Genomic DNA, 144,179 nt, shown 5'->3' with positions numbered 1-144,179 from the left:
TTCTTTTTAAATTCTATTGACTTTGTTTTATTATTTCTTGCTATCTCATGGAGTCATTAGCTTCCACTTTCCCAATTCTAAGGAATTATTTTCTTCGGTGAGATTTTGTACCTCTTTTCCTATTTGACCAATTCCATTTTTAAGATGTTATTTTCTTCAGTATATTTTTGTGCCACTTTTACCAAGATGCTAATTGTTTTAATAATTTTCTTGCTTTGCTCTCATTTCTTTTCCCAGTTTTTCTTCTACTACTCTTATTTTATTTTTAAAATTATTTTTACCTCATCCAGGAATTCTTCTTGGGCTTGTGTCAAATTTACATTTTTTTCCTTGAGACTTTTCTTGTGGCTGTTTTGACATTGTTGTCTTCTTCTGAATTTGTGTCTTGATCTTGCCTGTCACTATAGTAGCTTTTTATGGTTGGGTCCATTTTTTTGTTGTTGTTTGTTCAATTTTCCAGCCTATTTCTTAACTATATTTTCAAATTTGATCTATATTCCTGGGAAAAAGGGTGCAGAGACTGGGACTGTTCCAATCTTCAGGATTTTTCACATTACTATTTTTAGAAATAGTTCTGGGCATTTGGAAGTTTTTGGTGCTCTCAAGGTGGTATTATCCAGGGAGAGGTGTGATCACTGTTCTCCTTGTGACCAGAAGTGATGTTGCTCCTCAGCACCTCTGCTCCCTTGTGACTAAAAGCAATGTTGCTTCTCAGGGACCCTGCTGCCCTGGGACAGCAAGTTCTCCTCTTTATCCTAGAACTTTGCCTTGGAAGTGGGTATAGGTCACAGAGTTGCCAAATAGACTTTTGCCCCATGGTCTTTTCGAGACTGGTTACTTAATCCACTTCTGCTCTCTGGCTTGAGAGCTCCCAAAGCTGCTGTTGCTGCTGTTATCACATCTAAGACACACCATTAGTACTGTTCACACATGGGTTCCCCACTACTGAATATCACAGACCTCTCCTTCCAACTCCCTAAGTTGTTTTGGAAACTTTTGTTGACTCTGCCACTCTAGAATTCAATTCAAGGTGTTATTTTAAAGTTGTTTGGAGAAGAATGTTGGGAGAGCTCAACTGCTCCACTTCATCATCTTGGGTCCTCCCCCAGAAGTCCCATTTTACTGTATTTTAAGATGTAAGAAATTATGCTTAGATCATAGACTGTACAAAAATGGGTGGGCTAGATTTTGCCCTCAGGAATAGTTGGCCACTCCTTGTTTAGGTAATAGTTTTTGATCTACCAAATAAAATGGTAACTTTAATTATCAGCTTGCCTTCTTTAACCACTCACTCCCTCTAAGGACTGACCGCTCAACCTAATCAGTGGCAAAAAAAAAAGTCAACTCAAAAGATATTTCTATTAATTGAATTAATCAAAAGACATTCTTTCTCTTAATCTGATTATTTTCCTAATCAATTTCAGGGAGGATTTCTTCCTAAGTTGATCAGACTTACCCCTTTAGAAACTGGTTAGACCTTCCATAAGAATAATATAAAAATATTTCAGTGCAGGACATTCTTTTAGAATTAATGTTTAGGGAAATTTTGATAAGCTTTCTCATTCAAATAAGACCGAGGACTTCAGATGTAACTATTATCTTAATATCATTTCTTAATTTGTGACCTAACAAATATGTGTCTTTTTATGTGAGGGGGGAAGATATTTAAGTATATTTCCAAAGGAGTTAATTTTGAGCATTCCTTGTATCACAACATAGAAGTACACTTACTCTCCCTACATGAAAGACTTATCCAGGGATGGGGAACCTGCAGCCTTGAGGCCACATGTGGCCCTCTTTGCCCTCAAGTGTGGCCCTTTGATTGAATCCAGACTTCACAGAACAAATCCCCTTAATAAAAGGATTTGTTCTGTAAAACTTGGACTCAGTCAAAAGACCGAACCTAAGGACCCAGAAGGCCACATTTGACCTCAAGGCCACAGATTCCTCAGTCCTGGACTAATCTACATGGAGGGAAATGACCTAATAGAAATTAGGTCTATTTCTATTTTCCAGCTCATTCAAAAGATTATTTTCATAATGTTCTAAATTAAACAAAGCTTGTAAATAGAATATTCACACCAAAGCATACAGTAGAAAGAAGCCGTAGGCTTGGTGTTCCAGCCTTAACAACCTTAATAGCTTTATGACCAGGAGTAAATTCCTTAACCTCCTTGAGTCTCAGTTTCCCCATCTGTAAAATAGGGATAATAATACAATCAAGGCGTTATTGTGAGGACACTGTGTTCACGTGATTCCTCCTCTCTTCCTTTCCTGTTTTTCTACCTTATCCAGGGCTAGAAAATGTTTTTAAATCTAACCGAAATTTTTTTTTTTGGTTTGGTCTTTTAAAAAAAAACAGCCAATATACTTTTCATTTTCAGTGACAAAGAGTTTAAATTCAAAATTAAAAACAACGAGAATAAAAATAGACCATGTAGTCAAACTGATTAATAAACAGCTTAGTGCATAATGAGAACTGAATTGCACGAATCAAATCTCCAAGATAGTCTACTGTGTATTATTTCAATTATAAAATGGGCATTTAAAACACCCAACATATGTGATCACTAAAATGGCTTATTATGAATAAAGCAACCAAATGAGTTTCTATTATATGGGTTTTTTAAGACTTTCAAACTAAAATATTTAATTGGAGGGGACTGCGGCTGTAATTTGATGCCAAAAATTAGATGCCAGTGTTTGTTCAGTTTCTTTTAATCTTCTTCTGGACAGAAATGCTTGAAAAAGCCATCATACTAACAGGGAGCTCTATTGCAGGGAACATATATTTGGGGGGTTAGGAAATTTGGAGAGTGGGATGTGCTTTAAAAAAAATGTATGGAAATCCTGGAGTATGGAACTCCTAAGAAACACTATTATTAAAGCTTTGAAAATTTCAATTTATCTGGGATGGGCAAAGGGAAAACATCTGATGTGACCTTTTAGGGGGCTTTTAACAAAGTCTTGATAAATAAAAAACAAGACTACATCTGGAGAATGGAAGAAGGTTCCAAATAAGAAAATACTGTCAAGAAAAAAAAAATTTAATTTATTTATTTAACATATTTAGTTTTCAGCACTGATTTTCACAAGAGTTTGAATTACAAATTTTCTCCCCATTTCTACCCTCCCCCCCACTCCAAGATGATGTATATTCTGGTTGCCCTGTTCCCCACTCAGTCCTCCCTTCTGTCACCCCACTCCCCTCCCATCCCCTTTCCCTTCCTTTCTTATAGGGCAAGATAAATTTCTACGCCCCATTGCCTGTGTATCTTATTTTCTAGCTGCATGCAAAAACTTTTTTTTTGTTTTTGAACATCTCTTTTTAAAACTTTGAGTTCCAAATTCTCTCCCCTCTTCCCTTCCCACCCACCCTCCCTAAGAAGTCAAGCAATTCAACATAGGCCACATGTGTATCATTATGTATAACCCTTCCACAATACTCATGTTGTGAAAGACTAACTATATTTTGCTCCTTTCCAACCCATCCCCCTTTATTGAATTTTCTCCCTTGACCCTGGCCCCTTTCCAAAGTATTTGTTTTTGATTACCTCCACCCCCATCTGCCCTCCCCTCCATCATCCCCCCCTTTTTTTTATCTTCTTCCCTCTTCTTTCCTGTGGGGTAAGATACCCAATTGAGTATGTATGGTATTCCCTCCTCAGGCCAAATTTGATGAGAGCAAGATTCGCTCATTCCCCCCTCACCTGCCCTCTCCCCTCCTCCCACAGAACTGCTTCCTCTTGCCACCTTTATGTGAGATAATCCACCCCATTCTCTCTCTCCCTATCTCCCTCTCTCAATATATTCCTCTCTCATCCCTTAATTTGATTTTATTTCTTTTAGATATCTTCCCATCATCTTCAACTCACCCTGTGTCCTCTCTCTCTCTATATATATATATATATATATCTATATCTATATATATATACATATATATATACACACACACACACATATATACATACATGCACATTCACTTATATATACATAAACATATACATATATATATATATATATATATATATATATATATATATATATATATGTTCATGTTCCTTTCAGCTACTATGATATTGAGGTCTCATGAATCATACACATCATCTTTCTATGTAGGAATGTAAACAACACAGTTCAACTTTAGTAAGTCCCTTGCAATTTCTGTTTCTTGATTACCTTTTCATGCTTCTCTTGATTCTTGTGTTTGAAAGTCAAATTTTCTATTCAGCTCTGGTCTTTTCACTGAGAAAGCTGGAAAGTCCTCTATTTTATTGAAAATCCATATTTTGCCATGGAGCATGATAGTCAGTTTTGCTGGGTAGGTGATTCTAGGTTTTAGTCCTAGCTCCATTGACCTCTGGAATATCGTATTCCAAGCCCTTCGATCTCTTAATGTAGAAGCTGCCAGATCTTGGATTATTCTGATTGTGTTCCCACAATACTCAAACTGTTTCTTTCTGGCTGCTTGCAATATTTTCTCCTTGATCTGGGAGCTCTGGAATTTGGCGACAATATTCCTAGGAGATTTCTTTTTGGGATCTATTTGAGGAGGTGATCAGTGGATTCTTTCAATTTCTATTTTGCCCTGTGGCTCTAGCATATCAGGGCAGTTCTCCTTGATAATTTCTTGAAAGATGATATCTAGGCTCTTTTTCTGATCATGGCTTTCAGGTAGTCCAATAATTTTTAAATTATCTCTCCTGGATCTATTTTCAGGTCAGTGGTTTTTCCAATGAGATATTTCACATTGTCTTCCATTTTTTCATTCCTTTGGTTCTGTTTTACAGTATCTTGATTTCTCATAAAGTGACTAGCTTCCACTTGCTCCAATCTCATTTTTAAGGTAGTATTTTCTTCAGTGGTCCATTGGACCTCCTTTTCCATTTGGCTAATTCTGCCTTTCAAGGCATTCTTCTCCTCATTGGCTTTTTGGAGCTCTTTTGCCATTCCAGTTAGTCTATTTTTTAAAGTATTGTTTTCTTCAGTGTATTTTTCAGTATTTTTTTGGGGGTCTCCTTTAGCAAGTCATTGACTTGTTTTTCATGGTTTTCTCACATTCTTCTCATTTCTCTTCCCAATTTTTCCTCTACTTCTCTAACTTGCTTTTCCAAATCCTTTTTGAGCTCTTCCATGGCCTGGGACCAGTTCATGGTTTTCTTGGATGCTTTTGGTGTAGGCTCTTGCACTTTGTTGACTTCTTCCGTCTGTATGTTTCGGTCTTCTTTGTCACCAAAGAAAGAATCCAAAGTCTGAGACTGAATCTGGGTGTGTTTTCGCTGCCTGGCCATATTCCCAACCAACTAACTTGACCCTTGAGTTTTTCAGCGGGGTGTGACTGCTTGTAGACTGAAGAGTTCTATGTTCCACGTTTGGGGGGGATGCGCCAGCTCTGACGCACCAGCACTCCTCCTTCCCCAAGAACCCCCAACCCGGACTGGGCTTAGATCTTCAGCAGGCTGTGCACTCCTGCTCTGATCTGCCACTTAATTCCGCCCTCCAGGTGGGCCCGGGGAAGGAACAGCAGCTGTAGCTGCCCCACCTCCACTGCCCTGGGGGCAGTGGCTGAACCTTCCACTCCCGCAGCTTTTCCCACTAACTTTCTCCGCTGTCTTTGGTGTTTGTGGGTTGAGAAGTCTGGTAACTGCTGCAGCTCACTGATTCAGGGCGCTAGGGCCCGCTCTGCCCAGCTCCTGGTCTGGTTTGTCCAAGCCGCTTAGGCTGGGCTCTGCTCTTCTCTGTTCCCAGCTCCCAGCTCCCAGCTCCCAGCTCCATGTGGGATAGACCTCACCCAGAGACCATCCAGGCTGTCCTGGGCTGGAGCCCTGCTTCCCTCTGCTGTTTTGTGGGTTCTGCAGTTCTAGAATTGGTTCAGAGCCATTTTTCATAGGTTTTTGGAGGGACTCGGCGGGGAGCGCATGCTAGTCCCTGCTTTCCAGCTGCCATCTTGGCTCCACCCCCAAGAAAAAATTTTTTTAAAGCTGACAGAGACAAGTGGGAACAAGGGTTCTGTTGTCAAATGAAATTATTGTTTATTTGAAAATAGGCAAGCAGAGTTGTTGGAAGGAACCTTCAATCTTCAGAGCTTATCATCTACATCTTATTATAAGAATTATAAAATAATATATTCTAAGTTATTATAATACAAATTTATTTTAAAGGACTCATCAAAAATTGTGAGCATTTAGAAAGCGTGTCAAGAGTAAGGGTGGAGCTGCCCTCAAGGCCTACTGTTTGTTGATTTGATGGAGTTGGCCTGGAGGTGTCTACACTTTACTCTGGCCAAACCTCAGCTCCTGGAGGCTCTGTCTTTTAGGAGGACAACTGCTTTACCCCCTCATTTTTGCTGCTCTACGTTCATTTTGTGGCGATTTTCTATTTGTGGAGGTAATCTGGAGAGCCTCCTACCATCTTCCTCTACATCTATCCTCAAAACTTAACATGATTTTATTGCAGAAAAGAAAAAACATAACAGAATGAGTGTGACAGCAGTCATTCATTCAGTTCAAGTCCACAAACCTATACTAAGCAGCTCCTATGTACAAGGCACTTGGGATACACAACCAAAAATGAAACTATGTCAAGGAATTTTTTGCTATTGAGAGTAATACAACAAATACACAGACAATGTAGGGAGTTAATCTGGGATTTCTCCAATCCACTTAAATTTAGAGAGCAGTGAGCTTTTCTTCAGAAGTTTTGGTTATATCTCTGTTTTGCAGGAGTTCTGAATATATGGGTTATGAACTCATTTATTTTTATTTTGGTAACTATTTCAATATAATTGGTTTCCTTTGGCATCTCATGTGTCTCATTTTATGCACTTAAAAACATTATTCTGATAGGGGCTCCATAGAATTCACCAGACTGCCAAAGGGAAGTCCATGATACAAAGAAAGGTTATTAATAATAATAACAATGATGATGATGATAGCTGAAATTTATATAACGCTTTAAGTTTTGCAATGCACTTTATAGATTTTATTTCATAGCAACATTGGGAGATAGATGCTAGCATAATACCATGTTATAGATGAGAAAATTGAGGAAGACGGTGGTTAAATGACTTGCCCAGGGTCACACAGTAGGTGTTTGATGTTAGGTTTGAACTCAAATCTCCCTTACTCTAGGTCCAGTGTTCTAAGTACTATGTGGCCTAGATACCCCAAGGTTAAGAACCTTTGGCCTACAGAAAGAAGTAGGGAAATGTCATAGGGTAAGGAAGCTGAAAAGAAGTTGAGTTTCCCCATGAAAATATCTTTTGCAATAAGGAAAAGAGGGAAGGAGCAAGTAGAATTGGCCTTACTACCCAGAAATGCCAAGATTTCAGAAGTGGAAAAATGGGACAGACTAGAAATTCATAATTTACATGCATAGTGGATATCACATTTCACTAGGAAGTCCCAGAGCTACTTGAGTTCAATATTGGGGCTCATATTCATCTTGTAAGTCGATTCAACCCTACCATTCTGTCTAGTCTGTGTACCAGACTAGACAGAAAGCATAAATCAAACAGCCAAGAATTTGATTGGGACAGGATAGCAAAGTAAATTGGCGGGGGGAGGGGTGCGGAAATCTACAATTATATAACTTCAACAACTCCTCCCTCCACACCACATACACAGAGAAGTGCAATTTCCCAGCAACCAGGGAATCATAACCTGGATCTGTAAGCTTTTTTCTTAAGTATGCTGATAACTGTATTTCAATATAATTCATTCCCTTTTAATTCTATGTATTTGATTTTATGCATTTAATAACATTATTCTGAAAAGATTCTGAGAAGTCCGTGTACTTCACTATGTTACCAAACAGATCTGTGACACAAAAAGGTTAAGAATCCCTGCTTTAAAGGATATCAATATATCTTACTAGACAGTAGGCTTTAGAGACTGCCCCCAAGATGAATTGGTTGGCTTGGACTCTTGGGAGTATAGACCTTGTTTAGAAAAGTCACCTCTCCTCTGGAAGCCAAGATGATGGAATAAGAAGTAAGTTGCACTCACTTCCCCACATTGACCCCTAAACACCCAGAAAATATCACCTCAGGAAAAACCCTAGAACAGCTGAGACAGCAGAAAGACAGGGTGCAGCAGTCTTGTAACCCAGAAAGCTTGGAGAATTAACAGGAAAGGTCCCTCTTGCTCTGGTGGAAGGGGAGCAGTACAGGACAGGAAGCATCCCAGCAAACCAGTGGCAAGCCCCACCTCAGCAAACCAGGGGAAGATCCTGACCCTCAGGATTGTGGATCAGGCAATCACCAAAACCAGGATGCTCCCCTCCAACAAGTGCCTTGGCACAGGCAGGGAAACTGATAGACTTCAGTTCAGAAAACCATCAGCAGAAAGGCATCCTCCAGCAACTAAATCTTCTAGTACTTCAAAGCAGTCCAGGTGACCAGGCATCCTGCAGGACCCAGACTGCCCCCTGACCCTAACCCCTAGAACTTCAGTGTTCAGCTCAGCACCAGGTAAGCTGTCAGACCCCTAGAACCTTCAGCTGCTTGCACCTGAGGCCCCAGCACAGAAAGCTAGTGACCAGATCCCTGGCCCACAGCCCACGAAGCTTGGGTCAGTGGCCCCTGTGTTCCAGCAAGAGAGCTCAACTTTAAAAGTCAGGAAATAGGCCAATACCATGAACAAAAAGCAGAAATGGACAAGGACTATAGATTCTTACTATGGGGACAGGGAAGATCAAAACACAAATTCAGAAGAGGACAGCATTGTCAATATACGCACATCTGAAACCTCAAAGTGGAATATGAACTAGTCTTAAGCCCAAAAAGCCTTCTTGGAAGACTCAAGAAGGATTTTAAAAGTCAAATGAGAGAGGTAGAAGAAAATCGGAAAAAAAAATGAGAGGTATGCAAGAGAGAGTCAATAGCTTGGAAAAAGGAAGGACAAAAATTGACTGTAGAAAACAAGTCCTTAAAAAACACAATTGGCCAAATGGAAAAAAAGTACACTGAAGAAAACAACTCCTTAAAAAGTAGAATTGGCCAAATGGAAAAAGAGGCACAAAAACTTGCTGAAGGGAAGAACTCCTTAAAAAGTAAAATGGGCCAAATGGAAAAGGAGGTCCAAAACCTAATTGAGGAAAACAATTAGTTAAAAATTAGAACTGGGAAAGTGGAAGCTAATGACGCCATGAAACATCAAGAATCAGTCAAACAAAATCAGAAGAATGAAAAAATAGAAGAAAACATAAAATACTTCACTGGAAAAACAACTGACCTGGAAAACAGATCCAGCAAAGATAATTTATAAATTATTGGTCTACCTGAAAGCCATGATTAAAAAAAGAGTCTGGACAGCATCTTTCAAGAAATCATCAAGGAAAACTGCCCTGAGGTCCTAGAACCAGATGGTAAAATAGTTATTGAAAGAATCCACCGATCACCTCATAAAAAAAGATCCCAAATTGAAAACAAGGAATATTGTAGCCATATTCCAAACTTATCAGATCAGAGAAAGTACTGCAAGCAGTGAGAAAGAAACAATTTAAATGTCATGGAACCACAGTCAGGATTATGCAGGACCTTGCAGGTTCTACATTGAAAGATCAGAAGGCTTGGAATATGATATTCCACAAGGCAAAGGAGCTTAAATTACAACCAAGGATCAACTACTTAGCAAAATTGAGCATAATTTTTCAGGGGAGGAGAAGGACATTCAATGAAATAGGGGACTTCCAAGCCTTCCTGATGAAAACACCAGAGCTCAACAGAAAATTTGACCTTCAAATACAAAACTCAAGAGAAGTATAAAAAGGTAAACAGGAAACTAAAAAAAAACATGTTATTCAATAAGGGAAAACTCTTTATATCCCTACTAGGGAAGAAGATACTTGTAACTCTCGAGAACTGTATCTTTATTATGATATTTAGAAAAGGCATGGATATAAAAGACAGAGGATGTGGACATAAATTGACTTTGATGTATAAGAAAAAAGCTAAGTGGTGAATAGGTGTTGTACCGGAATAAGAGGAAAGGAAGAGGCAGAAAAGGTTAAATTACATCACATGAAGAGGAACAAAGACCTATTATAGTAGAAGGAAAGATGGGAGGTAGATGAGCATTGTTTGAACCTTACTCTCATTAGATTTGGCTCCAGGAGGGAATAACATACTCAGTTAGGTATAGAAATCTAACTTACTCTAAAGGAAGTAGGAGGGGAAAGCAGAAAGAAAAGGGAGGGGGTATATAGAAGAGAGGGAAGAAGTAGTAAGGGAAAAGGGGAAGAAAAGGGAGGGGAATGATAGAAGGGAGGGCAGACTGAGGGAGGCAGTGGTTGAAAGAAAAGCCACCTCTTTGTGCTGTCTTTTTATTTAAAAAAAAGTCTATCAAAGATTCAGGTTTCTTTTTCACTTTCTCCCTTCTTTCTTCCATTCATTAATGTTACTTACCTTATGATACTCAACCCAACTTAGCAGATATATATGTGTCTAATATGTACAAGGCACTATGTTGGATGCTAGGAAAGGAGGCAGCTAGGTGGCTCAGTGAATGGTGCGCTGTGCTTGGAGTCAGAAAGACCTGAGCTCAAATCTGACTTCAGACATTCACTAGCTGTGGTAACCCTGGGCAAGTCACTTAACCTCTGTTCCCCTTACTCCATTGAAAAAGGAAATGGTGAACCACTGCAGTATCTTTGCAAAATAAATCCCAAGGGTACTATTAGCATGCCATGGAGCACAGGGTCACGAACAGGTGGACACAACTGAATGATTGAACAACAAGAAGGAACACACCAAGTCAAAAATTAAACTATCTTTGATCAAGGAAAATGAGCCAGAAACATATTCCCAGAATTTCTGGCTGTCCCCCATGGCTGGAATGCTCTCACTCCTCCACTTCAACTAATGACTTCTCCGACTTGTTTTGTCCCAACTAAAATCCCATCTTTTACTGGAAGACTTCCCCAACACTTCTTAATTCTAGTGCCTCCCCTTTGTCATTTTTGTCCTGTCTATCCTGTATGTAGCCATAGGTAGCTTGCTTTTTATGTATTTGTATGCATGTTGCTTCCCCCATTAGATTGCAAGCCTCTTTTTGTCTGCCTGTTTTTGTACCCCTAGTGTTTAGGACCTGAGCTCCCATTATTGACTCCCCCCATCTTCGTCCGCCTCTTTTTGTACTCCTAGTGTTTAGCACCATTCCTGGCACATAGTAGGTGCTTAATAAATGTTTATTGAATGATGATGCAGAAGCAAGAGAAGCTTCTGCAAAGTGCTTCCAAAACTATAGCTGTCAGGAGTGATGTTCTAGCCCAAGGCACCCAGATAATTTTTTTAAAGGAGCATGTCCTTAAGCTAATTTTCTCTGAACACTTTCTCAAATGGAACACTGTCCTCTAAAATAGTTCATCTCAAATCCAATACTTCCTCCTTTCTTTCTTACCCTCAAGAAAAAGTCAGACCAAGAGCTTTCATTCACAGTTGAGTAAGAACTGGCTTTGGTTCTCAGTCCCTTTTCATCTTCATCCCCCCTGACCCCACCCCATCCCCATCACTAAACCCTTTAGGGACAGTGATCTACTTTGCATGCCTTTTCCTAAGACTGCTAAGTTCATAAACTGAAGAGATGGAAGTAAGATGTATAACTAAACTATTCCAACTAAAGAGCAAATACAAAACGAACCAAGAACCCCCCCATCAATAGAAATTTAACAGCAAAAGCGTTTTATTTTGCTTTTAATCTGTTGCTATAAAGTGTCTGATGTCTTAAGGAAAAGAATGAAGCTGACAGTTTTGTGTTGACTCCACAATACCCATTACTGACTCCTCTCATCTTTGTCCTGAAGCAAAAATAAATTTCCCTTTTTAAGCTTTTGATGATAAAAATCTCATCTGAAGCCTCATAAATGATCCTTTATTATCTATATTAATAATGAATAAATGTCTTTTGAATATCCCTGATCTTTTGCATTAATAGCACCAGATGTATTATAGATAACCTTTTGATTTAACAGCACAAACTGTGAAACAATATTAAAACTGTAAAGGACTGAGCTTACTGGAGTCACCGAGGTCAAAATTATAAACATTTCTTTGGGTTCTATTTGTCCATTAGGTGACACTTAGCACCCGTCATTATTTATTTATTTATTGAGCATCTGTGAGTGTGCGTGAGACTTGGTATGCCTATTTGGAATGGGAAGAGGAATGAAGAGAGATATTAATATCTGATTTGAGAAACCAAACTCACATATGTTTATTTTCCTCAGCTTTCTATTCTTCATACTTTCTCTGCTGCATTCCTATTTTTTCCCACCAAAGACTGAAGAAATCAGAAAAAGACAGAAATTCGAAATAATTGGCCTACAAGATGCTTCTCATCATTTTCTGTGTCCTTACCCTCCAAAGCCTTATTATGCCTATTATCCACTCAGTGAGTTGAATATGTCACAACTGGATCCTAGTCTAGTATTTCTTTTGTTTCTCCTTTGTTAGATGAAAAACTCCATGTGGGGAAGGATTATTTCTTTATCATCTTTCTAGTACCTAGTTGTTGTCATTTTTCTCCCTTCTATCTTTCTTCCATTTATTAACATTACTTACCTTATGATACTCAATCCAACTTAGCAGATATGTGTCTAATATGTACAAGGCACTATGTTGGATGCTAGGAAAGGAGGTAGCTAGGTGGCTCAGTGAATGGTGTCATTTTTCAGTCATGTCCAACTCTTCATGACCCCATTTGGGGTTTTCTTGGCAAAGGTACTGGAGGGGTTGGCCATTTCCTTCTCCAGCTCATTTTACAGATGAGGAAAGTGAGGCAAACTGGGTTAACTAACTTGTCCAGAGTCACACAGCTAGTAAGTATCTGAGGTTGAATTTGAACTCAGGTCCTCCTGACTCCAGGGCCAGCATTCTATCTACTAGAGTAGTACTTTGCACATACTAAGTGCTTAAAAAATAGTTGTTTAAATGTTATTAGGCATTTAAAGTCCTTTACAACCCAGCCTCTTCCTACCTTTCTAGTCTTTTTACCGTTATTCCCCTCCAAATACTCTAAGATCCAGATTTTCTCAAACATAACACTCTTATCTCCATACTCCATACACTTGCACTGACTGTCTCAGATGCCTGGAATGCTTTTTTCTCCTCACCTCTTTTCTCCTCACCAGTATAGAAACCTGAAGGACATGTACAGTGAGAAGAAGTGATCTACATAAGGAATCAATGGAGACAGATATGGAGCAGTCAGAGAGATAGGAGAAAACCAGGAGAGAGTAGTAACCTGAAAACCTAGAGAGAAGAAAGTATAAGGAGTAGAGAGAGATTAATGGTGTCAAAGGCTGCAGGGAGATCAAGGAGAATAAGAATTGAGTAAAGGCCAATGGATTTGGTAACTAAGAGATCATTAGTAACTTTGGAGAGATCAGTCTTTATGGAATGATAAGGTCAGAAGCCAAATTGTATGGGGTTAAGAAAAGAGTGAGAAGAGAGAAAGTGGAGGCACCTACTGCAGACACTTTTAAGAGGAGTTTAGCTACAAAGGACAGAAGAGATATCGGATGATGGTTTATATGGATGGAAGGATCAAGTGAAGATTCTTTTCAAGGTAGAAGAGATATAGGCATCTTTGTAGACAGTAGAGAATGAGCCAATAGACAGGAAGAGACTGAAAATAAGTGAAAAGAGTAGGATAACAGAGAAGGCAATCTGTTGGAGGGACAGGATGGAATGGGATCACCTAAACAAGGAGAGAGGTTAACCTTGTCAAGGCGTGAGGCCACTTTATCATATGAGACAGAGGTGAAAAAGGAGAAAGTATCAGAAGGCACCTGAGGGATAAGAGATGGGGAAGAGGGAACAAGAGGAAGCTCATGGCGAATGGCCTCATTTTTTCTGTAAAATATGAAGCAAGGTTCTCATCTGAGAGAATGGGGGTTGGGGGAGCCATGGAAGGTTTGAGGAGGGATGAAAAGTTTTGGAAGAGCTGCTGTGGAGAGTGAGATAGTGAGTTGATGGGGAGGTAAAGTGGGATTGCCTAGCAGCAGTGAGGGTTCAGTGGAAATTGAGTAACAAATTTATAATAGACCCAGTAAAATGGCTGAATAATTTTCTCCACTTTCATTCAACAATATGTGGTAAGAGCAAAGGTGATGAATGTTGGGAGTGATTTAAGGCTGAGGCTTGACTGGGCATAATCAGTGATATGATAAGGGGGATAGGGATTTAAGAGAGGAAGACAGTGTAGGGTTGAATTGATTCACAAAAGGGGTCAAGATGGGAAAAAGAGGAGAGAATGGCTAGTACTGGGGAGATGTGCTGGAAAAGAACTTATTAGTCAAGGTATTCAAGGTCAGAGTAGGGTTAAAGAGTAGGATTTTGTGAAGAAAAGTGGGGGTAGGGAGGAGAAAAGCCAATAAATTATGGTTAGATAAGGGGATTTCTGAATTCTTGAACATGGAGGTGGTACATTTGTGGGTGATGGCAAAATCAAGAGGATGACCAATTTTATGTGTAGCTAAAGTGGAGTGAAGGAGTAGTTCATGGGAGGTTCTGTTTGCATTTAAGCTAAACTGGCATAGTGTCGGGGACAGAACCTTGTATTTATTATCAGAACAACTGGATTCTAATCTGGCTCAGCTATTTACTGTGTGATAACAGATGAGTATTTTCTCATCTACAAAGTGAGGTGCCTTGACTACATGCTCTCTAAGGCCTCTCGTATTCACAAAATGAGAATTTAGTGGATGTACTCAGACACCATCTTGGGTCCTCATTGCCTCCAAGGTTGAAGACTTTTTTTCTGGCATTGATGATGTCTCCTCAATAAGGTATAAATTAATTTTTCTTTTATTGGATGGCCTCATTAAAACCACATTGAATAGCTTGGTTCTCATGTACATGTTCCTATTTTCCATAAATGAGAAATGTTTCTCTTGGTTTATTGATTGAGCTTTTGTGAATTACCACCAGTGCTCAATTCTAACTGATTTGTAGGGTTTGGTGCTTTTCCGTTTTAATTCTAGGATTTTTTTAACTCTTCCTCCTTCTCCTTGATGTAATTATACATGTCTGATTCAATGTTATGCAACAGACTTACCACCAAAAAGTTATTCTTAGCGTCAGCCATGAAAGTTTTTTTGTGTAGCATATTCACCTGTAAATAGTTTTTGTGTATAATTTGACAGAAAAGGATATTTACGATATTTACTACACTGGAAATACATGTGACAACATACTGTATTATTTTGCTTTTTTGTAAAGTAGTTATGGTACATGTATAACACACAAATTTGATTATTCTCATATTAATATTGTTAACTCCTTGTGATGTGTAATTATGTTATATCATTTAAAATAAATGTTTTGTACTATAAAATCACATTACTATGTGATAGCTTACTCTTCTTTCTGCTGGGGCCTAAATTCTGACAATGTTTCCTTATCTACAATCCTGTTATTACTGCAAGTGAGTACACATCAGCAGGAAAGCAGATGTTGAAGAAAACAAAATCCATAATGATAAGTAATACTGTAGAAATTATAATTTCAGATAATTGTTGCTCCCCAACCCCATTTCCCTCATCCTCATGCCCCCATATTTTGATTTAAAATGTAAATTTCACCTGCAAAAACAAACAAACAAAACACTACATGGAGGAAGATGGCCAGTTCATTCGCCTGGCCTACCTCAGAGAAAAATTATGTAATAATTATATTGGTTTAGTTAGAGGCAGCTAAAAGGCACAGTGGATAAAGTGCCAGGCCTGAGTCAGGAAAACTCATCTTCCTGTGTTCAAATCTGGCCTCAGCAGCTTACTAGCTGTGTGACCCTTAGTCACTTAACCTCATTTGCCTCAGTTTCCTCAGCTGTAAAATGAACTGGAGAAGGAAATGGCAAACTATTCTTTGCCAAGAAAACCTCAAATGGGGTGAAAAAGAGTCAGACACAATTGAAGAATGGCTGAATGGCAGCAGTGGTACAGTAGACAGCAAGCAATCTTTGGGCTCAGAAAGCCCTAGGTCTAAGTATAGCCTCTGACATATACTAACTGTGTGGCCTTAGGCAAGTCACTTAACTTTTCAGTGTTCTAGGCAACACTAATTATAAGTTGCAGAGCAGATACTAGTCTGCATTGATAGAAGAAGTTTCTTTACTGGGAATTCCCTGCACCAGTGTGATCCTAGGTCTGGTCTTCCCTCTTCATCCCCACACCCCAACTTTTTTCTAGCTTCATTAAAAATTTTATATAGTGGAAATAATATCAATTAAAGGTTTTCTCAACTGTTTGTCAATATGTAGTAAAGGTCACAATCTATCATGATAAGTGGCATCAAATCTATCTTAAAGGGCTGAACCACCTCATCATTAAACTTACTTCTAGTGGTAAAATTGGAGTGTATGGGATATTCAAGGAGGACTAGCATTTCTGGTGTGAGGGCTTGCTAACCCTTTTCAGGGATGCTCATTCACCTTTGGTGTCCACCTTTCACCCAGCTCTCATCTGAGGCTCCAAGAAATTGTAGCATGAGCAGTGACTACACCCTGGTAAAAACTATCTTGGCAGACAGGCTAAACCAGGGTAAGGGTAACCAACAGGCCTCAAACCTGTTGGTGAGTTAGGGGGATGTCTTTTCCAAGCATGTGAAGACTTTCCCTGGAAGAATGGGCAAATGAGAACAATTTATTCTAATTGCAATGAAGATGACTGAAGCAGGCACTATGGGGCCTTAGAGCTTGGTCAGACATTGAAGACGGGGTCATCCAATGCATCCCAGACCATCTCTAGTGGTCCTGATGTTTGTGTTGCTACTAGACTTCAGTGACTCAGGAAGAAAGAGTGAGGCTGATGACTTTGTGCAACTCTGCCTCACTTAAATCTAATTCATAAAGAAGGCAAGACATCACCCTGGGAAGTCATTGGTTCTCTTTGCAATGAAGGTCAAGTAACTGTAATACAATTACATGACTCTACAAAGAAGTCGTTTAGCAACAGAGTTACCAAAGAAGATAAGCAGAAAAAAATTATTATTATTGTTGTTTGCTATTTATCATTATTACAGAGAGATAGCTTGGCATAGTGGCTAGAAAGCTGACCTCAAAGCCAGGAAGATCTGAGTTCAGATTTCACCTCAGTTACATACTGGTTATGTAATCCTGGGCAAGTCATTTATCATCTCAGTACTCTCTAGGCAACTTTCTAAGACTTTAAGTTACAAAGAACATAGAAGAAATTTCCTCACCTGGAAGTTCTCGATAGGAATGAAATCACAGCTCACAGTGGCACAGGCTATTTATGTAATACAATGGATATAAATCACTTGGCCTGGTGTCAGGAAAGACCTGAGTTCAAATGTGACCTTAGATACTTACTAGCTGTCTGACCCTGGGCAAATCACTTAACCTCAGCAGACTCAGTTTCCTCATCTATAAAAATATTAGCATCTATCTCCCAAGGTTGTTGTGAGGATCAAATGAGAGAACACATTCAAAACACATTTCAAAGCTTAAGGCTCTTAGAAATGATGGTTATTATCATTCTATCTACTATACCATGCTGTCTTTCTTGAATTTGGAAATGATGACACATAATATTAAATACTAAATTTGATGGAAAATATCTTCCCTTGAAGAAATTCTATCTTTGATAATTGGTGTTTCTCCATTTGCTCAAGGTATAACAATTTTTATCAGACGTAACAAGAATTCAGAAAATGATGGGTGGATAGTAGTATGTGTGTTCTCCTTTACACAAATATGGATGTGAGTGTATTCACCCAGAGCTTGTCAGTTATTTTGTATTTATTTGCAAGGTTGCCAAATGCATTAATTATATGCTTCCTCCCTAGATGGTGGTTTGCAATCTCAGATGGATAGGATTCTACCATTATGAGAAATACAAACAAAATGCTATCCAAGTTTTAAGGATGAAGACATCACTTCTGGCTGATCAGGGAAGCTTTCAGAAAGGATATGGACACGTGAACTCATTGTTAAATGTTGAGTTGGTGCTCAACTGAGCAAAGGCACAGAAAAGCAGAGAATGTGTTAGGGAAAGCCATCAAATTTGTCTGAAGCACGTGGAGTGAAATAGTGGATGACCAAGTTAGAAAAGTAGATTGAAGCCAATTTGCAGAAGGTCTTAAAGTCTAAGATGAAGAGTCTGAGTATTGTGCATTAGGCAATGGGGAACCATTGAAGTTTTGGGTATAGAGAAGTGATGTAATCACTTGACTTCAAGTGACCAATTGTATCACAGTCTCTTTTACTTACTTTCCTCAAAACCTGCTTTAGAGATTGCTTTAGCTTGGATGCTCAGACCTCATGGGCATCCTCAGTTGCCTCAGCCCCTCTGATTGGAGGCCTGGAGGACAGAGAAAAAAAATTCCTCCCAAAGAACTCCTTTAAAGAGGGCTCAGAAGCCCAGTCAGCTCTTATTTCCTACCAGCTGCACTGCTTGGTTTACACGCCACCATCATCATGCCCCAACACTGGGTAGATTTTTTTTTCCCTAAACCATTTTCAACTTTCTCTTATATGTTGTTTTCCTCCATTAGACTGTAAGCTCCTTGAGGGCTGAGACGATCTTTTTTTCTTATTTGTATTTCAAATCACTAGCACATAGTAAGCCTAAACAACAACAGAGTAAGCACTTAATAAATGTTTATTGTATTGTATTGTAATCCTCTCTGTTTATAACCAAAAAATATTTCCCCTTCCCCCAACTGTCTGGAAGGGTCAAGTGATCTGGAATTTCCAACTTTTGATTTTTCCATTCCAAAGGTGCTAGTGTGATGGAAAAGAAAAAGAAAAAAAAAGACTAATGAGTAAAGATAGAGTAAGTTGGTTTTTCCTCTAATATAAGACAGGCTTCTTAAATTTATTTCAGTTTTCTGTAAAAGTTGCTGGGAAGGGAGGGGATAGATTGAGAAGAATTACAGAGATCTCCTTTCTTCTCCTTCTCTACCTCCTTTTTCTCTTCCTTCTTCTCCTCCTTTTTCTCCTCCTCCTCCTCCTACCTCCAGCATTTATATAGCACTTCAAGGTTTCAAAAACAACACAACAACTCTATGAGATGAGTATTATTATACCCTCATTTAACAGAAGAGGAAATTGAGGCTGAGAGGTTAAATGATTTGCTCAGGGTCACATAGTGAATGGATGTCTAAGGGCAGACTTTGAACTTGGGTCTTCCTGGTTCCAAGTCCAGAATTCCATCTAGTCAGTCACCTAGTTGCCATGGGTGAGTCAAAGGTTTCCAGCTATAGTGGCTGTAGTCTAGGGCATGACCCTAAGAGTACTAGAAAGAGTGGGAAAAGGCCCCAGTCTTAGAAGAACTGAGGAATGAAGCAAAGAACCAAGACAGGGATTTGAGCAAAAGAGGACAGGTCAGAGGTTGGTTTCTGGGGCTTAGGGTCAAGGTGAGAATGTTGTCACAAGAGGCAAGGCCATAGCTCAATCATTGAAACTGAAGTTACAAGGCAGAGTGAAAAGTCTACCCCTCTGTAAAATAGTTGCATCAAACTAGATAATGTCTAAGGTCCCTTCCAGTTCTAAATCCCAGAAGTCTATGAACTAATTGGGAAAAATTGCCTGATGTCGAGCTTTCTGAACTATGACTTCCTCTTGACTAAGGACCTGGGATTGGTCTCAAGGCTTGGGATTGTGGCAAGCCTACTAATGAAGGCTAAGTGGCCCAAGACAGAAGGTTTTCTAGGGAGAGTTCAAGAAGCCAGGTGTCACTAAAACAGTTAATCAAGGTAATTGCCCAGGTTCACATTTTGGGGATCATAGGAACATAGATTTTGAGCTGGAACAAACTGCATTGTACAGATAGTGGGAAGAGCACCAGCTCTTGAGTCAGAGCACCCAGGGTTCAAATCTTTCCCTGATACTCAAGACTTGTGTGACCTTTTGCAAATTGCTTAAGGTCCCTTCCAGCTCAAGATCTATGCTCTTAGGATCCATCTAGATCAGCCTCTGAACATTAAAGGTGAGGAACTGGACTGCAGGTAAATTAAGTGACTTGCTGAAAGTCACACAGGTAACAACTGGCAGACCTGGGATGTGAAACCTAGTCCTCTCTCTCTCTCTCCAAACCAAGTGTTCTAATCAGTCAAACACAAGACCTTCATTTTTTCAGCAGTGCAGGATTCAAACACAGTTCTCTCATTCTGAATCCAGTAATCCTTTCCATAAAGCTCCATTCTGCTTTGTCTAGTGTCTGAGCCAGGATTAACCCTCCCCCAACACAAGGAAAAACAATTAAGAATGCCCCCATCCTATTTCACACATTTAAAAACAAATTATAAATGTAATAACCATCAACGAAAAAAATAAAATAGACAAAATAAGGAGTAAAATCTTCTATAAATCATGACATTTGACAAAGTAAACCCATATAAATGAACAGACAAAAATTCTCTTGCTCTTCCTCTTCTAGAGCCAACTAATATTCCCCTACCTGTGGTTTTGTTTTGTGAAGGATGCATGTTTCATTATTTCTCCTCTTTCCAAGGCTGCCTGGTCTTGATGTCCATTTTAATCTGATTTCACCTGGGGAGAGGGAGGTTAGAGGGAACAGTATTATCTCTATGTAGTGGGCACAATAAGTGGCTTTGTTCAAGTCTTCAGGGTATATCTTTACAGCCTTCATTATAGAAGTAACATGTGAAACCAGGTACCTAATGTGGTAAGAGTTAGCAGTTATCAGATCTCATCACCCACCATGTCTCCTTGTCTCTCTGGTTGGGACATATTCCAAACACCTGCTCTTGGGAGTTCTTTCTGACGTAAAAGACAAGAAAAGTTGTTCCCTATTCCTGGAACACACTCCCTCCTCACCTCTATCTCTTAGAATCCCTATTACCTCAGCTTAAACACCACCTCCAACATGAAGCCTTTCCTGATTCCACCTCCACCCCAGCTATTAGTGACTTTTCCCTAAAAATGTCTTGAATTTATTTTGTATACATCATATTTTGTTGTTGTTCAGTCATTTCAGTTGTGTCTGACTCTTTGTGACCCCATTTGGGTTTTCTTGGCGAAGATACTGGAGTGGTTTGCCATTTTCTTCTCTGGCTCATTTTACAGATGAGAAAACTGAGGCAAACAGGGTTAAGTGATTTGCCCAGGGTCACACCTAGTTAGTGTCTGAGGCCAGACTTGAACTCAGGTCTTCCTGACTCCAGACCTGGTATTCTATCCACTGTGCCACCTAGCTGCCCATATATATCATGTACAAAAGCATATATCACGAATATACTTATATGTACATATTGCCTCCCCAAAGAAATGTAAACTCCCCAAAGGCAGAGACTTTCATTTTTGTCTTTATATCTCCAGTGCCTAGCACAATGCCTGGCACATTGTAGGCATTAAATGATAAATAATTATTGTTGGATTAGTTGACACAATGGATTGAATTCTGCATGAGGCTGACACAAGGCATGTGTTTTGAACTGCTAGAAATGACTAGTATAATTATCACATTTTTTTCAGGCCAATATTACACAATTTATATGTAGTCTTAGGGCTTTTTCTATCTTTGTACTTTTCTACACTTGTGAGGAAGGAGGGTTGCTTTAAGGCTTATATTTTTCCATGCTTAGAGGCAACATTGCAGGCTAATTACTAACTGAGGAACACCAAAATAATAGTCCTGGAGCTAAGCAGCGTAAGCTTCTTAAACAAAGGGCACCTTGGTCAGTGCAACAGTCCAGAAAACTGAAGAGACCTAATGTAAAGGCTGAGTTCCTTTGGAATATGTCCTCCTAAAAAGGATGTTTTTTGTTTGCTTGTTTGTTTTATAAGGCAAGGAACTCTGGGACTTCAGGAGGTCCCCCTAGGATTGGTTTCTCTGGTGCATCTCAGGTACAAGGCAGTGGATACTGTAAACAGACTTGGGCTTTAGGGTATATTATTGATGTCTCTGGGCTTTTCCTTTCACCATGTGAACCTGTTCCAAAAATGCAAGAACAACAAATGTGAGCTCTTGGGGGAAGACAAGGTATTCCTGCCTTGGGTGGAAGGCCTATCTTCTGAGACCCCTTCCTATTCAAAGATTTGAGCATTTGTATACATTTTGCAAGGTTACAGAGACAGAGGGATACAGACAGAAAAACAAAAACAAAGAGAGAGGAAGGAGAGGAAAGAAGGAGTGCCTTTATTTGAACCTTGTATATCATCAAAATGTGAAGACAATGTCTTTGTAAATTAACGTGGTATTTTTTCTATTGCTCTGTCCCTTTAATCCTAGTTTTGAGCTTGTTTTCTTTGATTCTGAAGGATTTCTGTATCTTTGACCCTGAAACCTCCTCCCTGATCAGCATGCCGCATGACTGGTCTTTCTAATAGGTATTCTTAGGTTTGCTTTGTTGCCTCCAAGACATTCCCCCTCCCCCCATTTCTCCACATTAACCCACATTTTCTGTGTAATAGTGCAGTCACCAACACCATTAAGACAATCCCCATCTGTTTGCATCACTTCTCTCCTTTTGCCACATTTTAAATACAACTTCCCTAGAATTATTTTAATCTGAACTCATAAATACAACTTTGTATTTTTTAAATGAAATTTTACTGATATTTTCATTGTTATATAGTTTAGGCTTCCCATTAATCCCTTCCCTACTCTACTCCTAGAAAGCCATTCCATATAACAAATAATTTTAAAAGAGGAGAGAAAAAGCAAAATTAACAAAATCTTTAAAATGTCTAATATCCATAGAGTTCCATATCCATAGTCTTCAGGCTGAAAAAAGGAAGAAAGAAAGAAAGAAAGAAAGAAAGAAAGAAAGAAAGAAAGAAAGAAAGAAAGAAAGAAAAAGGAAGGAAGGAAGGAAGAAAGGAAGGAAGGAAGGAAGGAAGAAAGGAAGGAAGGAAGGAAGGAAGGAAGGAGGGAAGAAAGGAAGGGAGGGAGGAAGGAAGGAAGGAAGGAAGGAAAGAAGGGAGGAAGGAAGGAAGGAAAGAAGAAAGGAAGGGGATGGAGAGAGGTACCTTCTGTTTTTTTTCTTCTTTCTGGCTAAAATTGGTCATTTTTATTTCATAGGATTCAGTTTGATTGTCCTTGTTATGCTTTCCATTTACAACTTTTTATTCACAGTACATGTAATTTTCCTGGTTCTGCTTAATTCACTTTGTATCAGTTCATACATCTCCCCAAGATTCTCTTTTTATTACATTACTCACATTCTTTAATTTTATTCATTCCCCAATAAACAGGCATCTGGTTTGTTCCCAGTTTTCTACTACTACAAAAAGTACTATTATAAATATTTTGATGTATTTTGGGGTTTTTCTCTTTATCACTGATGTCCTTGGAATGTGAGGTTCTTTCTATTTGAACAAAAACAAGTAATTCAGTCCAGAGGTGCCAAACACAGCCCAAACCAGATTAAAAAGTAATCAGGAAATATCTAATAAAATAAATAAAATACAATAGAACAAAGACAATGTTAATATGTGGTTTTCTAAGTCAATATGCTGTGTTGACACCCTGATGTACAGTTTAGTAGCCCCCAACTTTCTGTTTGAAAGAAGCAGGGTTGGGGGGGGGGCATCTATTATTGGTAATAGAGGAAACAGTGGCTTTAGTCAAGGTTCCATATGTGTAGTTACAGCCTTCATTGCAGCAGTAACATCTGAAACCAGATACCTAATATAGTAAGAGTGGCCAATTACCAGGTCTCATCACATACTATCTCTCTATCCTCTAGTTGGCATACATTCCCATTATCTATTCCTACGAGTCTTATCTCTTCTTTTTGGCTAAAATTGGTGATTTTAATTTCATAGCATTCAGTTTCGGATAGAAACGGCCCACCTTTTTATTGCTGGTCCTAAATTAATAAAGTAATTTAAGACTAAAAACTCTCCCAATTGAGGGAGAGGGGGGATTTATCTGGCTTAACTCTTTTCATCTGCTACCAAATCACTCACATTTGCATCACCGAGCAAATGCATTTAACAAAATATATCAGAAACTTAAATGCATGTATATGTAATAATTATCCCTATTAAAATTTTATCCAAAGATTGGTGAGTTGCTAGAATCAATTGAATACAGGGGCCAATGAAGGGGGGAAAGAAAGAGAAATTTTTTTCACCTCTTCTAAAAATCTTTTTCACCCTCAGACTCAGATTTTAGATGAGGTATACCGAACTCTGCTGCTAGATACTATGACTGGGGTGGGAGGAGAAGAGAGAGTAAAGAAAAAGGAATACCCTTTTCATCCCCTACACAAGTCTTACTCTTCAGTTGCTTTGAGGACTTCAGTGTTTAGCTATCTAAAGCCCCAGAGGTATGGTAGCTGGCTTGGAACATGCTCACTGTGTGACCACTAGCAAATCACTTAAACTCTGTGTCCAAGGCCACTGTTCTGCTATTTTGACAGTGCACCCCTAACAGTAAAAAAAAAAAGTTTATATAGGCATGTACCACTAAACTAATATGTTGCATTATGAAGCATACACAAAAATAGACATTAAAAAGGAGATTAAAGTAAAATAAACTATTTTCAAATATTTTATTTTTAATGGTACAAAAACCTCTTTTGTTCTCACCAAATATTAATTTTCCAATCTGTAAATATTGACATTAGTAGCATAATCTCTATGTTCTGATTTGTTAACAGTTTTTGATGTCCTGTATTTGACTCAGCATTTCTAACATGACCCAGGTTGGCTGCTTAAAAATTCTGGATGCTTTCCCTAAATTCTTACTAATTCAGAAACAAGCCACTATTCAAATTTGTTTTTAAAATATATCATAATTATTAATGATATGTCTCTAACTGTAGGAAACTTAAATTTTAAAATTCTTCCATCTAAGGAAGGGGCAGATTGGTGGTTGCCATCAAAGTGCACTTGCACAAATGTTAACTCATCATATTATGTAACAAAATGTCTTATTACATAACATTATTGTAGAGACTGGATATTTTGTGTATAAACAAGACTATTTTTAAATTTTGTACTTTTCTTCTTGCATGTTGTTGAAAGTCATATAACAGTGCAAAAAACAAGGTATAGTACAATTTTAATAAAAACATATTGTTATTGATTTGTATCAACAATTGAAATGTAAGTTCCATTTGATTTAATTTTCTTGTAGTTTTTGGTGTGTTTTGTATATTTAATGCAAAGTGATTATTACTTTAATTTTTTTTTACATTTTTTTTTGCAGGGGGCAAGGCAGGGCAATTGGGGTTAAATGACTTGCCCAAGGTCACACAGCTTGGGCCCATGAATTTAGTAATATACTTTTTAATCAAATGTTATATAGACAATGACTTAGCCAAAAAAAAATTTTAATTGCCTAGGGCCATGTATACCCTAGGGGTGTTTCTGGCCTAATAGTTCTTGAGATATGGCAAGAATTCTTCCCTGCATATCAGGGTGCCACTCTGCGTTCATTCATTTAGTGCTACAAGATGTAGAGTTTATTAATGCAGCGCCTTTCCCATAAGAACTTAAGAAACACTTGTTGAATGGATGAATTAGTGAGAAGGCATTCAAAGAGTTACTAGTGTAGTGAGTATGGTCTGACTCCCTCTTCCAGAACCAGGTATGTCCTTCCCCTTAGAGTTCTATGGGGTACCCTGAGAGGTTTGTGGACTATGTCTTCTCTAACTCTTAAGCCCTCATCACCATTAGGTGCCATTTACTGATGCACTTCAGTTCTATTGTATCCCCTTATCACCAATTAGCTTTTAGAAAAGAGTATTCATTTAGAAAAGACAGCAGTAACAAAAACACAAATGCTTACCCCTCCAATATTTCAGGATCACCTCTCCCTTATTCCATCTTAGTCCCTAGAAAGAGTGGGTTCACTCTTAGCACAGTTTCTACATAACATTGGTCACACCAAGAATGTCATGATTGTTGAGTCTTCCTTTCAGCTACCAGCTGGTTGGGTCTTGAATGCCCTTCCTGCTCTGGACACTAATACTGAAATGACTGCAAAGACTGGGTGCTTGCTTTCCTGACATTTGACACTCACAAGATTGGAGGTTCTAATCCATTCTCCTAGAATGGAAAAGAATAAACACAAAAGCTAAGGATTGAGGTCAACCCATTTATTAGGGCCTCAAGACCCTGGAGTGGGGAAAACCCAAGATCTTTCTCCTTAAGACATTGTCTCTCACTAGAGGCCACAGGTAACATAGTCAAACCTCCACATCACATCAGAAGAGAAGGCAGTGAAAAGATTAAGCCAAGGTTGATGGAAGCATTTTTGAAGAAAATTGTAGATAATCAAACAAGACTTCTCTTAACCGCGTGGCTAGTAGGCCAGAAACAGTTACAGGCTCTCTACATGTGGTCCATAGTCTCCCCAAGATGCTCCCATTGTACATCACAAAAGCAGGCTACTCAGCTTTTCCACCCAGGGAGGTGCTTCACACATGAACCAGACCTCCCCTGCACTAGTGTATTCTAGTGTGGCATGTGTACAGATTATACACAATTTAAATCGTCCATGCATGGGCTAAATAGTTACAAACTCCCAACAATTTTCCCATTAAATGTGAATTAAAGGGCCTTCCTGTGAGTCTTAAGAAAGTATTTTAATCATTATCAAGAAGCCCAAAGTAGTCTCTTTAACAACTGCCAATTAAGCAGTTGTGACGCCAAATTTTACCTCGTGTTCATCAGGCAATGATTTCATGTTTTTAGGCAGCTAGGGTTCTATTAGGTGCATTAGTGAATTTCCTGCTACAGCCTTTAAAATCTGTTGCCTTTTAATCTCATTCTATCCTCTCCCAACCCCTTCTCTCACACATATAGACATACATACATGCCAGCCACACTTATTTTCTGTCACACACAAAATCCAACCACCTTCCTCTTAAACTAGAACAAACTATTTAATAAATCTTTACTTCCTTTTCCCCAGTCTCCAATAACCCATTATAATTATTTTTTAATGGGCCAACTTTTACTTTTACCATCTGCCTGCTGAATATACGTTGGAGGAAACCCATTTGCTCATTGAAATATTTTTTGCACTTGGATATTCCATATTTCTCCTTTTTCCACTTATCCTAGGAAATGTTTTGGATCATTTTCTCTCTACTCAATTTCCCCCCACCTCTCCCCAGATCTCTTATTGTTTTGAATCTTAGTCCTTATCTTATGTGCTCATCTTAGTGTTAACTTCATATTCAGGGACTCCATGCTTTAGATGAGACTTCCTCACAGCAGTAGGTACATGATCCCATTATTAATAAATGATAGAGGGGCAGCTAGGTGGCGCAGTGAGTAGAGCACCGGCCCTGGAGTCAGGAGGACCTGAGTTCAAATCCGCCCTCAGACACTTCACACATGTACTAGCTGTGTGACCTTGGGCAAGTCACTTAACCCCAATTGCCCTGCCAAAAAGCAAAAACAAACAAACAAATAAATAAATAAATACATGAATGAATGAATGATAGAGCTGGAACTCGAATCCTGGTCCTTTGACTCTACATCCAGTGTCCTTTCTTTTACTCTAACTGCTTTATATAGTAAGGCAGGCATACTTGAAGGAAATTGAACTTTTCTCCTAAAAGAGATCACCTGCCATAATTCAGGTGATGCCAATGTTAAGTCAGGATAGGAAGGATTGTCCAGGTCCTCATCCAAATGTGAATCTTCAGGTCACCAACAGGAAGCTATGAAGAACATGATCAGACCCTTTCAAAGAAAAGCGTTTCCAGAATATGGCAACCCTGGATGCTATACTTCATTTATCTGTGTCTCTGCATCTGCCTTTTTGATCTTCATGATCCTATAAGAGTAATGCCAGGACCACTAAGGCTCAGAATGAAATTATACCGATGGTGGATATAAAAAATAATATGAAAGATATGTTTATTGTTCCATTTTCTTTTGTTATGAGCTATGTTGCAGACAAGAAGAGGGTCAAGAAGTGATAAAATCATTGCTTGGGATAGATGAAAAAAAAAACAGATGATAGTGAGAAAGCTACTACTCCATACTTATTTTGTTTCTATTTTATTTCTGTTTATCCCTTCAAAGAGGAATGATCTTTGGACAGGATGTTGAAGCTAGAGTTCCTGTGAAAAAGATCTGAGGTTTTGAATGGACTACAAGTTCAATATGAGGAGAGCATCAAAAAAAGGCTAAAGCCATCCTAGGCATCATTCATTGATTCAGTCTCCAGGAGCCAGAAGATGACAGGTCTTCTCTATTCTGCTCTGTTTAGAATACATCTGGAACATTGTTTTCAGTTCTCATGTCACAGAGTGACATGAGCAGAAGCAGGAGAACAATTTATCCTATAACACCATGAACGAACTAAAGATTTAACAATTCTGAGCAACTAAACCATCAGCCATGATGGCAGAAGATCGATGATGGAGTACTTTGTGCACATCTCCTAACATGTGATAGACTAAGAGTAAGAATATGCATTTTTGGACGTGACCAATATGGGAATATGCTTTGATTGACTGTGCTTATGAGGTACAGGAGTTTTGCATTTCTGAATTTCTTTCTTTTCATTGGGGGGAGGTAAGAGGGAGGAGAAAATTAATACATGAAAATGCACTAATTGTACTATGATAGCTTTATAATATATGTTTAATGAATAATGTGTTTAATGTATGTTGATATATTAATTAAAATTTAAAATAAACCACTATTTTAAAACAAAAAATAATAAATTTTTAAAGAAATACATATACAAGCTAGAGTGCATCTAGAAGAAGTTATGATACAGAGGGTAGAGATAGGTATGAACACTGGAGAGTATGTCATATGATATTAGATTGAAGGAGCTTGGGATGCTTAGCTTGGGAAGGGAAGACTTAGGAGGGACATGATACTTGTCTTCAATTATTTGAAGGGCTGTCATTTGGAAAAGGAATTAGATTTATTCTGTGTGACCTCCAAAAGACAAAATAAGGTAGATCACAATGAAAATGAAAGCTGCAGAGAAGCAGATTTTGGCTTCATGTAAGGAAAATCTTATTTATTAGAATTTCCTAAAATTACAATGTAAGATACTAAGATTCCCCTTTCATGAGAGGTCTTCAGGCATTAGTTAGATGATCACATCAGCAAAGCTGTACAGCACAACTTGAAATGAATGTCCTTTCCAATCCTGAGATTCTGTGATACTGTTTAACATGCTAAAGGCACAAAAATTACCCACCCCCTCCCAGAGGATGTTCAATTGTATGATGCAACTTATTCTGGTTTTCAGCCAACCAGGTCTATTCATTGAGCAGGCCAAAGACAATGGCCCTGGTTATTTCCTTGGAAAAAAAAAACTAAAGGAATTTGTCCTGCCCTTCCCTTCCCTTCCCTTGGAGGATCTTCCATGCCATTCTTTTTTTTTTAATTTTGGGGGAATTATGATTCTATCATGACCTATAGCACTGTATGCCATCATGATAAAAAACCAGTACCTGTGATCCTTGATAGCAGAAATAGTCATATTCACCAAACTAAGCTTTTAGAGAGCATATAATCTGTTCCAGATATGAAATGGATGATGAATAGGAGAAAGACTTACAAATTATCTGAGCTTTCACCATAGTGAGATTTCCATAGTTCACTAATTCAGTATTTCAAGACTTCATGGGTCAGAGAGTAGAGATTGTTCTCAGTTGTTTTTATTTTCTCATCTCACCTCGCAACACAGAGTTGATTAGGGTTGTACTCCAATACCTTTTAGCAGCCATAATTTGTCAGATAAAAGAAATACAAATTAAAGAAAGAAGGAATAGATTTCCCAGGGCAGAGGAAACACTGATAGCGCATCCACATGCATCCAATTCAATTCAATAAACATTTATTAAGCGCCCACTATATGCCTGGCACTGTGCTAAGCTAGTCTATGCAAAGGGGAGATTGGTCAGCAGTAAGGAAGCTCTGTGTTGGCAACAGACCAGCGCCACTTCCCTAATTTTCAGGATGTTAAAGCACTCCAACTAGATAAAAGGCACATACATTCACCCAAAGAACTGTTTTGTTTAGCCCCTATTCTGATATACTTAGACACACACAACTATTGATCACAGACTGCTATAATTAGCACTATCATGGGGTTCACTCTTTCTTATAGCAGCGAACAAAGCCCAAAGACATACACATATCACTTTCCTCCATGCATCTCTTGCTCTGCACATGTATCTCTTGTGAGATGACAATGTGAAAAAAAAAACCTTACATGACATGGGCAGAGGAACAAAGCATCATTTTAGGCAGAGAGGCACCACCTCAAAAAGTTGTGATATGCCAGAGTCATCTTCCATAGCAACCATTAAAACCTAGAGTACCTAGTTATTTACATGTTATATCCTTGATTAGAATTTGAAGAAGGCAAGGACCATGTCTTTGCCTTTCTTTGAATCCCAAGTGCTTAGCTCAGTTCCTGACCCATAGTAAATACTTAATAAATGCTTATTGACTGACTAATATGAATAGACATCTGAAAGTAGCATTACTAAGTTGGTGGCTCCTCTCTCCTGCACTGAGAACAACGATCTTTAAAATAGAACTGGTAAAAATAAACCTTATTAAAATGAAATTGAAGCACAAGATAGATGAAAATACAATAATAAGGCAATTTACCATTTTAAATGAATTCAAGCCTCTAGGTCCAGATGAATCACCATGAACATAATACTGTTAGGCATTGGGGGAGCTGCACAATTTAAATGAGATGTGACCCCTGCTCTCATGGTGTTTATAGTCTGGTCAGGGGATCAGAACTACTCCCTGTCAGGAATCTTCGACAAGTCCTAGAAAATGGGAGAGATGATAAAAAAAAATTAGGTTTCCCCCTCACTGGGGATCATTGGGCAAAGGTTAGAAGATGATTTATCACAGTTGTTTTAGAGAGAATCCTTGTTAAGGTATAGGTTAAACTAGAGGATATCTGAGGTCTCTTCCAACTTGGATAGTCTATGTCCAGACACATGCAAATATCCAATCAGTTTTCATTAAAGGGGTCAGCAAAGTGGCATAGTGGACAGAATGCTGGGCCTGGAGTCAGGAAGACCTGATTTCAAATCCAGTCTCAGATATTTATTAGCTGTGTGACCCTGGGCAAGTCACTTAACTCCTATGTGCCTCAGTTTCCTCATCTGTAAAATGTGGATAATAATAGCACCAACCTTCCAGAGTTGATGTGAGAATCAAATGAGATGATAATTGTAAAGATTTTAGCATAGTGCTGGCACATAGTAAGTGCTATATAAATGTTAGCTATTATTATTATTAAGGGGGAAAGCCAATTTCAGAAACTAAAGACTACGGAATTTTCTGGGGAAATTACAGGTTTGATTATTAAGCAGAAATTACAGGTTTGATTATTAAGCAGATGATTTGTGAGCACTTAGAGAGAGGTGATGCCTAGGAGACATTGTGAGTTCACTAAGAAACCTAGAAAACCTTATGGTCTAGTTGATATAGTGTATGCATTTAAAAATTCCATAGTAATACAGAGACAAGTATACTTCTAGCACCTAATTAAGAGCCAAAATCATGATAATGGCAACAAAATCTATAGTTCAGAAGAAAGAAAGATCAGTGCAGACTAGAATGGTCAGTGGCAGCTTTATGGAGCATGTCTGGGGTGAAGGATGATAGAATTGGATAAGTAAAGAAAAGCGGTAAGAGATTTTCAGGCAAGGAAAACATCAACCAAAGCACAGAAATGAAAATAAGCATGTTTTGAGGGATTGGTGTAGGCTAGAGGAGAGGGTTTCTTAGAGGGAGAAAGAGGAGTAGAACTCAAGGTTCAATAGACAGTTTAGAAGCAGAATGGGTCTACCTAATTCAAACATCCTGATTTGGGGAACGGAAGGGAAGTACAGCTCCTAGTATACTCTTTGGAAGATTCTGTTTCAAACTCTTTGGCTCATTTTTTTCAATCATTATTCTGCTTAGGTCTACCTTACTCATCTGTAGAATTCCTACCCTCCCAAAGAGTGAATGGAGCCCAGATCTAGTGATTGGGGGTGGGGGTTAATAATAGAATCTAAAGGAAAACAACCCTCCTGGGGAAAGAGGCCACGGTCCAACTTGTGGCCAGAAGAATCAACAAGATGATGGTCTTGGATACAATAGGATTTATAATAATAATAGCACCTATCTCTGAGGATTGTTGAGAATAAAATGAGATGATATTTGTACAGTGCTTTGCAAACCTCAAGGAAATATATAAATTCTAGTTATTGTTACCAAACCAGACTCTCCAAGTAACCAAATTTAAAGGACAAGACACTCTTTAAGATGGGTCAAGTAAACCAGGAGAAAAAGATGTGAAGGAACTAGATTCGGTAGTATCAGACTTTAAACTATACTTTCAGGGGAGAGCAGTGTTGATGTGTAAAATGGATAATTTTGATTACTTTAAATTAAAATTTTCTTGTATAAATAAAACCTATGTAGCCAAGAATAGAGGGAATGCAAAAAATTGGGAGCGGGGGGACTCTCATAGACAATCTCCCAATCACAAGTTCTTTGATCTGCTTTTCTAAGGAAAGCAAGTTTTAAGGGCTCAACAATCTCATTTTATTTAAACATGCATATATCATTCACTTAGTTCAGGGGGAAAAGTCAGCACCCTGAACTTCAGAGCAAATACTAACAGAAATTACAAGCAGAAATTATAAACAGAGCAAAATAACACAAATCAACAGATAGGCTTCCATCTGTCTGACCATAGATATTACATACATAGTTACCAGAGAGAGAAGAACCAACATCTGGGTTTTCAAAGCCAGGGAGGAGGGGCTCCAACAGCTACCCAGAGTCTTGTCTGGCCAATTCATCAACACTCTTCCAATGAGTGTGCTCCCAAAAGCAAAACAAACGCCAACCTCAGAGCTCATATACCCTGTTCGGGGCCCTGAGGGCTCAGTTCCTACTTAGCAAGCAGGTGTGGGAAAGATTTTTTAATCACTAGCACCACATGATATGCATTGTTTCCAATCAATGACTCGATTCAAACAAAGGCAAGACTCAAAGACATCCCATTGCCTCAGTGCTGAGAAGCACTCTAAAACCAAAGACAACAAAAGGTCCCATTTTGCCTGCCATTACATTTGGAAGGCCAGATTCATCAAAAGTACTTGATTACCTCAGTGCTGAGAAGCATGCCAAAACAAAAGACAACAAAAGGTCCCCCTTTACCTGCCCAACTCAAAAAAAGGCAAGACTCATTAAAGGTACTTGATTGCCTTAGCATTCCAAAAGAGAAAACAATTTAAAAAAGTCCCATCCTGCTTGGGATTACAGGAGTTAATCTGGTAAAATGTTCCTCAGGGAGGTGAGTTTGAGGAACGATTTTGAAGGAGGGAGGGTCTTAGAAAGATGAAATGGGGTGGCTGGTTGCTGTCCTTACAGTAGAGGGATTGACACGGTCAATCAAATCCTTGTTGGGAGAAAAGAACAGCTTCCCTCAGTTATCTAAAATCTACAGTCATTAATATATTCAAAAAAAGATGCCGAACATTTACTGAAACAATTCACCACTGATGGAGGATTTGGGCCTGCTTAATACCTGGGACTGTGGGCGATGTGTCAATTAGGACAGAGTTGTCAAATACGGCTGCATCATGACCACAGTACTCCCTGGCGTGCTGGGACCAGATGCAAATGTAATTGGGAAATATTTAACAAAATAAATAAAAATACAATAGAATGTAGATAATGTTAAGATTTGCCTTATGAACAGTTTAGTGCCCCACCCCCTTTCCATTTGAGTCTGATCCCATTGGATTAGAGGATTTTGCCCTAAAAGACTGAGGGCGGGTGGGCAGGGAAGCAAGGTAATACCACCTAAAGAAGATTATCATTTTAGCTGTACTATGTTGAACACTCCAGAATCAACAAAATCTTGAAGTAGGGATATCAACAAGAAGACAATTAGACTCATCAGCACAGAGGCCAGGCTTTAAATGTAATGTAAACCCCTTCATAGGAGGGTCACTTTTTTGTTTTTGTCTCCTAGGTGTCAAACTAGAAGTACAGAGCCTTGTTTAATAGTAGATACTTAATAAATTCTTGTTGGATTAGATGAAATAAGGGATTTGAGGGGAGTGAGAGCAGTCAAAGGGTAATAACCACAGGGAAGCTAAAACCTGGATTTCTAGAACTTGGAACCAATCTCATCCCTCCAAATATGATTGTACATGTCAGTGAAACTATAGAAGGCACCATCAACCACTTTTGAATTTCTCCCTTAAATGACAGTGAGCCTATCTTTGCTTCTGATGTAGATAGATTTTACTAAAACTAATACAATCTAAAAAGTCAATTTCATCAGGAGGAGGGAAGTTTAAGGGACACTCAGTTGGGTACAAAGTAGAGACTCATACTATGCAGTCCTTTCTAAAGAAAGCAAGTTAAGCCAAAATGTTTTCAAAATTACATTTTCCACATCACCTGAGCTAAGATACAAGAGTAATTTGAAATATTATGAATTCCACTTTCAAAGGGGTGTTTCAACCTCTATTTTCCAGGGTGGAAAATTAAGTCAATCCTTCTGAATTGATTAACTGCACAAAACAAACCCGTGAGGGAAAGGATATATTTTGTTGCTATCTAGGCTACTATACAGGAAGAATATATAATATATATATATATATGGATACATATTAGATATAGGTATAGATTTAATCTGATCCTTGGAAATAATCATGCTAATGTGCAGGCCTGACATTAGAACCAGAGCTGACACTTGACCACAGATAATTCTATTCCTTGAAATGGACACAGTTTTAATTGGTAACACTGGATCTTTCCCTTGAACAGCCAGGGAAGCTATGGTTGTTTTTTGTTTTGTTTTGTTTTTTAAGACTTAAAGGGGTGATAATGATCAATATTAGATGAATGGGAGCTGGAATACATATATTGAGAAGATATCATCAGTCCCAGAATCAGCCCATAAAGAAAAGGGCAAAGATTTTTGGAGCAAGCACCAAAGGCCAATTGACACTTTTTCCCCTGCCTCCCCACACAGATACTCAATCCTCTGATTCACCTCGATGGTACAGGATAAGTGGTATATGGAATCTTGTTGGGTTTTTTTCCCCCAAAGTCCTAAACCAAAGTATATTCCCAAATCAGTTTGTCAATTTACATGAGAAGAGAATAACAGTAGAACAGAAAGACAAATTATCATTTCCCAAGTAGAAATGCTGTTTAGCCATAATGGAGTTTTAACAAGAACTAGGAAGAAGTAGTTTTTCATACCCTTTGCCATATTGTTTTTTGCAGATTCTAGCCCTCTCACTGCATGAACCTGAAACTTCAAAGACCTGCTCCTACAAATGTGAAATAGTGAAAACATAGCTATCCCTTCCCCCAGCCATTCCCCTTTCCCTTTCTTCTGTCAGCCATGATATTATTTTAATCATCCTCAAAGAGGTTATGGAAGGAGGGTGTGGGGGGGGAGGTGATAAGGGGATAAACGATGTAATAATTGTCCTTAGACAAAGGAAGGGGAGAACGAGGAGATATAAAGGGCTAAGACAATGAAGAAAAATACACAGGTTCATCTGTGATGCAAGTCCTGCCATCCCCCAGATGTTGCCAAAGCATCCGGATCGCTGCCTGCAAGAAAAATTGGATTAGTCACAATCTTGTCTCCTAATGGACACACTCTGTGATCTTTAGAGCTTCATTTACTGGGTTAATAGTGCTTTGCCTGAGTTCCTTTGCTATGAAAAAAAACCTGTAAGAAGAAATATTCTGGGTGCAGTCCACAGCCACTGACACGAGTAATATCATATTCATCACAGACAGACCTCGTATCTCATTACTGCTGAAGAGTTGCCCCCAAGGCATCTGAGCTCAGTCAGGCCAGGCCTATCATGTGGAACCGTTCAGGTATATTGTGAAATGATTTAATGCGATAATAATGTCCACTTTGCGAGATAGATTATGTTTTTTATAGTGGCTGATGGTTAATGAATGATACATTAGCAAACATCACTAAAACATTATTGGGAAATGCAGATGAAGAGATAGTAACTCCTGGAGTTCTTTTCTTCTTTTTTTTCCTCTCTATTGTGTGTATGCACCACATTCCAACACCACCACCACCACCCACCCACCCCCCTCCCCCAAACTGGATGCATAAAGATGAAAAGCAGAACTTACAAGAATAGGGAAACTTAATTTCTTTTTTTAAGATACCAGCTGTGTCTCTTTTCCTCTCAGCCTCTCCTTCTTAACCCAGGGAGGGAGACGTGCTAAAAAACATTCAAACATGAACTGAAATATCTCTTCTTAAATCAAATGAGAATCAATGAAAGTGCAAACCTGAACAAATACATTATGTGTTGACCCAGTTTATTAGATGAAGCTGTTTCCCCTGATTTGATTTATCTGGCAATACACTGCTCAGCTGTGAAATGAGATAAGAAGAGCCTCGTCACCTTATTTACTATATTATGGCGGGCGCCCGCTAGCACCACCATGGTTAAGGGTCTGTCAGCATTTCTATTACAAACCCCTATTTTCAGGAGCCTATAACTGGGCTGTAAAGATTCACTCCCAGATGTACCATGGCATGGGAGGCCGTAACCCAGAGGACAGAATTGGAAAGGATACGTGTCATTCTGTTCAGTTATTTACAATCATTGTTGCTGGACAGCAGAGAGGAAATGCAAATCCACAATTTCTGAGGGTTGAGAGGGGCCTGCCAGGGATCTGGACCCCTGGGGGAAGGGACAAGGGAAGGTCCAAAGCTAGTTTTTTCACTTGGACTCTATTTTTGCTGGATATGTATTTCTTTAAAATCCTTTCAAAGCAGAATTAACAAGCTGGTACTTCTTTAGGATCCATCTTCTACCATCTACAAATTCTCTGAAGGAAGAAAATGGTCGGAACAGGGACAGTATTGTGACTTAGCTAAGAACCCCTGTCTGAAGATTTAGGGTTGGCCTAAATGCCTCTAAAATATCTAGATACCCTAATAAAACAGAAGAGAGGGAGTGGGGAGGGGAGGGAGAAGAGAGAGGGGAGAGACAGAAAAAGAAGGAGGGAGGGAGAAGGGGGAGGAAGACAGAGAAGGGTGAGAGAAAAAGGGAGAGATAGGAGAAGAAAGATAGGAGGGAGAGAGAGACACAGAGAGAGACAGAGAAGAAAGAAGGGGGAGGAAGGGCGGGAGAGAGAACATGGAATGTACTCAGCAGAGAGCCGGTCTCAGAAACAGAAAGATGTGGGTTCAAATGATGCTTCTGACACATACTATACGACCCTAGGCAAGTCACTTAGTTTCTCAGTGCTCTAGACAATTCTATAAGACTATAAATTACAGAGAGATTGCTCATACAGCTTGTCACAGGGAGTTGCTGATAGCTCCCTACCCCAATAAAACCCCAGGTCTAATGAAAAAATAGATTATAAATATGATGTGATATATGAATATAAATTGTATATTTTATCTAAAGGAACAGTGCCCCAAAATTTCTTTTCATTTTTATTCAGTCTCATTTTCCCACTTCTGGTATGGAGAACATAACATGATATGCTATGAAACTGTATAAGGGGAAGAGTTCTCCTCTTGGCTCTCCTGTGATAGAGAAGAAGCCTCTGCCATTCCTGCTGAAACCCACAGAGAGCTTCCCTAAACAGGATTATGCCTCTCAAGCTTTAGGCAACACATTTCAGCTCCCTAGCTCTCAGTTTCTTCATCTGTAAAATGCTCCAAGTTTCCTTCTACATCTTGGGCTATGACCTATGATCTTTTGTCCATTGAATTTGATAATCAAACAGTATTATTTTGAATTAAAAAGGATTTTTTTAAAAAATTTCAGTGAAGCTGTGAGAGTTGAACATGATTTCTTTAAGATAAATCTGTCTTCTTGTGAAAAACTGAAAATATAAACAAAGAGATTCAAGTTTTCTTCCTCATAAGATCATTTGTGGGCTAAAATTAATTTTCCACACATAATTTCAATAGTCGTCACAACCAAGGGCTTCTCAATAGCTCACTGCCCCAAGAATCAAATCTAGTCCTTGCTCTCTACTCATTGGCTTATAAACCCTCCATAAACATAAATCAATGAGATTGTGAAGGGCCCTTTGTGCTCCCCAAAACTGCTAAAGATACTTCTGAACATAGGGCAGCTAGGCAGTGCAGTAGAGAGAGGGCTGGGCCGAGAATCAGGAAGACTCATCTTCCTGAGTTCAAATCTGGCCTCAGACACTTACTAGCTGTGTGACCCTGGGCAAGTCACTTTACCTTATTTGCCTCCATTTCCTCATCTGTAAAATGAGGACAAGGAAATGACAAACCACTTCAGTATCTTTAAGAAAATCCCCAGGGGCAGCTAGGTGGCCCAGTGAGTAGAGCACCGGCCCTGGAGTCTGGAGGACCTGAGTTCAAATGTGGCCTCAGACACTTGAGATGTGTACTAGCTGTGTGACTTTGGGCAAGTCACTTAACCTCAATTGCCCTGACCCTCCCCTCCCCCCCCAAAACAAGAAAATCCCCAGTGAAGTCACAAAGAGTCCAACACAACTGAAAATCAACCAAACCAAAACAACTTCTGAACAGGACTTCTCAGAGCCTTGGAAGATAATTCCAAAACTAGTGGGCTTCTGAGAGTGGATTTTATGCAAGTGGTACTTCCTACCTTCTTTTTTCATTTAATATAAGTAAAACATCTTATCACCCTTGTCTTTCAGTTTTGTTATTGTTGTAAGCTAGTAAGAGTCTGAGGGCAGATCTGAACTCAGGAAGAGTAGTCTTCCTGGCTCCAGGACTGGTGCTCTATCCACAGTGTCATCTAGCTGCCTTGCCTTTTAGCACCCTTCCTCAAAAGTTGAGTTATTGGCTCTTGCTTTCGTAATGATAGGAGCATCCCAGAAATTCATTAAATACTTGTTGATTGACAGATTCAAAAGTCTGCATTTCATTACTCAAGTAATGTCCACAGAAAAGAATTTTTGAGACTAGTTTAAATTCTCAGGTCTCAGAGTCTGGGTCATTCTGAGCCTAGGAAAAAGTAACTTCCATGTAAGCAGAAAGCCCAATGAATTATAGCAAAGCCACACATATGATGCGTGGCTTTCATTTCATGACTTAGGACTATAGAAACAGTGGAGGGGTTCAAATAAATTAACAACTGGTTCACAGGCCCCACCCCCACTAACAACCTGTTGGTTTCTGGAACTCAACCTAAAATTAAATACTGGTTCTACGAAACTGGTGCAAACCGGCTGAATCCCACCACTGCATAGAAACTAGAATTGTGATAAATTCCTCTGACATCACACTCTGCTACCAAACTGCCCCCATTATGTATAATAGATTGGGAAGAGCTTGTCATGCTCAGGTTTTTCCATGAAAAGTATATGTTTTTCCCTTTTTACAGGCTTCTAGAAACCTTTTCCATGCAAAAGTGATTTGAGATCAGCAAGCTAGAGTCCTATGTTTTCAGCCATTACTGTCATGGGAGGCAAGCACTTTTCCTTTAATTCAGAAAATGCCAATCTTTTTGCAAGGGACTGTTACCTTTAATTTCCTTGATACTTTTCAGTCATAGAGAAGGATGCTGCCGGGGAGTTCATAAATGTATGTATGGGCAATTTATTTTAAAGATTAAAAAAAATAAAGAAGACAGAAGCAGGTGATGGTGGAGAAAGAAGAAAACCAGTTCAGTCCTGTAAAAGTGGTGTCAGAATCTCAGAAGGAGCTGACGCTGGCAAGGAAGGCCGAAAACAACAATTCCAGTTTTCTTACACTTTACTCCCTTCTATAGAGTCTGTGACCTAGTGACACTGGCCCACTTGCTATTCCTGCCACATTCCATCTCTAGACTCCATATCTTTTCCCTGATTGTCCCCCATGCCTGGAATGTTCTCTTTCTTTTCCTCTGCCTCCTGGCTTCTCTTGCTTCCTTCAAGACTCAGCCCAAATCTCACCTTCCCAAGGAGGACTTTCCCAGTTTTCTCCATTTCTGGTGCCTTCTCTCTGAGATTATCTCCCATTTACACTGTATATGTTTCATATGTGCATGGATGTTTGCGTGTTGTCTCTCCCCATTAAAATGTGAGTTCCTTGAGCTAGATACCATGATTTTGCTTTTCTTTGTATTTAAGGTGCTTAGCACAGTGCCAGGCACATAGTAAGCACTTAATAAATGCTTGTGACTGACTGATTTGAGCTGTGGTGGAGAATCAAAGAAAAGGGAAGGGAGGAGAAAGAAATGCACATTGGAAAGAAGGCAAAGCTTACTCAATTAATATTTGGCTCTTGTTTCCCATCCAAAGAGAATGATCTTTGAATTACAAAGGGCAGAGAATAGCTTAAGGGCAGTTGAAAGGCAGTGTGAGTAGGGACATAGTAAGAGAACACTTAGTTGCCCTTGAGAAGACCAAGACCATAGGCTCAGCATTCAGTCCTTGGGTGCTGAGAAAATTGGCTGTTTGAGATTATTTTGGAAAGTTTATGGAAAACAGGAGATGTGACACAGAACTGAAGAAGGGGAAATGTTCTGATTGTTTTTAAGGAAGTCACTGGAGTTTGAGAATTATAAGCCAGTGAACTTGTCTTCAATTCTTGGCAAAATTGTGCAACAGACAATTAAATGTATAGCTGGGGATGTCAAGAAAAAAAAAGTAGTCAACACAAAAAGCCAGCACGGCTAAAGGATGACTAGGCTGGGCTGAATTAAATCTTATTTCCTCTTTGGAGAAGCCTACTAAACTGGCAGCTCAATGGAATGCTGTAGATCAAATTCACCTTGATTTTAACCAAGACTCTGATAAAGCCTCTCTTGCTGTACTTGTGGGGAAAGTGCACAGATGTAAAACAGATGAGAGTACAAAAGATGGGTTCAGAACAGGTTGCATGGCTGGACCCAAAGAGCAGTCATTAATTATTTCATATCAACTTGGAAAGAAGTACCAATGGAGGACCCCAGGGATCCATGCTTGGCCCAATGCTTTTTAATGTTTTCATTGATTACTTGGAAAAAAGTATCTACAGCAATGATTGTCAAATTTACAAATACCATCAAATCATAAAGGATGGCTAACATGCTGGATGACAGAGTCAGTAACCAAAAGGATCTGGACGAACTAGATCATTAAGCCAAAATTAAAAGAATAAATGTAAATCTTACACTTGGGTTCTAAAATGATTTTCTCAAGAACCAAATAAAATATAATTTTCTAACCCTAGCATTCAAGACCCTCCCAACCTGGATCCAAGCTAACTTTCCAACTTTATCTCATACTACTTCCCATTGAGTATGTTCCAGTTAAACTGGACTACTTTTCATTACTTGTACTCATCTCATTCTTTCTTGTCTCCATGCCTTTGCTTATACTGTTCCAGATGTCATGAACAGATTTCAGCTTCCCTCTTCACCTACTGAAGTACTTCCCTTAAACTGTGAGCTTCTGGGGAGTAGGGACTGTCTTTTGCCTTTCTTTGTCTCCCCAACCCTTAATAGAATATATTTGGTGCTTGATAAATGCTAGCTGATAAATGCTAACTGACTGGCTCCTTTCCTTCAAAATTCAGTTCTTGTGCTATCTCTTCCATGAAACCTTCTCTACCCTCTTCTTCCCATCCAATCCCAAACTAAAATGGGTGTCTCCCTCCAGATAGACCTCATGGCTCTTTGCCTTTCTCTTACATTTATCCCAATTTCCCTTGAATTATTCTTATTTGTATGTATCTTCCCCTACACCAACACCATTAGATTACAGGATTCTCCAGTTCCAGCTCTGTGTCCTATTATCTTTGTATTCCTTGCACCTAGCACAGTTACCAGATAATAAATGTGATTAGATTAGATTAGATTGGATTGGGGGAAGAGCCAGGCAGCACCCAACCTCCCTTTTCCTCCTTCCTTCCCATCAACCAAATCAGGCTTTGGGTTTCAGGAGTTACTAGCTAGCTGCGGAGCCTTGCTTCAGTCCTGTCTTTCATATGACTCAACAGTTCCCCAGAAAATGTAAACACCAACCTTGGAGCTCAAGGGCTTCAAGTGATCGGTGATTTCCCATCTCACTTGGCTTATTTTTGGCACAGAGACCTTCAACCCAGGAATACCTATCAGTACTTCAGACTTCATAATTGTTACCCTAGAGTTTGACATCCTCAGAAGATCAGCAGGTTTTTCTTGCTCAGATTGGCAGCTCATTAGTTGTCAGTGATAGCAATATATTTGGAAATGTTCCAGTTTATGCACACCTAGAAATAGCCTCTTAAAATTCCCCAGAGTAAGAAGGGAGGGGCAGAACATCAGAAATATATTCTAAGACACTATAATGTATTCTTCATCCAGTTTGTAGCACCCATTATGTTCAGAGTGAGGAAAGGAGAAATCCCAGCTCTCTTATGTGAAAGTAGTATTTCAAAAGAGACTTGCCTGTTTTGCCAGTCTACTTCCTGTATTACTAAACCATGGTCACTTACACAATATCTATTTCCTCATGAACCTTGTGGTATATCCATATAACATACTTAAAAGGTTTTGAGGCAATATCATTGATCCTCATGGTCTCCTTTATGATGAATAAAGCTTATCTGATTTTGGATTGCAAGAAGAAAAGGAAAGAGCATCCACTGCGTTGGTTTTTGGTCAGAATGATCAATGATTTTCCCCACCATAAAACCAACACTTTATAGGCAGCAAAGGGAGCATGTAGTTAAGATACAGTAGGCTTTGTTAATATCCTGGCCCCATATAAATGGATGCTACTGATTCTTATTTAACAGGACATGTATTTGGAGTGATTGTTCTAGAATGGGAGGATTTACACAAATCTAGCAGAATGTAAACTCTTTGAGGCCAAAGACTACTTCAGGTCTTTGTCTTCATTTCTTTATATTCCCAGTGCCCTGCACAACATCTAGCATATAAAAGGTGCTCAATAAATGTTCACTAAATTGAACTGAATTAAATCTAGACACTGTCTTTCCCTGGGTTCGCCTTCTGACTAAAGGTACATGTTTGTGAAATGAGAATAATACTGCCTGTAATAATTACATTATAGGATTGTTATGAATCTCAAATGAGATAATGTTTGTGTAACTGCACTTCTGAGCAAGTCTGGAACATTTTGCATGCAGCTGAGTTTGCAGTTGGAGATGTGACTCCTAATTGGTGGAAAGAATGCTGAGGCAATACTGTGTGCTTTCATAAGGGAGGAGTTAGTGCTTTTGAGAAGAGAAGCACGCATGGTTCCAGAAACTCTTGGGCAGAGACGTGTGGGGGGAAAAAAGAAAGACTTTAGAAGCAGCCAAAATGTAGAGTAAACTAGCTCCTCAACATGCTTTTGATTTCTAGCTTGTCTGCCTATAGACTTTAGAGAATCAATTTCCCCTCTGGTAAGATTAAGTGCTCTCTCAGTGTGAACTAAGATATCATCTCACTCCCTGCTAAAGAATTCATTCACAATTGTGCGTTATTTGGCATATTCTAATCTGCATATCTTTTCTGATGTCTGATGATTGCTTAAATAAATGAATTTATACTCTATTTATGATGGTCTATTGTATAGCTAGCATTTGGTGAGGATGAACTAAGCCAGCAAGTTTAAGCTGAGGGCTACCCTTCTCCTCAATAGCGGCCTGGGAAGTATCTTCCTTCTGAACCCCTAAAAAATCATATGCCTAGACCAGGGATATCCAGAGATATCTGAAGGATCATATAGCTATGATTCTAGTCTGATGCCCATCTCAGAAACTGGAGAAAAGAATGGTCAGCCTTGCAGACCTCTTGGGGCCAGCCTGACTCTCCCCCATTCCTCCCCAGCTAGCTTGCTGGAAATACATACATAACTCCTTGGTTTTCCTCCTCTTTATAAAGGTGGACTAGATGCCAGAGATATCTATCCATGCCTCCTGTAAGCCATGTCTACAGTTTAGACAACCCATGTGAACATACCTATCTTACATGGTCACACATATATTACATATGTACAGAACTCTGCAAACTTCAGAATGTCATATAAATGTCAATTATTATTTTCTCCTCCTACCCTCCCCATCATATTCTGGCCCTTTTTTCCCTTTCTCTTTTTCTCCTCTCCACACAGAACCCAAAACAATAGACTGGCTATATTTATCAGAGATTGAAGAGGGGAAAACCCAAATGAGGGGTTTATGTTCAAGAGTTAAGGGGAAATCAGTTGAAGTTTTTTTCTCTCACTTTAAGCCATACCCCTTATCAAGAGGGCAGTGAGGTGCTACAGTGGATAGAGGGTTGGACCTGGTGTCAGAAGAACTCATCTGCCTGAGTTCAAAGGTGGCCTCATATACTCAGTTATCAGCATGACCCTGGGCAAGTCACCTGTTTGCCTCAGTTTCCTCATCTGTAAAATGAACTGGAAAAGGAAATGGTGACCCATTCCAGTATCTTTGCCAAGAAAACCCCAAATGAAGTCATGAAGAGTCAGACACAACTGAAACAACTGAACAACAAATTATCAAGAGAAGGATTTAATCACATCCATTTTGGAGGAATTTACAGACTTTTTTAAGTACTCTAGCTGATCCCCCTTTTCTACCTTTCAAGTCTTAGAAAGTCCCATAGTGTTCCTTCAATGGGAGGAGTAGTCGTTCTCCTAACTGCCTCAAGAATGTCTAGTGTAGTAGGAAAAATCCCTGGACTGGGAGCCCAAAGGCCTAAGTAGTCATGACTCTATACTAACTAACTATGTAACTTTGGGAAAACTACTTTAACCTTCTGGGGTTTGATTTCCTTATCTGTAAAATGAAAAGGTTAAATTATATGATCTCTCAGGTCCCATACAGCTCTATGTTATAAGTATAGCTGTGCTATGAACTCTCCCCCAAATCTAGTCCCAGATCTAAGGCCAATTAGTTATGTGACCTTAGACAAGTCATGTAATTTCACTAAAATTTAGGTTCAATTAGTACCGTCCAAAAAACAGGTGGACTGGAAGGGAAGGTAAAGTGTTCCCCTAACTGGAGGTCTTCAAGGAAAAGCTGAACTATCTTCCCTTGATTAGGGATGTTGTGGGGGAGGGAGCAGGGACTGTTGTTCAGACACAGGTTGAACTAGAATGTTCCTTCCAACTCTGTAGAAAGTATTCTATGGGAAGTAGTCTGTGCTTCGAAGCTTGTGAAATGAGGATAATTCCTACTTAACTCACAGAGCAGTTGTGAGAATCCCTGGAATGAGATGAGACCAAGTCTGTGATTTCATGGTATATGCCCTTATCAGTGCAGCCTGGCAGCCTTCTCTACAACCCTTAGACTCCAAGAATCACCAATACATACAGTTATCCCTTTCACATAAGAGAGTTAGGGGCACAGCACTCCTGCAATCTGGAAAGTCTGCATAAAATTTTTGGCCCTCCCTTTATACCAGAGAAAATTTGAATTTTTTTCTTTTTCTTTTATGGGGTGTTTGTAGTACTTTATCATAAAATCTGAGTTGATATTATGCAATACTATGCATGTATTTTATGCATTTCTGAGTTTCTAAACTCTTTTGTGTTCTCTGCTGGCATTCATATGTCATTTGCAGCTTCCTCAAAACTCCCCCCCCAAAATTTCCATTTAATTACTTATGCTGAACTGCCATATATTGAAACCACAGGAAGTCACGATGCAGAAGGGAGAACTATAAATGTAAAGTACAATTGAGAAGAAGTCAGTGTAGAGTCTTTTGGAGGTGAATTACTAAATTAACTTTTCTGAGTTGATCGGTTATACTTTGTCCCTTTTCAGCCACTCCACTTCAGTGGTGACTGACTCAATAGAAGTACAAATCCAAGGTTTGAAGAGGGAATGTAAGGAAGACTGAAGACTGAAGTCAAGCTATCATTAGCACAAAACCATGAACTAAGTATTTATTTTCATCATCCTCTCCCTAACCATTTAGCCCCAATGCCCTCACCCAGGCATTTCATAGGGTCATCAGTTTAGAGCTGGAAGAGACCTCAGTCTATCTAGTCTAGTCCAACACCCTCATTTTACAGATGGAGAAACTGAGGCTCCAAGAGGTGAGTGAAATGATTTGTCTAATACCAAGCAGAACATGCATATCAGATATGGGATTCAATTACAAGAATTCATACTCCAAATCCAGAGGAAACATGTTTCCCCTCCCCATGTGCCATTTATACTATTAACATTTCAGGAGATAAACTTTCAGAGTATTTTCACTTTTTTAATGGCCTCAGAAGATTAAAAGCCCATCAAGACCCAAAGAAACTAATCTCTAATAGTAGAATTCCAGACTAGTAGAGGAGATATCAGGAAAGAAGGAAGGTTGTCAAGTCATGCAGCCCTCATGTAAAGCAGTCAGTCAATAAGCATTTAAGCACGTAGTATGTGAGCATTGAGGACACAGAGAAAAGCAAAAAAAAAACAGTCCCTGCTCTCAAGGAATTCAAAGTCTAATGGGGAAGACAACATGAAAAATAATTCTGTACTAACAAGCAATTGGGGGATAAATTGGAGATAATCAATAGAGAGAAGACACTAACATGAAGGGGGATCAGGAAAGGCTTCTCATAGAAGATTGAATTTTAGATGAGCTTGAAGGAGGCTACAAGTCAGAGATGAGAAGGGACAGCATTCCAGATATGAAAGACAACTAGTGAGAATGGATGTCCAGACTCTAGAGATGAAGTCTCTTGTTCAAGGAACAACGAGGAAACCGATGTCACTGAATCACAACTAATATGGTGGGCCTGAACTCATCTTCCTAAGTTCAAATCAGACCTCAGACACTTACTAGCTTTGTGACCATGGGCAAGTCACTTGACCCTGTTTGCCTCAGTTTCCTCATCTGTCAAATGAGCTGGTGAAAGAAATGGCAAACCACTCCAGTATCTTTGCCAAGAAAACCCCAAATGGGGTCACAGAGAGTCAGACATGACTCAACAACAAGGCTCCTCTTAACATTAAGGTTACAATATGATCCTGAGAACCTAACTTCTGTAAAAGTGTCCTTTCAAGAGGGATTTAAAGGTTTATGTCTCAGTTGGACCCCCAGGGTCTAAGAGAAGGAAAGGTTTAGGAAGCTATCATTCCTGGGAGTAATAGTGAATGCCTGGGAAATCCCATGTTTTGTGCACTGTTTTCCACTTTTTGAAAGATAAACACACCAAGTAGCTCTAGTAGAACTCTATTATACAACACGTCTCATTATTACATGGAATCTCAATTTCTCCCCAAACAGGACAACTATTGTCAATGAAAATCTTATGTAATATGACTAGCCTTAGGGCTTCTACCACATTATTTTATTGTTTATTATAGATCATAGGAAAAATACATTTCACAGAACCTAAAAATCAATGACACTTACTAGCTGTGTAACCTTGGGAAAGTCACTTAACCCTCTTTGCCTCAGTTTCCTCATCTGTCAAATGAGCTGGAGAAGGAAATAGCAAACCACTCCAGTATCTTTGCCAAGAAAACCCTGAATGGGACCATGAAGAGTTGGACGCAACTGAAATGACAGAACCACCACCACCACAACAACAAAATCAATGAGTTGGCACAGCTATCTAGTGAACTCACCCTCTAAATTTAATCTATTTTGTCATATTCATGCCTGGAAAGCATTGTCTCTTTATCTCTAACTTTCGGAATCCTTCTCTTCTTTGTAGTCTCAATTTATGTTCCACCTTCTCTATGAAGTCTTCCCTGACAACCTAGCTAAAGGCATTTTTTCCTTCCTCAAAGTTTCCAAGAGTATTTGTCTCTCCTTTGTCCCCATCACACCTTACAAACATATGTGACCCCTCTAATAGAAACTCCTTGGGAGCAAGAATTACATCATTTTTTTATCTTTGGATTCCTAGTCTAGCAATAGTGTTCGCATAAAATAAGATAAAGATTGAGCTTGTGAATTCCTAGATGAGAAAATTCCCTCTACTGATATAGGTCTGCACCTTCTGGGAGGTTTATAATCTGGAGAATTGTCTAGAGCACTAAGAGTCTAGTTAAGTAATTTGCCAAAAGTCACACAGCAAGTATATGTCAGAGATGGGAAATAAACCCAAAGTCTGATTTTGAAAAGGATTAGGAATCCATCCTACTACACTGGCCCTCTGTACATAATTGCCAATGCATCTGAGACCTTAGGACTAAAGGATCCAGGAGCAATCTACAAAAATCCCAGCAGAATGTTACTCTGATTGGGAGTTGAGATTTTCTTTCTACAATAGTAGAGACCAGAGTCCCTAAATTTGCTCTGATTAATTACACATGGCTTTTTAAAATTCATCCACTTGGAAGGTTTCTGCCTAGAGATCTGCAAGTTTGTCCTCAATCCCAGATTTGAACTCTGCAGCATAATCTCTTCTCTTATTATATCAGTTTTCACAATCATAATGAGTGGACCATATCTTAAGGAGCAACAAATTGTGAAGACAGCGTATGGCCCAGCCTTCCAGGAGCCCCCTTTTAGCTCTCATTCTTCACCCTACCTCTCCCTACATATGGCTCACCATAGCACTACCCTATTCATACACTGCTATCCTCAGCACAGAGAGAAAGATGCTTCTAAATAACGTGTTAGCCTGACTTGCTCAGGCTTGTTTTGTCTGGCAAATGAATTATGTAAACCTTATCCACCAGAAACTGTTTCAAGTCAATTAATTGTTGTAATTACTTAAGATTTCTTTTTAATGAATATGGCTCTCCAGGGATTAGATGATATCCTGTCATCTGTAGGGCCTGATAAATGAAATGTGATTTGTGGCTCACTGCAAACTGAACCCTTGTACTGGAGCAATGTCTCTTTCCTGGAACGTGCTCATTAAATGGAAGAAATGCCCTTGATGGAGTCAGGAACATTTATTATATGTGGTCCCCAGTAAGAATTGAAAGTGAGTGAATGAATGACTGCACTTACCCTTCCAATTCTCCTTCGTTCCTTCCATCCCTTTGTAAGAAAATTAACCAAGCACATAACCCCAGCAATATTGCACACTACAATCATTCCAACCCCACTGTTCCCATCTCTTATCTCCATTAGAGTCAATGAATTAAAGAGCTCAAACAGCCATTCAAGGGCGAATCTGAAACCTATATGGACAAAGCAGGGTGGTTTTTCCAACGCCCACCTTAACCCTCTGTCCAGGTTTGTCTTTCTAATGTCACAAACCCTAGTAAAGCAAAAGAATCTAAAAGACACATTAGCAATTAATAAACTATGGATGCATGAATGAATGAAAATGTACTTATTAAATGTTTCCCCATGTCAAGCACTAGTCTAAGTGCTGAGGTTACAAATACAAAAAAGTCTGAGACAGATTAAGTAGTCTGAAAGAATGACAATATAAAATACCTAAAGGAACACACACATAAGTAATAGAAATCAGCATGCAAACCTAGAAGATAAGAGTCTACTGAATGCCTAAAACTTGTGAAATTGGTAGCTAGCTCTTAGGTCAAAGAAGGCTATCTGGAAAAGAAGAATTTTTAAGTGAGTTCTCAAATTCTAGAAAAATATGTAATGAAGGAAGGGAAAGGTCAGCTTGATTCATACTTAAGGGGTAGCTTGAATAAACAGGAAAGGAAGATTCTTCAGGAAAGTGACAAGAATATAAATGGATTATTTGAGGGCCAAATAGTGAGAAGCATTATGTCACAAGGCCTTTCCGGTTTTCCTGACTGAAAAGGGAATACAGGGACAGGTGTATCTGAAAGTGAGTGGATTTATGAAAAGTGGGACAGTAAGTATCTTGAGTTCATGAGTGGACACTTGTATATAATTTATTTGAGTATCAGCAACTATTTTGGTATACGCCTTATAAATGCTATGTATTAATCAAGCAACAATCATGCTGCATCTGCTGCTCTTCCTGATTTCAACCCCACTACGGACCAAGATGACTCTTGGTTAAGCTCATCATCTCTAATCTATCACCATGCAGCTAACTCAAGCCTTGACTGACACCACCTCCCTCAGCCTCCTCTCCACTCTGATTGGAGGGCTGGAGGGTGAAGTATTAAACTCCTCCCAATGCCTTGCTTTATAGATTGCAGAAACTGGGCTTTTTGTCTCCTTGTGGGTGTTGTCTTCCCTCCCCATTAGATTTTAAGATTCTTGAGGGTGGGGACCGTCTTTCTTTTAATTGATTGTAACCCCAGATCTTAGCACAGTACCTGGCACATAGTAGGCACTTAATAAATGTTTCTTAGATTGGATTGGATTATTGAATACCTACTGCGGGGTGCCTAGCACTGAGGTAGGTACTATAAAATACAAAAGGAAGCTAAGTAGGATAATGGATAAACACTGGAATGGAGTCAGAAAAAGTCTGAGTTCATCCTGTATAAAGCATTTACTAGCCTTGTAAGTGTGAGAGGTAACTCATTTAACCTCTTAGCTACACAGTTTCTTCATCTGTACAATGGGGCTAATAATACCACCCATTTCACAAGGTTGTTGTGAAATCCAAATGAGATAAAGTATTAAAGTGCTCTGTGAACCCTGAAGCACTATATAAATTCTAGCTGTTATTATTATCAAATGAAACATAAGATGGAGTTCCTGACTATAAGAAAGTCACAATATATTTGGAGAGAAAAGATATACACATCCAAAAAGTCACCCACAAGACCAGGGACCAGGAGAGACTTCTGTTTACCCCAGTGTCATCTTAAAAGAATAAGATACACTTATCTGGAAAACTCACTCAAATGGAAATTTTGATAATGCTGAATAAGTTAGGCCTTGTTATATAGAGGCATCATGTATCAACATAACAGAGTGCTAACCTGTGTGGTTCATTCAATTAAAGGATATGAGAGTAGCTGCCAATTGATTCAATTACTCATTCAACAAGCGTTGTACTACTATGTACAATGCAAAGCATGGAAATGATATAATTGTTCATTATACCAGCAATTTCTTGGAAGTGTGTGACTTGAACTGCACAGTATCCCAGTTCTAAGCACAGTGCATTGTACATAGCTGGAACTTAATACTGTTGAATAAATGACTGAACAAGCCAGAGCTTGAAAGATGAATAGGTTAAGTTAGTAGTCATAACTATGGAAAAAATGTACAGCAAGTTTCTTTGATAAAGGACTCACTTCTAAAATATATAGAGGACTGAGTCAAATTTGTAAAAATACAAGTCATTCCCCAGTTGACAAATTGTCAAAAGATATGAACAGCAAGTTTTCAGACAAAGAAATCAAAGTCATCTATAGTCATATAAAAATGCTCTAAATCACTATTGATCAGAGAAACGCCAATTAAAGCAACTCTGAGGAACCACTTCACACCTATCAGATTGGCTAATATGACAGAAAAGACAAATATTGGAGGTGATGTGGGAAAATTGAAACACTAATTGTTGGAGGAGTTGTGAACTGATTGAACCATTCCATTCGGGAGAGCAATTTGGAGCTATGCCCAAAGGGCTATACAACTGCATATAGCAGTACTACTACTAGATCTGTATCCCAAAGAGGTAAAAAACAAAAAGAATCTATATGTACAAAAATATTTATAGCAGCTCTTTTAGTGGTGGCAAAAAATGGGGAATGGCTGACAAGTTGTAGTATATGATTGTCATGGAATACTATCATACTATAAGAAATGACAAGGAGGATAATTTCATAAAAACCTAGACCTATATTAACTGATTCAAAGCGAAGTGATCAGAACCAGAAGAGCATTGTACACAGTAACAGCAATATTGTGTGATGATCAACAGCAAATGACTTAGCTATTCTGATCAATACAATGATTCAAGACAATTCTGAAGGCCTTATGATGAAAAACACTGTCCATTTCCAGAGAAAGAACTGATGGAGTCTGAATGGAGGTTGAATCATATCCTTTTTTAACTTTATTTTTCTTGGATTTTTGTCTGTATTTTCTTTCACAACATGACTAATATAGAAATACGTTATGCTTGCATAACTGTGCATGTATAACATATATCAAATTGCTTGTCATCTTGAGGTGGGGGGTAAAACACAGAGGAAGAGAATTTGGAACCTAATTTTTTAAAATAAATTTTACATGTAATTGGGGGAAAATAAAATGTTAAATATATTTGAAAGCTTTAAAAAAAGAATGATAAGTAGGTTACAGATAGCTAGAGATTGTCCAGAGTAAAGATGATGTTTAGAAGGAAGATGAAGGTTAGTTTGAAGAGATCTGCAAGAGTTAAAAATTCCCTCATTAAGGGTTTTGGAAGTATAAATGAGAGAATTTCAGCACAGCTAGATGCTAGAAAAGACCTGAGTATCTTCGTGGACAGCAAGCTCAGTAGGAGTCAATAATGTGACATGGTAGTCAAAACAAGTAATGAAATCTTAGGAACACAATATCCAGGAAGAGGGAAATAGTCCTGCTGTGTTCTGCATTGGTTAGATCATATGTGAAGGATATTATTTATTTCTGGTTACTTCATGCTAGAAAGGACTTTAAGAAGCTGAAGCACAACCAGTAGAGAGTTGTCAAGATGGTGAAGAGACACAAAACTATGCTGTATAAAAATTTTTGAAGGAACTGGGAAGATTTATCTAGATATAAGAAGATTTGGTGGAAGAAGAGAGATGATAGCTGGAGTCAAGTATTTTAAAAGTTGCCACGTGGAAGAGGAAATAGAATTAGTTTGCTTGTTCCCAGAAGCTATCAATCAATCAACACATAAGTATTTGTCCACTATGTTCTAAGGGCACCAGAATAGACTTCTGTTAACCTCTATGTTTTTCCTTAAGAAGATAAGATACAACTAGATGGCTCAGTGGATAGAGTGTTGGGCCTGAAGTCAGGAAGCCTCTTCCTGAGTTCAAAGCCAGCCTCAGACACTTACTAGCTGTGTGACCCTGCACAAATCTCTTTACCCTATTTGCCTCAATTTTCCATCTGTAAAAATGAGCTGGAGAAGGAAATGGCAAATCAGTCCAGTATCTTCGCCAAGAAAACCCCAAATGGAGTCACAAAAAGAGTCAGGTATGACTGAAAGCAACTGAACAACAATTATATTCCAAGTGTTGTTCTGGGTGCTAGGGATACTAAAACAAACATGAAACCATCCCTGAACTTACATTCTACTCAGGAGATAACATGTACAAACATAAATATATACAAATAAATAATTGGTAATTGGGATGGGCAATAGCACTTGGGGCTGGTGGGGGGAGATCAGGAAAGGCTACAGATTAAATGTGGTGGTTAAGTTGAGTTTGGAAGGAAACAAGGAACGGTAAAAGGTGAGTGTGAAAAATATATTGCAGGCCTGAGGGAAAGCCAGTCAAAGCCATGGAGACGGGGCATAGAGTGAAAAACAGAAAGGAGATTAGTTTGGATGGACCATGGAGGGCAAAGTGGGGAATCACATCATAAGATTAGAAAGACAGGTTGTATCAAGGTCATGAAGGGCTCCAATGAAGAAACTGAAGTCCTTTTATACAGATGGCCTTTAAAAGTTACTGACCCCAAAATGTTATCACTCTCACACCAAGGTAGTAATGAGCTTGTCCAAGCTTACTTAGGACAGACCTCTTTTATTAATTAAAATAATAACTAGCATTTATATAGCACTTTAAGTTTTGCAAATTCTTTATAAATATTATCTAAGTTTATCCTCACAACAACCCTGGGAGGTAGGTGCCATCATTATTCCTGTTTTACAAATGAGGAAAGTGTGGTAGACAGAGGATAGGTGACTTGATCAGGGTCACAAGGCTAGTGGGTATCTGAGATAGGTTTTGAACTCCAGTTTTCCCACTTCAAGTCCAGCTCTCTATCTATTGTGTAATGTTCATGGGATAATAAGATCTTCCCCACCCATTAATAGGCCTCAGGTAGAGCCCATTGGGCGAGGGACTTGCCTAAGGAGGAGCTTGCTTAGGGGGAGGCTTGCTTGTTGGAAGGCTTTCACACCTTTTGGTACTAAAGCTAATTAGGCATTGAGTCAAGAGGGTTGTGATACCTTCTGGCTCTGAGCCTATTAGCTGAAAGAGTATATATTCTGAAAGGTGAGCTTTTGCTTTGGGGGCTCACTTATGAGAAGGACCTTTTGATTCCCTGGTTGAGACTGAGTAGCCATATGTCCAGACCCCTGACTGCTCAGATGTAAAGGCTCTCTCAATCCAGTGCTGTATGTAAAGTGTATAGCAATATTGCTTTGATTCAGGTAATCAGAGCCCTTTCTGTTGGTCTCATTTCTCTGCTTGTATTTTCTCTGATGTTCATGGGGCTGACTTTTCCCCTGAACTAGTGAATATAATTAAAAGTAGAATTGTTAACCCTTTTTTGAGCATTCTTTCCTAGAAAAACAGATCAAAGAACCTGTGCTAACAGTCCATCCTGGGTATGCTAGGGTGCTTGCCGTTACACCAACACCTTGGAGTTAGGGTTCTAATAAAGAAAATCTAGTTTTATGACTTAAGTCACATAAAATTTGGTTTAATTACAATTTCAAAAGCAAACATTTACATATATTTTTAAGAATCTTGGCATTTTCCAATCCAGCCAATAATGTTGTAGAATCATAGATTTAGAGTTGAAAGGGACCTTTAAGCATTTTCCACAAGAACCAACCACAAATGAGGAAATTGAGGCACAGAGTCAGATTAAGTGACTTGCTCCAGATCACACAGCTTGTAAGTGTCTGAGGCCAGATTTGAACACACATCTCCCTGAATCCAGTCATAGCACTCTCTCCCCAGCCATTAAAGATAGGCATCCATTTTGGTCCTGGATCATAACCTTGATAGACAGGAACTGATTGAGTTTGTGCTCCTCTAGCATACTCTTTCAGAACCTAGGGTCATGCCTACACCATAATTCAACAGCAAAGTAGTCTTTGTCTTATTCCCTAGGTCCTTGACTTAATTTATTGGTTCTCCACTTGTTATCCGCTACCTCTGTTTCTCTTTCTGAATTCTCCCAGGGACTGGATTCCTCTCTCTAAAACCTAGTCTCATAGCAGGATTCCTACAACTTACTATATACTGGCCTAGCCTACTTTGACTTATATAGGCTGTCAATCAGATGCCATGTTCCATTCACCTGCTGAAGCAGCCATCTGCTGAGTCTTCCTAAGGCTTACTTTCTGCTGGTCTATTCCTCCTCCAGGAGCCCTCCCCCAGTTATATACCTTTGATACCCTAGTGGGTCTACTTATTCTCTTTGTCTTAGCCATCTCTCCTCTGACTGGTTCTATCATTAGCTGAGCTAGTTTTTAAAGTAATGTTTTCATGCAAAGACTGGACCATCTTATTACTGATATTACTATATTGATATTCAAATATTTTATTTCTACAGGTATTTCAATTACTACAAATGTGCCCCCAATTTTTAATTGTACTACATAGATTTTTAAATTCAGTTGTAAACTCTAGTACATAGAGATAAAATAATGGAACAGAAAATGTGCTGGGTTTGGACTCAGAAGATATGGGCTCAAATCCTGACTCTATTCTTTATGTAATCTAGAGTAAGTCACTTTATCAATGTGTAATTTGGTTTCTTCTTCTTTAAAATGAAGGAATTGGACTAGAAGGTACTAAGGTCACTTCCTGCTTGAAAGCTATAATCCTACCACTCTAAAACATGAATCCTTTATTACATAATCAGAATTTGTGACCATGTGGCGGATGTAAGCTCATGGATGAATCTTTGAGAATGGCTACATGTCACAATAATGCCTAACATGCTTCGGGGATCAGTGAACTATAGCTTCCTTCCACTGAGCAAAGAGCTCTTGGAGTATGGATGTCTTCATTCAAATATATTAACATCACTTTCTTTGATGTTCTCTTTCATTATTTCTGTGAACGTTTCATTATGTTACAATAGAAATCTGTGACAGTGTTGGTGCTGAACAACCCACTCTGCATCTTACATGTTCTGTTGATAGAAATGCATTCAGAATTGCTCTGTGCACAGAAGGAAGACTGAATCTAGAGGAGGACCAATCCTCTGAACAGGGAAGGGCTTTCTAAGAGAGTTATATTATTTCTTGGTCCAAGTTTGTATCAGTAATGGTTCTCTCATCTGGCAATATCTTTAGGACGTGTTCTCATGCTAATTAAATCCCTCTCTCTTAAAAAAATTAACTGTTAATAAAGATGCTGAAGAGGCAGGGTGGCACAGGTAGAGAGCTGCCTCAGAGGCAGAAAAGCCAAGATTTTCAGCCCTACCTCTGACCCATACTGGCTGAATGACCTTGAGCGAGTTATTCAACCTCTTAGTGGCCCAGGCAACTATCTAAGACTATCAGTCACAGAACAAGTGCCAATATACAATAGGTAAAACTTCCTAGTGAAGGGTCTTTGAATTTATTTTTTAAAAATACTTTGGTAACTATATTTCAACATAATGAGCTTCCTTTGTAATCCGATGTATTTTCTCTCATGTATTTAAAATATTCTGAGAAAGGGTCTAGAGGTTTCACTAGACTTCCAAAGGAGTCCATGACACAAAAAGGTTGAGAACTGTTTCATTAAGGGTAATTTCCGCTTCAAGGGAGTTTCCAATAACAAAACAAACTTGGGTCAAAGAAAGAAACAAAAAACAAATAAGTGGATAAGAAAATAAATTGATAGGTAGATGAATGAATGGATAAATGGATGAATAGATAGAGGAAGGAAATAAGGAAGGAGAGAAAAAGAAAGGAAGAAAGAAGTGAAGGAAGGAGGAGAAAGGAAGGAAGGAAGAGAGAAAAAAGGAAGGAAGGAAGAGAGAAAAGAAGGAAGTAAGGAAGAAAGAAAGAAAGAAAGAAAGAAAGAAAGAAAGAAAGAAAGAAAGAAAAAGGAAGGAAGAAAGGAAGGAAAGGAGGAAGGAAGGGAGGAAGGGAGGAAGGAAGGAAGGAAAGGAGAGAAAGAAAGAGATAAAGAAAAAGAAAAATGGAAGGAGGGAGGAATGGAATGGAAGGAGGGAGAGAGAGAAAGAAAGGAAGGCAAGAAGGCAGGAAGGCAGGAAGGCAGGCAGGCAGGCAGGAAGGAAGGAAGGAAGGAAGGGAGGGAGGGAAGAGGGAAAGAAGGAGGGAGGAAGGAAGGAAAGAAGAACCTATTTTTCAGCCTCCTGATGTAATACATTGTCTTTAATATTTTATCACCTTGTTTAAGATCTTTCCATTTTTTTAAAATTTTATGTCACATCCCACTATTATAACATTCTGTTTACTACTCCAGTTCCTTCTCATGGTTTGGAGGTGACCCTCCAAAGGCTATGCCAGAGGAATACAAGCTCTGACAAGTCCTACAAAGCTTCAGTACAGGCCCAATGAAAAACTAGATTTGAGGAAATTTGGAAAAGCTCATCACCAGATGGGTCAAGTGAAATCAATAAGCATTTATTGAGTGCTATGTGCCAAGAATTGTGTGAAGCTCTGGGAATACAACATAAGCAAAAAGAAAGTACCTACCCTCAAGAGTTTTGCATGGAGCAGTGAATTCTGTGGTCACAGTAATTTCTGAAGACTATCCATATAGAGGCTTGGTGGTCTGTATCACCAAGATACAGGCCTATGAGAAAATGCCTACGCTAATGAAATCATGGTTCCTTGAAATACTGAAGGAAGTTTAATACTTAGATATAATATGACAGTAATGAGTTCTAGCAGCATTCCATACTGCTATCAGGGCATGTTAGGGCTCTCTGGCTTAGGATACAATGATGAGGGAGAGAGGTCTGATTTAGGAGTGGGATTTCAGTGATAGACCTTCCAGTGACAAACTGAATGAAACATTTTGGTGAATACATGGGTGAATACTTGTCTGGGTGTTGGTATTCTAAGTGCAGTTCCTAATACAGCATCCCCTCAGCACTTGTGATGTTTTCATTGTTTCATTTAATTCAATTCTTTTTCTCCCCAAAGGACCAGCAGACCCATGATTTCATCATCAGCGTAAAGTAGTAAGCTTAAGCTTCCAGTAAGGACCTTCCTCTCCCAATGCAGGTCACATCATTTTTTGTTTTATTTTTTAGACTGCATTCGTAGGCATACATAAGTGTAGACAGAGGATTTTAAACAGCTAGGTGGCACTGTGGATGGAATACCAGGTCTGGAGTCAGGAAGACTCATCTTCTTGAGTTCAAATCCAGCCTCAGATACTTACTAGCTGTGGGACACTTTCCCTATATTGAAATGTTCCTCTTCCCAGGGAAATGGGTAGTCCTGGGTTAGGGAAGAGGGCATTCTCTGACTTCAAATCCAGCTCTCACTTCTGCCTGTGATAAATTGTGTAACTGGTCTGAAGTAAATTAGGAAAATGTGAAAAGTGGTATTTTGGGGAACAGCTCAGTTGGAGTGCTCAAGTGGAACAGAAGGACAAGAAAGAATGACCTGAATGTTTATAAGGAAAACAGAGTTTACAGGCTAATACATTTATAGAAATTTGCCTAGGTAAAATGAGGCATGACAAGAGGTGAATTGGAATTGAAAGAATGAATGAATTAAAAAAGGCATTTAATAAACACTTACTATATGCCAAGTCCTATACTAAGCATTGGAGAAATCAATACAGAAGAGAGACAACCTCTCTAACAGGAGACAACAAACATAAGAGGGTTCAGCAACAGACTAGATAGAAAGAACAAGACATTCAGCATTAGATCAGATGGAAAGAAGTACAGTAACAAGATGGATGGCAAAGTCCAGAAATCCAGAAGGCTCAGAGGGAGAGTGAAAGCAAGGCCTGGTCATCTGGAGAGACCAGCAGCAGAGCAGATAGCAAGACCTTGGTTTTTGGAAGTCCCTATGAGTGTGGATGGCAAAGGATGGGGTTTCCTAAGGAGCGATAATATGCGGTACAGTGTTATAGACCATGATAGTTATATATTATAACCTGGATGTCATAACAGATTATTTCTTTGTCCAAGTTTATATCAGTACCGGTTCTCCCATTGCAAATTTTGATGTCCCATCATAAGTGGTATGAGAGGTAAAAATGCTGCTCATGGTTTGGGTGTTTAGGAGTACGAACGGAGTTCAAGTCATTCTTCCACTCATCAGATGGAAAGTCAGACCAACTGTCTGAGACCAAAAAGTCAGAATACTCATTCCAGACTGTAGGAGACAAATGATAACAAGGACAGCAGAACATCAGTGCCTGGATGCTGTACCCCACAGGGGAGACTTGGGTAGCACTGACAGCTCAGATACTTGAGGAAGGAGGTGGAGAATAACACAACAGCTCCAGCTCTGTGACTATTTAGCCTCAAGACCAGGCACACTGGTCCAACGTAACTCTTGTTATTCTGAGGAATTCTTGAGGGTGGGGTTTGGGTAATGGGGTAAAAGTATCATAAAATTACAGTTAGAGGTGAAAGGGTCCTTGGAGGCCACCTAGTCCAAACTCCTCGTTTTACTAATTAGGAAACTGAACCCCATGGAGTTTACATGACTCACCTAAGTTCATATAGCTAGTAACTGTGAATACCCAAGGCATGCCTTATCAGTGGGGGTTCATCTTGGGGGAGCCATATATTTATTAGCAGTGCAAGGTATCCTGGGCTATTTCTATCTTTGAAAGTTTGGGATAGCTGCTACCACCCATCACTGGCAGGCTGGAAAGGTTTTTTAGAGGAAAAACCACACGTTTGGCAGGAGGTAGAGTCTTCCTTAGGAAATATTAACACTAAATTATTACCCCTCAGAAAAGGAAGGAGAAATTGGGGACAATGTACCCCATTCAACTGACATCACTAGTTAAGCTCAAGTTTCTCACACTCCGATGATGATGGTGATGAAAACAATAATAATAATGGTAGCATTTATAAAGTGATTTACATATATTAACTCATTTGATCTGCACAAGAACCCTGTGCTACTATTACCTCCAATTTACCAATAAGGAAATAAAGCACAGAGTCCCATAATTAGTAAGTATTTGAGACAGGATTTGAACTCATATGTTCCTGACCCCAAGTCTTTCATTTTACCCATCATGCCACCTGTTGAAAGGCACCTCAGTGGCCCTATAATCTATATTATCTGTTATAAATTACATCTCTCACAATCATTCCCTATGCTTCTTCCAATCCCTTCATCCAATTGTCCCTCTGCACTTGAAATTACATAGGATACTTCCTAGGCAAAACAGAAATTTCCTATTTAGGTTTTCTGAACATTTCCTCCCTCTTTCAAAGGCTTTCTACAACCAGTCTAGGTGTATATAAAACAACAGTTCTCCTGCCTAACTCCCCACCCCACACCTCATTGCTAAAACCATGAACTTCTCCATAAGGTACGTATTTATTTAATTAGATCAGAACTGTATGTGTACTAAAATAGCCAGTCAATTCAATGAAAAATTATTCCAGCTGACTGTTTGTTGTCCTGTCGATAGAACAGCTGGTTGGTTAAATTTTCCACTGCTTATCCAGTTATTCCTATTGTGTATTAAAACATTTATTCTAAACCCACTTTCATTGATATTATTAATTTCAGATTATGTTACTGGAAGGTAGGCCCCACGTTTACTTGATTTTATTCAGGGTCATGTGTTTGTGAATGTTTAGTAAACACATTTTATTATGATGGAACTATAAATCAGATAGTTTATATTTCCAAAGCAATCTGTGCATGATAATATCAGATACCTCTGTTATATCATTGGGAACAGGACAAAAAGATTTTAAGCATGCAAGACTAAGAAGAGCTGGAAGGGACATTAAAAACCAGAGCCATAACTAACCATTTTGGTTTCTGGGGCAACAGCACAAAATTCATGCAGGTAAGTAGCATAAAACCTACCTTCAAATCAACCTTTTAAGACAAATTCATTTGAAAATAGAAGACAAAGGAATAAAGACTCTGGGATGAAAGACCCTGGTTGGGAGGACAGACCCTAGAACACCAGCCTCCTTGGGAAGAGATACTGGGAGTACCATGAGATCACTGCTAGGGAGGCCAATCAGTGAAGAGGAAGAGCTTGTCTGGGGTATAGTCAAGGGGGAATGGGAAGAAGAGGAAGTAGGCCATCTGGTTTCTTCCTATCTTAATAATTCATATTAACTACATGCTATGTTAGTTTGTTTTGATGCTGCGAAAAGCTTTCAGCACCCCTTAAAATTTGGCACTCTGGTGAAAAACTCGAGTTACCACACCAGTTACAGTTCTGAGAAAAATCCTAATACAATCTCAAGACATGGTACACATGTGAAACTTTGTGCAGACTAATTGGAAATGTGATATTTTTATTTCTTGATTAATAACTTCAAAACATGTTTTTAAAATGTTTCTTATGACTTGTAGTTTCATCCCAAGGAAAGAAAACATGAAAAGCCTTATGGTCTGAAAAGTGATCCATAGGGGACACATATTCTGGTACTTTAAATTCCCTCCATATCATTGATATAACCTTTGTTATCCTCTTTCCACTCTCTACCACATATCTTATTCTTTAATTTTTTGATTGAAATGATGTAATATAAAAAATCATTGGCTACATATAAATCAATTGTCTGTGACATGTAACAGGGAAAAGAAAACATCAAGATTGCCAATAACAGGCACTCAGTCTCATAAAACTTGTAATCAACTTCCAAACCAAGGCGTAAACTGTAATATATTGCTACAGACATGTAACAATAATAAACTATTTGAATTGCACCTTCACATTCTAGGTCGTTAATAACAAATAGGCATGAAAAAATTTTTGACAGTCATTCATTTTAATGGGTGTCTGCTTGTTTGCCAGATTGTGTCATCTAACATTATGGAATACAACCTTATTCTTGGAAGGATGTGAAAACATAGTGGGCCCCTAACTGATGGCAGTAAGAACTCTGCCTCCAGAAGGTATGCAGAAATATGATCTGTATGAGCAGTAGCTTATTTTGCCTTTGTCTGCTATGAGAAATATTTTTCTTCACCTTTGATCAGAAAATAATTCAAAAATTCCAATCCTGGAACCAGTGACAATTTATATGGTATGAGTGCCTGTGCACATATATCAAGACATATAATCACACAGGTATATGTATACTCCTTTTAACCATAAAATAAATTGACCTGTAGTATCATATTATCAATCCAGGGAAAAATTCGGGTGAGATTAATGAGTGCGATCTTGAGACAACACAAAGGTAAATGCAGGATTAGGATGACAGAATTAAAACTGAAATGAACCTGAGAGGTCATCTAGTACAATTCCCTTATTTCACAGATGAGGAAATTTATAATCCAAGAAGGAAGCTGCTTGCCCAAAATCACTTGGATCATAAGTAGAAAAGTCAAGATTCAAACCCAGCACTTTTGGCTACAAATCAGCCTTACTGCCACTAACCAATAATGTTTCACCTCTAAAAGGTGAATATATAGCCACCACCATGCATACCCTCATCATCACCATGTGAACTATTATTACAGCCTCCCTACCTTTTCTATTCCTACCCAATCTATCTTCCATGCAGCTGTCAATGTATTATTACTAAAGTACAAGTATGACCATATGACTCTCCTGCTCAATAAACTCCAGGATCAAATAGAAACTTTTCTATTTGGATTTAAAGCTCTTCACAACCTCATTCCAACTTTGGCTTATTATGCATTATTCCCTTCACATATGTGATAATCTAGTGGCCAGGGGTGAAGAACCTGTGGCCTTGAGGCCACAGGTGGCCCTCTAGGTCCTCAAGTGTGGCCCTTTGACTGAATCCAAACTTCACAGAACAAATCCCCTTAATAAAAGGATTTGTTCTGTAAAACTTGGACTCAGTCAAAAGGCTGCACCTAAGGACCTGGAAGGCCACATGTGGTATCGAGGCTACAGGTTCCCACCCCTGATAGCTAAAATGGCATTCCCACTGTTCCTCATATAAAATAATCTCTCTCCTCTCTCCCCGCAGAATGTTCTTCTTTAGTGTCCCTAGCTTCAAAGCTCAGTTCAAGCATCCTTTCTGCATGAGGTCTTTCCAGATTCCCTGAGATATTGGTGCCTTTCTGTGTCCTGAAATAGCCTTGTATTTATTTCATGTCCCTTTTGAATAAACTTATGTGTATAATCAGTGTCTCTCATGATAGAATGTAAGCTCCTTGAGGGCAGAAACTGTTGCAATTTATATTTGTCTGGCCAGCATCTAGGACAGTGCCTGACACATAGTAGGCACTTGATAATTGCTTGTTGATTGATTGATTAATGTGATCAATAAAGAAAGCCAATTCAAAAAATCTTTCTCCTCTCTCCTCACCTCCAACAAGCCTTCTTAGGCTTTAGGAATATTGGAAATTTTTTTCACTATATTATTTAATTACTTCAAATTTCCATTCTATTTTGCTCACATAAATAGTATAGTTGTTAGGTTTTCCACTCTCAAAATGCCTAGTCCTGAGACCAGACTAATGATAAATTCATTACTGAGGGTATCATGCATGACTCTGCCCCAACATGGTGTTATGAAAAAAAAGTTTGACACAGGAGTAGGGAGAACTAGATTCTCATCCTTATTCTGCCTCTAAACAAATGACTGGCCAAACCTGCTGGCTTCCCTTGACCTCATTTTCCTCATCTGTAAAGCGTGACCTGAAAGGTCCCTTTCTGCTCTGGGTCTACAATCTCTATAACATGGAAACAACCAAACCTCAGTCAATTTTCAATTCTTTCAGATAAAAGGAAATAGAGAATCACCCAGATCATGTAAAACATCATGTTGGTCATAAACTTCAAACTTTTTCCTGATGAAACCTCTTACCTGTACTACCAATAAATGGAAAAATTATTTAAACTGAATTTTTATTTTTCTGCCTTCTCCATGGTGACCCTAATGAGGTATGATCAAGACCTGAAATGGACAAAAGGAAACTGACAAATGGAAAACAAAGTAGAAGTAGGAAATTTCTTATTGAGTTGTTTTTCAATCATGTCCAAACAGAATTGTGACCCCATTTGGGGTTTTCTTGACAAGGATGCTAGAGTGGTTTGCCATTTCCTTCTCCAGCATATTTGACAAATGAGGAAATTGAGGCAAATAGGGGGTAAGTGACTTGCCAAGGATCACATAGCTAGTGTCTGAAGTTGGATTTGAACTCAGGAAGATGAGTCTTCCTGACTCCATACCTACACTGTATCCATTGTGCACCCTAGCTGGCAGCTTGAATAATCTACAAATTGGGCTTTCAGTTTATTAATGACAGGCAATTATTTAATGCCTCCAGGCATCTTATCTTGGTGTCTTGGAACCTGCTTTTAAAAAACATTTTCATGATTATTTCAATATAATTTATCTCCACGATCCTATGTGTTTTAATTTATTTCTTTAAAAACATTATTTTTAGGATTTCCTATGCTTCCTCAGACTGCCAAAAGGGTCCATGACAAAAACAATAAGAATTCCTAGATTAGATGATGATTAACTAGATTTACTTCAATATATCAATGGATCCGTGATCTAATATTTGTGGGGTGTTATCTCCAGTTTTATAGATGATCTTCCCTTCCCCCTCCACACTTGCTTATCTAGAGTGACTCTTAGCCATTTCTCTTCATAAATTCTCCATAAAGAATCTACCCCTAATTGGCTTGAAGCTTTTATTCAGTTCTCTTTTTTTCTAACATAACTTATCTTTTAAAAAATTCAAAAAGATGAGTCCACAGCTTCCCCATTCCAGAGTTTAAATAATCCGTCAAAAATGATTTCCTATTGTATAATTTATACTTCTTGACTTATTTTATAACATCTAGAAAGTAGTAATACCTACTGCTTATTGGGCTTAGCTCCCCTCCGAAGGGGAGTCGCATATAGGAACATTAACTAAACCCATTGTGACCACAGAGGATCATGCCACTCAAAAGATTTCCCCTCCTAACTAGGCATTTATCATCCTACAAAGTTTTATCAAAGCTCCTGCTTCTCAAGAGGCAACATAAAGTGATCTAAGCAGCCTAACAACACTATTCAGTCAGGTTCAACTTTTAGCTGTACCCCAGAAACAACTGTCATACAAAGAATGGGGTCGTAGCACATCAGACAAACCCAGTTTACCGAACTTCCCTATTTGGGCTCAGTCTCTGCTCTCTTACTTGCTGCCAGTCCAAACTATAAAAGACCAACACAAAACAAGAGAACCCTGATTAATGATAAATCTATAATGGAACCTGGAAAAGTGTCTCCTTATGTAGAGTAGCTGAGGAACCTGCTTCCAGGAGAGATGTGATAATGTGGAATAGAAGTGCCTTGGAGAGATTGTGGAGTCTGTAAAGATATTCTGTAACTGCCTCTAGTTTGACCATATAATTAGGAGAAGGCTTTTAAATTGGCTATGTAGGTGGAACTGGAGGCAGCTTCAGAAAGGCTGAGTCAGCTTTGACTTGGGCTTTTGGACATTCTTGAATCAGGTGCCATTCTGTGTGATGTGGCTCGTTTGTTCATGACATCTAATGAGAGATAGAAGAGATAGAAAACAGAAGAGAGATCTAAGAGAAGAAGCCTTAGAGCCGAGGAGAAGCCTCTCCCCTTTGAAGTCGTGTAGCCCTGTGAAAGGGCTTTAGTCCTAGAGCCAGGTAGTCAGTATATGCCTGTGGAAGCATGTTAAAACTTCCTTTTTCAAGGGTTATAAAAATGTGCATACCCTTTGACCCAGAAATAAGAGGTCTAGGGCTGCATCCCAAAGAGATCACACAATGGGGCAAAGGGCCCGTATATACAAAAATATTTATAGTAGCTCTTTTTGTGGTAGCAAAGAATTGGAAATCAAGGGGATGCCCATCAATTGTGGAATGGCTAAACAAGTTGTGGTATATGAGTGTAATGGAATGCTATTGTGCTATAAGAAATGAGGAGCAGATGGACTTCATAAGAACCTGATGATGAGTGAAGGGAGCAGAACCAGGAGAACATTGTATACAACCATAGGCACATTGCTTCTGTGATGACTAACGCTGATAGACTTGGCTCTTCTCATCAATACAAGGTTCTAAGACAGCTCCAAAAGACCCATGATGGAAAAGGCTATCCACATCCAGAGAAAGAATTATGGAATGAATCTGAATGCAGATTGAAGCAAACTATTTGCACTCTCTCTCTTTTTTTTACTTTGTTATTTTGTTTTATTTTCGGTTTTGTTAGAACTTTCTCATGGTTCATTTCATTGGTTATAATTCTTCTTTACAACTTGATTATTGGAAAAATAAGTTTAATGTGAAGGTACATGTAGAACCTATATCAGATTATATGCTGTCTTGGGGGGAAGGGAGGAGGAGGGGGAAGGGGGGAAAATTTGGAACTCAAAAACTTGTGGAACCGAATGTTGTAAACTAAAAAAATTAATTAATTAAAAAACTTCCTTTTTAGCTCAATTGAAAATATTCAGAAATAAACATTTCTCCATCCAAAATATTTTCCAGGTGTACCTAAAGAAGAGATTACATTATTATTACTGCTCTTCTTGTTGTTACTGCTACTGCTACTTATCACATTTATCAAAAAATAACACCTTCCACTAAAATCCTTTTCCCCCTTTCTCTTAGGTCTAATCCCTTTCTTTTTTAGAAAGTGGGTGAAAGGTTAAGAATGAAAGTTAAGACCCTGGAAAATGGATGAAGGATGGTAACTGGATTTAGAGCCATAAATACCTCTTGTCTACTTAAGAGGTTGGCCTCCCCTTTTCCCCTGAAGGGATGATGGTGTTGATCAGAGGAGAAGGTCTCTTAAAATATTTGAGGTCATCTGTGACCACCTGTTGGGGAGAGCCCTTAAGGGGAGTGGTCAAAGAAGGATTGAGTGGTTTTAGGAAACTGATCCTTTAAGGGTATGCCCAAAAGCTAAGTGACTATGATTCTGGATTGATGAGGCAAAATAGTAACATTTACCTTACCCTAAGTTGTACAACTATGTTTTACCGTATTCATATTGTGAAATTTTCCTTCTTCAGTATTGCTACAAATATTACTTCAAAAATGTCTCATTTTAGAGAGAGATATCCAAGAACAGAAAGAGACCATGTCCATTTGGACATTTTTCTCTCAAAGCAAAACAGTGATTGGATTAGGACAATGCTAAATTAGTTTTTTTAATTGCTGATAGACTTGTGTCTAAAATGCAGAGTACAGTACTAATATTCTTATCAATATATTAAATAATGATGTCTTTTTTTTAGTATTTTTTTTGGTTTTTATTTTTTATTTTTAGTTTACCACACACGGTTCTACATAATTTTGAGTTCCAGATTTTCGCCCCTCTCTCCCCAAGACGGCATGGAATCTCATATAACTACCATGTATAACTTCGCATTGAATTAATTTATACACTAGTCAAGTTGTGGAGAAGAATTATGACCAATGGAATGAATCATGAGAAAGAAGAGACAGAACAAAAAAAAAACCCCAAAAACAAAAGAGAAGAAAAAAGGCGAGCATGTAGTGTGCCTCAATCTGCATTCAAACTTCACAGTTCTTTCTCTGGATGAAGATAGCATTCTCCATCGTGAGTCCCCTGGTGTTGTCCTTGCACCTTGTGTTGCTGAGAAGAGCGAAGTCTGTCAGGGTTGGTCCTCACGGAATCCATATATCTGTGGTTGTGTACAATGTTCTCCTGGCTCTGCTCCGCTCACTCAGCATTATGTCGTGTAGGTTTTTCCAGGTTGTTACAAAGTCCGTATCATCCCCATTTCTTATGGCACAATAGTATTCCATTACCTCCATATACCACAGCTTGTTCAGCCATTCCCCAATTGATGGGCATCCCTTTGATTTCCAATTCTTGGCTACCACAAAAAGAGCTGCTATAAATATCTTTGTACATATGGGTCCCTTTCCCTCTTGTGTGATTTCTTTGGGATACAACTCTAGAAGTGGTATTGCTGGGTCAAAGGGTATGAACATTCCTATGGCCCTTTGGGCATAGTTCCAAATTACTCTCCAAAATGGCTGGATCATCTCACAACTCCACCAGCAATGTAACAATGTTCCAATTTTCCCACAGCCTCTCCAGCATTTATCACCCTCCTGCTTTGTTATTTTAGCCAATCTTACAGGAGAGATGTGGTATCTAAGAGTTGTTTTTATTTGCATTTCTCTAATCAGTAGTGATCCAGAGCATTTTTTCATATGCCTGTAAGACACCTTTAATTTCTTCCTCTGAAAACTGCCTGTTCATATCCTTTGGCCATTTCTCAATTGGGGAATGGCTTGTATTCCTATATATTTGGCTCAGTTCCCTGTATATTTTAGAAATGAGGCCTTTATCAGAGACACTAGTTGCAAAGATTTTCTCCCAATTTTCTGCTTCCCTCCTAATTTTTGTTGCATTGGCTTTTTTTGTACAAAAACCTTTCAATTTAACATAATCAAAATTATCCATTTTGCATTTTGTAATGCTCTCTATCTCTTGTTGGGTCATGAATTCTTTTCTTTTCCATAAATCTGATAAGTAAACTATTCCTTGCTCTCCCAAATTACTTATAGTATCAGCCTTTACTCCTAGATCATGAACCATTTTGACTTTATTCTGATATATGGTGTAAGATAGTGGTCTATGCCCAGTTTCTGCCCTACCCTTTTCCAATTTTCCCAGCAGTTTTTGTGAAATAGTGAATTCTTGGCCCAGAAGCTGGCCTCTTTGGGTTTATCAAAGAGTAGATTGCTATAGTTGTTGACTTCTCTATCTTGTGTACCTATCCTATTCCACTGATCCACACCCCTGTTTCTTAGCCAGTACCAGGTAGTTTTGATGACTGCTGCTCTGTAGTACAGTTTAATATCTGGTATGGCTAGGCCACCTTCTCTAGCATTTCTTTTCATTAATACCCTAGATATTCTAGACCTCTTGTTTTTCCAGATGAATTTTGTTATTATTTTGCTCAGCTCAGTAAAATAATTTTTTGGTAGTTCAATTGGTATGGCACTGAATAGATAGATTAATTTAGGTAAAATTGTAATTTTTATTATATTAGCTCAGCCTAATCATGAGCAACTGATATTTTTCCATTTATTTAGATCTGCCTTTATTCATGTGAAAAGTGTGTCATAGTTATGTTCATATAGGCCCTGGGTTTCTCTTGGCAAACAGACTCCCAAATATTTTATAGTGTCTACAGTAACTTGGAATGGAATTTCTTTTTCTATCTCTTGCTGTTGGGCTTTGTCAGTAATGTATAGGAATGCTGAGGATTTATGTGGGTTTATTTTATATCCTGCAACTTTGTTAAAGTTGTTTATTATTTCAAGTAGTTTTTTACTTGATTCTCTAGGATTCTCTAGATAAATCATCATATCATCTGCAAAAAGTGATAATTTAGTTTCTTCTTTTCCTATACTAATTCCTTCAATTTCTTTTTCTTCTCTTATTGCTACAGCTAATGTTTCTAGTACCAAGTTGAATAATAGGGGTGATAATGGACATCTTTGTTTCACCCCTGATCTTATTGGGAATGCATCTAGCTTATCCCCATTAATTGCCAAATTATAGCCTTTTCTCGGACCTCTCTGCAGCCTTTCACACTGTTAGTCACCCTCTTCTCTCTAAATTTCTTGACACTTTTCTCTCTTGATTCTCATCCTGTCTGACTGCTCCTACTCAGTCTCCTTTGTGAGATCTTCATCTAAGTCATACCTGCTAACTAACTAACACTTAGGACTCTATTCTGGGCCCTCTTCTCATCTCCTTTATACTATTTTCCTTGTGGTTTCTTCAGCTCCAATGGAGTCAACTATTTACTAAGCTGATGATTCTTAGATCTATTTGTCCAGCACTCACCTTTCTCCTTACCTCCAGTCTTGTATCTCCAACTACCTATTACTCATCTCCAACTGGATGTTTCATAGATATCTATAATCCTGGTCCCAAAGCCCATTGGTATGGAACTCTCTCCTCACAGGAATGCCCTGCCCTGTGGGAGGGGTGGGGTAGAGCTGGTGAGAGGAAGAGCTTCCCTCTCTAGTCTTCTTTGAGTTCCTTTCAAGCTTCAAATTGCTTTGGGCACTTCCAGCTTCCAGCTTCAAGAGGAAAGATGGAAGAAGCCAACCCCATTTCAGGTTGCTGAAGGAAAAGACTCCGGCAAGACTTGAGAGGAGTGTGTAGTCTCCATCATATACCTAGACCCAGCTTGCTATGCCAGTGACTTCTTTTGGGTGAGATCTAGGGCTCTCCCTTTTGGCTGATCTTACTTTTACCACACTCTCAGTAGCAGAGCTCCTTCACTCGTCTGATGTATATTCTCCTATACCTTCTCTAATATCTGCTTTGCTAGATAAATGGGTTTTCTTGGCTAATTTCTATGTGTGTTCATTGTGGAACTATTATTTGGTGGAAAGGGGGTCAAATTTTAGATATAGAGTTTGAGATTCTCCTTCCTCCCCAAAATTGAACAGCAATCACAAGTTAACTTGAACCTGATCCTAGACCTACAATATTTAAGGGAGCAGACAGATTTAATTCTAGCCTGAAATCTCCCCTCTCTGAGAAGACCAGAAGGCCACTGGTCCCAACTTCCCACTTCCCTTCTTGGGAGGAATTAAAGTGTCCATTGGAGAAGGGGAGAGGAGGAGGGTGAAGAGGTAAGAGAGATGTCTACTCTGCCTCCCTTCAAACTATAGAAGGATAACCCATGCTACATGTGGGGGGAGAGTGCCTAGCTACACTTTTTTAATTTTATTTATTTTATTCTGAATTTAAGAAATTAAAAAAAAAACTATACTTAGCACCTAGCTACACTTCTTTTTAAATTTTTTATTTATTTTATTCTGAACTTAAGAAATAAAAAATGAATAAAACAACACTTCTTAAACTAAAAATGTCCAAAACTGAACCCATTATCTGAACCTCCACTTAGCTGCCAAATTGATCATCCTAAAGCACAGGTCAGACCATATTACCCCACCCCAACCCCCATTCAATCAAGTCTAGTGGCTCCCCATTATCCCCAAGATAAAATATAAAATGTTTTATCTGGCTATTAAGGCTCTCTAATACCTGGCCCTTTCCTATCCTTCTAGCCTTCTTATACTCTATCACATATCCTCCATATCCAGTGACAATAGCCTTCTTGCCTCTCAGATATAGTGACCCTCTATCTCCAGACTCCAGGAATTTCACAGGCTATCCCCCATGCCTAGACTCTTTCCTCCTCCTGCCTTCCCTGGCTTCCTTCAAGTCTCATGTTTAGGAAAAAGCCTTTCCTGTCCTCCTTAATCTTAGTCTCCTCCTTCTGAAATTACTTGCAATTTATCCTGTATGTAGCTTACTTGTACAGAGCTGTTTGCATGTTGTCTTCTCCACTAGATTGTGAATTCCTTAAAAGTAGGGGTTTCTTTGTTTTTGTTTTTGTTGGGTTGGGTTTTGGATTTTGTTTTGCTTTTGCTTTTCTTTGTATTGCCAGTGCTTAGTATAGTGCTTCGTGCATAGAAGGTGCTTAATAAATACCTGACTTGTTAAATTGAATAGCTGAGAGACAGGACTTAACCCCAGGTCTTCCTGCCTTTGGGCCCACTTTATGTATCCAATTTCCTTTTTTGTTTTCATGGTGTAGTGAAAAGACTACTAGATTTAGTGGACCTGGGTACAAATCCTGACTCTGCCACTCACTACATTTGGGTATGTCACTTAACATCTCTAGGCTTCGGTTTCTTTATCTATAAAATGCGGAGTGGGGAAGCTGGTCTCAAAAGACCACTAAGGCTGTTCCCAATTTTATGTGTATGATTCATATCACTATATGATGAAATCTATCAATGCTTTCCTAAGCACAGAGTTAGGCTAAATGAGGACAGAAACAAAAGAGAACTCACACACGCATAGAAAAAATGTATAAATGAGTGGCTCAGGTAAACATTACCACTGAATGAAACTACCCATTTTTCAACTCACAGGCATTTGCATATTGTAACTGCTTCCTCTGCAAATGTTTATGATTTGATCCAAGGTGACATTCACTGCTTCCCTTGCCCAATAATACATCTTGAGGCAGAACAATCAAATCTTCTCTTTAGCACATTCCTGACTTTATGAATACTTCAACCTACCTAAAAACCTCCTAAGTCCATGATGGTAATGGAGATGTTCTTGTAAAATATTATCCAGTCTCCTATTTGGATAGAAAAGTAAAACTTAAGATTCAAGAGTTCAAACACTGAAAATCAGCTGAGTTATAATCTCGGCCCTGTCATGAAATCCCCATGTGACTTCCATTAGTCACTTTATTCCCCTAATCCCTTCTTCCCTTACCCCAATCCCTAAATTAGAAAATAGAAATAACAGTTGGTGATATGGATATAAACATTTAACTACTTCAGTAGTATTTTTCAAAAACATTTTTTTTTACCAAGGGTGTGGAATTATTTTAAACATTGGCTCATTCTCACTCAACCAATCTATCAACAAGCATTTATTAAATGCTAACTGTGTGCCAGGCATTGTGCTAAGCACTGGGGATACAAAGAAAGGCAAAAACTGCCACTGCCCTTAAGACAATCTCCAGGGGAAGTTTCCAACAGGATATTAAAAATTGCCAGAAATAAATGAGTACAGATATAGATAGATAGACAGACAGACAGACAGACAGATAGATACATTCATTCATACATGCATGCCTGTTTTAAAGTACCTGGTAACCTTTTATTGTTAAGCACAAAGCTTTGTCCAAAAAAAAGGAGAAAGTGAAAGATAAGAGAGCCGGGAATGTACTCAGAAACGCTCTCCTTTAGGAGTCTCTTGTGTCCTGGGCTCTCTCTAATCATCATAACCCCTCTCTAGGTGTGAATCCATAAGCATATGAAAGCCTGTCATGCCAGTGAGTTTCCTATACCTGCCACAGTGTGAAGCCCCTATGTTTCTGGCCCTGAGGAGAAGTTCGCTTTCCTTGCAGCAAGATAATGTTTTAAAAAGCTGACTTTTAAACCTCTTACTGAATTTTTTAATGGATTAAATTCATCATGTCACCAGCTGCTGTGCAGCTAATAGAGCCATAAAACACTGTATTAAAGGATTACCCATGCAAAATTTCCTCTTGCGCTAATGTGAATTTTAATACTTTTAACATTTAGTTGAGATGGGAATGTCCAAGAACAGCTTGTTCAATAGGTTGTTCTATAAAATTAAGTTCTTCAGCTCATCAGAAATGCCAGGACTCCATTAAGTTAAAATTTTACAGAGAGGCTAAGATGATTCACTGTATAGCATTTGTGAGGAGGGAGACAACATCTGCTTCTCCATTAATGTGTGTGTGTGTGGGTGTGTGTGTGTGTGTGTGTGTGTGTGTGTGTGGGTGTGTGTGTGGGGGTGTGTGTGAAAGAGAAAGAGAGAGATTGAGAAAGACAGGAGAGGGAGGGAGAAGAGAAAGAGAGAGAGAGAGAGAGAGAGAGACCTAGAAAGACAGAATCAGCAACAGTGACAGAGGAGAGACAGAGACAGAAAGAGGCAAAACAGACACAAGTCCCACCCACAAGTTTAGGAGAAATGGGCTGAACAGATGAGAATGCTAACATCAAAATTGTTGGAGGTCAATCCCAGCCTGACAACGGTTCTAATTAATTAGGCCATCTAAATTTATGTTGTCTCAAGCACCAGTGGTCAGAAGGTTAAAAAAAAAAAACCTTATAACACCCAAAATGCTAATTCTGCAAAATCGTGCATATCACACTTTGCATACATCTCTCTGCCCTGTGCCTTGCCCGATGTTTATTAACAGAGGGTCATTGAACAGGGTTGTTTCTGTTGTTATATCTTCCAAGGAATCTTGAATCATTTTGATAGATGGATAGAAGGTACTTTGTTATGTCTCTGTAACAGGAAAGTATGTCATGAAGCCTTAAAGCCATCAGGGAACCTAGAAATCATCTTATTTCAAACTCTTTCATTTTCAGGGGAGGAAACTGAAGATCATTGAGCTCTTGCCAAGACTTTGACCTAAGCCTCCTGACCTAGTCTAATGCAATATCCTTTCTACTATACCATGATGCCCCTCTTATTTGTGTATAAATATATTTGGATCCACTTTGCATATATGAAAGAACACTGGATATAAAATAAAATAAAATATCAGTACAGCAAAATTAAGAATACAACAGCTATGATAGACTAATGTATGCATGACCCCAGTGTCACATTGAGCAACATCAATAAAGATAAGGTATCTTATAAATAAGGTATTATACATTAAATTTTAGAAGTCACTTAATAAAATTCCAGTTTTCCAATTTCTGTGAGTTTGGCCACCATTTGAGATTACAGTATTTAAAATGAAATTTTGTTTTCTCAGATTACCCTCTCTTTTGCCTCTTTGAACAACTTCTATCTTCCAGGCCCTAAGCATTGTGGTTACCTGTGATTCATACATACAAAAAAAAATTCCTTATTTGCTGAAGGAATTGCCTGTCTGAACAAGTCTTTGAAAATAACACACAGTTTCTTTAATGTTGTTCAATTATTGGACAGTATTTAGTCATAAAAGAAGGCTCCAAATTGTCATCCCAACTAAAAGAGACCATTAGCATGTACCCTGTCTTATTTAAAATACAACCCAAGGATGATCCATTTTAATGGAAATTCTCCAAAGCCAACATTCCTCGCCCCAGCTGAATTTTGTCCCTGGCTCCATATTTTGTACTGTGTATGTATTACTGTTCTGAGAGCCTGTCATTTCTTATCAGAATGAGAAAGGCTAAAGAGATAATATTTCAATAACATACTGGCCTGATCATAAAATAACTCAATGGAAATGTGTAAGTGCCTCAGGCAGCTCAGCAGGATAGTCAGCAGTCAGATGATTTCTATTCTGGGTTTTTTTTTTTATGGTTACATTTTCTGTTATATCAGACATACCCTCAAGTCTTAGTTATGCTTTTATTCAAAGAGGAGAAACCATGGTATAAAGACCTACAAAACTTATTATGATATATTACTGTAAAGAAATAAAAGTGGGTGCCACAGTAGCATATTGATAAGGACAGGCCTGCCACATTAATTGACCTTTTTTCATCTCAACCACCGGGGCTGAGGCCTAAGCATCAAGGTTGCTAGGCAACGGGGTCACTGCTTTCAGGTCTTAAATGCACAACCTAGTCAAGAAGAAGATGATGTGATCTTCAGAAAGGGAGCAGATGTTTGTCAGCGGAAAGAATTTCTATACATATGCATGGATTTCTTTATTCTTTGCTTTCTTTCTTTCCTTTTTAAATTTATTTTCTTTCCTTTTTGCTTTTTTATTTTTTTCCTCTTACTGGAGGCTGAAATGTAAAATTTATTTAGGAAAGGAAAAATGGGAAGGGGTTTGAAAGTTCTAATGATCAGACCAGTTCAGTGGAAGAATATAAAGAGAAAGCAGAGCCAGGAGTCTCCTTGATTTACCGATTTACTCCAAGACATGATGCTTCAGTGTTTAAGCTTCTGATGGAGGTGACATAAAAACCTCATTCGCGACACATGTACACAGACAAGTCAAAAATATTGATTGATCCTGGAAGATTAATTAGGGGGGAGGGGAAAATCTGATTCCAAAGTGAGCTTTTACACTCTTTCATAAATATTACTGCATTCTGCCATGCTTAATGACAGAGCTTGAGGCAAGCCAATAGCTCCTAAAGGTCAGCTCAGAGAAAAGTTCATTCCTTACCCCTCTCTCTGCGCAAAGGTTTGCCAAGTCAACACTTAAACTTTAATAAAGGGCACTGAACAAGAGCCTATTCCTCACCTGGAAATAAGCACACCATCCCTATGCAAATAGCATTTGCATGTGCCCCATAAGAAAGTGGGCTAGCCTCCGCTATATCAGACAAATAGCATTTCTATGACAGCTTTTGTTTTACAACAGGAAACCTGCTATATTTAAATAAATGTCAGGAGTGAGGCAGGAATTGTGAATTTCCCATTTCATAGTCTTTGTTCACCCTAGAAATATGACAGCTGTGTTATGTTACCTTGTTTCATGGCATACTCTGCCTATGCAGTGAAATCTCTTAGACGAGGCCAATGTTTCCTGTTACCCAAATTTCAATCTTCCCTACTGTTGATGGGAAGGGGAGTTGTTTAGAATGGATGTGTGTGTGTATGTATCTCTATGCATGTGTTAATATGTATTGGGAAGAGGAAAGGAAAAAAGAAGGAGCAAATGAGTACCACCTATTGGAAAAAATTTGGAATCATGGGTGTCAAAAGCAGATACTAGGCTTTCCCAGCTTCCCCCACCCCCATCCAGGTACGATGTAAGAACTTCTAGATCCCACCTGATTTCAACCCCCAGCAGTGAGGCAGAGATTCTGGCTCATATAAATAGCAATGAAGTAGTCAGGGAACAGGTCATGTGCCAAGGGACTAAGGGCTGTCAGATAACTATAATGATTTCTTTGGCCCTTCAGGGTGAAAAATTTACTTCATCCTGTTTTTGCCTGATATTTGCCATTTCCCTCTCCCTGAAGATAACTGCCATCTGTAGATATGCTTGCTTTCTTTTTAAAGCCATGAGCACTGGAAGACCATAAAAAGGTAGTCAATAAAGCATCAGAAGCCAAAAAAATACAGGTTGTCAAAATTCATATCTAAGACCCTAAAAATAAATCAAAGCCCAATTCTACTTAAATGGTCTTTTCTGAGTTATTCTGAACCTAATGTTCATTGGTTTGCAAGAATATGAAGCTAAGTTCTACTCCTCTTTATGTCCTAAGCATTACTTCCACAAGATCTGGGCAGGTCTGGATGACAACAGAGACAAGAGAGGGGGAAGGTGGGCTTTCCCATTGACATTCCCTAGGATACCAGCCACTGACCCAAAAAGCCTGTGGGTTATGTGCTCTGCTTTGCCCTACTTATGGGAGTGGTTCCAATAAGATTCTCGTCTTCAAACTAATCATGCAAAGCAGACTACCAATAGGTGAAGTAGGCACTTGCCTTCCTAGGATGGCTCAAAGCCTGAGAAGCTTAGGTGAGCCAGAAGGAAGGTGAGCCAGGATGAAGACAAAGACTTCGCTCTCTCAACTTCTTATGTGTTGGCTTAGATTCACTTACATTACTTCTCCATGATTTTGTTCCTTCCCTTTAGTAGAATCTCCTGGAGAACAGGGACTGTCTCACTTTTGTACTAGTATTCCCAGTGTCTGATACAGTGTCTGGCACACAGTATGTACTTAAATGCTTTTATGATTGACTGATTGAGTGACCCAAAAGGATTTCAAGGCTAAGGAGAACTACAGAGCCCAGGTCCAAATGGTATTGTGTTGCCTCATTGGAAGGCAGCCTCTGAAATGACTTGAGGTGAATATAGTCTAGGAATCAAAAAGTGATGGACGTTAAAGGGAACTTTCTAACTCTAAGATAAAGGCTTGGGTTAGAAGAATGAATCCTACTAGCATTAGGAAGACAGACTAAATGCTTTTGTTCCCTAATCGGTTTTCTGGCTCTTCTGTCCTCCCAAAGAGCTTGCTCTCTAGAAGCAAAGGCTGCAGGCTGTCTGATTATTTTCTTTAATTTATAGAGAGACAACCAGTGATTCCTACTCTGATAAATGGGTGTGTGGAGACTATCTATTTAATAAAACTATAGTTATGCTCTGGGAGCTAAGCTCACATAAAGATGGCAGAGCCCAACTCTCCTTTTATGGGGAAGAAGTAAAGAAGTAGAATTTTAGAGGAAGACTCCACCTGAAGCCTGAGACAGAGGTGGAGAGTAGCAGAGATGCAACACCAAGAAAGGTATAATAGAGACAGCAAAATCCAAGTACAGAATAGACATGCCCAAGGATAACGTATGGAGGCACACACATAGGAAAGACATGTGACCAAAGAACATGTGTGGAAGGCAAACTTACATCTCTGATGCTACTGATGTCTTCTCCAATTTCATTGTCCTGCTTTCTCCAGTTAGCCGTCATCCATGAGGAGCAGACGCAACTGAAATTGTGATTCTGTTTAGAATAGAGATCTTGAAGCATAATTACCAACACATCATGATTCTTTGTGAATGGCTATAATGCAAACCAATATCCACTAGTGTTCCAAAACGGAACCATGCATATGCCTCATCAGCCTTTCGACCCTAAGTGAGATTTAGCACAAGTTTATTACTTATCCTCAGCAATTAAGCAAGGTTAGACACAGGAAGTCAAGGGAGAAGGTAGCACTTTGTAACTAGGTATCAATATATTTTAAATCATATTTTTTAATTGAAACATTCTTTTAAATGTCATCCAAATATCAGACAGCTAGCTAGGTAGTGTAGTGGATAAATCATTGGACTTAGAGTCAAGAAGACCTGAGTTCAAATCTAGCCTCCGACACTTACTAGCTTTATGACCCTAGGCAAGTCACTTAACCTCCTTCAACCTCAGTTTCCCCATCTGTAAAACACAGACAATAACAGCACCTTCTTCCCAAGGTTGTTGAGAGGAGCCAATGAGATAATATTTGTAAAGCACTTTACAATTTAAAGAACTATATAAATGTTAACTATTACAATTTGTGACTAAATAATATTCATGCTTGTTTGCGTAACCCCATCCGGGGGATATTTCCCCACTCACATTCATGGGTCAGTTCCCCAGAGAAGACCTGCTACTCCTCCATTATAGAGTGATCAATTCTAAAACTACACCTCAGGACCACGTCCACCTACATGCGCACCCCAGAGAAACTTGCCTTCACGCTCACTGAGTAGACATAATTACCTCAAAGCAAAAGTATTTACAAACATGGTATAGTATGAACAGCAGCTACAAAACATTCCTCCCCATAAACCAGGAGAATACCCTCCCACCCTCCCAAAGAACACACATCGCACATGAGAAAAGTGTGAGTCCTCAAATTCTGATCCCAGGTACCAAGGAGTACCTCCAGGGACATTTTAAAATGAGGAGAGAGAGGGAGAAGAAGAAGATTACTGTTTTCCTCTTTGCCTTTGAAAGGAAGCCTTGTGCAGCAGTGGGAAGTGACAAATTTGGAAACAAAGCACCTGAGCTCCAAACATATTTCTTCCACTCACTACCTGTGTGACCTTGGACAAGTCACTTAACCTCTGTGTGCCTCAGTTCCCTATGTGTAAAATGAAAGGGGTAGATTTGAGGGTCTTAAAGACCCCTTAGAGTTCTAAAACTATAAGCCGATGATACTCTGCTGGTGATTATTTACATTATTGTTATTCCATATTCTATAGTCAAGACTCGTTTTCCTGTTATAAAAATCTGAATTGTTTGAATAACACAAGAGCTAGGAAAAAATTTGCATATACCGTCTTATTGAAAAATGAAGGGTAACAACGCTTTTCGTTTTTGTTTTGAAAAAAGGCAGGGTAGATATTGCTACCCAAAGTTTGGAAATGACAGAGAAAAGAACTACAGTTTTCTCTAGGGATGTATGTGGCGCCAGTCTTTAGTGTGCTTTCCCTTTTTTTGTAAACTGCATTTTACTTTTAAAATATTTTTGTTGTCACAAAACAGATATATTCCCAATAAATGTCCAAACAAATCACTTTATGCTTTCTCCTTAGGCAGAAAAAAGCCCAAATTTTCAATTACTAGCAGAAAAGAGGGCTGTGTCCTTTAACGCTGGCCACATGGCACTAATATTGACCACTCTTTTTGACCCAGTTTCCCTGTGTCTCCGTGTTGACTATATTCACCTTTCTGGACTCATTGCGAATACTGCTCTTTTGACTCTGCTTTCCTCACTCCACATCTTCATATTGACTCTTCATATTCATCATTTCTTATTGCACAGTACTATTCTTTTATATTCATGTGCCATAATTTGTTCAGCCATTTCCCAGTTTGGAGTCACATACTTAGTTTCCATTTTTTGTCATCACAAATAACGCTGCTATTAACATTTGTGTACATCTGGGGGTTTTGTTTTCCTCCTCTCTGTCAATAAGGTCCTTGAGGTATAGTCCCAGTAGTGGGATCTCAAGGTCAAAGGGTAAGCACCATTTACTAACTTTTCTTACATAATTCCCAATTGTTTTCCAGAGTGATTGAACCAAATCATAGATATGATAGTAGTGAAATGGCCTATCTGTCTTCCCATAGCCTCTCCAACAGTGAGCTTTCTCATCTTTTAAGATTGGTACTAGTTTGATGGGTGTGAGATAGGATCTCACTGTGTCACATTGTTGGTTCTTAATTTTTGTTGTTCAGTCATTACAGTTATATTCAACTCTTTGTGACTCCACCCCATTTGGGGGTTTTCTTTGCAAAGATACTGGAGTGGTTTGGCATTTCTTTCTACAGTTTATTTTTATAGATGAGGAACTGAGGCAAACAGGGTTAAGTGACTTGCCCAGGATCACATGGCTACTAAGTATCTGAGGCTGGATTTGAACTCAGGAAGATGAATCTTCCTGACTCCAAGCCCAGTGCTCTATCCATTTTACACATAGGGATAGCTACCATGGTACTTAATAAGTACTTGTTATTTGATTAACTGCTTAATTTTATATATTTATGTCAATTTGCTATAGATTTTGGTTGATTTTATGCAAATATTTTTCCCTGTTCTCTAGTGTCTCTTTTTGTTCCAGCTATGATTTTTTTTGTTCATTCCATTTATATAATCAAAACTGTCTCTTTTTTGTCCTTTGTAATCTTCTCTATTCCATGTTGGGGCCAGCTGAAACAACTGAATAACAACTATTCCTTGTCTGATTAGTAATTCTTCCCCTAAACATAGCAGTCAAGGATAAAATCTTCCATTCCCCTCTAATTTTTTTTTTTTAGTGGTAATGGATTTCTATATCTGGGTCAATTTGGAATTTGTTGTGCTACTTTATAGGTTGAATGATGCTGATATAAGTTGATTTTTTGCAAACCAAAGACTAGATTTCCCAGTAGTTCTTATTAAACAGATTCCCTTACCTGGTAGTTTGTTGGCTACCAGACAGGCGTGTGTGTGCATTTGTTTCTAAATCTCATTTATCTAATTCACTCCACTGATCTCCTTTACTATCTTTCGTCAAAACCAGTTTTGGTAGTTATCGCTCTGAAGTGTAGCTTGAAATCTAGTATTTTGTCTCCTCCTTAATATAATTTTTGTCCTATCCATTGATATTCTTGACCTTTTATCCTTCTAGATGAATTATACAAAGTTAAAGTTTTCCTTTGGTCATCTGGTTTGTATGGTACTAAATCTGAGGAGCAATTTGGACAATATTGCTGTGCTGGCACGGCCCAGTCATGAAAACTGAATATCTCTCCATTTATTTAAACCTTTTTAAAATTTCTGTAAATTTTGTTTCACATTTGCATTTACATAAGTCCTCTATATGTTTTAGAAGGTTAATTATCAAATATTCAATTTATTTTGTTCTTCTGTTAAACAGAATCACTCCTCCTCCTGAATTATGTTAATAACATGCAGAAAAGCTGATGAATTTTGTGGATTTACTTCCTGTTGCACTACTTTACTGAAGCTCTTGTCTCAATGTTTCACTGATTCCCTAGGCTTCTCTAAGGAAATTATCATATCATTTACAAATAGGGATGATTTTGCCAACTATTTACTAATTTCCCTGACTTCATTTTTTTAAGTGTCAAATAAGATATTAGCAAAAGGTTAATGAGGCCTCTGGGCAGCTAGGTAGTTCAGTAAATAGAGCATGGGCCTGCAGTCAGGAAGGCCTGAGATCACATCCATCCTAAGACACTTACTAGCTGTGTGACCCTGGGCAAGTCACTTAACCCTGTTTACCTCAGTTTCCTCATCTGTAAAATGAGTTGGAGAAGGAAATGGTAAACCACTACAGTACCTCTGCCAAGATAGCCTCTAATGGGGTCAGGAAGAGTCAGAAATGACTAAAATGACTGAATAATAGCACAAAGCCACTGGTAGTGCGGTGGATAGAATGCTGGACCTGATGTCAGGAAGACCCGAGTTCAAATCTAGCCTCAGACACTTACTAACTGTGTGATGTTAAGAGACCCAATTAATCTCTGTTTACCTTAGTTTCCTCAACTTTAAAATGGTAATGATAACAGCACATATTCCTCACAGGATTTTTACGAGGATCAAATGAGATACGTATAAAGAGCAGGTGCTATATTAATTTTTATTTCTTTCCCTCCCTGCTATAACCATATATTAAGAGAATAGTTTCTCTGATGAGGTTCTTTTATACCAGGAATGCAAGGATGATTCAACATTAGGAAAACCGTTGTGGGCAATCCAAACCTGTGATTTGATCAATGTGAGGCATTACCTATATGTAAACTACCACTACCTCTAATGAAAATCAGTCACTCATCTGTAACTTATGGCTTAAGAGAATTGCCTTAGGCACTAAGAAGTTAAGAAAATTGACTATTATCATACCATTATGAGTCAGAAACAGTCTTTGAATCCAGAGGCTGGCTCTCTAGTACACTTTGCTGCTTCCCTAGGAAAATTGTAAGCATAAATTATATTAATAAAAATGTTTGTTACATGATGATATCAATATGTGCATAAAGAGCCAACAACAAAATAGTGCTCCTCTATAGTTTAAAAAAGCAGAAAACATAGGAATAAAAGGGCCTCTTTTTTATAATCAAAAATATCTCTTTAAATCCAAGAGCTATTCATAACAGAGAAATATTTGAAGTTTTTCCAGTAAGATCAGTGGTAAAACAAGGATAGCTGCTGTATCAACTTGTATTTGCCATGGTGTTATAAATATTAACTACGGCAATAATATAAGAATGAGAATTAGCAGGATATGAATTACATTATTATGGACAAGAGACCATATTTATCTATTTAGTCAACAGCCTAACATTTGGGAGTGTCATGGCAATAAAGGCACTTGAGGAATAGTATTGGTACAAATTCTGGGAAGGAAGGAGGGAAAAAAGGAAGGAAGGAAGGGAAGGAAGGAGGGAAGGAAGCAAAGGAAGGAGGGAAGGAAGGAAAGGAAAGAAAGGAAGGAAAGAAGAAACAGAAGAAAGAAAGAAAGAAAGAAAGGAAGAAAGAAAGAAAGAAAGAAAGAAAGAAGAAGAGAGGTAGGGAGGAGGGAAAGAAGGAGGGAAGGAAGGGAGGAAGGAAGGGAAAGAAAAGAGTGAGAGAAAGGGAAAAGAGGGAAGGAAAGAGGGAGGGAAGGAAAGGAAAGAGTGAGAGAAAGGGAAAAGAGGGAAGGAAAGAGGGAGGGAAGGATGATACAGTGATGCAGATTGCAACTCATTCAAGCCTTCCCCTCCTGTGTGACTCTTGCTCGTGTCCTAGGATCACAGATTTAGAGCTGGACGGCTACTTAGAGATCATCTAGTCCAACCCTCTCATTTTATAGATAAGGAAACAGAAACACAGGGAGGTAAAGTGACTTTTCCAAAGTCATAGAGCCAGTAAGTTTCTGAGTCAGACTGTGAAGCCAAGTCTACCTGACTCCAAGGCCAGAACTCTATACAACCCTTGCAGTTGATCCAGTCTATAAGAGCCCCTCCTTTACTGTTGCACAGATACCCCTATGGCACTTAAGCTGTCTCATCAATTTTTAAACTCGGATCCTGAAGGAAAAAACTAGTTTTGCTGAATTCCTTTTGGCTCTTTACATTTAACCATCCAAAATCTTCTGAGTGTAATCGGTTAATTACCTGGAATAGATAAAGTATTACCTCTTCAGCCTGCCCACATTCAATCCCACCTGTTTGAAGGATTAAATACCCACTTACCCTTCAAAGTTAACTACCTTTGACATGAATTCCACAGAAGGGTTGGGGCTGAGCTTCCACACCCTAGGCAATGTTATGAAGTCTGTGAAGTTCATCTTTAGCCAGCTCCAATGGCTTCTCCTCAGCCCCTTTCCCTTCCCAAAGGTGCCTCCCTCATTCTCCCATCACAGGGCTCTGGTGACAGTAACCATTCACATATATGGATTATCCATTGGGTCCAGAGCTAGAAGGGACCTTAGAGGTAATCTGGTCAAACTCTTTCATTTTGCATGTAAATCTCAGAGAGGAAAAATGACTTGTCCAAGGGGCATATAGGTAATAAGGGGCAAATCTGAGATTCAAATCTCGATCCTCTGATGCTAAATCCAGCACTCTGGTTATCTGGTAATTCTGGTCATCTAGTAATCATACTGCCTATCAAGAGACACTGTTCATAGGAGACCTGCCTCTATTACTGAGTTGTTTCCTTGACTGTACAAGAAAGATAACAACATTCATTAAATACTTTCCAATTCTTATGTGTAAGGCAACACAGGATTTCAAACTCTTCTTATTCCCAAAAGTACAACTTCATGCTATTATACTTAATATTTCCTATACCTGGGTGATGAAAATCAAAGGAGAAACCCACTGCAGTACACCATTTTGGAAGGGAGACTTAAAAACACTTTTAGAAATAAGATCAGAAGGATCATTAAAGCTGTTTTGGACAACCTCACTGTGCATGCAAAGAGCTTTTTGAACTTTTTACCTTTTGGTGATACTTTTGATCTGCAATGCACATGATCTCATTAAAAGCATATTATTTAGCTTAAACTTCTAAAGCTTACAATTTCTTCCAGTAGCCTGGGGCTAGCAGCAGTGTAATACAGTTCATGCAAGCTTTATGTCATGGCAACATGTCATAAAGTATCGGCCAGGATATTGCTGGAAAGGTGTGGTGGGAGGGGTAGGATCTCTGCTCAGACACTTTAGAGAGCTCGCAAAGGAGAGGTCAATGCCCATCAGCCAATGCACTGAATCCTAATTACTCAGGGATGCTCAGTCTGGCTGTCTTGAAACGCACGGCAATAAATCTTCCAACAAGCACCAGAGACCCCTTGGTTTCAGATCAGGATGCCTTTCCCATGTCCAATTAAATTAATTGTCTTGTTTCCCATCCCTTACGATGATCTTTGGGGAAAAGGCAAGCAAGTGATCTGCGCTTGCCAAACTACATGTGAGAGGGACAGCTGAATCCAAGAATGCAACCATTGCTGCAGGCCATGGGCTTTTCCTGATAAAATCAGTGATAACTATGGCCTTACTAGAGAGAAGAAGCTATTGCTAATGGAGGTTGATGTTGGTACCTCAATGCACTCTCTGGGTACCCTAACGCCATAGTATCCCATGTCGTAGCCTCATGAGGATTGGTTACTCTATTATTACAGCAACTGAATAAGAAAATAAGAGAGAACTAAAAATAATTACACTGCAGGTAGCAGCTTGATATAGTGGGAAGAACATAGGCTTGGGAATCAGAGCCAGATCCTGTATTCAAATCCTGCCTGTGGGACCCTGAAGTTTAACCTGTCTCAGGTTAATCTTAACTTCCTCATCTGAAAAATTGGACTAGAGGAGCTCTGAAGTCACTTTCATCTCTAGCTGGTGCAGAAGGTAAGAGCTCCAGACTTGGAGTCAGGAAGATCTGAGTTCAAATCCCCTGTCTCAGACACTTTAAACTAGCTCTGTGCCCCTGGAAAGACACGTAACTCTCTCAGCCTCAGTTTCCTCATCCATAAAATGGGGATAACAATAGGATCTACCTTCCATGGCTGTTGTGAGGATCAAGTGAGATCACGTATGTAGAGCACTTTGCTATAAAAAGCAAGCTATCATCATTATTATTATCTTAAGAATTGATAATAAAAAAGACTCAGGAAATTTGCCCAAACTCATATTCTAGATTAATGGCAAGCCCACAACTACTGTTAAAAGTTTGGAATGCCACAAGTTTGGGCTCATCCATTTGAACCTGCAACCTCTTACTCTACTACCTCTCTCATCTGGATAAGATCATCTTCCTGGAATTTTAAGTGAAATCTTAGGGTCATAAGAGGATCTAAGACCTAGAGCTGAAAGGACCATATAGCCCATCTAATCCAAACCACCCCCCCATTTTTTAAAGGACACTGGGGCCCAGGGTGATCAGATCACTTTCCCAAAGCCACAACGGACATATTCTCAGTAAACAGAGCCTTCTCTAATACCTTTATGCAGCAAAACTGGTGTTGGATTCATGAGTGACTTGAAGTCAAATTTTACTTTTTTCGAAGGTAATTTTATAGCAAAGCAATATCTGAACACAACCATCATCCTACAGCACTAGCTGTAGAACAAAGCATAATATTAGTTTCTACCACTTTCTCACAAAACCCAGGTAAGTAGACAGTGAAAATATTATTATCCGAAGTTACAGATAAGGAAGCTAGACCTTAGAGAAGTTAAGCAGTTTGTTCGTAGTCACAGAGTTGTTGAGTCTAAGAGTCCAGACTCAAACCACCAAGAATTTTAGTTCTTAGTATAAAAACTTTTCACTACAATTGTTTCTAAGTCATCATCAGTTTCCTCAAATGGTATTTATTCACTGAGACATGATGCTGGGTTCCTTATATGTCAAGGTTCAAATGTGGGGATGGGGAGGAGAGAAAAGTAGAATGTCAGGTAACTATGCAGGGAAGATGACAGTGTTCATGTAACTGTGTGTCACTATTAATTATCATCTTCTGGTCTGTGTGCCAGTACACAGAGTTAGTGAGAGACAGTGATTGGCTTTTTGATAAGACCCAAGCTGAGAGAGTGTAAGTGAGGGTGTTTACGAAGGCGAATGGGTTTGCATCTGAATCTCTGTACAATTTGAGGGTATATTTTGGGGCTTTGGGTACAGACCCAAGGAGATCTAGGGACTTAATCTCTATTTGGGCAAAACTCTTTCTGATGCTTTGATGAGTTGTCCCTAAATTGAAAATTAAAACACTCTAGTTTCTGGTCCCAGTAAGGAAGACTGAGGTAGCATGGTTCTAGTGTTGATCCCCCTAGAGAAATTCTAACATTCAGGGAAAATGATGACAAAACCCTGGGGGATGTAGGGTGGGATGTAGTGGTTTGGCACTATTCTGAGCTCCCATTGATCTCCCCAGGGAAAAACAGAGAATCCAAGAATGGAGAGGAGGGCACCCAAGTGGACCTAAGTTTGGTGAAACATTGAGCTTAAAAGCATGTGTGTCTGGGCCCATGCCACCATAATAACCAAGGGCTTCTGACAGGATTTATCTTTTCCCTGCTCTCCAACTCTGAAGAGAAATCCATTTGAATCTTGGCAGGGAAAACCTAGGTTTCTTTTCTGTGAACAGTCACCCAATCTAGGATCTTAGAAATCTGGGAGAAAACCCCAGCTATTAAAGTTTTTTACATTCTGGTAGATATTTTGTGCACAAATGCAAGTGGTGTGAGAAAGAGAAAAGGAGAAAATTCAGAGCTGATGCTGGTAAAAATCGCTCTAGTAAATTACCTAAAAATGATTATTGGATGATTTCCGTAATGATTCTCATGTGTTATTTAGCTGATGAATTCTCCCACTGGAATATCTTTGCCCAGTAGCACTGAACACTCAGAGCAACAGGAGTTGTTGGAAAAAAAACTTCACAGTAAATTAAGTACAATTAGCAGAGCAAACATCAATACTCCCAGCCCCGTGATGCTGCAATCATTCTGTCTTCACTCTCAGGACTCATTAGGACTTAGACCATTTCTCAAATCAGTGATCATTGTAAGTGATCTTCACCATAAATGCATTCTGAAATAAGGAAATCCTTCTCACCCAGGGCTGCCATGTGGATTTTAAAATTCAAAATCAAAAAAGAAGCAAAAGGTAACCCAGGACCTCAAAGTGGCTGTCTTATGACTAATTCCAAAATCATACAATATTGTTCCAGTGGATGAAATACAACTGAATGCTTTCTAATGTTTTCATGAATTGTCCCTTACTAATAGTATTTTTAAAAGAAAGTTACATACATAGAAGTCAGGGAAATGCAAACTAAATGGTGCTTTATTTCTTTAAATGTAATATAGCGAAACCCCAATAACATTCTCACGTAAAATACTTGCTCTTACTGTAATATTCTTTCTAAAGATTGCAAGTGATAGTACAAATGTGGGTTCTAAAGACATGGTGTTCTACTTTTCTAGTCTTTAAAAAAGTTTTCTAGAAATATTCAGTCCATTACAATTCTGAAACTCTACTGTCCTAGGATTTAGAGCTAAAGGAGACCTTAGGGAGTATCTAGCCCAATTGAATTATTTTGCAGATTTTTTTTACTGATTATTTTACAGAAATTTTTCCATGGGACTTTTCCAAGGTAGCAAGTAGTAAAGCAAGGATTTGATCCTAGGCAAGGGTGTACCATTTATGTTTAAATAACTAGCTCTCTTTAAAAAAATACAAATGACAAACTAGTTTAATATCCATTATTAACATTTCCTCTCTTACTTTCTCAAGTCTAGACAAACAATAAAATAGTAAATCAAGTGTTGATTTGCAGCATTTGTCGATTAATCACACTGAAGATTTAACAACTAGCTTTTGTAAGCTGCTATGATATGCCTCCAGCACACCTCTGACTAGGTTCTTTAACTCCAGATTCACTACTTTTTTCAATACCCAATGCTGCCTCACTAAGGGGCCATGTATGGTACCTTAAATACATCAAACAATCAGTAAGAATATATTAAAAACAAGGATATGCCAGGTACTGTATATTTGGAGAGACAGATGCAAAAATGAGGCAAGCCTGCCTTAAAGGAGTTTGCATTATGCTAATTGAAGGGATGCTATATATTCACAGAAAATTAAATACAGGAGGTCTAGATATGTACATATGCACATAAATATGCGTATGTGTATATGTATGTGTATATATGTGTATGTATACACTACAAAATTATTTGGAATCAGGTAAGGTCTCTTGAAAGATGATCACTTGAGCTGGTAACCTGTTTTATAAAAGCTAATAAAGTGACTTCAAGATCAAAAAGTACCTAAGTTTCACATGTATAATTTGATCCCATATTCTGTTTCACTTCCCTAATCAAGAAAGCAGCCTAGTTATCACTTAATATATTTAGTGAGTGTAAATTGTCAATTAGTCAGGCAGCATACTAGTTACCCAACAATCCCTATTTCCTTCTTTCTGCCTGCAACATTCGTGTTCATAAACTGCATTTAAAAACTTCATGCCTTTCCATGAAGCAGAGTTTGGTCTGGGCAGATCAAAATGTCATTGCTTTTGGCCAAAGACTATCACAACACTTCCAAATCAAGGAACTTGTGAATATGATCCTCAGAAAAAGTTATAAAGTCTGAGATAGAATAAAGTTAGGAAGTTTCTGAGTATGAAAATGGGTAACAATTCAGATTTAATTTTATAAGGAAAATCATCAGACCCAGTGAATTTTTTCCTCCCCTAAAATTGTTTTCTAAAGTACTCCAGTGTGAAAAAAAAAGAATTTTAAATTGGCAGGGGGAAAGCAGCAAGGGGTAGCAAAGCATAAAAACTGAAAAATATTCAAGACAGTCACATAAGTGTGTGTGTGTATGTACACGTATGTGGTATGTTTACATATTTTATAGATATATATGACAGAAACGTGAATAGGTAGGAGGAAGGCAGTAATACAGTCCTCTTACCTTAGCTTTGGGGATACTCAGATTCACTTGCATAGCAGACTGAATCTCCTAAAAAAAACTGTGAGGAATCAGACGCACACAGTTCTGTGGGGGTTTTTGAAAGTTTCTCTCTACCTGAAATAAGTTTGAAATATAAGGTCCACATGAATACATTAATCTGGGAGCCACAAGGAATTTTAAACCCTAAGTTAGAGTAAGGCCTCTGACAAAGCTGATGCCCTTGGTGACCAGAAATTGTAAGCTTAAAAAAAGTTAGTAAGTAAATAGATAAATCAGTAAGTGAATGGATGAATAGGTAATAAATAGATGTGCGGGGGAGTTTTTATGTTTCAAAAAAAATTGTTTCCTTAGGTGAGAAATCTCCTAGAGAGGAGCTATTCATTCCATGCAAGGCTCAGAAAAACAGATTTTCATTGTAGGAGACAAATGTTAGGTCTTTGCTTTTCTAAAAGAGTTGTAGCAAAACATCTCTGGTTTTAAAGCTAAAAGGGGGTTATCAGAGCCCACTTTTCCTCTTATGGGAAAGCAGCAGCACCTCATCTAGGGACTGTAGCTCAAGACAGAATCTGGAAACAGGGAGAAATACAGCAACCTTCTGACCAATAAAGCCATCATTGTCAGTGATCACCAGAGCAGCAGGGAGAAACAGTAAGCAGAGCCTACTTATCTGGCAGATACTATACCTTGAACTGAGACTATAAAACACAGAAGACCAGCAGGGACTCAGTCCTGAGGAAAGAAAGTAATGACATCTCTAGAAGGTATCAATGGCTCTGAAGCACCAAATGGGTGAGATGCCCCTTCATGTGTCTCCCATGGGCTATCTGAATATATGTTCTTTTATATATGCACCTTGGCCACACACTTCCAAGTCTGCCCTCCATACATACCCAAGCTGTATCTGTTCTCTACGTCCTTCCATACATCTTCCTGACATGTATGCACTCTTTCTACTGATGGTATGTGTACATGGTTGTTGTTTTTTTTTTTAATTTTATTTTAGATTCAACCACCAGAACACAAATACAGAATAGAGAAAAGAAACAAAAACATACCTTAAACTCAAATATTGGAAAGTAAATACAAAGAAAGGGGGGAAGTGTGTCATGTGCACAGCAGAACAAAAGAGAAGATTCGAAATATGTAACAATAAATTTTCATTTCAAGAAACTGTATGATAAACACTACACATTGTGTTGAGAGCTTGTCCATATTTTCTTTACTTCCTTGTAAGTTTTCTTTTATTCTCTGCTATGTACTGTTTTACTTTGTTCCTTTTTTTCCCTCCCCACAGAAGGCTACAATTAAGTGCAGTTATATTTCTCTATAGCTATAAATATATATGTACATATATATACACATATACATATATACATGATATATAGACATATACTTTCCCAAACAAATTCTACTCCTGATCTTTGCTTTTATGTTTGTGCACATCTCTTCTTTCCTCTCCTTCATGCCTCTTCTACTTCATGGTTTTTTAAAGTGTATCCTAGACCTATGGGTGAAATGTTTTATTACTAAACTGAGCGTACCCTTTGACCCAGCAATACCACGCTAGGTCTATATCCCAAAGACATCAAAAAAAGGAAAAGGACGTATTTGTACAAAAATATTTATAGCAGCTCTTTTTGTGGTGGCTAAGAATCAGAAAGCAAAGGGATGCCCATCAATTGTGGAATGGCTAAACAAGCTGAGGTATATGATTATAATGGAATATTATTATGCTATAAGAAATGACAAGCAGGATGATCTCAGAAAAACCTGGAATGACTTTCATGAACTGATGCATAGTGAAGTGAACAGAAGCAGAATAACATTGTAAATAGTGACAGCAATATTGTTTGATGAACTGTGAGTGGCTTAGCTATTCTCAGCAATACAATGATCTGAGACAATGCCAAAGGAATAATGATAAAGCATACTATCCACCTGCAGAGAAAGAACTGATATTGATTGAATACAGACTGAAGCATGCTATTTTTCACTTTCTTTCTTTCTTTTTTTCTTTTATGTGAGTCTTCTTATACAAAATGACTAATATTGAAATGCTTAACTGCACATATATAAACTAAAAAAGAAATGTTTTATTACTAATTTTCTTGCTATATTATTTTATTAAATGTTTTTGCTTTGAATTATAGGTGTCCTCTAGTTGACTAGTAAATGCAAATATCAGTGGAGAGTTCATGAACCAGGATTTCTTGTAGCTGTGGAACCACAGAGCACATTGTACTTGAAATAGTCTTCTATCGAAGCTCCACTGTGTGTGTGTGGGGGGGGGGGGGGATGGAGAGGATCAACTCCAGTGCTATAAATAGCTTTGAAATTTTTGATGTAACTTATTTTAACTTCCTTAGGAGCTGAGAAAGATGACCAAAATAGGTATTATTTTACTGCTCACAATGGTTAACTACACAATATTGAATAAAAAATAAAACCAAAGTAAACTCCAAATGCTCAATGACAATGCATTATCAATTTACTGAACAAGAATCTACTACTAATTTTGCATCTGCTCACTGCTGAAAGGAATTGGAATAGGGGGTGGAGGCAAGACAAATATTTTGTAACCAGGTAAAGGGAAATGCAATGCATGGCAGAATTGGTTGAGATACCCATTGTTCTTCACCTTACACTAGTTTCTTCCTCTAGGTAGAAACATACTATGCACTAGTGGATGTGTGATTGACAACTTTTCTAGGTACAGATGATAGATTTTTTTGCTGATTCCACCAAGCACTATTTTTTCAAAGCATTGATTTAAAAGTATTGACCAAGACATCACAATATTGATTTTACTGTCGGATCTTAAATTACTTGAGTTATGACATGCAGGGCAGTGAGTGCAGGGAGAGAGAAGTTACACATACATCTATGTCAGACGCTAAATAACAATTTTTCTGAAGTTGCTTTTGAGTGAATACCAGGTAAGTGACACCACAAAATAACTTCTGGTTTGATTTGGTTCCAGATACTTCAATATTTCAAGCATCTTTGATTCTGTTGCTGCGCATACTCCTCTCAACATCTAGAACTAACCCTTCTATAATATAGTAAAAAGTTCTCCAAGAGATCCTGAGTCAAAAAAAATTCCTTGCCTTGTGACCAACAAGGTGATGAGCCTTTCCAAACCTAGCTAAGCTGGTTATCACATAATAGGCATATTAGTCCTTCCCTATTACTTTCACCACAACCATTCCAGTTCAGATCCTCATCACCTCTCACCTATTGCAACAGGTATAATAATAACTATTGCAGTAACTTTCTAAATGGTCTTCTTGCTTCTAGTCTCTCTCTCTCTCTCTCTCTCTCTCTCTCTCTCTCTCTCTCTCTCTCTCTCTCTTTCTCTCTCTCTCTCTCTCTCTCTCTCTCTCTCTCTCTCTCTCTCTCTCTCTCTCTCTCCCTCCCTCCCCCTTTAATCCATCTGCCACACAGCTTCCAGAAACTCTGTGGCTCAGAAAGCTCTAGTGACTCCCTATTCTCTTAAATATAACATACAAATGTCTCTATTTGACATTTAAAGCCCCACACAATCTGGTTCCACCACTGGGCCCTGTCCAGCTTTGAAGGACCAGCCAAAGCTTGTCTAGCATTGGCATGAGCCTTCAAGAACTCAAAGGCACCTCAATACCATGAAGACCATCAGAGGAGTATTTGACTAGAGTCCACACACATAGGGCAAAAGAAGTGACAATGGATAAGCTCCTCAATCATCTATAAAAGTATGGTTTTGAATTAGATCGTCTCTAAGGTTTCTTCCAGTTCTAACATTCTATAATTTTAAATATGATGATAGTCTTCCATTTTGCCCTGGGCATGGTCTGTAACTATAAAGCTTTGTCTGCAATCTGAAAAAAAGTATTTCTGACTAAGTTAAGAGATCTATGATCACCTAGGATTATCCCACCCTATCTAGGAAAACTTAGAGAGGCAGACTGCAGAAAAGATAAGGAGCTAGCTCAGTAGCCAGAAAAAATCTGGGAGCCATACTAGCTGTGTGACCATGAACAAGTGACTTAACCTCTCAATGCTCTAGGGCATTCTCTAAGACTATAAGATGACCTACAGTGGTGAAGGGAGTTTATTTACAAGGGAGTTTGTTTACCAGCGAAATCACAGGTACTATTCCTATCCCTGTCTAGGATAGTTTAGGGTCTCCAATAGGTACAAGTGTTTTGCTCAAATACCCAGGTTAATGATTATTCGAGAAGGTAATCTGTGAAACCACAGGAAAGGAGCCAAGTTAGAAAACTCTCTAAATCCAATCTTTTATGGTTTTGTAGCTGAACAAAGCACCATTTGACAAATGGCCATTTAGAGGATTCAAATGTAATTGAATATCATTGGTCTAAGTCAAAGGAAAAAAATATATGTAGGGAAACAATTTTAAATGGAATTTTGGGGATTTGGTTTAGTTAGGAATAATTATCCAAAATCATTATCTGTGAAATTGTCAGTGAAGATGGCAGTCAACCTTTGATGCAAACTTGTATTTAATTTACCTTCATTTGGGATTTATTTTTGAAAGGGGGAGGATGAAAGGGGAGGAGTACAGTTCAGATCTGTGTAGGAAACTCTCAGTGTCTATATTCCTTCTTTCACCAATGCAGATCAATAGCATATCTGTAAATTATGATCCTTAGAATCTTGCCACTGAGAGGTTATGTGACATGTCCAGGTCACAAAGACAATATAAGTCAGAAGCAAAACTTGAACCTAGGTCTTCCTGACTCCAAGGTCAACCCTCTCTCCATGACACCATGCTTCGATGTTACATAGGATGATTTCACAGGGACATACAATCTCAGAGCTGAAAGGAATCTCCAATTTTCAGCTCTTTACAGATGACTCCCAAATCTACATACCAGCCCTCACCTCCCTTCTGAGTCGATCTCCAACTACCTGCTGGACATAACCTAGATGTGCCATACCTATTTCAATGCGTCTAAAATAGAATTAATCATCATCCTCCCAAAATCTACTCTACTTCCCAACCTCCCCATTTCTATTGAAGCAATACTTTTCTTCTGATCACAAAGATTCACAAATTAGGAGTCATCCTCAATTCTTCACTCTCACCCACCCCCATATTCATGCAGTTCTCTGGCTTTCCCCTATGCCGGGAATGCTCTCCCTCCTCCTCTCTGACTACTGACTCTCCTGACTTCATTTAACTAGCAACTAAAATCCCACCCCCTACAGGAAGCCTTCCCCAACCCCTCTTAACACCAGTGCCTTCCCTCTGTTAATTATTTCCAATTTATCTTGTATTGCTTTGTATATGTTTGCATTTTGCCTGCCTCATTACATTGTAAGCTCCTTGAAGGCCGGGACCATCTTTTGCCTCTTTTTGAATCCCCAGAGTTTGACACAGTCCTTGTCCCATAAGATATGATTAATAAATGTCTGATTGATTGATTGATCTGTCTGGTCAGTTCTACCTTTGCAATATCTCGCACATCCATCCCCTTCTCTCTCCTTATATTACAACCAACCTGGTTATAGGTCCCCTCACCTTTCATCTGAACTATCCTAACTAGCTTTCTAATTGGTCTCCCTTCCTCCAGTCTCTCCCCTTCTTCAACCCATCCTCTGAAAAGCTGTCAACAAAGCACAGGTCTGATCAGACACTCTTCTGCTGAAAAAGCTCTAGTGAATGGATCTGCCTCAATTGTAACATAAAAATACCTCTGTCTGACACAAAATTTTGCTCCATCTTCTTTCCAAGATGATTACACATTACAGTGCACCCTACATTCGATACTTTAGATGTTTTTCTTGATTCCAATTATTAATGCCCATCCTCAAATTATTTTACATTGATTTTGCATATAATTTTTATTTATTTATCTTCATATTTGTTGTAGCACACAAACCTCTATGTAAGCTCTTGGAGAGCATTGGTTTTCTGAGTTTGTCTTTGGATCCCCATTGCCTGGAAGTATCTACTACATAGTGGTCACTTCCAAAATGCTTATTGAATTTCATTTAATTAAATCTAATCAAAAGCATTGTCTAAAAATGGCTCCCCTCTGCTAAGCCCCTGGCAAGGGGTCATACAGTCTTGCTTGAATACTTCCACCAAAAGGTAACTTACTACTTGCTACAGCAGCCACTTCCACTTTTGGACAGTTCTAGTTTTTAGCTCTAATTGTTTTCACAGATTTTCTGTAATATTTTCCCCAATGGACCAATCAAAATTAAAATGAGGGAGTTAAAAAAGAATAGATGTGGGAAAAATTGCTGGAAAATTCTGGAGATAAGGTCATGAATGTTAAAAAGAACATATCTTATCATTAAAGAAATTCTACAGAATAAATATGGTGAAATAAAAAAATTTTAGATTTTTAAGAGTTTTAAAATCTCTAAAACAAAGATTTCAGACAAAAGAATATAAATGCTAAGGAAAAGGGCATATGGCTGTGAGGGAAATTTTCTTTTGTCATAAAGTTAAAGAGAGATTCAAGGAAGGAAAGTCCAGATCTACAGTAAAAGGTATCTGTGCCTCTAGGTCACCCAAATATTACCTGCATCTAACAGGTAAACTCCTCAAGAGGAAACATTGTCATTTCACAATGTGGAGTTAGTGTTTAGAGTTTAGGGTTTGGGGGAAGAATTCTGTGGAGGAGAAAAAGTGGGATCAGGAGGTAAACAGAACAATTCTCCCAAATTTGCAAAGCAAGATATTAAATGAATTAATTATGTCTCTTTGCTGGTTTTAAGGTTTGTATACTAACCCTGGATAACTCAAGATATCTATACAATATTAAATGCTTCAAATATAGACAATACAGATTTGAATGTGGATATGGATGTGGATAGCTAGGTGACATAGATACATAGATGACATAGATACTGATATAGATGCAAATGCAGAAACAAATATATATATTTATAGGGGATAATCAGAGGAAGCTCTGACTCGTTAGACTGGGGCACTTCCCAGGGATATGTGTTTTGGCTCCTTACTGAGGTCTATGTACCTTCCTAGAATGACACAGAGATCTCCTGGTTGTGCTCAGTGACTGGACTGTGAGGATGATGACTGGAATTGAGTGTCAGAGTGGATAGATTCTTGGTGAAAGAAGGCGCTTCCCTGGTCTGTGATCTCTAAGACCTTTGGATACGATTCTCTGTCTCTCTCTGTCTCTCTGTCTCTGTCTCTCTGTCTCTGTCTATGTCTCTCTCTCTCTCTCTGTCTCTCTCTGTCTCTCTCTCTCTCTCTCTCTCTCTCTCCCTCTCTCTCTCTCTCTCTCTCTTTCTCTCTCTCTCTCTCTCTCTTCCTCTCCCTCCCCTGCCCCCACCCCTGCTTATACCCAAATCCAGAAAAGGTACTATTGGGAAAATCTCCCACAAGGAATCCTATATCCAACTTAGGAACTCTCAAACTCCCAAGGTAATCAAAAGGCTAGAAATGTCCATTTCTCAGGATTACTAGTTGCTAACTTATGCTCAGAGAAGAGACAAAAAGACTGCAAAAAGCTGCTCACCTAAGCAAGCTCATCCTACCACTGTCATATGCTTGTGATGTAAGCCATCTTTGTTACTGGGGGATGAAAAAATCTTCACCCCACCCTCAACTAGAAGTCCAAAGGAGAGAAAGCATAGGCAGATGGAGGGAATCCAAAAGAAAAGAAAGAGGTGGAGTCATTTCTATCACTTTTATAAAACACTCAGCCCCTGACTGAGTCCCTGAGAACCAATAAGGAGTTCCCTGTGCCATCCCAGAAAAGTAAATGTCTCTCAGAAAGGAGTGACTTATCTTCTTATACTATTGTTATGTGGTTTGTTCTGGTTCAACAAATGGGGGACCAAGAGTATGCTTCCATTCAGGGCAGCTCCTTTATCAGGGATTTGGGGCAACTGTCCTGCAGCTAGACAGACACAAAAGAGACAATACGGACAATGATGAACAGTCTGGTGGGTATATGGGATGTTATAAAGGTTTCTGTGAGGTTTTCAAACATTCACCAAATGGCTTCAGCTAGAGAGAAGTTCATCTGACTCATACTAATTGACCAACCCTACTCCATATATAATGTGACTATCCCCACCCAAGCTTCCGTTATCATCCTAACATGTCATCATCTTTCTGATGTCATGGTCCTCTTTGAGAACAAAGGACAAATCATGCAATAGCAGTACGACAAGATAAGTCACTCCTTTCCATCTGGCTTAGGGACCAAAAGAGGGAGGAAAAGTATTTCAGTTTTTCAGACCAAACCCACCATGTACTCTTCAATTTAGTGACTCTGACCTCTGTGATGTTCTTTGAGCAAGAGAGGTCAGGTGTTTCCCATCTCCAGGAATGTTCCCTGGCTGGTCCTCATGCCTGGAATGCCCTCCCTCCTCGTCTCTGTTTCCTGGCTTCCTTCATGATTCAGCTAAAACCATACCTTCTGTCAGGAAGCCTTTCCCAATCCTTCTTAATTCTAGTGCCCTCCCTCTCTTGTTTATTTCCCATTTATCCTGTCTATAGCTTTCTTGTACATGGTTTTTTGAATGTTGTCTTCCCCCAGTAAATTCTGAACTCTTCAAGGGCAGGAACTGTTTTGCCGTTGTTTGTATCCTCAGTGCTTTATATAGTATCTGGCACATATAGGTGCTTAATAAATGTTTATTGACTGTCCAAAATAAATACAGGGTGTCCCAAAATTCTTAGTACAGGTTTAAGCTATTGCCATTAAAGCATAAAACTGTACTAAGACTTTTGCAACACCCTATATAGGCTCACTTCCCAACTGGGAAATGGGGGAGGGTTTTGACATTTTTAAGGGGACATAAAACATCATTTTGTACTTATACCTATGAGCTAAGAATGAATGTCTAGCCTAACAGTACAATTTGATAATTTATTAGTATTGTTGATTAAATTATAATTAATTAGTTATTAAGCAGGTGGGCCCAAATGGGGATTTAGCAACCTCCAGTTTTGAGGCAGCAATGCCCTGCAAATCAGGAGGTATGTTCTAGTTGAAAGAAAATATACTCTAGCTGTGTAATGTTGGTCAAATACCTTAACCTCTCTGAGGCTCAGGCTAATTATCAATCAAGAAGTTAGACTACATGATCTTCGAAGCTTTTCCCCTTTTGGAGATTGTATGATCAGAGATAGAGTTAAATTAGAGTTAACTAGAGGGGAGTGAAAATTATCTTGATAAGCAATAACTCTGTGGGGGAGTGAGCAGCAGGGATTCCCAACACAATGGCCAAGTCCAACCTTAATGACGAAGCTTTACGTTAAGTGCAATACTTAGTATAACATACAGTGAGAGTTGTACTGATAATTTACTGACTTCATCCTTTCTGGTTGTCACCTCATTGAGTAAGGCAAGGCAATTGATTTGCAGGGCTGGAAGGCAGCAGCTGCTGCCAATCACCCTAATGAAAATGCTAAGCTTTTCCCCTATTATAAGTCTGCCCACTTGTAGCAAATGAAAGCAAGGTGAACACAGCTTCTAGGCTGATGCTAGGCTGGTCTTTTTCACTATGTCATTTGAGCTGAATGATTTGGAAGGAGGAAGAGCAATAGAACTCTGGATGCCTAAGTAGTCCAGCTTTGAGGAATGTGGTTACCTTGATGTATTTCCTTGGAAGTCTATGTTTATGTTCCCTTATGTTGTACTAATCCCTGGGGAAGTGGCTCTTAAGCTGCTTGAGGTCTTAAGCATAGGACACACCACAGGACTAGGCAGTGATGGTTCTGTGCTATAAGGTTGATAAGAGTTATGTACCATTTCTTTTCTCTCTGGCATGCCCACATCAGAGGTTTCAGGACCCCAACAATAATTATTGGAATCCTTTCACTGGTAAGGAAAATGAAGAACTATTCAATTTTTCAGAGTTATGTGAAGATACCCTTTGACCCAGCAAAAATACTACTGGGTCTATACCAAAGAAAGAGAAAAGGGATCTGTATGTACAAAAGTATTCATGACAGCTCTTTTTGTGGTGATATAGAACTGGAAACAAGTGGGGGGGGGCCTACCAATTGGGGAATTGATAAACAAATTATGTATGTGAGTACAATAGAATACTACTGTACTATAAAAATGATGAAAGAGATCATTTCAGAAAAACTTGAAAGATATATATGAGCTGGTGCAAAGTGAAATAAGCAGAACACGGAACACAATTTCAGTAACAACACTGTGAAGACAAACAATTTTGAAAGACTTAAGAGCTGTGATTCACACAATGACCAACCATGATTACAGAAGGCTATTAATAAAATATGCTGGAGGGTGGAGTCAAGATGGTGGCTGGAAAGCAGGGACTTGCATGAGCTCCCCTCCAGGTCCCTCCAAAAACCTATAAAAATGGTTCTGAACAAATTCTAGAGCTGCAGAACCCACGGAATAGCAGAGAGAAGCAGGGCTCCAGCCCAGGACAGCCTGGATGGTCGCTGGGTAAGGTCTATCCCACGGAGCTGGGAGCGGAGGGGAGCAGAGCCCAGTGTGGGCTGCGCCCAGACCGACCAGACTGGGAGGTGGGCAGAACAGGCCCTAGAGCCCTGAATCAGTGAGCTGTGGCAGTTACTAGACTTCTCAACCCACAAACACCAAAGACAACAGAGAAGGTTAGTGGGAAAAGCTGCAGGGGATAGAGTGAAAGGAGTTGGCAGTTTGGCCACCTCCCTCCCCCCCTCCCCAGGCAGCAAAGGTGGTGCAGCTCTGAGGATGGAACTACAGCTGCAGTTGTTTCTGGCTCCAAGCCCACTTGGTGGGAAGAATTAAGTGGCAGATATGAGCAGGAGCACAGAGCCTGCTTAAGATCTGAGTCCTGTCCAGGTTGGCAGTTCTTGGGGGAGAAGAAGGGCTGGTGTGGCAGAGCTTGCTGTGTAGAAATAGCTCTGAAAACAACAGCGCAACCCCTCAAGCTTGGGACAAAGTACTCTCTACTCTACAAGCAATCATACCCCAACGAAAAACTCAAGGATCAAGTAGTTGGCTGGGAACATGGCCAGGCAGTGAAAATGGACTCAGATTCAGACTCAGACTTTGGAATCTTTCTTTGGTGACAAAGAAGACCAAAACATACAGCCAGAAGAAGTCAACAGAGTCAAAGATCTTACATCAAAAGCCTCCAAGAAAAACAGGAACTGGCCTCAGGCCATGGAAGAGCTCAAAAAGGATTTGGAAAAGTAAGTTAGAAAAGCAGAGGAAAAATTGGGAAGAGGAATGAGAGTGAAATGAAAAACAAGTCAATGACTTGCTAAAGAAGACCCAAGAAAATGCTGAAGAAAATAACACCTTAAAAAATAGACTAACTCAAATGGCAAAAGAGTTCCAAAAGCCAATGAGGAGAAGAATGCCTTGAAAGGCAGAATTAGCCAAATGGAAAAGGAGGTCCAAAAGACCACTGAAGAAAATACTACCTTAAAAATTAGACTAGAGCAAGTGGAAGCTAGTGACTTTATGAGAAATCAAGATATTATGAAACAGAACCAAAGGAATGAAAAAGTGGAAGACAATGTGAAGTATCTCATTGGAAAAACCACTGACCTGAAAAATAGGTCCAGGAGAGAGAATTTAAAAATTATTGGACTACCTGAAAGTCATGATTAAAAAAAGAGCCTAGATATCATCTTTCAAGAAATTATCAAGGAGAACTGCCCTGATATTCTAGAGCCAGAGGGTAAAATAGAAATTGAAAAAATCAAACGATTACCTCCTGAAAAAGATCCCAAAAAGAAAACTACTAGGAATATTGTAGCCAAATTCCAGAGCTCCCAGATAAAGGAGAAAACACTGCAAGCAGCCAGAAAGAAACAATTTGAGTACTGTGGAAACACAATCAGAATAATCCAAGATCTGGCAGCTTCTACATTAAGAGATCGAAGGGCTTGGAATACGATATTCTGGAGGTCAATGGAGCTAGGACTAAAACCTAGAATCACCTACCCAGCAAAACTGAGTATCATGCTCCAAGGCAAAATATGGATTTTCAATAAACTGGAGGACTTTCAAGCTTTCTCAGTGAAAAGACCAGAGCTGAATAGAAAATTTGACTTTCAAACACAAGAATCAAGAGAAGCATGAAAAGGTAATGAAGAAAGAGAAATCATAAGGGACTTACTAAAGTTGAACGGTTTTGTTTTCATTCCTACATGGAAAGATGATGTGTATAATTCATGAGATCTCAGTATTAGGGTAGCTGAAGGAAATATACATATATATAGACAGAGGACACAGGTTGAGTTCAATATGAAGGGATGATATCTAAAAAAATAAAATAAAACTAAGGGAGGAATATATTAAGAGAGGGAGAAAGGGAGAGATAGAATGGGGTAAATTATCACATAAAATTGGCAAGAAAAAGCAGTTCTATTGGGAGGGAAGATGGGGCAGGTGAGGGGGAATAAGTGAATTTTGCTTTCATCGGATTTGACCTGAGGAGGGAATAACATACACGCTCAATTTGGTATCTTACCCCACAGGAAAGAAGAAGGATGGAGATAAAAAAGGGGGGATGATAGAAGGGAGGGCAGATAGGGGGAGGAGGTAATCAAAAGCAAACACTTTTGAAAAGGGACAGGGTCAAGGGAGAAAACTGGATAAAGGGGGATAGGATAGGAAGGAGCAAAACATAGTTAGTCTTTCACAACATGAGTATTGTGGAAGGGTTTTGCATAATGATACACATGTGGCCTATGTTGAATTGCTTGCCTTCTTAGGGAGGGTGGGTGGGGAGGTAAGAGAGGAGAGAATTTGGAACTCAAAGTTTTAAAAGCAGATGTTAAAAAAAAAAGTTTTTGCATGCAACTAGGAAGTAAGATATACAGGCAATGGGGCATAAAAATCTATCTTGCCCTACAAGAAAGTAAGGGAAAAGGGGATGGGGTGGAGTGGGGTGACAGAAAGGAGGGTTGACTGGAGAATGGGGCAATCAGAATATATGACATCTTGGAGTGGGGGGAGGGTAGAAATGGGGAGAAAATTTGTAATTCAAACTCTTGTGAAAATGCTGAAAACTAAAATATTAAATATTAAATAAATAAAAAATAAATAAAATAAAATATGCCACTCAGCTCCTCATAGAGATGTGATGGCTTCAGGGTATAGATCAACACATATATTTTTGGATGTAACCAGTAAAGGAATTTGTTTTGTTTAATTATTTGTTATAAGGGTTTTGCTTTGTTTTCTTTTTCTTTTTCTACCACTGAGGAGGGAGGGAGGAGAGAAAATAGATGTTTGTTATGTAAAAAAAAAAATTCCAACAAAGTCATACAAAGAATAATCCTGTCCTTTTAAGGTTAATTAATACAATATTGTCTTTTCCTCTCAAGAAAAAAAAATATCATGTAAGCTACCTGGAATGTTTTTTTTTCATTATTTTCCCAATGCCCAGAATAGTTGAGGTTCTTGCGTATAACAGTGTCTTAATAAATGTCCATTGAATTGAAAACTTAAAGGTGTCACGTGTAAATGTGTTCTGAGTTGAAGAACTAGAAACTTTAATTATTGACTGAATTTTCCATCATGCAGCACTTCTTAGACCTAGAATGATAGACTAAGATTCTTGATTCCCAAAATCTATGAAAATTGTGTAGATTTAAATTTTGTACCCAAATCTACTCTGAGTAAACATTGTCTTCTAAGTTTTATTCATTGACACATATTTTTATTTCTTTGTTAGCATTATAATTGTTCTTCACAATCACAGAATCCCTAACAGAGAGCGTTAATGGCCTAACCGAGAGAAAGAAGTCTTTTTTGCATGAAAGAACTGTTTTCCCTCTTCATTGTATATATCAGCTAAAGAAAGACTTTTATAAGTTTATGGGTCTTTAATGAAGACACTAAAATAAGGGCAATAAAAAATTTTATTAATCCTAGTACATTTTCTGTATTAGAAGGATAACATACTATTAGTTAACTAGTCATGAAATACTAATTAAAAAGAAAAATAAATGATGAGTAATCAAGGTTGCCTTACTCATTTTTCATGGAAATTTTTTTTATATATAAAGTTGAGAATAATTTAGCCTGGCTTATTCCACTCAGCATTTTTCACACAAAAAAGTTTCATCGAATCTCAGAGTTGGAAGAGACCTTGGAAACTACTCATTCCACCTGAACCAGAAGGTCACTTACAACACACCTGAGAAGTGGTCATCCGGATTCTGCTTGAACACAACCCAAATTAGTAAGTATCAACTAGATAAAGAGTAACAAAATGGGCTTTGGAACAAGAGGATCTATGTTCAAATTCTGGTTCTGACACTACCTGTGAGACCTTGAACAAGTCATTTAACCTCTGGGCCTCAGCTTCTTAATTTGCAAAACCTAGGGGTTGGACTGGATGGACTCTGAGGTCCTTTTCAGTTTTATATCTGTGATCTTAGATGTACAAAGTTCTTGATCTGGTGATCCTGTCCAGAAGGACCTTACATCCAATTGGGGGAATATACCATGTTTAAGTATCACAGAATCACAGGTGTGGTAGGGACCTTATGCCATTTGATCCAATCTACACCTAAAAATGAATTCCTCTACAACATACCTGACACATAGTGATCTTGCCTTTCTTTGAAAGCCTCCAGTGTAGGGGAAATCACTACCTTTTGGAGTAGCCTATAAGAGATTTTTTTTTAATGCTTTTCACCTCCAGAGAGAGAAGTAATAAACTCTGAGTGAAGACTGAAGAATACTTTTTTCACTTTATTTTTCCTTGATTCTTTTATTTCTATATAACTAATATAGAAATACATTTTGCATGATTTCACATGTACAATTGGTATCATATCGGTTGCCTTCTTGTGGTGGAGGGGCTAAAGGGAGGAAGAAAATTTGGAATTCAAAATTTTTAAATGAATTTTTAATTAAAGAATGATTTTTATTAAAAAAATGTTTGGTTTTTTTTTACATTGAACATGAAGCTGCTTCTCTGCAGTTTCCACCTCTTAGATCTGGTTTGGCCCTCTGCGGCCAAGCAGAACAAATCTAATTCCTCTTGCATAGGATAGCTAGGAGACTTCTGGTCAAGATGACTGCCTGAATAGGAGATAAACCACTTAGCCCCAGCATACCAACTCCAGCAAAGCCCTGAACTTCATACCAGTCCAGATGATAACCAATAAAACCAATGACAAACTACAGTGAATTCTTGTACCCAAGAACTACATAAAAGGTCAACCAGAAGCCCAAGGGTAAAAGGAAAAGAGGCTACCAGGAAAACCAGCACAAGCACGAGGCAACCTCCCAATGCAACCAGAAACTGTCCAGAGACAAATGTAGCCTGCAATAAATATGACTCCGTGTCTAGAGGTAGCAAAAGCAGAGGATTCTACAGAGAGTGGAGACCTTGGAAGAGCCAGGAGCATCATTTGGCAGCAATAAGCGTGGTACTACAGTGTTCATATCAGAAATCTCAGGACCAAGTGTTGTAAGGTCCCTAACATTCTGTTCTAAGATGCCAGAGAGGGCCCTACTGCTATGATAGCCAAGGAGAAAGGAGGTACTGGCCTAAGTCTAGGAGATACAAGTTAGTGCAAGAATCCAGGTGACCAGGATAAGATCAAGCAGGGCTCACTCACCAACCAGAAACACAGCAGAGGAAAAGCTTGTGCTGGCATAAAGCCCTAGTTAAGAAATTTAAAGAGCATGTCTTAGATAGTTTTTTTAGACAGCTGGGAAATGGTTGAACAAATTGGAGTATATGAATGTAATAGACTATCCTTGTGCAATAAGAAATGACAAAGAGTCCTGGGTAATGTAAACTGATACAGAGTAAGATGAAAACAACTTGGAAAACAATTTATTCTAGATAAACAACATTCTAAAGAAAAAAGGAACTTTGGAAGTCTTAAAAATGGTGTTCAATGTCATGACCAACCATGTCTCCAGAGGACCTACAATGAAACACATTACCCACATCACAGGGAGGTGATGGATACACAGTGTAAAAAGAGACGTGCATTTTTAGACATAAAAAACACCCAAATGCAGATATCCCACCCCTTTAAAGCTCATGCATGGACAAATGGGACACTGAATTGGCTTACATGCTTCTAAACTCAACCACACGATGATAGCCAGCAACGAGGCTCTCGTTGTGCATAAATAATCCTAGAATATTAGAACTAAAGGGGACCTTAGGTTCTCAAGTCCAGCATCCCTTAGTCTACAGATAAGGAAACAGAGACTCAAAAAGGTAAGTGACTTGTCCAAGGTCACACTACTAGCATTGACAAAGCTAGGACACAAAGGAAATCCAGGTCTTTTGATACCTAGTCCACTGTTCTTTCCATTATTCTCAAATATTCAAATTATATTACAAAGAACATTAGACTAGAAAATGAAACATTTACATTGGGGTTCTACACAGCATCTGTGTATTAACAAGGACCTTAGGTGATCCGAATCCCTACCTGATTCCCTACATGATAACCCTGATGTTGTTGCTGCTATCACCTACGTCTGAAATAATCTCCCCTCCCCTACCCCTATCTGATTAATTTATATCCATCTCTCAAGACCCAGCTTCAGTTCTACCCCTTTAATGAAGTTTAACCCCTAGTCCTAACAGTGAAATTTTGTTTTGCTTTTTTCTGACATCACATTAAATTCTAAAAGCATTTATTAAGTGCATACTATGTATCAGCCACTGTGCTGAGCACTGAAGAGGCAAAGCCTAAAACAAAACAGTCCCTGACCTCGAGGAGAGTACATTCTATTGGAGGAAACAATATATGACCAATAAGCAACTAGATAATATACTCAAAATAGGTTTTTCAAAGTTATATTTGGAGAGAGCGAGGAAGGGCACTAACAACTTGTGATCAGGAAAAGCCTTGTATAGGAGTTGACAGTTGAGCTGATAATTGAATGAAACTAGGGGACTCCAAGAGGCAGAGGTGAGGAGTGGGAGCATACCAGGATCATCTATCCATAAAGGCACAGAAATGTGAGATGGAATGTTGAATAAGAGAGGTAGCAAGCAATCCACTGACTAGAATATGGCTTACATAAAGAGGAGCAATATGAAATCAGTCAAGAAAAATGTTTGGTGGTTTCAGTCACGTCCAGTCCTTTGGGACCCCATTTGGGGTTTTCTTGGCAAAGACACTAGAGTGATTTGCCATTTCCTTCTCCGCTTCATTTTATAGATACAGAAACTGAGGCAAACAGGGTTAAGTGACTTGCCCCAGGTTACAATAATAAGGATCTGAGGCTGAATTTGAATTCCCAAAGATGAGTTTTTCTGATTACAAACCCAGTGCTCTATCCACTGTGCCACCTAGCTGCCCCCTAGAAAGATAGTTTGGACTTTAAATGTCAAACAGAGGAGCTTGCATTTTATGCTAGAGAAAATAGAGTCACTGAAGCTTCTGCAGTAAAAGAATGACATAGTCAGAATTGTGTTTTAGGAATATTAATTTGGGAGATTGCAGAGTATGTGTTAGATTGCAGGTTATTGGAATCATTCATGCAAGAAGTAATAAGAGCCTCAAATAGGATAATTGTAGTGTGAGGAAAAAGAAGGATTTGTGGAGAGAAAATCAACAGGACTTAGCAATTAATTGGATCCATCAACTAATCAACAAGCTTTTATGTAGCATCTACTATGCTCCAGACACTGTTCAGAACATAAGTACGAAAATAAAACCATCACTACTCTAAAGAAGCTTACATTCTGATGGAACGCATTTATAGATCTAGATAGATAGATAGATAGATGAATGGATAGATAGATAGATTGATTAAAGAGAATAAATACAAAATGGTTATATAGAAGGTAGCTTGGGAGAGAGGGCAATAGTAGTTGGGAAGATCAGAAAAAGCTCAATGAATATGGAGAGTGAAAGATGGTAAATTGTTGAGGGTAACTCCTAGAGTATGAAATTGGATGAAGGAAAAGATGAGAGTGTTCTCAACAAAAATTGGAAAATTAAAAAAAGAGTTGGGTTTTAAGGGAAAATTAATAAATTATATTTTGGACATATTGAATTTGAGGTATCTTCGTACATTCAAGTGAAGATGTCTGGAAATCACTTGGTGATGTAGAAATGGAATTCAAGAAAGAACTAAGAGCTGGACATGTAGATTTTGGAGTGATCCACATAGAGATGATAAATGAACAAATGGGACCTGATGAGATCACCCCAAAGAAACGGTAGAGTCAGAAGAGAAGATGGCACAACACAAGGCCCTGGGAATGCAGAGGGGGCAAGACATGAATGATAATCAAGCAAAAAGTAAAGTGTCATCAGAGAGGTAGGAGGAGAACTAGGAAAAAGCAATGTCATGAAAACCTAGGGAGGAGAGAGTACCCAGGATGAAGAGGCATCAGTAGTGTCAATAGGTGCAGAGCAGTCATGAAGGAGTAGGACTGAGAAACGGCCACTGGATTTAGTGCTTAAGAGGCAATTAGTAACCTTAGAGAGAAGTTTCAGGCAAGTGGTAGAGTCAGAAACCACACTACAAGAAGTCAAGAAGTAAATGGGATGTGAAGAAATGAAAGCAACAAATGGAGATGGTTCCTTTTTTTCTCCTAAGAGTTTGTCTGTGAAAGAGAAGAGACAGATGGACGTGAGGTGATGGCAGGGTGAAATGAAAGGGTTTTGCTGTTGTCGTCGTGGTCATCTTCATTGTTGTTGTTGTTTAGGATTTGTTTCTTTTTTTTAAGCATAAGGATATCTGGGTATGTTTGTAAGCAGCAGGAAAGGAGCCAGTGGATGTAGTGGACATAGATTTGAAAGAGAAATGGGATAATCAACAGGGCAAGCTCCCAAAAGATATAAGGTAGGATGAGATCGAGGACACAAGTAGAGGGCTTGGCCTTGTCGAAAAGGACCACTTTTCTGCTGAGATGGGAGCAAAGGGAGAAAGGGAATGGAGAACAATATTAAGAGGGTTTGAGGTATAGAACTGGGGAGAAGCATATACTTCTCTTGTGCTTTTTTCTTCTGAACTCTGGTTATTGTAGAATAGTTAGTGTACATGAATGTCTACTCAACAGATCTAGCCCCAGTTTTGTCTGAACAGCATTTCCAGTGACTCTCATAAGTGGAACATTTCCAGTAGAACTTCATTTGCTCCTTCTTCCTGGGATGCTTAGCCTTTAGGGGTTAGGGACTAGTCAATCAGATAGGTGTGAGGAAGTGACAAAAGACACAGAGTAATAAAGGGAAAGGGCAGAGAAAGACAAAAAGACTAAGATGGCTACCATTGGATGTGAGCCTCGGTTCCCTCCCTGGGATTAGGGCGGGGTCAGCAGTAATTTCTCTTCTACCTGTGAGATTCCAGAATAGCTGGGTAGATATTTGTTCCCATCCTTCTTAGCTAGACAAATCAACACAGCTTGTGGAGCCGATATCTGGAATGGTCAAGGGTTCTGGAACCATTTAGACGAGTAGAGAAGTCTAGAACACCCTATAGCTATCACCCACTTACTTAGTCATTACTCTGAGGGACTCAGCTATTTTCCCATGCCTGGTATATTAGGAAATAGAAGGAGTTTGTGAGGGTACAGCAGAACTACCTGCCTTTATTTCTTATGGAATGGAAGAAGGAAGGGGAAGGAAAAAAACATTAATTATGTGCCTACGGTTTTCCAGGCACTGTGCTAAGTGCTTCACAAATATCTCATTTGATCCATATGGTAATCCTGGGAAGAAGCTGTTATCATTAATGCCATTTTACAGTTGAAGAAACTGAGGCAGACAGAGGTTAAGTGATTTGCCCAGAGTCACAGAGCTAGTAAGTGTTTAAACCCAGATGTAAATTCAGATCTTCCTGACTCCAAGTCCACTAGGCCAGCTAGTTGCCTCAGTTTGCATGGAGTAAGTAGAAGGGATGGGCAGAAGCCAAACTTCAGACTTGGAAGTGAAGATGATAATGTTGATATTATTATCATGCTTTTGCTAATTTAAATATGTTACTTTACTATGATTGAGGCATAAGTGGTTTTTAATAGCTGGATGTAAGTGGAAGGAGGCTGAGTCAAGAGTATATTGAATCCAAGCCTGAAGGCTTGGATCTCACTAGCTCCAACAATCATTATCAAGAAATTTAAATTTTAAAAATAAAATGAACAGTTTGATGAAGGTATTCCTATTTATTCTTCAAAGCTGTACTATATGTGTCACTATTTGGGAATTTCTTGGGTGTCATTTTGTGTCATCACTTCACATGTGGAGCTTGCAATGAAATTCCCCTTTGATGCCCCTGTCTGAAGAAAGGAATTTATCAAGGAATCATGAAGGCATCATGCACCAGGGAGCTAACTTCAGAGGAGAAAATGCATTGCCACATCCCAGCAGATAAAATGGAGGATCTAATATGGTAGGTAATATGTGACCTTGTTTGACTAGAAGTAGCAGGCAGAACCTCTGGAGTTTTTGTTTCCTGTCTTTCTGGCCCACACAGAAGCTCCTTTCCTTTCTTTCACTTCTCTGTTGGCCCAAGGGACTGTCAACTCCTTGGCTGAATTCCTACGCTACCAGCCATCCATGAAGCCTACCAAAGTTTTGTGCTTGCTGTCTTGAATCTGCTCTGATCTGGAAGCTAATCAATAGTAGAGGCCTCGATTTTGAGTTTTAATTTCTTTTTAAATGTTTCTCTCAGGAAAAACTATTATTTTGTGGGCCTTGTCTTTCTAGAAACATTATGACCATGGCCAAAAGATAGACCATTCCTGGCAACCCAAAAGATTTGGGAGTGCAGTAGGCTTAACAGATGGTGGAAACTGAGGTGGGGGTGGGGTGGGGAAGACAATAGATTAGGTAAGAATCATTCTCACCAAATTGGTCTATTTGCTAATTCTCAAACTTGGTATTTCATTCCCACCTCTTGGCCTTTACTTAGGCTATCTTCCACGTGAGGAATAGATTTCTTCCTTACTACTGCTTCTTAGAATGCTTTTATTCCTATAAAGCTAACTTCAGGCACAATTTCCTAAAAGAAATTTTGCCAATCCCCTAGCTGTCAGTTTCTCTTTCTCTTCCAATTATATATTTACTTAGGTAGAGAGTGAGTACCTTGCTTATTATATAGGAGCACAGATATGAGTTGTCTAAATGTGGCTAATGTAAGTACGTATTTCAGGAATCTCACCCATACCTCCCTAAGGGAGTCTCTGATGCTGCCTGAAGGGGAGTAGAAGATTGGAGCCACTACAGTGGCCACTCTGCTCTGCTCAGGGGGAGTATTAAACTAGAATTATTTCTTTCTGCCCCCCTATATTTTTAGAATAGGTGAAATGATTTTTAGGTTCAAATTGCTTTCCTGCATCTCTGTCTCTTCAAGAGGAAGGGGTAGTACTTGTGTTTGAAAGCTTGGTCTTTTCCCAATAATGCTAGTTACACAAAGGACCATCATAAATAATGAATGGTGAATGAACTCAATTACTCAAGTATGTAGCAAATGGAATGGAATATACCAGACGATGAGCAAAGTGAATGAGTTCTCTCACTGTGAACAAGTTAGTTTAGCTCAACCAAGAAGGAGAGCGAGAGAAGGGGAAAGGGAGTGGGAGGGAGGTAGAGAGTGAGAAGAAAATGGGGAGGAGAGAGAGAGAAAATGAGGAAGAGAGAGAGAGAGAGGAGGGGAGGGGAGGGGAGGGGAGAGGGATCCCAATATCACCCAAGGGGAAATTCTCCAAAGTCTCTAGGAAGCCAGGCTCAGGGGTTGGCTCTTCCCTACATGCCTGCTTTCCAAAGTCTGCCCTTTTTCTCTCCAGATTTCTCCCTGAAGAGGGTGTAGAACCACATGTATCTTGCCTCAGTGCAGGAAGGAAGAAGCTCTTCTCTCATGCTAATCCAACAACTCCACTCCTCCCTTAGACATGTACAGGCATACCTTGTTTTATCGTGCTTTGCTTTATTGAACTTCACAAATACTGCATTTTTTAAAATTGAAAGTTTGCATCAACCCTGCATTAAGCAATTAGTGCCATTTTTTTCAACAGCATATGCTCACATCGAGTCAAGCTGGCCCACATTGCAAGTGTTTATTTGTTACTGGTTTTTTTTAATTAAAGTCATTTGAAATTAGTTTTCTTAGACTTTTTCAAAAATTTCATAATTTTGAAGTGGTTGAAAACACTTAAAAATATCACATCCACCAGTGTGAGAGTCAGTTCTATAAAGAGAGTTAGCAATTCAGGTTTAGGATCAAAAGGCACTCCCTCTAGACAGGGAGACAGAGTCAGACATGCAATTTGTGCCTTTTACCTTTCTAGAAGATGCTCTCATTATGATATCCCTACCTGAACAAGAGAATTCTCTGAAACTTTTATATTGATGTATCACAGCAAAATACAGAATGGAGTCCTAACTATCTACTAGCCAACAGGGGCCTACAAATGACCATTTCTTCAAAGCCTCTTCAGAAAGCACCCATCCTTATGGGACACAAGCACCTGGAATCCAGAGAATTGTGCTGCCTGGGGACTACAACAGATGACCACAAAAGAGGTCATTAGTTGGGAACTAGCTCAGTAACCTAGCCCATCTCAATTATTAGGGAAACCAAAACTTAGTCTGTTAAGTCTGTGCAAAGACAAGAAAAAGGTTTTGAATTAAGGAAAGGATTTAGGATTTTTAAATAATTCACATTAACAACAGCATGTAAAAGAAAAAATCTTCAGGAAATGATAGAAATACTTTAATTTGGGGGCTGCTATTTCCAGACCTGTATATTCTTAACTCCATTCATGCCACATAACTAAGTCTTATATTCCTTTCTTTGATTTAGGGGGAGAAAAAAAAGAAGACGGTATTACTGAAAAGACCCATTACTCCTGTGCCTCCTTATGTGGTACCATGTTAAGTACACCACAATCTTGAATCCTAGATGAAATGCTATTCAGTAATTCAATTGAGAGATCCTGCTAATGTCCCAGACTGCAAGAATATAGCTTAAGGGTTTTAGGTTTAGCAGAAAACCTCTCAGCCCAGAGACTGAATTACAGCCTAACTCTTGAGTCTGAGGCTGTATACAGGGGTTGTTAGCAATGTGTTGTAAAATAATTATTCAAATTTGAAAAATAAAAGGAAAGTAAAGAGCTATAAATTTCAGTTTGTCCACGTCTGAAATTGGACATTGCAATGTTCAAGATGCACGGAGTGTGGGGTTGGGAAAGACAAACTTCAGGCAAACACCCAGTTTACAGATGAGACTCCCCTTATGAAATACTTGTGTTCCTGAAAAGCTGTGTGAAAATTAAATTTGTGTAAATTGAATCATATTTTAAATGCACTGTGGGAGCTATCTATTTAATGGAACCTATATAGTTGTACCCTACTTTAAATAAAACAGATATACAAAAATCCAGACATAAAATTGGTCAATTGGGGGAGAGGATCGTGATTATTTGTATTACAAAAGGATTCACTGCAAGCATCTTGCAAAGAGTAATCTCCCCTAGTGCATTTCAATAATTTGATTTATAAAAACTTGATTTACCCATAATGTTTCAGGGATACATCTCTGGTGTCAAATTAGGGACATCTTTATGGAAATCATTGTGTAACATTGTGGAACTGCTGCTTGGCCCACAGAGGCTAGGGTGCTGAGCCACTCCTGTTCTGTGCCCAGACATGCAGTCTGGGTCAGGGAGTCTGGCCTCATTGAGAAAAGGGCTGGGCTCCCTGTTTTCACACTCTTCACTTGTGAAAATTGCCACCTGAGCACTGTAGGTATGATTTCACTTAAGGAACATTTCTAAGGGCTCCCCAAAAAGAGAAAAGTAAAAAAGGCACCCCATGTACAATATGAATGAGGTAAGGGACAAATAATTTGTTCTCACATAAAAGACACACAGCAACCAATAACAAAATGAATTAAACACGATTTAGTAATTTAACTTACAACTACTGTTACAATCTACTAAGAATCTACTTAAACCTCATTAGAAATAAAAATAGTAGTCTGCAAGAGTACTAATGAGGTAGTTTATATTTCACCTCAGCATTGCACCGTCCAAACTATTCCCAGTACATATTGATTGGTAAAACAGTTAGGCTTGGGGCAAATCCTCATTGGTGGCCATCTTTTCTGATACAGAAGCTTTTTCCTGCCACTAGCCAGCTGCAACCCAGTGGAACTCATGGCCTCCAGATTTCTCACACTCCTAAGGTCACCTGCAAGCCTGTACACATCCATCCTGGAATATTTATTCACTGATCAGAAAAGAAAAAAACAAAAAAAAAAAGAGTCAACCAAACCCACATTCAGGCTGACCCAGGCAGCATATATGATTTTGACATGTTCTCCCTGCCAACTTGTGCCCATGTTAGGAGGATAACAGAAAAATGTCCTTTCCTCCCATTCCCACTCAGCAAGCATCACAAAAGAGTCTTGAATCAAGTAATACCCAGAAAAGAAAAGAGAGGCAGATGGGTTAGTTGTTCCGCTTTGTACATACACTGAGTCATCACCTCTTCTGACCCAGAAGCCACTAAGGGAATTCTTCATCATCTCATAATGCAAGTCCTTTAGCCCTGCATCTCACATGGCCAAAAACAGGCTTTAAAGTTCCCATGTGGTTGATTGGAACCCCAAAGGGCAGGTCTGAGCATGCTCCATAGGATAGTTCCTCCAAGCCAATCCAACCTTCCTACAGTAGGAAGATTGGCAAAGTATAGAGAGAAGCATGCTAGATCTAGACTCAGGGGATCTTAGTTCAAATCCTCCCTCCACTACTTTTTACTTGGATGTCCTTGGGCAAATCACATAACCTCCCTGGGCCTCAGTTTCTTTGTCTGTGAAATGAGGTGGGTAGACTAAATGAAATCTGAAGTTCCTTCTAGCTCCAGATCTATATTCCCATGTCTATATTTGAATTGTCCTACTTTTTATCCTGAGAACCTCAGCAAGATACTATTATTATTTCATTAGTTTCTAAGCATACATTGTATATAAGAAGGAGAAACTGAATCCTGAAAAGTTAGTTCCTTGCCCAAGGTTCCATGAAAATATCACCAGTGGAATTGGGGTAAACCCAATTTGCTTTCTTCCCCACTCAAGGCCTTTAACAAAACTTCCCTAGGGTACATACTTCGAAAAATATGATTTAATAGTCTACGTTTAAAGCTAAAAATCCATAAAGAGCCTCCTTGCGCTTTGTTTACAAAAATAAATTGCAGTATTAATAATCTGCACTGTAAAGGGAAGTCTACCTTCATGAAGGAAGCAGAAGAAAGAGATTTAGATTTGGAGTGAGAAGACCTAAGTTCTAATTCTGCAATTCACTACCAATATAATTTGGCCAAGTCACTTCACTTCTGGCCTTAATTTCCTTGCGTGTAAAATGAGAGGATTAGCTTATATGATCTCTAAGGTCCTTTCCAGCTCTAAATCTAAATTCAATTGAATTCAGTTCAACAAGCATTAAGCACCTAAGACATACAAATAACATGTTCAACACAGAGTTTACAAAGATAAAACGAGTCACATACACTCATAGACATTGCTTTCTAGTAAGGGGGATGACACATAGATACAAATAAGTATGATGGAGTTAGAAAATGATTATGTACATAAGAGGTTTCAGATAGGGTGGCCTGAGAGATTCAAGGAGAGATCTCTTCTAGCTATGGGGATCAGGGAAGGCTTTGGAAAAGACAGCACTTAAGGTGAACATAGGGGGAGTATTTTAATAGGTAGATAGGGTGTGTGTGTGTGCATGTGCATGTGGGGGGGGAGGGTTGGGGTTAGGATTAGGATTAATGTTGGGAAGCAGTCCAGGGAAAGGGGGATGGCATGTATATGCATCAAGAAGCAGGACAAGATGAAGGAACAACAAGTCATTCAGTCTATATGGCCACACAGAATGACCGAAATAAAGTATTGTGAAGTAAGGCTGGAATGGTAGGTTGGAGCCAGATTGGAGAGAACCATGAATGTCAAGTAAAAGAATTTGCATTTTTTTCAGTAGGCAATGGAGGACAAAGTTTTTGAGCAAGGAAGTGCAGTGACTGTATCTCTTTTAGAACAGAAGTTAGTTGTGGAATATGCATTTTAATCCAACCAAGGCACTTGAGCTCAGGGCTGAGTTCAGAAAGTGCCCAGGAGGACCAATGTCTGCCTCATTACTCATGCTCCATTTATAAAAATTAGCCCTATATAATTTGGGTAGCAGTTGAAGGCAGAGTATAAATCTTTATTGAAGATCATTGTTGTTAATTATGTATTGGGTACAGACAGCACACTCTGATTATCAGAGTCCAAAAAGCCCCAAGAATTCCAGACAAATAACAAGAATCCTCCTTGCTCCTTACAAACGCTGACTTCTAATATCTCTTCTACCATTTGCCCTTTCGCATTGGACTTTTATCATAGTTTTCTGCCTTGACTTTTAAAATATTTTCTCTCATGATGAATTCTGCATTTCAATGTTGAATACCAGTGTTGAAAGCCTGAGTCATTGTCTGACCTTTGGGCTAAACCATTAGTCCTGTGTCATTTATTAAGGTTCACAACTTTACTTATTTCCACCAAGACTTCCTCAACCCATCCTCTAAATAAAGGAGAAGTTGAGAAGATAGTAGGCATTAATTATAATAGAAATAAAAAGGAAAGAACTGGAAACATTTACCGAAGTGAACTTAAAATAGAACACTTATTTTTTCCTCATATGGATTCTATCTCCAATTAAATGATGGTTCTGGTTGGAAGGAAGATGGCTCAGTCATTCTGAAATTATCCAAAACAATTTCTAAGTCAGTTAATAGGGAAATAGGAAGGACCAGCAGCTTGATGTGGTAGAAACAATCCTGGTCCTAGAGTCAGGAGAGAGCTAGGTTCACATTGACAAGAGAGCGAAACAAAGTCCTTTTTATCCCCGTGGGTACAGTTTACACCCCAACACATAACTCATCAATCCAGTGGCACTGGCCTCCTGGCTGTTCCATAAACAAGACACTCCATTTCTTGGCCCCAAGCATTTTTTCCAGCTGTCTCCCTACCTAGAAAGCTCATGGAAGCTGTATCCAACCAGATGTCATACCAGTAATAAGCATACAAAATTTGAACCGGGGTCCTCTGACTATAGGTTCAGTGTCCATTACACTACACTACCTAATATGACATATATTTGAAGAAGACAAACTACCTAACAGGAGAGAAATCTCAAAGTTCTGAGCTTTTCTTAGCCCTCATCTGGTTTAGGCAGACTACATGTGAAGTACCATGATCAGTTCTGGGTACCACAATTTAGGAAGCATATTGATAAACTGGGGTAGATCCAGAGTAAAGCAATCAGGGTGGTAAAGGGTGCTCATATCATATGAAGATCAATTCAAAGCACTGAAGATGTTCAGCCTGGGGAAGAGAAGACCCAGAGGGGGCCATAACAGCTTTCTTCAAGTATTTGAAGGACTATGTCATAGAAGAAAGATTATACATGGGTCCATTCAGCCCCATCTGGTTGAACCAGGAGCAATATAGGAATTGCAAAAAAGGTAAATATAGGACCAATTAGAGCTATTCAAGAGTGGAATTAGCTGCCTCAAGAATGGCAACTTCCCCCTCCTCAGAGGCCTTCAAAAGGACTTGGATAACCACTTGTCAGGTATATTACAGAGGAGATTTCTTTCAGCTGTCGGTGGGATTGATGGCTCTGAGTTCACACTGTTTTAAATTCAGGGATTCTGTAGAACTGTGGTCTCTGGGACAATTCTGGTTACTACTTCTCGCAGGTACCAGTTTTGTTGATTTTCATCAGCATGACTATTTGAGGCAAACATGGGAAAGCAGGATGAGGAAGACACTGAAGAAAATCACTATCACTGTATACCATCACAAGCATGAGGAATGACGTGAGAACCCTCTCTCTACTTCCAGTGGAGAATGGGATGTCATACCAAGTGACTGATGACCAGATGGCTCTCTCATGTCAGCCCGCCCCCACCCTTTCTTGTCCAGCAAGCTGTACCTTTATAAAATTACTGATAAAACATTCATAGGGGCAGATTAGCTTTTAAAATCTACCTAATGTACCATGAAATTTGTAGTGTCCGCTTCAGCGATCAGAGCCATGAAATTGACCCATTATGCTCAGTTACCACATTCTTCTAGTTTTTACCCTTTCAAGCCACTGGGGGGGAAAAGAAATCCTCTCAGTTCAACCTTTTCCTCTTTTCCTTCCCACCCTTCTCAGCCTTCTTTTTGTTTTCTTTTCCTTTTCCAAAAGTTTTCCTTCTACATCACACACCCAAACCTGGCCTCAAGACTCAACAGTACCTTTGTGAACTGACCTAGAATTCACCACAGAAAAGGGACTTTGTGTGGAAGGAAGCTGTTTCCATTCTTCAAAAATTTGCTTTATTTTCATCACTGCTGAGTATAGAAGCAACTATGCTCTGGAAAAGTTGGTGCATGAAAACGTAACTATGGGCTCTTCCTGAACAGTTTTAGCCCAGGACCGAGCTATGAAACCCTATTTTCCACAAGTCTCTAAAACACACCTTCTGCTCTAACCTGGCCAAACAATCAATCAACAAGCATTTACCAAGGATCTACTATATGCTGTATAAGTCATGGAGTTACAAAGACAACTGCAATATAAACTGAAGGGGAGAGAGGAAGGTGTGTGTATACATGTTCATATGCACACATATATAAATATGTTATGCTAAATAGATACATAATTAATACAATCTAATTTTGGAAAGGAGGCATTAGCAGGCAACCTTTGAAACTAGCAGCCTCTTTGGAAAGGAGGCAACAGTATTCAGGTAAAAGTAGCATTTGAACAAAGCTTTGAGAGTAGCTAAGAACAGTAAGAGGTGAGCAGGGAATGTATTCTGGGCGACAGAAGACAAAAGACACAGGCACAGAGAGAGAAGATAGAGTAGCATGTGTAAGGAATCATTAATAGGGCCAGTTTTGCTATACCACATATAGATGAAATGGAGTCATTACTCCATGAAGCATATGTCATAAGGTATCTGTTCTGACTGTCTCACAAGCATGTTACACTCTTGTTACCACCTCTGGGCCCTCCTTCTTGCATGCTGTAACCCCTGCCTGAAATGTTTTTCTCTTCCAATTAGACCTCCCCCTTCCAGGTGCAGCCTCAAGCTAAGTCCAGTTTCCTCTACAAAGACTTCCCTGACCACTGTAGCCCTTCATGATCTTCTCCTCCAAATTTCCAGAGCACTTTTAATCTGAACTACTTTGGATGATAGGATGAAAAGATTTTAGAGATCATTTAGTCGAATCTCTATTTTTTCCAGATGAAGAAACTGAAACCCAGAGAATTCAAATGACTTGTCCATAGTAGTCAGGTAGTAAGGCAAAGAATCGCAATGCAACCCCATAGCTCTTTCTATTTCACTGTGATATATTAATTAGTACTTAATTATGTCTTGTATCATTTGTTGTTGCTTCATGGTGTGATAGGGCTACTATCTACCAGGATCACCACCTTTCTCCCACAGCATTAGTTAAGTTGGTTTTTCCATGAAATATGGCAAAGCTGTCCCTGTGCCCAGACGGATAAAACTCAAGCTCTCCCTCCCTTAACACCAGCTTCCTGGTAGCCTTTGGCTACAATGACATAGTTTCCTGGTCATTTAAGGGCATAAAAAGCTCCACCTATATGGAAATCAGGACCCTTCAGACTTATCAGATCTCCCAAGACCTTGACAGTCACCACACCCTGTCCTGCTGACCAGACATGCTTCTGTAGAGAGCTAAAGGGGGCCATCTCTACCCAAGCTAAGCGATGGAATATTCTTGTTGAAAATTCTGTTTCATCTAAGTAAACCTTCTTTTGCTTTTGTTAAATGTGCCTCATTTCATTTCAAAATTGAACTCTAACAGGATACCACACTGAATCAGGACCACCCTTAACAGAAGTTATTAGTTTTGTCTCCTGAAATAGACTTCAAGCTCTTTTAGGAAAAGGATGTCAACTATTTTTTTATCCCCCAAATTAGCCCAGTGCTAATGACTAGGAAATATTCAATAAATATCTCATTGAGTAAATGATTGATAGTGAGTCCTGAGTAAGTCTGAGTGTTCTTAGAGATTCTTCAGTAAAAATAGAGCCAATTAGAAATATTTACTTGGTCTTTTTTTTAGAAACAATAATAATAGTTCCAATTTATTTGGCACTTTAGGGTCTACAAACCACTTTCTTAACAACTCTTTGAATTAGGTACTGCGGGAATCACTATCCTCATTTTACAGATGAAAAACCTGAGGTTCAAAGACATTACATAGAATCATAGGATCCTAGCTTGAGAGCTGGAAGATACATTCGAGGTAGTTTAGTCCAAACCCCTTATTTCACAGGTAAGGAAACTGAGACCCAGTTAGGTAGGGTGACTTGCCCAAATCAGCAAAGCCAAGAACTGATTTCAACCTGTTTCTATAACCCTAAATCCAGTGTTCTTTCAATTCCACAGCCTCACAGGAATACTTCATATTGAATCAGGAACTTGAATCCAGACCTTTTGACTTCAAGCCAAGTGCTGTTTCTACTCTACCAGTAACCTGATGTGTTTCTCCTTCCTTGTCATTTTTTTTCTTTTGAAGCACTTTTTAATTAATTTCAAATTCCAAGTTCCAGTAAGCTATTTCCTCCTCTTTCTCCTTTTCCCCCCACTGCCCAGTAAAGCTAATAGCTTTTATTTCTTGAGCCATATACAAAAATGGTTATTTCCCATTAACTATTTAAAGACTTAACTAGAGCAAATAAGAATTCATTGCCTAGCAACAAAAAAAAAAGAGTGAAATCTTAAAACCGATGGACAGATGTGGAAAGTCCAATTTATAGCTTCAAACGGACACATGCAGATTCTTCAGCAAACTCCAGTTATAATCAAAACCAAACTGTCTTTGTTTCCCAGAAATTGTTAGTTGACCTCCATCAGATCAGTTCAGAGCTATGCAGGATTGTGTCAACTAAGGCCAGAAAGATTTCTGTATGCAGCAAAACCATACATGATTTCAAAGCTCTTAACCCACCTCTCCTCCCTGCCACCCAGAACTAATCTATATGCTAATTTGCACTTGATAATGCTGCCCCACAATATGGTAATTGCGGTAATGTTTTCCAGGGAGAGAAAGAAGTCTAAATGGAGCTGAGCTCCATCTCCAAAGTCTGTGCATTCATGACAAACACCTCCACAAAGGGCCAGTTGAAAGGGGGAAGAGCCAACTCTGAGAATATCCTTACTATCCTAAAGAAACAAATTTGCTTCAGAGAGGTCAGGGTAAGTCTGTTCCGGGGAACCCTGGAAATTCTCTATTAGGGGGCACTCTTTCAAAATTGTCCTTGGGAAGGAAGGAAGTGTGTCACTTATGATGGATGGAGAGCTGGAAATGACACATGTCAGCAACTTGAGCAGCCCTACAGAATTACAGGGAATTTCAAGCAGTCTCAGCTTTCAGCTCCTTGTCCTCCCCAGGGTGACCACAGCTTCTTGGAAGTTTTCAGTTTTACCACAGAACCCTTCTCTGGACAAATCCTTCCATTCCTACCATTTCCCTCCATGTACTCCCTGATGCTATTAAGATATCAAATCCAGGTCTGACAACAAGAAACCCCTAATTAAACAGCCACAGCTTGTGCCCTCAAAGGAACAGTATGAACCCAAATAAAAGGAGCCTGGGGTTGGGAAGGGAGGGGAAGGAAAACAACAGAGGCTCTGAAATCAGTTGGGTTTAAAGAGACAGTTTTGTTGTGTGTATTTAAAGGTACAGGAGACACCAAGGGCTCTCCAATACTACCAGGCCACGACATGGGCTCTTCCAGAGCTAGGACAAAAGAAGTAACACTCACCAAATCCTGTGGTCGTAATCAAATAGTAATTGGCCTCAGAGATCACTTATGGCAATCAGGGAAGTAATATGCTTCTGAATAATTATGAATAATTAGGCACCTTTATGAATAATTACACTGATAATAACTATCTAACTCATTCCTGTTTTAAATTGTAATTCAGTCATTATGGAGTGGGTAGTCATCCCCCTCATCCCTTCTCTACATATTCATAGACTAATACACCTGCCAATCTTTTAGTGGCCTGGGTCCCCATAAGCAAAGTTACAGCAACGTCTGGATTCTGGAAACTGGGGAACAAAGGAGTCTCCTGATCCTTAGGGTAGCGGCTTCATCTAGTCTTTGATTGGAGGGAATCATGGACTGTGGTGGAGAAGGGGACATAGGGGAATGCAGTTCTAGATTCTCTTGGGTTTACCATTGTGTGTCTCATTTACCAGTATGCAAATGATTTAATAGTCTTAGGCCAGACCTGCCCAGAGAAATTATTCTTATTTCCTCCACTGGTCATCAAAAAGAACAAATCTTATAAACAATAAGAACTGGCAAGTATCGTGCGTGATGGTTTTGTTTTTAATAGCTCTTTTGGAAGCAGGAATACAAAGTAAAAATAACATTTTGTGGGCAAATCAAGATTCTCACTTTAGAATTTTAAATAACATAAGTATTCTCAGGTTTAGGGTTAAAAAATATGTTCTATTTTCTTATTTTGCTACCTTCTTTTCTCTTTAGCACCTTTCCTACCTTTTCTTTTTTCTCCCATTTGTTTTTATTTTTCCCATGGCTCTGTCAGTCCTCTTATAGGCTATACCTCCTCTTCCATCTCCACATCTCCTACTATCCCACTCAGTCCCAGCTCTCACTGCTTCGTCTTTTTTTCTTATTCATTCAACTTACTACTCCCTTATCCTTAGCTATGAAGTGTAACAGAAAGAATCCTGATTTTAGAGCCATCATACTAGTGTTCAAATCTGCTACTCACTATTTGTTTGATCAGGAGATGGGCATTTAAGTTGTCTGGGACTGAGGTTCCTTATTTGTAAAATGAAGAAGTTGGACTGGAAGATCTTGAAGATTTCTTTCTAGCTCTCAGTCACTGATCATATGATCCTTATTTTTTCCCATTCACTCCCAGGCAGCTCATCCACAGACCAGAGATGATACTCTGGAGGATTTAACTCTTTGAGTTCTGGAAACCCCCACCGTGGGCTTTGACCCCCACTACCTATTGGTGAGTGCTGCATGTGACCAATAAACTACCATTAGGTGGCCCCAGTCATGTTTCATTTTGTTATCTTCTCACCAGCACCCCAACCAAAAATACTCTTTTCTGGTTATCATTGCCCTTTATGTGTTATGTCTCTCATTAAAGTGCAAACTCCTTGAAAGCAGGGACTATGACACTTTTATTTTTGTATCCTCATTGTTTAGTACAGTGCTTGGCACATAGTAAGCACTTAAAAATGCTACTTCATTTATTCTTTGTTTTATCCATTCATTCACCCATTTCTGCAACTGTGATATTACTTGACTGTATCAGAGGAAACTAGTTCCAACAGTGTCCTTCCTAGCAATGGGAGAAGTCAGATCAGGCCCAGGATGGGGAAAGAATATAGTTGGTTCTATGTATAGGCATGTAGACAACGTGGAGAGTTTTTAAGAACGATTTTAAAAAAGAATAATACATCGGAGCTTCCCTTTAGACAAAACCTCCTTTAAGGATTCTATTCAAAGGGCTTAATTACTAGAAGTAATCAATCAATAAATAAATATTTATTAAGCAACTACAAAAGATAGTCCCTGCCCTCAAGAAGCTGACACTCTAACAGGGGAGACAACATGCAAATAAATATACGCGAAGCAAGCTATATACAGGATAAATAAGAAATGATTAATGGGGAAAGTACTGGAATTAAGAAGAGTTAAGGAAGACTTCCTATAGAAGGTTGGATTTTAGTTGGGATTTTAAGGAAACCAAGATGGTCAGTAGAGCAGATGGGAGGAGGGAGAACATCCCAGGCCTATGGGCAGCCAGAGAGAATGCTCAGAGCCAGGAGATGAAGGGTCTTGTTCATGGAACAGCCAGCAGGCCAATGGCTCTGGATTGAAGAGTACCAGAAATACCAGAAGATTCCCATTTATTCAACCTACATTTATTAAATGTAATTAAAAGCATTTTTCTAAGTACTGGAGCAGGCACACAGTTTCCATAGGACATTGTCCCTGCCCTCATCATTTTTACTCATTACAATACAATCTTAGCTAAAGTACATAATCTCAGTGCAATAACCCCCCAGGAACAGCATTACATTAAGTCTCTAGTGTATGAGGTACCTGATCGTACCCTCTTCAGAGGCAAGAAGGGAGTTCACATAAAAACACACACTCCTGGTCTATTTACAGCAGGGAATAAGACTAATGAAGGACTAAAGAAGAATCAGCAGACCATATTTCTCAGATCTCTTGAGTCCATGTCACCTTCCTTGTACTTATCTCCACCTGTACAGGTACACAAGATCGCTTTTATGACCATGTATCTTGAAAACAGTAGGCACATAATAAATGTTTATAGTATTGAATTGATCATAGCATATGAGTGCCATAAGAGAACTTACAGTAACTACCTCTGTGAATTTAGGCCAAGCAAACTCTCTAGGTGAAAAAAAGTGGGGGTGGGGGGCGTTGAACTAAATGTGCTCTGAGGTTCTTTTCCAGATCTACATACATAGTCCTGTGATCTTATATGATCCATCTCTCTCATTGGAGAAATGAGGGAACCATTTATCCAGAAAGGTTAAGTATCTTATTGCAAGTCACACAGCTAGTTAGTGTGAGTGTTGGGGCCAAAACCTGGATCACCTAACTGAGTCTTGCCACTCCTCCAGGCTGCCAAATGAAAAAAGAAGTTCTCCTTTTGTGGAGGCTAGATTATCTTTTTTTTGTTCACATTTAAACCTGGGGGAAAAGGACAGAATGCATGATCCCTATGGAATAAGAGGGAAGAGAAGGGAAGGGAATAAGAATATATGTGTGTGTGTTAGGTGTTACATATATAGGTGCTATATATAGTATATACACATATATACATACATATATGTATATATAGTAGGTGCTATATATATTATATATGTAGTAGGTGATATAGATAGATAGATAGATAGATAGATGGACAGATAGATAGACAGATAGATAGATAGATAGATGGATGGATGGATCAATTACTATGTGCCAGGCCCTGTGCTAAGCACTTTAGCATTTCATTTGAATAGCAGACCTCTGTAATACTTTAAGCTGATATCACATGATCAAGAGTTTTACAGCTATGTTTCTCAGTTCTTAGAATATTCAGATACAACTGGAAATAGGTGAGTATTTTCTCTCTGTTTTGGAACCAGGGAAACTGAACGATAAGTGATTTACCTAAAATCACAGATATCTTTTGGGAATGTATCTAGACCAGTGATTTCTAATTTTTTTATAGTTGTGACAAGATACTATATACAAGATGCTAGGAAGGCAAAGAAAAAAAATGAAGTTATTCCTGTTCTCAACGGGGCTACGTTCTATCAAAAGAAAAGATTACATAAAACATGCAAAAAAGAGAACTGGTAATTTGAGAGGTTCCTCTTCTGACACTTAATAAAGTAATTCATAGAGATCCTGAGATCATAGATTTGAGGCTGGAAGGGACCATTGAGTCTAAACCTTTTATTCTGTAGCTGAGGAAATCATAATTCAGAAAGGTTAAATGACTAGCCCAACATCACACAATAAATGTCTGATATGTTTGTATTTTTTAATTAAATTAAAACTAGTTTTGTTTTTATAATGTTTTAGGATTTTCATGCCATACACTACAATAATATCCCACGATATATGGCAAAAATCAAAGCCAAGAATCTCTGCTATACAACTTGCAGGGTACTTTTTACTCTTGTGCCATTTCTGAACAATAAACTCCAAGGTGTGATTTTTGGGGCACTCAGCCACAGCCAGAGGTTGATAGTATGGTCCCAGATATTTTCCTTTCCAGAGTTTCTCTGAGCAAAGAAAATCTCTGAAGGGTTATATCTTTGAAGACTGACCTATTCCAAAAAAATAACTCCATCCACTGGGGAAAATACCAAGTGTAGGGTTAGCATTCATGACACCAAAAAAGCAAAGAAAATGCAAAACATTATGCGCATGAAATAATGCAGAGTGAAATGAGCAGAACCAAGAGAACATTGAATACACTAACAACAATATTGTTTTAAGAATGACTTTGAGTAAGTTATTTTTCCTATTATAAATACCCAAATTAACTATAAAGGACATATGAAGAAAGATGCCATCTGCATCCAGAGAAAGAGCTGATGAGAAGTATGCATAAAATAATTTTACATATATACATACATACATATATATACATACATACTATGTATGTGTACATATACATAGTATGTGTATATATACATACACACACATATATATGTGTGTATATATATATATATATAATGGTAGCCATGGGGGGTAGTGAGGGGAAGGGAAGAAAACGAAAAAAGGAAACTGATATGATAATTGTGTTGTACCTTTGAAAGGAAAAGCAAGTTGTGCATAGTAGATTTGACGTTTCATGTACTTTTTTGTTCTTTTTTATTTTACTGTTATGAAAATGCTTGTGCTTGCTTTATTCCATAAAAATATTTTTTGAAAGAATATTACTCTTCTGCCCAGAGACATCTATAAGCTTCCTTAAGAGACTAGATGAAACAGCCACACTCAAGGTATCTTGAGGATTATGGGCTAGGTTTCTTTCTTAAGGACCATGCCTTAAACCCAAATCACTCTGGCTCTCATTGATTGGCCAATAATAGGTTCCAGCCGAAGCCTCACTTGGTCATTTTTGGGCCCTGATGGCTCAGAGTAAGTGTAAATAGCAATTACTTCTGTTCTGGCCAGAAATCCTAAGGGTCTTCTCCTCCCAGATTGATTTTTTTTGATGAGGTAAAAGAGGCCATTCTTTGCCTCATTTCTTACCTAGCTTTAATCACTGAATGGGCATTGCCTCAGTCAAACAGAGACCTGGGAAAGACCTTAACCTAAAAAAGGTCAAGGTCTCCCATTGCATCCAGGGCCATCTCCAGTCTTCCTGATCTCTATCTTGCCACTGGACCCAGATGGCTCCGGAGGAGAAAGAGAGGCTGATGACTTTGCACAGCCCTCCCTCACTTAAAACCAATTCATTTGCAAGCCATGGCATCACCTTCATGATGTCATGGTCCTCTTCGAGAGTGATGGACAAACAACAACAACCTTAATCCGAATCTAACTCTTTAAAGACAACTGAGTCATTCAAGAATCACAGCTGAGGACATATTCATTATCCAATGATGGCAGCTGTTATTCTTCCTGTTCTTCAAATGCCAGAGACCCAATAGCCCCGTGCTAATCCACAATAGCTGCACAATTCAGGTCTCTTGCTTTTATCCCTGCTGCTGCTTCCCCTATCCATGGTGCTGATACAGGGATACTGCAGATCTGAAATTCTGCAGCAAAGAAATGTCTCTCTGTGAAAGGGAACCAAATTAAATACTACTATGCTGGCTCTGAGGATTTTTTTTTATTTGATGCTCTGAAAGTATTTAACAATCTCTTCATCTGAATGGAAAGGTAACATGGAACAGTGAAATGAATATTGGGCTTGGAGTCAGAAAACCTGGATTCAAACCCCAGCTCTGTCAATGATTAACTACGGGCAAGTGACTTAACTTACTTTGATTTCATTTTCCTCATCTGTAAAATGATGAGATTGGACTAGATGGCCTCTAAAGTCCCTTCCAGCTCTAGATGGATGATCTTTTCTTTGTCAAATTTAATATATGGGTTTCATTTCTAGGAAGCTTGATATAATAAAATCCAAATTTGCAAAAAAATAAATTTTTGGCTTAAGAGAGTGGGAAGAAAAGGGAAGCATTTCTTCCTATTTGTGTACAATGGTCTGTTGTTTTCCCAAGATAACATCTGCCCTCAATTAGGCAATAAGGATGAAATAAAGTTTATCCATGAGTCAAGGAAGCCTTACAGCGTTCATTATAATGCGATACGTGAGAAGATGTGAGATCTAGATAGAAACCTAGTGATCATCTAGCCCAACCTTAGGCAGCTAGGTGGTGCAGTGGAAAAACCACTAGTTCTAAACTCAGGAAGACCTGAGTTCAAATCCAGCCTCAGAAACTTACTAATTGTGTGACCTTGGGCAAGTCATTTAACCCTGTGCCTCAGTTTCCTCATCTGTAAAATGAGCTGGAGAAGGAAAAGGCAACCCACTCCAGTATCTCTGCCCAAAAAAAAAACCACCAAAGAGGATCATAAAGAGATATACATGAATGAAAAATGAATAAACTGAAAACATTCAGCCTCTTCACTTTACAAATGAGGATAATAAAGCTCATCAGAGATCACATACTCAGTTGCCCCAGGTTCCTTCTACTCTACCATACCACCTCTACTGAAATTTCACTTCTTCAGCCTCCTGATATGAAAAAGATGGAAGACATCACTGGATAATTATAATAAAAACTAATAATAACAATAGTATTTATATAGGTTTTAAGTTTTATAAAGTTATTTACACATTATCTCCTTTAATTCTCACAACAATCTTGTGAAGTAGAAGTTTCTATTATCCCCATTTTACAGATGAGGAAATAAGCTAAGGTTTATTGACTTGCCCAGAACCATATAGCTGGTAAGTATTTAAAGCAAGATTTAAACTTGGTTCTTCCTGATTCCAAATCCCACCCTCCATCTACTGTGCAATGCATGTCAGCACCAGTACTTTTTCTAGGTGAAAAGAGAGGAACAAGCCACATAATGGGCCCTGGCTTGATGAATAGATTAGATTGTAAGCTCCTTGGGGGCAGAGACTGTCTTTTGCCTCTTGTTGTATCCACAGGGCTTAGGACAGTGTCTGACACATAGCAGGTGCTTAATAAATGTTTGTTGATTGATTGAGGAGAAGTGGGAACTTTTGGAGGAAAGAAAAACTAAGTCACAGAAAGTTCATTCTCCAGGTCACATAGCAAATCAGTGGAGGAGATAAGAATAGTGGTAATGAGTAAACCATGTGAGCCTCATCTCAGCAATTCAGTAAGGAGGAAAGTGGCAAAGGGAAGCGTCCCATTTCACCTAAATCAGGCCAAGATCAATATAGGGAGACTGGTCTGGAAGAGGACAATGAGGTGATTGTTTAGCAGCTTTTGTAAAGACATTTCTGTCTGAGAATGAATCTGGAGTCTCAACAAACATAAAAGGAGAAAGGACTGCCTTTGCTCTCAAAGAATAAGCAATGATACCCCTCCTAGGAAAACTGCCAGGAGGATGGCTCAAGTAGACACCATGGATGTTTTTAAAGCAACAGGAAACTGATGTCTCATGGTCCTCTTCTTGCTTTTTCTCTAGCCACTTCCCCAGCACAAAGAGGTTATCTTTCATTTCTGATTTATTTGGAGAATGATTCTACTCCTTACCAAACCACCTGCCTTCTGCCTTGCCACCAGCTAAATTCCTGCAATTAATAGAAGAAAAGAGATGCATAGAAAACTTGAGATCAGGGTTATTATTGTTGTTTTGAAAGGGATGGAGAAAGGAATGGATAAGGAAACAGACCAGGCCAATGAAGTAGAGAGGGTGGATATGAGGAAACTGAAGCACCCGGAACATTAAAGGGCATCAGGGATGGCAAATGGCTTCATCGAAGTAATAATGATAAACATTTTATCTCTGTGCATATATGTGCATTATACCTAACGATCTCAAGCATGAGTAAGTGAAGAAAAGCACTGAATAAATCATAGGAGCAGGCCCTAAATGGGAATCCCCTAGGAATGGGATCTGAATTGTAAATGCAGAGCTGAATTTCACACATCAAATTACAATAAAGGGAATGACATTTTAAATAGTTCAGTACTTAAAGGGTACTATATGGAGTCCTGAGGATTTTTCTCCTCTTAGACTGTTCTCTGTTGGATGGGATCACCAGTCAGCATGGTTGGTGCTTTGTATTTCCCAGGCTCACTGAGGCTTTTCACTGTGGTTTTAGAAGCTGAGTCAGAGAAGAGAATTTTCAACTTGATGAAGGCCTTGGTGAGCTGCTGGATTTTAATACATATCATGTGGCCCCAGGCCTCCTTGTGCCTCAGCTCTTGTTTCTTTTAGTACAGTCATATTTGCCCTCCATGATAACAAAATCATGTCTGAAGTCCTTGCCTCTCAAATAAAATTGTGTGTGTGTGCGTGCACGTGTGTATGCATATGCACACTCAAGAAAAAATATGAATTGTGCAATTTTCTCACCAAGCTGTCTTTTAGGAGCCAGGATAAGAAAGAGCAGAGCAGCAGCTCTGAACAGAGGGACAAATATAGTTAATTGGAATAAACAGTGACCCTTTGGCCATCATGAAAGAGGTCACAGTTCTTGCTGTTTCCCTCCTGAGTTTCATTTTATCTAATCCCTAACTCTCTGAAGAAAAGGGAGAAAAAAAGGTACGACTGCCATTGAAAAGAAAGAGGAAATTCTCCAACCCTCCCTGAGCAGCTAGTGAATCTTTATTGCAGTGGCCAAGAACTAAAGACCCCAATGCCAGCACTGACTCAAGTAAAGCTTCAACTCATTTTTATTCTTGGCCAAAATTCCATCCATGTTTGATATTAAAAACACAGACTCACATTCTCAGGTTTGGAAGGTACCACAGCAGTCATCTAGTGCCATCTATACCTGAACAAGAATCCCTCAAACACACACCTGACCAGTGATTATCCAGCTTCTGCCCAAAATTCTCCAGGGAAGACCTCCAAGCCACTACCTCCTGAGGAAGCTCATTCTCCTCTAAGATGGCTCTTTTTACTAGGTGGCTTTTTTCCAACACGGAACATAAGCTTTTTGACTGTCACATCATGTTGTTTACCCATGCTGAGTTTTCAATCCACTAAAGCCCCAAATCTCTTTCAAACATACTCCTGTCTGAACAATCCTCCTTTGTCTTGTCCTTAAAAAGTTGATTTTTTTAGCACAAGTGTAAGACTTTACATTTATTCCTATTAAGTATCACCTGATTAGATTCAGCCCAATTTTTTATCATGTGAAGCACAATTTTAGGTCCTGATTTTGTCATCCAATGTGTTAGCTATCCTTCCCAGCTTTTGTCATCCAAAAATCTGATAGACAAGTTATCTGTGAATTTATCTGAGCTAGTAAATATTAAACAGCACCATACCAAACATAAATCCCTTAAGGACTCCACTAGAGACTTCTAAATTAATATCCAACTTAATTATACTATGATCTAGCCCACATCTCTCCATTTTTTCCACAAGAAGAGCATGAGAAACTTTTCTAAATGTTTGCTAAAATCTAGATGAACTATATCTTCCATTTTCCTCTAACCTACTACTACTGCAGTAACCAAAATGAAGGGAATATGGTTATTCTGACATGACCTGCTCCTGAAGAAGCTGTGCTAGCCCTTTTAATTCCTGTTTTCTTTTCTACATGTTCACTAACTATACCTTTAACAATATATTCTTGGATTTTATCAGGGATAGAAATTGAGATCATGGATACAAACTTGCCTTTTTTGAAAATCAGGATAACATATGTCACTGATTTCACATTACTCCCTTTCCCTTACTATACATTATAGTCACACTTGTCCACTTGCTGCCTTCCATGCCTGGAATGCACTTCCTCTTCGCCTCTGCTCTTAGAATTCTTAGCTTCCTTCCTGCTCAGATCAAAAAGACTTTCCTGATCCTCCAAGTTGTTAGCTCACTCTTTCTCCTACCTCAAATTATCTCATATTTACCTACTTACATGCTATATCCCCCAGTAGACCATAAGCTCTTTGATAGCAGAGTGTGTTTCATTTGGGGTTTTGTATCCTCAGTACCTTGCACAGTACCTAATATATAGGAGGCCCTATAAAAGTATTTGTTGAATCAAATTGAATTTTACTAGAAAGTTCAGAGTTCCTAGTTAATAAAGTCATGTTTGGTAGAATGCTAGATAATGAAATTTTTCTACATTGTGGGCAAATTTGAGGTGCAGTTTATGCCTAATTTCAAATTTCATAGACCCCATGTGACTGTTGCCTAAAGCTGAAACTCTTGGATCCCTTCATGGATCCCTTCAATTAGTCAAAGCTTTAAGGAACTGTGCAGTCCCAGGAGTAGCTTCTCCATTTCCACTGCCGTGGTTCATAACCCCAAGATGCCTTGGTGGGCAGTCTAATGAGTTGTTATAGTAATATTTTTATGTACAAGAATTAACAAGAAACCAATACAGAGAAATTTCATCTCAATGATGGGAGGACATAGTGTGCAATCTATGAAACACATGTAAAGCTTTACCAAGATGGGTGTGTACCAAGATAAGACCCATTTGAAAAAGAAAGCAAATCAAAATGGACCCACCCCCAAACTGAATGAGACCTTTTTCTTCATAGAATGTAGCAAGGTTAGTGGAACCTTTAATGTAGCTGTATGTACCATCGGTGCATCGGACTCTGCCCAGATGATCAATCTGTCACTGCAGTTACTTGACTATTGATTACTTTTCAGAAATGTGTTGACCTAAGTCTTGGTGTAAAAAGAAAAGCAAATCCCTTGTCTTTTGCCACAAGGCTCCTGGGTCACATGCCTTTGCCTTTTTGCATGATTAATGTTGTTTTGAAAGTCTAAAGAATCAATAAACCTTCTTTGAAGCAGACGTCCATAGCCCAAAAAGGGCACTGCCTGTTTAGTTTGTCACTAAGTCTACAGAATTCATTACCCTGTGGGATAAAAGTGGAAAAGTTGATTAGTGGATGACAATCTGGAACTGTGTTCTGGTTTGCCAATTATTCCCAATCAAAGCAGTGTTGCGAGAGGGCCCTAAATAGCCTGGGAAAGGGAGTGCACCTTAAGTCCCCACTGATGACTAGGGATTGTGGAACACTAGGGAGAACTTGCCCACCTGCCTGGGTTCTATTTTTCCTTTGGATTGTGAACTCTGATAGCAAAGTATTCTCCTAGGAGCAAAAAGAAAGAAGATTTGCGAGCCTCTTTATTGGATTCCCTGAAATAGCCAGGATTATCCCCAGGTGCCTCAGATAATCAGTAGCAGAAGTAACGAAAGGTGTTTTGGCATACTGGGAAATTCCACATTCAATTCTCATTTTTTTTATATCTCTAGCACCTAACATCTAAACCTGGCTCTCCTTCCAGTGTTCCTCTGTCTGTCGATAAGGCTTCTTCCCATCTTCCCAGTCAGCCAGGAGCGCAGGAATCATTTTGGATTTTTCCCTCTTCTTTATCCCCTGACATTCAATCAATCCTGTAAATTCTCCTTTCACAAAACATATATTAACTGATACAGAGTAAATAAAGTGAAAACAAAAGGATAATATGTCCAATGACTATAACAATTAAAATGAAGACAACATTGAAAGGCAGCAAAACTCAGGTCAGATGCAACCTACAATATTGGTTTCAAACTACTAAAGTCAAGGTTCACATTCTTCTTTTCTATTAAAAATAAACTACAAAATGGAAAGTTAAATGTCAGTTATAAAAACTTTATTAGATAGTTTTGCTTTACATTTTTGGGGAGGAGGTATCAAAGTAGTATTGTTTACTAAGAAGTGACTTGTGGCAAAAAGAAACGAATCAATAAACCTCTCTCCTTTTTTAATCAGACCTGTGATATCATTGATTCAGAGAACTCCCAGTGAACAAATCCCTTCTACCAGTATACTCAGCACCAGCTCTGCAACTTAGAATCTTAGGGAAGTTGCCTAAGGGATTGAAGGTGTGAATAAATTGCCCAACATCCAATAGCCAGTGCCGGTCTGAGTCCAGACTTGAACCCAGGTCTTCTTGACTCTGAGACCAGATCTCTATCTACTATGATATTGTCTTGTTTGATAAAACCAAAAGCAAAAATTCTACCTACTCAATATAACCCCCAGGTGGCACAGTAAATACAGTATTGGGTGTGGAGTGAGAAAGATCCGAGTTCAAATACAGCATCAGACACTTACTAGCTTTATAAGCCTGGTCAAGTCACTTATCCTCTGTTCACCTTGGTTTCCTCAACTGTAAAGTGGGGATAATAATAGGTTTGTTTTGAGGATCAAATGAGGTAAGTGATGCAGCAGATAGAGCACCAGGCTTGGAATTAAGAAGACTTATTTCATGAGTTCAAATCAAGCCTCAGTCACTTAGTGGTTGTGTGACCCTGGGTAAGTCACTTAAGCCTGTTCACCTCAGTTCTTCATCTGTAAAGTGAGCTGGAGAAGGAAATGACAAACCATTCCAGTATTCTTGCCAAGAAAACCTGTAATGACAATTTAGATTTGAAGATCTTTCCCACCCATTAATAGGCCATGTGACCTGCTTACATTACATGAAACCTAAATCACATGTGGTGGGAGAAGCTTGCTGAGAGGAAAAGGAAAGTGTGTCACAGGAAATGGAGAAAGAGCAGTTAGAACTGAGGGAGAGAGCAGACATGTGGTGCTGTGCTGTATGTGAGTTGGTGGCAAGGCCCCACCAGGGGGGCAGAGGTTTTGGGATGGAGTGGTTCTCTGTTGTGATGTTGTGTATTGAATTCTTCACTGCTGTGATGGATTGGGTTCATTGGTTTCGGGATCTGGTCCTCTGGTGTCTGAATAAATGGCTTACTTCTTCTACCTTCTATGTGGACAGTCTCATATTTTGCGATCCAGAATCACATAGGCATTTTGACAATTATCATCTATGTTGTGATTATTGCCTTGTTAATACAAAACCCCAAATGGGGTCATGAAGAGTTAGACACAACTGAAATGACTCCACAGCAGCAGCTAGCGAAGTGCCTGGCACACAGTAAGTGCTATATAAATGTTAGCTACTATCAGATTTGTCCCCTCCTCCACTCACACTGATACCACTGTAGTTCCAGACCTTATGACTTCTCATTTGAGTTATTATAATGACCTGATAATTGCTCTTTCTGCCTCCAAACTCTCCATTCTTCGATTCCTCCTTAATACAACAAAGAAAAGTAAAATAAAATAAAACTCTTCCTAAAAATGGAGAAGTTTTGTCAAGCCCACTCTTTTATTCCAAATCTTCAAAGGCTACCCATTGCCTGTAGCAGACGCTCCCAAAGTATGGCCTGGGGATACCTGGGGATCTCTAAGACCCGTTCAGGGAGTCTGTGAAGTCAAAACTATCTTTATCATGATACTAAGATGTTCGAATTTTTAATATGGTAAATATTGCTACGTACAGCCTACATTGAAAAAGCTCTTTAGGATCCTCTGACATTTTAAGGGGTCAAAGGTCACCATGCTAGCAGTCCTCTTCTCGATAATTCCCAACTCATTGGTCCTTCTTAAACTGTGTCGCCCGGGGCGGGGGGGGGGGGGGGGGGGGGGGGCAGGAGCCAAGATGGCAGCTGGTAAGCAGGGAATAGCGTGAGCTCCCTACCGAGTCCCTCCAAAAACTTATAAAAAATGGCTCTGAACCAATTCTAGAATGGCATAGCCCACAAAACAGCAGAGGGAAGCAGGGCTCCAGCCCAGGACAGCCTGGATGATCTCTGGGTGAGGTCTATCCCACACGGAGCTGGGAGCTAGGAGCTGGAAACGGAGTGGAGCAGAGCCCAGCCTGAGCGGCGTAGACCAACAAGACCAGCAACCAGTCAGAGCATGCCCTAGCACCCTGAATCAGTGAGCTGTGGCAGTTACGAGACTTCTCAACCCACAAACACCAAAGACTGCTGAGAAGGTTAGTGGGAAAAGCTGCGGGAGTGGAAGGAGTTTGTGGTTCGGCTTCCAGCCCCAGGGGCCGCGGAGGTGGGGTAGCTACGGCTGTTGCTGCTTCCGGCTCCAGGCCCACCTGGTAGGAGGGATTAAGTGGCAGATCAGATCAGGGGTGCACAGCCTGCTGAAGATCTAAGCCCAGTTCGGGTTGGGGGTTCTTGGGGAAGGAGCAGTGCTGGTGTGGTAGAGCTGGCACCTCCCCCCCAAACGTGGAACATAGAACTCTGTAGTCTACAAGCAGTCATACCCCACTGAAAAACTCAAAGGTCAAGTTAGTTGGCTGGGAATATGGCCAGGCAGCGAAAACGCACCGAGATTCAGTCTCAGACTTTGCATTCTTTCTTTGCTGACAAAGAAGACCAAAACATACAGACAGAAGAAATTAATAAAGTCAAAGAGCCTACAACAGAAACCTCCAAGAAAAACATGAACTGGTCCCAGGCCATGGAAGAGCTCAAAAAGGATTTGGAAAAGCAAGTTAGAGAAGTAGAGGAAAAATTGGGAAGAGAAATGAGAAGGATGCGAGAAAACCATGAAAAACAAGTCAATGACTTGCTAAAGGAGACCCCCCAAAATACTGAAAAATACACTGAAGAAAACAACACCTTAAAAAACAGACTAACTCAAATGGCAAAAGAGCTCCAAAAAGCCAATAAGGAGAAGAATGCCTTGAAAGGCAGAATTAGCCAAATGGAAAAGGAGGTCCAAAAGACCACTGAAGAAAATACTACTTTAAAAATTAGATTGGAGCAAGTGGAAGCTAGTGACTTTATGAGAAATCAGGATATTATAAAACAGAACCAAAGGAATGAAAAAATGGAAGACAATGTGAAATATCTCATTGGAAAAACCACTGACCTGGAAAATAGATCCAGGAGAGAGAATTTAAAAATTATTGGACGACCTGAAAGCCATGATCAAAAAAAGAGCCTAGATATCATCTTTCAAGAAATTATCAAGGAGAACTGCCCTGATATTCTAGAGCCACAGGGCAAAATAGAAATTGAAAGAATCCATCAATCGCCTCCTCAAATAGATCCCAAAAAGAAATCTCCCGGGAATATTGTTGCCAAATTCCAGAGCTCCCAGATCAAGGAGAAAATACTGCAAGCAGCCAGAAAGAAATAATTTGAGTATTGTGGAAACCCAATCAGAATAACCCAAGATCTGGCAGCCTCTACATTAAGAGATCAAAGGGCTTGGAATACAATATTCCGGAGGTCAATGGAGCTAGGATTAAAACCTAGAATCACCTACCCAGCAAAACTGAGTATCATGCTCCAAGGCAAAATATGGATTTTCAATAAAATAGAGGACTTTCAAGCTTTCTCAGTGAAAAGACCAGAACTGAATAGAAAATTTGACTTTCAAACACAAGAATCAAGAGAAGCATGAAAAGGTAATCAAGAAAAAGAACAAGAAAAAGAAATTGCAAGGAACTTACTAAAGGTGAACTGTTTTGTTGACATTCCTACATGGAAAGATGACGAGTATGATTCATGAGACCTCAGTATTAGGGTAGCTGAAGGGAATATGCATACATATATGTTTATGTATATACATATGGGTGAATGTGTATGTATGTATATATCTATGTGTGTGTGTGTGTGTGTGTGTATATATATATATATATATATATATATATATATATACATACAGAGTGAGAGAGAGAGAGAGAGAGAGAGAGAGAGTGGACACAGGGTGAGTTGAAGATGAAGGGAAGATATCTAAAAGAAATAAAATCAAATTAAAGGATGAGAGAGGAACATACTGAGAGAGGGAGATAAAGAGAGATAGAATGGGGTGGATTATCTCGCATAAAGGAGGCAAGAGCAAGCAGTTCTGTGGGAGGAGGGGAGAGGGTGGATGAGGGGGGAATGAGTGAACATTGCTCTCATCAGATTTGTCCTAAGGAAGGAATACCATACATACCCAATGGGGAATCTTACCCCACAGGAAAGAAGAGGGAAGAAGATAAAAATAAATGGGGGGGATGATGGAGGGGAGGGCTGATGGGGGTGGATGTAGTCAAAAACAAACACTTTCGAAAGGGCACAGGGTCAAGGGAGAAAATTCAATAAAGGGTGATGGGTTGGGAAGGAGCAAAATATAGTTAGTCTTTCACCATATGAGTATTGTGGAAGGGTTATACATAATGATACACATGTGGCCTATGTTGAATTGCTTGACTTCTTAGGGAGGGTGGGTGGGAAGGGAAGAGGGGAGAGAATTTGGAACTCAAAGTTTTAAAAACAGATGTTCAAAAACAAACAAAAATGTTTTTGCATGCAACTAGAAAATAAGATACACAGACAATGGGGTGTAGAAATTTATCTTACCCTACAAGAAAGGAAGGGAAAAGGGGATGGGAGGGGAGTGGGGTGACAGAGGGGAGCGCTGACTGGGGAACAGAGCAACCAGAATATGCGCCATCTTGGAGTGGGTGGGAGGGTAGAAATGGGGAGAAAATTTGTAATTCAAACTCTTGTGAAAATCAATGCTGAAAACTAAATATGTTAAATAAATAAAAAAAAAATAAAATAAAATAATAAAAAACTGTGTCACCCAGAGCTTAACACAATACTCCAGCTATAGTCCAACAAGAGCAGCTCATCGAGTGACTATGATCACCTTATTCTTTGAAACTTGGCCTCTCTTCATAAAACCCAAATCTAAACTAGCACATTTGAGTTGCCACATAATACTGCTAATTCATACCAAATTTGCAATTCATTAAAACCTCCATATCTATTTTTCAGACAAAATGTCATCTAACTAGGACCCCATCCCACCCCCATCCTGTACTTGTAAAGTTGGGGAGTTTTGCTATTGACTTTCATCTAATTAGAATCATCCCAATGCTCTATTTTGTCGAGATCTTTTTGGATCCTGACTCTTTCATCCAATGTGTTAACTATCCCTCCTAGCTCTTTGGTGTATGCAAATCTGATGAGTTTGACATCTATGTCTTTATGCAAGTTACTAATAAACATTATTAAATAGCAGAGGGCCAAGGACAGAGATCTGAGACACTCCACTAAAGACTTCCTGATATGTTGACTTTGAATCATGAAGGACTACTTTCTGAGTCTGGCCATTCATCTAGTAGTTCTCAAACCACCTTCTAGCCTATGACTTGCCAAGAGAGGGAGGCTGACAATTTTGCACAGCTTTGCCTCGTTTACATCCAATTCACACACAAGTCAAGATATCACCCTCCTTACATTGCTGGTCCTCTTCGAGATGGAAGGACAACAGCAATCTTCTTCACAAGAATAACATCAACTACTTTATTAAGTGCACTGCTAAAAGTCTAGGCGAAATATATCCACGGCATTCCTCCCATGTATTAGCTTAGTCATAAAGAGGAACTAAGGTTAGTACGGCATGACTTGTTTTTGATGGAGCCACGCTGGCTTTTTGTAGCTATTTCCCTTTCTAGATACGCCCTAAGCATCTCTTTAATGATCTAAAATCATTAAAATCAAAGTCAAGTTCACGGTCATAGTTTCAGACTTTGTTTTTGTTTTCTTTTTCTTTTTATGCACCCTTCTCTAGTCCATCTCCCATTTTTCATGACCTTTCAGCTATTACTGAGAGTGGCTTAAGAATCACGTCTAGGTAGCCACCTACTTTGTCTGTCTCTCATCCCAGCTGGGGTCACTGGGAAATTTAAAAGCTGCCACACTCCCATCTGGGGAAGAACCCCGGAAGAAGCCAATGCCGGTGCAGGTCTCTGGGTCAGCTATCAGCCCTACAAGGGAGAAGTTGTGCACCGTTCTGACCCTACCCGAGGTGGGACTGGTACGGCAATAACAATAATGGTAGGACGTCTAAGTACTGCTGCCATCTGTGTGTCTATTTGTAAACATAATGAGGGAGAGGAGACACATTCAGTGGGGGGAGATGACAGAAGATCAAATGAGATGCAGTATATGGCACATGGAAGGACTTTAAATGTAAGAAATGATCATGGGAATAATGAAGATGACAGTGAAGGTGAAGGGGATAATGATGCCAATCCTGTTTCTAGAAGGATAAGGGCAGGAAGAAAATACCAACAGCTTCAGTAATTTGGCGGTCCTGACAGAGTCCCAGAATTGTAAGGCTAATAGTAAAAGCCAATAGAATCTATGTCTAATGTGGATGAGGAAAGCAAACATGTAACTATTTCCCAATCAAAGGAGCATAGATTTAGAGCTGAAAGGGACTTCAAGGTCAAGTCCACACCCCCACACACATTACAAATGAGGAAACTGAAGGGGAGAGGTTAAGTGACTTGCCCAAGATCACACAGCTAGTGAGTGTCTGAGGCAAAATTCAAACCCAGATGTTGCTGACTGCAAGTCTAGGGTTCTATCCACTATACTATGCTGCCTCTCACTGTATCTCTATAGTGCTTACCTCCCGCAGGAAGAAGGGGGCCTCAGCAGATCCAAGAGATCAATACACACGGTGACCACAATAACATCAAGATATCAGCACTCAGATCAATGGAATAACCGATCGTGATTCTGGTGAACTGATGATATAACATGCCTCCAACATCTCAGCATGAAGGTAATGGATGACAAGTTCGGAATGAAGAAAGTGTTATTAGATTGGATCAAGGTGTCAATTGTGGATGCCAGGAACAACAGACTGACTGAGAAATGGAATTTAGAAATTTGCTATGAAAAGAAGGAGGGACATGGACATAGTAATATCAAGACAATCCCATCAAGGGAAAAGACTGACTGACATAAGCATAATGAGGTGGTGGGGGGAGAGGAAGGAACTCCCATAGTTCTGGTCTACCCAGTTAATTGTATTAACTTTACTTCTTTGTTAAAAAGGAAGACTCTATTTTGGTTTGGGGGTGCAGTATCAGCAAGTAACAATAACAAAAACACACATAAATAAAACATTTAAAAGAATTTACAAAAGAGCAAGGGATCTCGCAGGGTACCCATCAAAAACATTTCTTTTTGGTGCAATAGGACAGATAGGGTCAAAGGGTTAAGAGGTAACTCTTTGCAAAATTTCGCCTGGGGGACCAGAATTTAAACTTCAGTTACGGGTGGAGATTGAATGATTTCAGGTTCAGACAGGCTGGAATTAAAGGATGAATTATTTGTGCCAGATGGGAAACATTAGCATAGTTTGTGGATGTGGCTTTAGTGGCTAAGCTCTCTCTATCCACATACCTTGGTTGGTCATTTCACATCAGGTTTCTTCCAGATCCACACAAGTCTGCCAAACGACACAGAAGGGACTTCACAAAAGAGAACTTAACGTTCTCCTTCCCCTTAGCATGTACCCATTGTAGCCAAACCACTTTCACTTCACTACAGACTCATAGCCTTTTCCAAAAATTTTTCCAATCTAAGGAAAATTTGGCAAATTGAGGAAGCCTCTTAGATCAGAGCATCATAATGGCTCTGAGGGTTAGTCACTCTTTCTAATAAAATATTTGTTCACATAGCTTAGAAAACAAGAGGGAGAAGCCTTTAATTCTTTTTCCTCACCATAAATAAAAACTTCCAATTCTATAGCCCGTCATAGCTTAGGAATTACTTGGAATTTATTAGTGTTCTTATTATTATTCCCATTTTAGAGATGAAGAGCCAAAAGTTCAGAGAAGTTAAATTCTTCAGCTCACAGTCCTATGGCAAATAGGCAGGAAAGCTGGGCCTTGGATCTAGGTCTTCTCGTTTCAAAACCAGTGGTTTTCCCATTGCACCTGGTTGTCTTTCAGTATGGACGTTTTAAATCATCTGGTCAATATTCAAGAGTACTTAGGTACGTAGGGGAAAAGATGAGAGTGGTTTAAGCAGTTCTGCCTGTGAAAAGAAAGGCCTCTAAAGGAAGATTGTGATGCTTCGTGATCTTCTAGGTTACTAGAGACACTTTCTCAGCAATCACCTTGAGTTTCTGGAACACAAAGTACTTATGTTTAAGCCTTGTTAAGAGTACTATTTAATTAGAAATCTGATTCCAACATTTCCTGCTTTTATTTTTTAATCTCCCTCATTTAGAAAGAGGGAAACCATAGCTCCACTCCTAGTCAGACAACATTTGACATATTCTGTTTACTTCCAGACATCCTATTTGGGGAAGGATACTGACAAACTGCAGTAGCTCTAAATCGGGGCAACCAAGATGGCGAACAGACTAGAAATCATGCCAGGATCAGATGAAAGAACAGGGGATGTCTTGCTGGAAAAAGAGAAAAGTTGGGGGAGGAAGAGCAGGATTGCTATCTTCAAATATATGAAAAAGGGATGAGTGGCTAAGTGAAGAGCTCCTCCCAAAACCTTCATTTAAAGAGAACCCCCTAGGCCAGATATTTCTTCAAATCTCACCTGGCTGCAATATTTTGGACTTCATCCTACTCTTCCAACCCCCCAACCATGGCCAGATAGGTTCCTTCTCCTTCCCCTTCAGCTTCTTTTTATGTGTTGTCTCTCCCCCTGCTTTAATTTTAAGTAAGCTTTATGAGGTCAAGGAGTCCTTTTTCATATTTGTACTCCCAGGGCTTAGCACAGTGCCTGGAAAATAGTAGGCACTTATTAAATGTTTATTGACTGACTTATGGATGAGACTTTTTCTGCTTGCCCCCAAAGGGCAGGACTCAACTAAAAAAATTTTTTTTGGTAAAAATTTACTACGTATCAGTCACTGGGTTAACCATTGAGGATGTAGACATGTAGACAAAAACAAAGCACTCCCTACCCAGATAATACAGATAATACAAAGTGGTGAAAAGTTAGGGGAAAGCAAGAGATACAAAATACTCTAGGAATATCTGAGAAGGGAAACAACAGCTTCAATTTAGGACTTGGAAGGAGAAACTGGGAACAATGAGTGATAATCACAAAGGTGAGATTTTGGATCAATAGAAGGAAAGATTCCTAATATTCAACATAACCTCAAAGCAAAATGGGCTGTATGCAGAAGAAGGGGTTTTCCCATCACTGGAGGTCTTCAACCAGATGCTAGATGACCACTTTTCAGAAATGTCATAGGAAAGATTCCTGTTCAGGCACAAACTGAATTAGATGACATCTGAAGTCCTTTCCAAATCTGCAATTCTGTGATTCTATAATGTCTTTGAGGTTTAAAAATTAATATGAATCTAATATTTGTTTATGGAGAAAAAAATGCATGGAGGAGAATATATCAAGTCTGCCTTGATGTAGACAGTGTCAGTGAATGCCTGTGTAATCATATCCACCCACTTCTAAGAAAATAGTAGAAAAGTGCTGCCTATGATGCACAGTCCTGAATTTCTACCCCAAGGACTCAGAGACAGGCATGAGCCAGGAGCAATGGCTGAAAAAATGCCCAGAAAAGCCCTTTGTCTTGTGGAAATGGTACTCTGGCTGGGGCCCAGGTAGCCAGAGCTGGTGTTGATACACGCAGATAAAACAAAAGCACTCAAACAAGTGGAAGACAATCTGATAAGCTTGGAAATGACTGTGCCAATTCATCCAGCCTGAATGACATCCCTACTGGGACCCTTTCAACACATTTGATTTGAGCATAAGCTACCCAAGGGGAAGATTTTCCTGTGTACTCTGTCCTGCTTCATTGGCTCACAGAATTCAATGATTAAGGGGAGGAAGGGGAGGAGGGTAAGCTAAACTTTTCTTTAAGGAAAGTGAATGTCTTGTTGAGCTCAGGGATGCTGGGAAGATCAGTCGGTCTCTGGTATTTTGTGAGTAGATCTTAAGCAAATTATCTTTTGAAAAATTTATAAAATGGGAAATCTAAATTTGCAATTAAACTCATTTGGGGAATTATTTTAATTTTACTTTATTTTTCAATGAACAAGCATTTATTTTCTCTCCCCCTTCCAATATAAAGAAAAGAAAACTTTTCTAACAGCTATTCATAGTCAAGCAAAACAAATTCCCACATCTCCAATATCCAAAAATGTATGTCTCATTCTGTAGCTTGAGTCCATTTCATTTCTGTCAGGGGGTAAATAGTAAAGATCATCACCAGTGAGGCATTACTTAATAAAATCATAGGAAGGTACCTTAGAGATCATCCAGTTTAATCCCCACAGTTTACAGATGAGGAAATTGAGGCATTCAAATGTGAAACGATATGCCCAGGGTTACACAGGTAGTTAAATGGCAGAAACAGGATTTGAACCCAGGTCCTCTGATTCTAAATCCAGTGCTCTTTCATTAGGGTACACTTCTATTTGAAAAACAACTCTTTAAAAGTCCAAAACAAAAAAAAATCCAAACCCTATCACAATTTATCTTTACATTAATATATCCATAATGAGACTTGAGAGTTAAGAGAGCCACTTCAGTGTTACTAAATTTCATGTTTAATGATCATAGTATGGTACCAGGCAATAAATTTCTGATCTAAAAAGACCCCTGTAAGCACCATGTGACTAACATCTGCAACCTCAGGTGAAGTTAGTCATCATTGTGCTCTTGACCAGACATAATCAGTCCCTTTCTTTGGCAGTAAGGAACAGTGTATATAATATAAAGTAGCCTTGTGCATTCTCATAAACAATTGTCTAAGAGTGGGTAAAGACTTCCTCTCACTTAGGCACATACAGTGTCCCCTGTTTCCTGGCCTGAGCAGTCTTCAAAGGCAGTGTGCTCCAAGGTGGAAAATCAGGTTCAGTTATTTCTTTCCTTCCTCTTCCTTCCCTCCTCTCCCTCTTCCTGTCATATTCCCAGCACCAGTTCCAGTAGTAAGCCTGACACCCCATTCCTTATGGCCCCTGACAACCCCCTTAAAGCAACTGTTCTGGTCCTCATTTTAACCTATACAGGAACATTTCATCAAGAAGGCTCCTGTTCAGGACCTAGGACTAGGTGACCTCTTGGGTCCCTTCCAAATCTAAGATTTGTGAACTGCTCTGAACACTATTCCTAAAGAACAAGGCTCTCTCCCACACCACCTTGGAGACTGAGCTGCTAACTTATTAATAGAGTTTATACAGTTCCACATTTCATGCCCAAAGAGTTGGCATTGGAGTCATTTTCTATTAACTCATTTGCTTCTTCAGTCCTTTTCCATCTGCCCAATGTTTCCTCTATGGTTTATTTTTCTGCTGCGCCAACACAAAGCACGTATCTTGGTCCTTTGCCATCACGTTCCCTAATTGCTTAACCGTATCCAACATACAGTAGGACGGCGATGCCATTCTACTAAAATCAGCAGGAAGAGGAGAGCTGTTACAGATGAAAGCAGGCCACCAATAAAACCTCATTAATACCTGCAGCTTTAGGGAGAGAACATGAGATCACGCTTGAGTGAGGACCACGCTGCAAAATGTTAAGAAGAAAAAGACACAATGGAGGCAACCTCCTTTTTCCTACAAATATTGCATTCTGGGTGAATGTGAGAAAAAGTCATCCCCCACCCCCCGAAAAAAAAAAGGTTTCTGAAGGGAAAAACAAAAAGCTCTGAATTCAGTTCTTTTTCCCCCTTTCAAGATTTCTTCTG

Source organism: Trichosurus vulpecula, chromosome 1 (genome assembly GCF_011100635.1).
Source record: "Trichosurus vulpecula isolate mTriVul1 chromosome 1, mTriVul1.pri, whole genome shotgun sequence".
NCBI lineage: Eukaryota > Metazoa > Chordata > Mammalia > Diprotodontia > Phalangeridae > Trichosurus > Trichosurus vulpecula.
The sequence above is the reverse complement of the archived record's forward strand: the minus strand, read 5'-3'. Positions refer to the sequence as shown.